Genomic DNA, 144,179 nt, shown 5'->3' on the forward strand with positions numbered 1-144,179 from the left:
GGGGTAGGTACGACCTGTGATGGCAGAGCCTCCGGGTAGGCTAGCAGGCAGATGGTAGATGTGTGCTCCCAGGTGAGCAAGCGAGAGTCTCTGGAATAGCAGGTGGTCACGGCACGTGACGGCGGAACCTCCGGGCTGGCAGGCAGGTAGGTAACGGAGAAGCGCTCCCAGGTGAGCGGGCAAGCTGGTCCATAGACAGACTGACCGGAGTAGTAAGGCAGACCGTCGGACCTCAGGCAAGCAGGCAGGTAGCTGATATGCGCTCCCAGGTGAGCGGGCAGGCTGGTCCTTTAGACAGACTGACAGGAGTAGTAAGGCAGACCGTCGGACCTCAGACAAGCAGGCAGGTAGCTGGTATTCAGGCAGGAATCAGGCAGGTAACTAGCAGGAAACTGGCAGGAAACTGGCAGGTAACTGGCAACGGGACCTGAGGGCTGAAGCACAGGTGAGACACAGGTGCAAACAACATTGCTCGGGCACCTCCATTTTGGAGGAGGTGCCTTATATATGATGAAGTCCTCCGGCCATTGGCCGGGGACGCTTTAGGGCGGCGCGCGCGGCCCCTTTAAGAGGAGGGAAGCGCGCGCGCGCGCGCCCTAAGCACAGGGGCCGGGAAGGAGCGCGCGCTGAGAGTAGAGCAGGAGGAGGACGCCGGGACGGAGCGCGCGCTGACAGTAGAGCAGGAGGAGGACGCCGGGACGGAGCGCGCGCTGACAGCAGAGCGGGGAGAGGACGCCGGGACGGAGCGCGCGCTGACAGCAGAGCGGTGAGGGGAGCAGCGTCCCTGCCTAGCAGAGGGCAGGGACGCCAGCGCTACACTCTACACTACCTATTTCGCACTATATATCTCTCTCTAACCCAGCAGCACTGACCCTACACTGTCTGATCCGGGCGACTGTGTCCAAGATGGCGGCGCCCAGTTTTAAATACTCGAGGTGACGCTGTGCGGCCAGCCAATCACTGTAATGCCCACAATCAACATGGCTGCGGCATTACAGTGACTGGCTGGCAATCCCTGCATGTTCATTGGCTCTGTAAAGAGCGCCAAACATGCAGGGCGGAGACCCGAGCTCCCGCCCAAGTAACCCGAAAATGCTCGGTGCTCGCCGAACATCCCGACTAGTGAGATGCTCGGGCGAGTACCGAGCATGCTCGCTCAACACTACTTGCAACCAATGAAAACACAAAAGTCATTATCTCAGTAAATTAAAATAATTAACAAAAAATACCTACAAAGGCTTCCTAAGTGTTTAAAAAGGTCCCTTAGTCTGTTTCAGTATGCTCCACAATCATGGGGAAGACTGCTGACTCGACAGATGTCCAGAAGGCAGTCATTGACACACTCCACAAGGTCCCAGAGATCCAATTTTCATTTGAAAATCAAGGTCCCAGAGTCTGAAGGAAGAGTGGATGTAGCATCGGCGGCTCTGCCCCCAGCCAGGCAGAGACGCCGTCCTTCTCACCTCCCCGCGTGGCGTCCTCCAGCGCTCCTCTTCCTGCTGCTGCTGTCGGCGCGCGCTGCTTCCCAGGCACTGTGCTTAGGGCACGCGCTCCCTCTCTCTTAAAGGGGCCGCGAGCGCCGTCCTAAGGAGTCCCCGGCCAATAGCCGGAGGACCTCCCATATATAAGGCACCTCCTCCAAAATGGAGGTGCCCGAGCAAAAGTTGTTGCACAAGTATACTTACCTCTGCTTCAACCCTCAGGTCCCGTTGCCAGCCTGACTTCCAGTCCTGTCTGCCAGCTTGTCTACTCTCCAGCTCGACAGTCTGTCTCCGGTCATCCGCCAGTCTGTCTATGGGCAAGTTCACCTGCTTACCAGGAAGCACCTGCCAGTTACCTGCCTGCTACCTGCCGTGCCTAACCCGCTCACCTGGGAGCGCTCGCCTGCTACCCGTCTGTTACCTGCTAGCCTACCTGGAGGCTCTGCCGTCACTTGCCGTGACCACCTGCCTGCTAGCCTAGAGACTTCAGCCTGCTTGGCCGTCACTTGCCCTGACCACCTGTTAGCCTACCTGGAGGCTCCTGCTGTCACTCACTGTGACCACCTGCCTGGTAAACTTAGAGACTACCACTTGCTCTGCTGTCACGTACCGTGACCACCTGTCAGCTAACCAGAGACTTCTGCCTGCTTGCTGTGTCCATCCGCCATACCGGTCAGTTCCAGCTATCTGACCTGTGGGAGCCACCTTCTCTCTTACAAGGTTGTCCCCAGAGTAGCACCTGGTCCCTCGGCCCGGATCCTCCCTGGTCACGGAGTCCTTAGCCGCTGTCTGACCAGGGTCGGTTCGGGTTGATACTTAGTTACGCCCCTCTGGGTCCCTCCTTGCACCGCGGCACAGAGGTTCCACCACCCAGACCCGTAACAGTGGAGAGGCACTCAATCCAAGCTGCTTGAGGTCTAGTGAGAAGTTTCCACAATCAGTGATGGTTTGGGGAGCCATGTCATCGGCTGGTTTAGGTCTACTGTGTTTTATCAAGACCAAAGTCAACGCAGCCATCTACCAGGAAATTTTACAGCACTTCATGCTTCCCTCTGCCAACAAGCTTTTTGGAGATGGAAATTTCATTCTCCAGCAGGACCTGTCCACACTGCCAAAAGTACCAATACCTGGTTTAAAAGCAACAGTATCACTGTACTTCATTGGCCAGCAAACTCGCCTGACCTTAACCCCATAGAGAATTTATGGGGTATTGTCAAGAGGAAGATGAGAGACACCAGACCCAACAATGCAGACAAGCTGAAGGCTCCTATCAAAGCAACCTGAGCTTCCATAACACCTCAGCAGCGTCACAGGCTGATCACCTCCATGCCACGCCGCACTGATGCAGTAATTGATGCAAAAGGAGCCCCAACCAAGTATTGAGTGCATTTACTGGACATACATTTCAGTAGGACAACATTTCGGATTTTAAAAACGTTTTTCAAGCTGTTGTTATAAAGTATTCTAATTTACTGAGATAATGACTTTTGTATTTTCATTGGCTGTAAGTCATAATCATCAACATTAACAGAAATAAACACTTGAAATAGATCACTCTGTTTGTAATGACTCTATGTAATATAGGAGTTTCACTTTTTGTATTGAAGAACTGAAATAAATTAACTTTTTGATGATATTCTAATTTAGTGAGAAGCACCCGTATTTTATATCTTGTTCCATCCATGAAGAGAGAAGTTACTGATATACTTACAGCTGCTGTTGTAAAACATGATTTTTTCCTTTAATACTATTGATTAAGCTGGGCACACAGACTAGACAGTTAGAAGTTTTGGAATCTACCTTTTAAAAAGGATATTCAGAAGTTAAGAGTCAGTTCAAAGGCGGGCAACTAGATTATTACAAGGGATGGAAGGCCTCGCATATGATTAGAGGTTGGAAAAGTTGGGCTTATTTAGCTTAGCAAAAAAGACTCCTTGGAGGATATATCATTTACATGTATAAATATATGTGTGGTCAGTACAAAGGACTGGCACATAACTTATTCCTTCCAAAGACCATAATAAGGAACAGGGGGCACTCATTACGGGTGGAAGAAAGGTGATTCCGGCGGCAAAACAGGAAAGAGTTCTTTACAGTCAGAGCAGTCAGACTGTGGAATGCCGACCACAAGAGGTAGTAATGGCCGACACTATAACAGCTTTTAAAAAGGGCTGGATGATTTCCTCACTACACACAACATTGTGGGATACAGTTCATTTACTGACAAAGAATGTATAATTGGTGGAGAAAGGTTGAAGTTGATGGAGCTAGGTCTTTTTCAACCTGTGTAACTACTAAGTGGATCCAGTTGATTTCAATGATCTCATCATTTCTCTGGTCATCTCCTAGTTTCCAAATTGGATGGAGTTCTTGGTGGAGATAAAATGCCTCCTACCCATTACCTGCACACATGGGAAAACCACCATTCTAACAACACATTTTTTTAACTCAGGTTAATTAAGAATATGTTTTCTTCCCTTGAGTTAATCTTGGGTGGATTTGAGCGGTCTATGATCCCCAAAAATGCTGCTCTGCTGCTGTAATATCCACCCCCACTATGATTTCATTGTAGCAGCAGACGTTCCATTTCAACACAGGACCTTTTGATAACAATATTGCAGCTGTCCTTCTCCTCTGCCTTCCATCCTCAGTTGAATGGACACAGAGTACATTAATCAGAACTTAGAGACTTACCTCTGGTGTTTTGTCTCCGAAAACCAGGAGGATTTGTCATCTTACTTAGCGTTGGCAGAATTTGCTACTAATAATCATCACCAAGAATTTACCGGCAGATCACCGTTCTTTGGTGCATACGGTTTCCATTCACAGTTTAGTACTTTTAGTGGGGGAGGGGCTTTGAGAGTTCCGGAGGAGGAACATTTTGCTTTGTCGCTCTCTTCGGTGTGGCGGGGGGGTTCTGAGTAATTTGAAAGTCACGGGAGACAGGTACAAACGTATGGCTAACAGGAAACGCTTGCCAACTCCGAACCTGAGTGTGAATGACTGTGTGGTTGTCCACCAGGAATATCAAGTTGAAGGTTCCTTCCTGGAAGCTGGGACCTAGATTTATTGTTATAAAATAACCGCTGTCATTAACTCAGCAGCGTTTCATCTTGAGTTACCTAAGGCCCTTAAGATCCATAATGTGTTTCACAGGTCTCTGCTCAAGAATTATGTAGAACCTCTTGAGTCCTCTCCCCTGCCACCGCCCCCAGTCATGGTTGATGGTTATTTGGCGTTTGAGATTTCGAGGATTGTAGATTCTCGGCTCCAGCATTGTTCCCTACAATACTTGGTGCACTGGAACGGTTATGGTCTAGAGGAAAGGATGTGGGTTTAGGCATCAGTGGTGAATGCCCCCAGGCTGATTCATTCATTCCACACCTCTTACCCTGAGAAACCTGGTCCTGAGTGTCTGGAGGCCACTCATAGAGGGTGTGTCAGGTGTGACAGACAGTCATTCTGGAGCCAGCTGTAGAAGGTCACTGCGCTTGGCATTGCAGACGCCTTCTTGATCCTCTCATCTCTTTGGCATGGTTATATCTCTCTTCCTTTAGGACCCGTCAGCTACCTCCACCTTCTGCTGATGATTGACACACCCTTGCTTGGTAGTCAAAAACTCTTTTCCAGAGAGGTGCCGGTGATAGTTCTATGTACCTATGAGTTGGCTTGGAGCACTAGCAGTTGGCTAGTTTCTTCTCTGGTGCCCTTGGGAGGTCAGGTGGCATTATCTCTCTGGTGTCTGCTCAAGCTAAGTGTATCCCCTTTGTCTACCTTGTTGTCTTTAGTTTGTAGTGGGGCTTGACTAGTGCTCAGCCTGTCCCCTCCCTATCTAGAGCCTAGCTCTAGGGACATTCAGGGCTTAGGTTCCTGCTCGACGATAGGTGTGGAACCTATATAGGGATGATAGGGTAGGCAGGGTGATATTAGATCTGCCTAGGGGTCTCCACTCCCCCTTTCCCTAGTGTTTGGGCTTCCTTCCCCTCTTTCCTTTGTGTTGCACTTAATCTTTCCCTCACCTTGCGTGACAAGTGTCCCCACTGTAGCTAGTGATTGTTCACATTGCAGCAGCAATAACTTCTTCAGCCAGACAGTGGTTGGGAACCAGAGCAACATATGCACTGGATTGTGGGGGATATCATACATTTAATATGTGACTATTCGCTATTTTGTTATTTTAACATGTGCTTGACAGCCAAATTAATAACAGCGATTTTTTTGGTAATGATGGTGACAACAATGCCTAAAAGTCATTAGCTACACCTCTGAAGTTACAAAAAGGATGCAAAATGTGTTTTGCAGCATCAGAAATACTCTGGATTAATTAAAACACAGGTAAAGGGTTCTTCCACCCCAGGACATACTTTCAGCAATCAGTGTAAATCATCACCACGATTTGCATACTTGTGGTCACGTGTCAACTAGCTTTTCATTCGCTTCTCTTGATGTTCTATTAAGTGAAGCTGTTCTACAGACTATTACGCACTGTTAATATTTGGCTGCACTACTTGCTGAAAGTTTGCCCTAGGGTGCAAAAGGCCTTTAGAAGGTAGGATATCTTTTGTGGCCTGCAATAAAATTCAGTGATCACTAGTAGCAATCTTGATCTGGAGCTGCTGAGATCAAGTCACACTCCTTAAAGTGCCATTGTCCAGCCCTGTGCATTTTCGTTCTTCAGAGTCCAGACCACTTCCCACCCATTTTACTGTCATACTCTGTACTGCCCAACATACTGACACAAGGAACTTGGGGGACAGGACAGAGTGTTTGCAGATATGCTCAACCCCAGCCAACCGAGCACCTCCACCAATCAGCTGGAGTTTACTGTGGGTAGTCACCGCCCACAATACTATGAGTGGAGGATGTAAGCATGCTCGGGACTTACACTGACTAAAGTTCATTTTCTCCCAAGTGCTGCACTTTCCGTACAGCGGCCGGGCACTTTCATGACACTATTATCCTGTATCAGCAGGTGAATAGTGTTCTTCAACCTCACAGGTTTCCTTTAAGAGCTTCCCTGCCGCCTGCTTTCTCACTGAATAAGAGCTGTTACCTCTGTAAACCTCTGACTGATCCTCATGACTTGGCCTTTTTTTGACTCACTCAGGGACCTTTGCCGAACTTGCACTTTCTCAATACTTTCTATAATCAGTAGTGTTGAGCGATACCTTCCGATATCAGGAAATATCGCATCGGATTGGATCGGACCGATACTCAAAAAGTATCGGATATCGCCGATTCCGATACCGGAAACCAATGCAATTCAATGGGACACTAATATCGGAATGAAAATAAACCCTTTCTTTCCTTGTAGGTTAATTCTACATGAAGTAAAACAACTAAGAATAATGTAGAATGTATTATGCGAAAAGCCGGTAATTCAGCAGCGGCATACACCGGTACCCGACAATTTATAACAGACAGAATAGAGCTTCACACATAGATTAGATAGATAGAAACATGTCAGTCACATATATATGAAGTACAGTGACAGTGTTGGTTACTGTACTTGTCATTTAGTGTAAAGGATTTATTTAAAAAAATAATAGTGTTTTCATGCACCGTCTCTTTAAGAAAGCCGGCCGGCAATTCAGCATCTGTACCCGACAATTTAGAATAGAAGGAATAGAGAATCACACATAGATTAGATAGATAGAAACATGTCAGTCACATATATATGAAGTACAGTGATAGTGTTGATTACTGTACTTGTCATTTAGTGTTAAAATAAAGGATTTATTTAAAAAAAAATTGGCGTGGGGTTCCCCTTAATTTTAGTCTCTAGCGGAGGTTAAGCAGACAGCTGGGGCAGATGTTTGAAGCCTGGGAAGGGGGTAATACCCACGGAGCTTCCCAGGCTACTAATATCAGCCCCCAGCTGAATACCTAGCCCTTACTAGCTATTAAAATGGGGGACCCCCCCCCAAAAAAAATGACGTGGGGTCCCCCCTATTTTAATAGCTAGCAAAGGCTAGGCAGACAGCTGGGGGCTGATATTAATAGCCCAGGAAGGGAGCCATGAATATTGGCCCCCTCCCAGGCTAGAAACACCAGCCGTCAGCCGCCCCAGAAATGGCGCATCCATAGGATGCGCCAATTCTGGCACTTAGCCTCGCTCTTCCCACTGCCCTGTAGCGGTGGCAGTGGGGTAATAGGGCTGGGGTTGATGTCAGCTTATAATGCCAGCTGACATCAAGCCCAGGTTAGTAATGGAGAGGCGTCTATAAGACACCCCCATTACTAACCGCATAGTGAAAGTTAAAAAAAACCCACAAACACCCAGAATAAAGTCCTTTAATTGAAATAAACACACAATTCTTTATTGTTCTAAATTAAACTATACTTACCATCACGCCCATTCCAGCTGAAGCCAACGATCTCCTGCAATAAAAGAAAAATAATAAACCAACATCATCCTTACCTTTCCATGGTTCCCACAACGGCTCCAGCTCTGCTACATTGAGATGACAGGCTGGACCGCAGAACGCTACCATCCAGCCCGTCATCCCGCAGACACTGAGAAGCGCAGGCATGCTTGCGCTTCTCAGTGTCTCTCTGTGACGGCATCCAGATGAGCCGACAATTAACTCGGCTCACCTCATGCACGTCACTGACAGCGTGGGAGAATTCTCCTGCACTCAGCGCTTCAGCGTGAGAATTTCCCTACGCTGTCAGTGACGTGCATGAGGTGAGCTCATGTCCAATGAACTCAACTCACTTCATGTACGTCACTGACAGCGTGGGAGAATTCTCACGCTGAAGCGCAGAGTGCAGGAGAATTTTCCCACGCTGTCAGTGACGTGCATGAGGTGAGCTGAGTTCATTGGACATGAACTCGGCTCATCTTTATGCCGTCACAGAGAGACAGTAAGGAACGCAAGCATGCCTGCGCTTCTCAGTGTCTGCGGGATGACAGGCTGGATGGCAGCGTTCTGCTGCGGTCCAGCCTGTCGTCTCGATGTAGCAGAGCTGAAGCTGTCGTGGGATCCATGGGAAGGTAAGGATGAGGTTGGTTTATTATTTTTTTTTTATTGCAGGAGATCGTTGGCTTCAGCTGGAATGGGCGTGACGGTAAGTATAGTTTAATTTAGAACAATAAAGAATTGTGTCTTTATTTCAATTAAAGGACTTTATTCTGGGTGTTGTGTTTTTTTTAAATACTTTACTAGAAATTCATGGTGGTCATGTCTAATATTGGCGTGACCCCATGAATTTCGGGCTTAGGGCCAGCTGATAAAGGGGTTAAGGCCAGCTTGACATTATTACCCAGTGAGCCACCGCACCAGGGCCCTGGATGAGTTGGGTACAGCGCCAGAAGATGGCGCTTCTATGAACGCGCCATTTTCCGGGGCGGCTGCGGACTGCAATTTGCAGCGGGTGGGGCCCAGAAAGCTTGGGCCTCCCTGCGCTGCAGATTCCAGCCCCCAGCTGCCTAGTTGTACCTGGCTGGACACAAAAATAGGGCGAAGCCCCACGTATTTTTTTTTTTTTTAATTATTTCATGAAATTCATGAAATAATTTTTTAAAAAAAGGGCTTCCCTATATTGTCGTGTCCGGCCAGGTACAAATAGGCAGCTGGTGGTTGGGGGCAGCCCGTTCCTGCCTGCTATACCTGGCTGGACACAAATATAGGACGAAGCCCCACATCAATTTTTTTTAAATTATTTCATGAATTTTCTGAAATAATTAAAAAAAAATTGACGTGGAGCTTCGCACTATATTTGTGTCCAGCCAGGTACAGCAGGCAGGAACGGGCTGCCCCCAACCACCAGCTGCCTATTTGTACCTGGCCGGATACAACAATATAGGGAAGCCCTTTTTTTCTTTATTTCATGAAATTCATGAAATAATAATTAAAAAAAAAAATACGTGGAGCTTCGCCCTATTTTTGTGTCCAGCCAGGTACAACTAGGCAGCTGGGGGCTGGAATCTGCAGCGCAGGGAGGCCCAAGCTTTCTGGGCCCCACCCGCTGCAAATTGCAGTCCGCAGCCACCCCGGAAAATGGCGCGTTCATAGAAGCTGGATGCTGTACCTGGCTGGCATACAAAAATATGGCAAAGCCCACGTCAAAATTTTTGGGAAAAATTAATTAAAAAATAAATAATAATTTAGGGACTGCATCTTTATTAACTCATCAAATGTCATTTAGTGTTAAAATAAAGGATTTATTTAAAAAAAATTGGCGTGGGATCCCCCATAATTTTAGTCTCTAGTGGAGGTTAAGCAGACGGCTGGGGCAGATGTTTGAAGCCTGGGAAGGGGGTAATACCCACGGATCTTCCCAGACTACTAATATCAGCCCCCAGCTGAATACCTAGCCTTTACTAGCTATTAAAATGGGGGACCCCCCCAAAAAAATGACGTGGGGTCCCCCCTATTTTAATAGCTAGCAAAGGCTAGGCAGACAGCTGGGGGCTGATATTAATAGCCCAGGAAGGGTGCCATGAATATTGGCCCCCTCCCAGGCTAGAAACACCAGCCGTCAGCCGCCCCAGAAATGGCGCATCCATAGGATGCGCCAACTCTGGCACTTAGCCTCGCTCTTCCACGCTGCCCTGGTGCGGTGGCAGGGGGTAATAGGGCTGGGGTTCATGTCAGCGCCAGCTGCTATGAAGCCCAGGTTAGTAATGATGGGCGTCTATAAGACACCCCCATTACTAACCTACAAAGTGTTAAAAAGAAAAAACACACTACACCCAGAAAAAAATAATTTATTTGAAATAAAACACACAATTTTATTTAATTCTTAGTTTACTAAAAAAAAATAGTTACCTGTCCACGTTCCTGCGCTGATCTCCCATGCACAGCTGTCACATCTGTAGATGGTGACAGCTGTGCATGGCTGCTGTAAGCTCACGCTGCCGGTAACACGTCCGCTCCCGGCAGCGGGAGCCCCTGACTGAGGTCACCGGAGTGCATTCAGTCAGCGCTGCTCCGGAGACCTCCTTTACGCCACTGCTGTACCGTGGGAATTTCTCACGATACAGCAGGGCCGTAAAGCAGCTAACCAGAGCAGCGCTGCCTGAACTCCGGCGAACCCGCTTATGCTGTCATTCTAGCGGCGGCAGCGGTTCAGAGCGGTCACATTCTATGTGGCTGCTCTGAACTGGAGATCTTCGTGGGACACTCGTGGACTACTACGGAGGGGTAAGGATAAGGTTGTGGTTTATTATTTTATATTTTATTACAGGAGATCGATGGCTTCGGGGAATTAGGTGTCTAGGTGAGTATAGGTGTAGTTTTTTATTTTTTACTTTATTTTAGGTGGCGATCGGCGGGGACAGGTAATGTATGAACTAATTTATTGTAGGTAACCACTGGCCACCAATGACATGTATTTAACATTTATTGGGGACACAGTAGGGCAATTTATATAGCAGGATCAGGCTGATGGGAACTACTGCTCCCATCGAGCTGATCCTGCTGGCACGAGTGGACGGGGGACAGACATAGGCCGATGGGAGTAGTAGTGTCACATCGGCCTATGTCTGCCTGCACGCACACACCCGCAGACATCGCACAGACACCGCACACATTGCACAGACACCGCGCACACCCGCACACATCTCACAGACACCGCGCACACCCGCACAGACACCGCGCACACCCGCACACATCTCACAGACACCGCACACACCCGCAGACATCGCACAGACACCCCACACACACTCGCAGACACACGCACAGACACCCGCACACACCAATCATGACGGGTCTGGGAGGTGAGGCTGACCTGTGAGACCGTCGGAAAGTTCATGTGAGTTCATGCAATGCAGTGAAGCATGAACTCACATGAACCCTCTGAGGGCAACGCGGCGACTTCAAATGAACAGCTGATCGGCATCACCTGATACCTCAGCTGTTCATTTGAAATATCCGGCGGGAGAGCGCAGCACAGAACGGGAAAGCCGGCGGTGAAGTCTTTTCACTGCCGGCTTCCCCGCCCGGGTCCTTCGCTCCCCGCTCCTTGGTGCTGTGCTCCCCGCCCGGTCCTAACTTACGATCGGGATGGGAGGTGGCGAGGGGAGCGGAGGGTCGGGGTGGGAGGCTGCGGGGAAGCAGTATGGGGCTGTGTGATTGTTTAAAAGCCGGCGGCTTTTTACCGCCCGCCGGCTTTTAAACAATCAGGAGAATTCTCTCAAGCTGGGATGGCATTCTGATGACAAGCTGGATCTCAGCTGAGCTCAGCCATCCAGCTTGTCATCCTTCAGAGACACTGCAGAGCGCAGGCATTATGGGAACTTCCGATTCCGGTATTCGATATTGTAAAAGTATCGGAATTAAGTATCGGAATTCCGATACCGCGAATATCGGCCGATACCCGATATTTCAGTATCGGAATGCTCAACACTAATAATCAGTGGCGTAACTTGAAGCTCATGGGCCCCAATGCAAAAGCTCCAACGGGCCCCCAATTATTCCAAGTCTCTAATAGTATTGGTCTTTTCATACAGAGCAAAGGGAGTTTTTGGGCCCCTCTAGCCTCCAGAGCCTGGGTGTGATTGCAACCCCTGCACCTATTGTAGTTACGCCCCTGCCTATGATTGGTGACCCTTCTCCAATAAGCCCCCCTCCTAACAGTGCTTGTCTTTGTCAGAAGTTACATGGGCCCCGATTCATCATTGCTGTTTCTCCATTTTTCTGGAGTAATCTGCTCCTTTTTAGTGGCTTTACTATTTGCACCTTATTTGCTATACATTTTGTGCCACTTTTTATGTTGTCTTTCTTTTTCAAGTCTTTTGTTTTTTATTTTTCTTGACAACTTTACTTCTCCAGATGTTTTGGATTGTGACTTTTGAATTTTCATGAATTGCGACTTTTACTGAATATCACATCCTTTGGCGCATCTCTTTCCAGTCCCTACCTGGAGTAAGACTTCTGGAGGAATTTTCAATGTGATGCAAAAGATTTGTGAGTTTTGGTGCGGAAAAGGTGAAAAAACTATTAAAAACAACAATAAAAAACATTTTTGCTTTGACCTCAAATTCATGGACTGTGTGCGCCCCATTTTGAAGAATTTGATGCAAAAAACACCAGCATAAGCCACAAGGAAAAATAATAAAGTGACTCCAATAAATCACAAATGATGAATTGGGCTCACAGTGTTTTGTAATGGATTTAATGAATCTCCAGACTCTGCTATAATTCTTTGTCAAAGGGGAAACCTCCATCAACTCAGAATTAGCCCAAGTTACTGCAAATGGCCAAAATAGACCCAGGAGCTCATGCAGGCACAATGTCTAACCAATAAATGTCAGAGTAAGGCCCAGAAACCAGCACATTCCGGCATGAGAACGGCCGGTCTTGGTGAATCGCGGCTAAATCTTTACTGGAAGGTTTCCCATGTAAGAGGAATGTGCTGGCTGCAGTGAGGAGGTCATGTGACTGCAGGTGATTGGCAGTTACTGGTCACTCCTGGCATCTGTAATGTTATCATTTGTATCTCAGGTGACAGTTGGGAGAGAGCGACGCAGCGACTTGTCTACAAGGAGCATCTGGAGAGTTCTTAGCCTTAGAAGCGCAGTGTTTTGTCATTTTCCCCATTTCTACCCATTTGTACCCTCCCCCATTGCCCCTTTATTCATTTTTCCTGGATTTACTGGATTACATCATCCGTTACTGGTCATCGTGTGGCAAGTATCATTCTCTGTGCCCCATATACAGTTCCCAGAGCACAATACATTCACATTACACAGTGTATACACAGAGATAGGAACAGAACTGCTCACATTATATGATTAGGAAGGAGCTGTATGACACATTTATAGTTTTACAGTCTTACAAGAAACCTCTGCAAAAAAAAGAAATCTTCAGATAAATGCTGTTTTATACAACGTGGGGCATCTAATTGGATGTGGGGAAAATGAAGTTGTATTCTCCCTGCAGCCGCTTGTTTCCTGTTCTTGGGCAGCACCGGGCAGTGAGCAGTCAGCGGTCACTACACTGTGAGCGAGCTGTAATCTCCCCCTTCTTTCTCATTGACATCCTGCTCTATGGATGTCGGAGCGGTGGATGTGATTACAGAGCACTCAGTGGGTAGAGATCCCTGACTGTTCACTGCCTGAGCCACAATGACTGGAAGAGAGCGGCACTATGCATTTATGTGTTTATGCCAAAAGGAGCATCTGACTGGTATATAGCAAATCTATTAAAGTAATAAAATCTTCCTGCCCTCCCCCCTCTCTAACTATTTTCTTTATCCATTCCTTTTTTTTGCTTTCTTTCTTCACTTCTTCCTGTTTATTGGGGGTGGGTGGGAAAAGGGATATGTACCATGTTGGTAATGCAGCTGATGTGATTAATCTGGAGTTTACAAAGGCATTTGATATTGTACCACATAACAGCCTTAGGTCACGGCCCCACTATCAGTATTTGGTCAGTATTTTTTCTCAGGAGTGGGAGCGAAAACCACGTGAGGAACAATCAGAGAAAATGTATAATAGAAACAAGTCACCAATTCTGCATTTATCACCCACTCCTGAGAAAAAATACTGACAGAATATTGTTAGTGGGGCTGTGGCCTTATACTGAAGCTACAGAAACAAGGACTTGGGGGAACTAGATGCAGATGGGTAAGGAATTGGCAAAATGAAAGGAAACAAAGAGTGGTCATAAATGATACGTTCTCTAAATGGGACATAGTCAGCAGTGGGGACCGCAGGGATCTGTCCAAGGACCGACTCTTTTTAACCTCTTTATTAATGACCTTGTGGATGGGATTGGAAGTAAAGTGTTAGTTTTTGCTGATGACACCAAACTCTGTAGAATATTAAAATGTGATCTTGACATTACCATATTGCAGAACGATCTGGATAAGATGACTGAATGGGCAAACACTTGGCAGATGAGGTTTAATGTAGATAAATGTAGACTAATGCACCGAGGACAGAGTAATCCTATTGCTGCATATACATTAAATGGGAATATACTTGGGACTACAGAACAGGAGAAGGATTTGGGTATTCTGGTTACAATTAAGCTGAGCAGCAGTACTCAATGTCAAGCAGCAGCCGCAAAAGCAAACAAGATTTTATGGTGTATAAAAAGAGAGATAAAATCCCGTCATCCCAATGTATTGTTATCCCTTTATAAATCACTGGTGAAGCCACATCTAGTATATGGGATCCAGATTTGGGCTCCACATTTTAAAAAGGATATTCAGAAGTTAGAGTCAGTTAAAAGGCGGGCACCTAGATTATTACAGGGGATGGAAGACCCCTCATGTGATGAGAGGTTGGAAAAGTTGTGCTTGTTTAGCTTAGAAAAAACGACACCTCAGAGGGGATCTCATTTACATGTATAAATATGTGTGTGGTCAGTACAAAGGACCAGAACATGACTTATTCCTTCCAAAGACCATACTAAGGACCAGGCGGCACTCATTACAGGTGGAAGAAAGGCGATTCCCGCAGCAAAATAGGAAAGGGTTTTTTACAGTAAGAGCAGTCAGACTGTGCATGATTTCCTCGATACACATAACATTGTGGGTTATAGTTAAATTAGCGACAAAAAGTACAATTTTGGGAGGAAGGTTGAACTTGATGGATCTACGTCTTTATTCAGCCTACGTTACTATGTATAGGTGTTGTAATGTTTCTACAAAGCTCTTTGATAACCAATAAAATTACTATTAATAAATTGAAAAAAATATATATCTTCATTGTATACTATTTTTTGCAAAGAATTTCTATGGTAACAGATGCCAGTGTGCATTATCCGTCATAGGTATTTGTTTAGCTTATATGTCCCATTAAATACATACATACATTAAATGGATGCCTAAATGTGATGCAAAAATAGCCTAAGACTGGTCATAGAAGGAAAGGGTACAAGGGAGCAGGAAAACTATATGTATATACACAAAAAGCTTTGTAATGTGTATAAATGAAATTACATGTAAAATGATAAATGTGTGTGTACATACAGTACAGACCAAAAGTTTGGACACACCTTCTCATTTAAAGATTTTTCTGTATTTTCATGACTTATGAAAATTGTACATTCACACTGAAGGCATCAAAACTATGAATTAACACATGTGGAATTATGTACTTAACAAAAAAGTGTGAAACAACTGAAAATATGTCTTATATTCTAGGTTCTTCAAAGTAGCCACCTTTTGCTTTGATGACTGCTTTGCACAATCTTGGCATTCTCTTGATGAGCTTCAAGAGGTAGTCACCGGAAATGGTCTTCCAACAATCTTGAAGGAGTTCCCAGAGATGCTTAGCACTTGTTGGCCCTTTTGCCTTCACTCTGCGGTCCAGCTCACCCCAAACCATCTCGATTGGGTTCAGGTCTGGTGACTAGAGGCCATGTCATCTGGCGTAGCACCCCATCACTCTCCTTCTTGGTCAAATAGCCCTTATACAGCCTGGAGTTGTGTTTGGGGTCATTGTCCTGTTGAAAAATAAATGATGGTCCAACTAATCGCAAACCGGATGGATAGCATGTCGCTGCAAGATGCCGCAGTAGCCATGCTGGTTAAGTATGTAACACATACAAGCAAAACAAATGACCAACTCTAAATGCATTATACCCTGATGAACCCTGGAGAGTACCAGGGAGAAACGCGTTGGGACGAGATATGAGGGATCACCAATGATAAGTGTTGCTCCCTATCTACTTATATGATATCAGACTGTTTTTGCATTTGGGACATGATATGAGGAACTATGATAAGTGTTAAGTCCCTTTATTTTCTGAGATAGGATAATAGGAATCACCAATGATATGTGTTATTTCTTTGATATCTATGAGATGTGACATAATGCATTACCAATGATGAATGCTATTCCTTACTAAATGATATTGAGATTGCTTTAATGCATTTAGAATTGGTCATTTGTTTTGCTTGTATGTGTGTCACAGTCTCTATCACATTCTGGCTCTGACAACTCAGAAAGACATAGAGCAGTGATGCACATGTGATACCGGTCTGTGGGCATTACTTCTGGGGATTATTCTGATATATAACAGAACCAGCTTTATTAGCTGTGGTTATTTAGTATATGCTGGTATATGTATGAATGTAATAAGCCAGCTATCTTGAGACAAATCTTACCTTCTAAAAATTCCCAGGGCTATTATTACTGTCGCAACATACAGGCTTGGGTCTCCTTAAATGCATATCTATGATGAATTGTCGGCTTCTCAATCTGTACGTTCACTTTTTTCTATCTTTTATTCACGATTGTGGTTTTAAAAATATAAAGATAGATATTTACTAGGGATATTAGGGACACAGACGTTGAGCGAGGGCGCCACGGAGCAAAAATTAGGGTGCCAACCTCCGCTGTCAGGAAGGGAGAGAATTTAGGGACAAAATAGGGACAGATAGAGCGGGTAATCCTTCCTGACTGATGTGTGACTTATCCCTGTTCCCTGGCATTTCGTTTTGTTTTGGTGTTTGTTGTTGTGGTGACTATTGAGTCCTTTTTAGTATATTTAAATAAAAGTTATATTTTAGGGGTCTAATCTCCTGTTGGTTGTCTAGTTTTGTAATTGGGCCCCGCTTATACATTCCTTGTTCAGGTGTTTAATCTGGTTCAGTGTGCCATCAATTTTGAATAAATCCCCAACAGTGTCACCAGCAAAGCACCCCCACACCATCACACCTCCTCCTCCATGCTTCATGGTGGGAACCAGGCACGTAGAGTCCATCCGTTCACCTTTTCTGCGTCGCACAAAGACACGGTGGTTGGAATCAAAGATCTCAAATTTGGACTCATCAGACCAAAGCACAGATTTCCACTGGTCTGATGTCCATTCCTTGTGTTCTTTAGCCCAAACAAGTCTCTTCTGCTTGTTGCCTGTCCTTAGCAGTGGTTTCCTAGCAGCTATTTTACCATGAAGGCCTGCTGCACAAAGTCTCCTCATAACAGTTGTTGATGAGATGTGTCTGCTGCTAGAACTCTGTGTGGCATTGACCTGATCTCTAATCTGAGCTGCTGTTAACCTGCGATTTCTGAGGCTGGTGACTCGGATAAACTTATCCTCGAAGCAGAGGTGACTCTTGGTCTTCCTTTCCTGGGGCGGTCCTCATGTGAGCCAGTTTCTTTGTAGCGTGTGATGGTTTTTGCAACTGCACTTGGGGACACTTGCAAAGTTTTCCCAATTTTTCAGACTGACTGACCTTCATTTCTTAAAGTAATGATGGCCACTCGTTTTTCTTTACTTAGCTGCTTTTTTCTTGCCATAATACAAATTCTAACAGTCTATTCAGTAGGACTATCAGCTGTGTATCCACCAGACTTCTGCACAACACAATTGATGGTCCCAACCCCATTTATAAGGCAAGAAATCCCACTTATTAAACCTGACAAGGCACACCTGTGAAGTGAAAACCTTTTCCGGTGACTACCTCTTGAAGCTCATCAAGAGAATGCCAAGAGTGTGCAAAGCAGTCATCAAAGCAAAAGGTGGCTACTTTGAAGAGCCTAGAATATAAGACATATTTTCAGTTGTTTCACACTTTTTTGTTAAGTATATAATTCCACATATGTTAATTCATAGTTTTGATGCCTTCAGTGTGAATGTACAATTTTCATAGTCATGAAAATACAGAAAAATCTTTAAATGAGAAGGTGTGTCCAAACTTTTGGTCTGTACTGTATATGTCAGACATTAGCGCCAACAGATTAATCAGAAACAAAATTTATAGAGGGGACACAAAAAAAAAAAACAATCAAGTCAATATAGCGAGTCTTAAAAATAGGTCATGAAAGATTAACTTTATTGATCAAGTAGAAAGGTGTATTGGACATACAAAAAACAGAAAGATGGCATACATCACAAATATAAATAGTAAAATAGTGTATACGAACATGTAAAAGAGACTCACTGCTTAGTACAAAATCACTAATATAGTATATTGGCTGTAACCATTATCAGAAATATATATAAGCAAATATGTATAAAAATACATATATAATATTTACGATGCAATCAGAATATACAGGGGGGAATTGAGACTAAATAATGGTCAAGTATACAAGGCTGGGGTAAAAGGTAAATATATATCCCATGCATGGCAAGCTCAAATAGTCAGCGTACACTCAGGATGGATGGAAAAATATAAGTTTAGTACATACTTGGTTCATAGCAGGAGCTTCATTGCAATGCGCCCACCCGGACACTGGTTCTGGCGATGTCTTCGTCAGGAGGTGGCGTCATCACAGGAAGAGGGAGTATAACAATGCAGCTTTAGCCAATAGGAGAGGAAGGCGACGTGTAGTGACACATGCGTGATCTGGTGAAGTCTGGGAGCGTGCCGCGACCTGCGTCACTTCACAGATCATGACATCAACTAAGCTGCAACGCTGAAGGGCACAAAAAACACAGGATAAGGAGAACCGGCCGGGCACCAGATGTGCATGCATGCTGCAGGGCCGAGCTGCAAAAGTAGTCTAGCATTCATAGTTGAGAGAAATCAACAATGTGCATAGAGGGAGCGTAATACCCCAAAAAGGCCACAAGATGGTGCAAAGGAGCTTCATATTAATTGTATACAGCATAGTGACTAGACCACATTATGTGATATTATGACATAAGGATATTAATATTGCCATAAATAAGATACATATTAATGATAATATCTATAGTGACAAGTTCAGAAAAACAACATGAAATGGAAAATGATTGATGAATGAAATATAATGAAAATATAATGTAAATAATGCATTGAATATAATAAAAAGTGTCTAATTTATAAATGCGTGTGATGAAAGGTGAAGAGAGAAAAAAAAATGTGATTTTTATATATCCAAACAAGCAATGATGAGTGAATGTGAATAAGGGAACACATAGATCAATGTTTATACCCCTCAAAGCGGCATGATTGCATTACATTAGATAAGAGTAATATACGGATATGAGTCCACAATGTAAAATATGTACGGAAATAAGGGGGTGGGAAACAAGGGAAAGGGAAGGAGGGATGGATAGATGAGGGAAGAGGGAAAGGGAAGGAGGGATGGATAGATGAGGAAAGGGGGAAAGGGAAGGAGGGATGGATAGATCAGGAAAGGGGGAAAGGGAAGGAGGGATGGATATATTGGGAAAGGGAAGGAGGGATGGATAGATGAGGAAAGGGAAGGAGGGATGGATAGATGAGGAAAGGGAAGGAGGGATGGATAGATGAGGAAAGGGGGAAAGGCAAGGAGGGATGGATAGATTGGGAAAGGGGGAAAGGGAAGGAGGGATGGATAGATTGGGAAAGGGAAGGATGGATGGATAGATTGGGAAAGGGGGAAAGGGAAGGAGGGATGGATAGATGAGGAAAGGGAAGGAGGGATGGATAGATGAGGAAAGGGGGAAAGGCAAGGAGGGATGGATAGATTGGGAAAGGGGGAAAGGGAAGGAGGGATGGATAGATGAGGAAAGGGGGAAAGGCAACGAGAGATAGATAGATGAGGAAAGGGGGAAAGGCAACGAGGGATAGATAGATGAGGGAAGGGGGAAAGGGAAGGAGGGATGGATAGATGAGGGAAGAGGGGGAAGAAAAAACGAAGTATATATAAAACATATATATGAAAATAAGTGAGTATAGGGGTCTCACATAAATTGAAAACAGAATAAACGGTGCAAGGTGTAAAAACCAAGCACATAGTAAAGCAACATTGTGTAGATGCACAGTAATATATAGATAAAAAACTAAGGATGTTATAAAACTTGTACATCTACATAGGTGGTAAAAATGCGAATATCAGATGGTGCAGAGATATTTGATGCATGATGTTAAAATGTTTCAGTTCTGTGGAATCACAAAAGGCGTCAGTGCCAGTGGCGAACCAGCAAAGGCAGCAGACCACGCGGCTGCTATGGGGCCTGTGAGCCGGGGGTTCCGGTGCCAGCGCCGGAACTGTCCCCCGCCCGTCATCGCAATTTCATCCTGGAATCTGATACAGTTGAATGCACTGATGAAAGTTGGAGCGTCAGCTGACGCTTCCTCCTCCATCATTCTTCCTCGGCGTCTGACATCTCAGAGCAGCGGGCGTGCTGACGTCATTACATAGCGTCCACTACGCTGAGATGTGCAGTGGGGGAATGAGGAGGAGAGGTGAGTATTGTATTTTTTTTTTAAATCAATGGGTACGTTGTGGTGGCCATAATACTGTATAGAGGACTATGAGGAGTACATTATACTGTATGGAGGACTATGGGGAGCACATTATACTGTATGGAGGACTATGGGGAGCACATTATACTGTATGGAGGACTATGAGGTGCATTATACTGTATGGAGGACTATGGGGAGCGCATTATACTATATGGAGGACTATGGGGAGCGCATTATACTATATGGAGGACTATGGGGAGCGCATTATACTATATGGAGGACTATGGGGAGCGCATTATACTATATGGAGGACTATGGGGAGCGCATTATACTATATGGAGGACTATGGGGAGCGCATTATACTGCACAGAAAACTATGAGCAGTGCATTATACTTATACTGTATGGAGGACTATGAGGTGCAGTATATAATATGGAGGACTGTGGGGTCCATTATAGTATATAGAGAGCTATGTAGGGACTATTATAATTTTTGGAGGGCTATGTGGGGGCCATTATACTGTATGCAAGAAATTATACAGTGTGAAGGTTTGTGTGGGGTCCATCATACTGTGTGGAGCCCAATTAGAACTTCTGTTATGGGGCCCCATGACTTCTATGTGCGCCCCTGGTCAGTGTATTCAATGTTAGGACAGCAACACCAATATAAATAAAGCAAAAATTAACTACATGGCCCAAGTTAAAAATTGGTCCAGGCACCCACCACACACCCAACGCGCGTTTCACACAGGAAATGCTTCGTCCAGGGGTGATGGAATGCTGGAAGGGGTAAGTATTTAAATGAATTCTGGCCAATGAAGCCCTATTTCTGCTGATTAACGAGAAGTACTTTTTGCCACTGGCATTTTCTTCCGGTGGTTTGCTGCCTCGCGGCTAAGATGTTATACAGGTACCCATGACAACGGTGACATAAGGTCAGGGGTTGCGTGGCTTGTATGTCAGGTGGCGATAGCGCGGCTGAGTATGATTATTAATCAGCAGAACTGGGGCTTTATTGGCCAGGATTCATTTAAATACTTACCCCTTGCAGCATTCAATCACCCCTGGACTAAGCATTTCCTGTGCGAAACGCGCATCGGGTGTGTGGTGGGTGCCTGGACCTCAGAAGTACGCACCCTGGTAAATATGGTCTCTTCTTGTGTTCACGTTAGGTAGTTTTAGTATGGGTTTTTCTAGTGCAATATACACAGTTCCACAAGGACACTATTAATATTTATTTACCTGTATTAATTTATTGGTTGTGCTACTCTATCTATATCTGTTCTTTACATGTGGTGAACCATATATGTATTCAACGTTGTTTACTTTTACATGTAATGGTCTATCATATATTTGACGTTGTACATTACCGGTTGGAGCTTTGTGAAAAATATTTTTGTAACTCTCTCTACAGTATATAGGTCCAGGTGTCTCACCTATTTGTTATCTGCGGTGTGTCTTTTAGTTTTTACCTTGTGCATTTTTGTCCTTTATATGTTTCAATAAAGTTTTGCCAATTTTTAACTTGGGCCATGTAGTTAATTTTTGTATTATTTATATTGGAGTTGTTGATTCTAGACTGGGCCCAAATGATTTATTGGTGTTCAATGTTAGGACAGGAAATGCATCTGCCACAAGGTGAACATCCCAGACGAGGGTGAACTTTATCCAAAAAGATGATTGGATCATTATGATAGTGACTTTTCTACACAAGATCACGGAGGTTTTTACTCCCCCGAAAGGTGATACCAGGTTTATTAGATAAGTATATGGTTAGAGTAGAATCCGCCAAGAGGATGGGCCACCATGTTTCTACACGTTTCCTTTTCAAGGAGGAAGAAAATAAAAAGGTTATGGCTTTTGGAAGAAAGTGAGGAAAAAACATAATCACAAAAATGAAAATTTGCTCAGTTCTTTGGGGATTAAACAGGAAACCCACTGGACTGAATAAGGGCCATAACTGGTGTAAGATGCTGGGATCAGATGAGTAATAAACACGTCTTGTTCATGGCGTATCTCTGAATTCATGGCGCAGGGGAATATAGATTTGTACAGTCATCCTGCATATTGGACTTATGTGGTCGGGCATCAGATATTGTATTCTCTCTGTTATAGCTATTTAATCAGCACATTTCTAGGTTTATGTTATGGTCTCACTTTTTTCCTTTATACTGGTGGCTCTGGAATATGACATATTCTTACATGATTAAATATATTTCTAATCTCTACCCAGGAACCAGCGATCTATCGCCCCCCATATAGAGATGGAGCCGCAGGACGATGACGAGACCTCCATGATCAGCATTTCTTCCCTGCTGGACCGCTTCATGGAAGAGGTCAGTGCCAGGCTCTTTCATCTATTAGATTGGCTGTGTACTGTACTGTACTGTACATGTTTGATTTCATCCAGAAAAAAACATGATTTTCATCTCAATTTTCATCCCTATGGCATATGAAAATTTACATGACCAAATACAATTTCCTATGTTAAAGAATTGTTTGTATCCGTAAAAATCTTACGCTATCAGTATTGGATCCAATTTTTTTGCGCATTCATAGACTTATGAGTCTCACCTGGTATACAGAAGAAGCTAAGGCATGCTGAGATGTTTTTGCACGCAGATTCGATCCATGAAAAAAACCCTGATCCTATCAACTAATTGAATGACATTGGTCCTCATGCCATCCGTGTGATGTCAGTTTTTTATGGACAGCACTCAGACCGAAAATAAAGCTGTGTGAACTTGGCCTTATGTTCAGAGGCTCTGATGTTTTGTCAGAGCGCTCAGCTATTTTTGGAGTCAAAATGGCAGAGACTATATAGGTGTGAACAAACCCTTAACCTCAGTACAAAAAGCAGCAATTTTCCAGATCCCGCCAAGATTGATGAGGAATTTGGCACAGATATATGATAACGTATAATGTGCAGTGGGAGGGCAGATACATATAAAGGATGACCCGATTTGGCTTTAATAAAAATGTAACAGAAACTATGTGTTGATTTCTTTTAGATCTGTTGGTATTAAACAGATTAGTTACAAATAATATTTTTTTTTCTCTTTCCAACAGGTGAGAGGCGATGGATTAAGGATGACTGAATATTACGTAAGTGATATGAGCAAATCATATTATTAAAGTGTATTCCAACTTTACGGCAGAGATATAAGTACGAGGGAAAATGTATCATAGCGAGTGATTTACACACCGGCGTTGATCCAATGCTGGAGTAAGATGTATGAAGTTCATCTGTCAGCTGCCTATGCGTTAGAGCAGCGTTTCCCTGACTCCAGTCCTCAAGAACCAACAGATCATGTTTTCAGGATTTCCTTAGTATTGCCCAGGTGATGGAATTCTTCCCTGTCCAGATGATGCAATTATCACCTGGGCCATACTAAGGAAATTCTGAAAACATGACCTGTTGGTGGCTCTTGAGGACTGGGTTGGAGAACACTGTGTTAGGGCTCTGTCACACGTCCGTGTGTCCGGTACATGTGGTGACAGTTTCCACACGTACTGGAGACACTGACATACGCAGACCCATTCAAATGAATGGGTCTGCACACACGTCAGTGTGTTTCCACGGACCGTGTGTCTGTGTGATCCACGCGCTGACATGTCCGTTTTTGGACAACAGCACGGATCACATGGACCCATTCCAGTCAATGGATCCATGTAAACACGTACCGCACTCGGATGCCATCCATGTGACACGTACTGGCGCTTGGGAATCAGCGGTACAATTAGCGCTGTTCCCAAGCACCGGGTGCTGAACGCTGCCCTCATCATTGTTCCCTGCTGGCACTGTGATCAGCACCAGCAGGGTTTAATGATGAGAGTGGTAGTGTACGCTCCTGGTGTCTCCACCTGTAAAAATAAGAATAAAAGAAAAAATCCATATGCTCACCTGTCCTAAGTGTCCCCGGCTGTAATCCATGCGACCGATCAGCAGAGGAGCCGAGGAGAATAATATCATAGTGCAGATTTGAGAGCGCCCCTACATTTTCCCAATACAATTTCTAATTTTCCTCTTTTCCTCTATAAGGATCAGGATGATTATGAAGATGATGACGGGGTAAGAGCCTCATTGGCACCATAGTGTATATAAGTGCTCCCTTACCTATGGCCCTGAAGGCATCTCTAAATGATCACTCCTAGTGTGCAACAGTATGTGTAATTAATAAAATGACTGAAATTAAAGGGGTTGTTCAGTACAGGTGTAATTTTTGGCAGAATGCACAATCCAAACAGTATGTAATGCTCTGCTGACCTGATCACTCATATAGCAAATCTCATACTTTTGGTCACTTTACAACTGCTAGAACTGGCACGTGTAGCCAAATCTTAAAAGTGTCTTAGGATAAAATACGCTATAAAAATTCCACCAACGCTACACAGCCCCTTAACAGTATTAAAGAATAAATACAAACAAACTAATTCTTACCTCTTGGATTGCAGCCAATCTACATGAAGCTGGATGATGGCATCAGGATCCCAGAGGATGATGTAAGTGGTGGTAGTGATGATCCTGTGTGTATCTTCATACTGAACTGAAGGGACATGATTTACATTAGCATCATGTACAGGAAAGGTCACAAAAAAAATTTCAAGACAGAGAGAAACCCTTTTTTACTTAATGCTAAATTAATGAATCGCATGCTCCATTTAGATGAATTCGGCATCAGAAAAGGCAACCACATGACAAGAAATGAAAGTGACTTAACAAAAATGCATATGATGAATAGGGGCCACCATATTTAGCTTTACTTTATTGTGTTTATAGGTACCGGAGACAGAGCATATTTCAGAAGAAAACATCACTACGACAGTGGAAGAACAACCTGTCTCAGAAGAACGCAGTACAAGTACAGAGGCGGAAACAACCTGCTGCGCCTGTCCCCGCATTCCTGCAAGAAGGATTATGAGAAGAGCAAGGGCCAGGATTGCCTCCTTCATAAACACTCTGTTCAGATAAGTATAAATAAGAAAGGATAAGAATAAGTATAGGTAAGAAAAGATAAGTATAAGTAAAAAAAAATATTTGTAGGTAAAAAAGGATAGGTATAGGTAAGAAAAGATAAGTAAATAAAATAAAAAAATATATAATTATAGATAAAAAAAAAGATATGTATAGCTAAAAAAGGTATATTTAAGAAAGTATAAGCATAGGTAAGTAAGGATAAGTGTAGATAAATCTAGGTAAAAAATTCAATAAAAGTAAGAAAAAAAATAATAAGTATAGATAAGTAAGGATAGGAATAGATAAGAAAGAAGAAATATAGGCAAGTATAGGTTAGAAAGAATAACTATCGGTAAGAAAGGATAAGTATAGGAAAATATAGGTAACCAAAGATAAGTATTGGTAACAAGAAAGTATAGGTAAAAAAGGAAAAATATGGATAAGTATAGGAAAGAAAAAAAACATAGGTAAATATAGGTAAGAAAATATAAGCATAGGTAAATATAGGTAAGAAAGAATAAGCATGGGTATGTATAGGTAAGAAGGAATAAGTATGGGTACTTATAGTTTTGTAATATTTATAGTAAATAAATGAAAATAAAATATGTATAATTATTCAGGGGTTTCTAAGTCAGAGTATGTATAGTAGAAATAATTCATGATACATACATCAAACTTTTCTCAGGTCTTGCTTATTTGCATTCAAGTAACAGAGCATTTATAGCTTTCAGCAGAGGCAGGACACTGATATATATACCTCCATGTCACTGCCCTTTAATTTTGCCTTTAATATCCAATCTACAATGTCACTAGCCAGTGTCAGGTGCAATTTCCCTTGTAAAGGATTAGTACATGCCCCGTCTTACACAGTTGCATTACATGTACACATGCTCTAATATCTGCCTCAGACACACGCACACATTATGACTCATTTACACATATAAACATACATTGATACAGACATATGTATTTTCCATATTCACGTGCATACATACATTATATATACACACACACACACATATACATAGTGTTTGGCATAAATGAGAATGCCTCTTTAAAAGGTTACATTTTAATCAATGTCTCACTGAATACAAGAACAAATTCATAAATTTTGACAAGACTGAATTTCATAGAACATTTCTTTAACCCATAACATGAAAATAAGGTTAATAATATAACTTTCCTTATAAAATCTTCAGTTTTACTCAAATTAGTTGATACAAAAATGAATATAACCCATATCAAAAACTACTACAGCTAGTATTTTGTATGACCTCCATGATTTTTAAGAATCTCACCAACTCTTTTAGGCATGGAATGAACAAGATGGCGACATATTCCAACATCTAGCCTTTTCATTCTTCAACAATGACCTCGTTTAGAGCCTGGATGCTGGATGGAGAGTGATGCTGATCTAAAACCAATCAAACACCTAAGGGCTCTTTCACACATCCTGATATTTCCAGTACTGGAGATATCTGTGTCCGTGTGACACACATGTGGCCACTGTATGGTGTCCATGTGCAGCATCAGGAGCACACGTACCGGAGCTTGGGAATCAGCAGTACAGTTAGCACTGTTTCCAAGTTCCGGGTGCTGAGTGCTGCCCTCATCAGTGTTCCTTGCTGGCGCTGCGATCAGCACCGGAAGGGACAATGATGAGAGTAGTAGTGTCTGCTCCCGCAATGTCCAACTGTAAAAATAAAATAAAAAAATCTTATACTCCCTTGTCCCAAGTGTCCCCCGCTGTAATCCATGTCACCGATCACGCCGAGGAGCCTGGGAGAATGACGCGCTGCAGCGAGCCGGCCCTAGAGCTGTGCTCAGCGACTGATAGGAAACTGCTCACTGAGTTCAGTGGAGGTCCGGGGCCCGCTCGCTGCAGTAGTCATACTCCCCGGCTCCTCTGCGTGACCGGTCACATGGACTACAGCGGGGGACACTTAGGACAGGTGAGTATAAGGATTTTTTATTTTTACAGTTGGACACTGCAGGAGCAGACACTACTACTCTCATCATTGTCCCTGCTGATGCTGATCACGGTGCCAGCAGGGAACAATGGTGAGGGCAGCATTCAGCACCCGGCGCTTTGGAATCTCGCGAACTGTACTGCTGATTTCCAAGCGCAGGAACGTGTCTCACGGATGACATCCGTGTGCGGTATGTGTGTACACGGACCCATTGACTTGAATGGATCCGTGGGTTCTGCCGGCCAAAAACGGACATGTCTACGTATAGGTCCCGCAGACACATGGTCCCTGGAAACACACTGACATGTGCACAGACCCATTCATTTGAATGGGCCTGGGGGTGTCAGTTTCTCCGGTACGTGTGGAAACTGTCACTACAAGTACAGGAAACACTGACATGTGGAAGAGCCCTAAGGGGAATTAAAAAAAGACAAGTTGAGAATCACTCTCCTACCAGCATTCAGGCATTAAAAGAGGTCATTTTTGAAGAATGGAATAAGATAGAAGTTGCAAAATGTTCCCAACTTGGTGTTGTTTTTAAAAAATCAGAGAGGTTATACAAAATACTAGATGTAGAATATTTGATGTAGAATGTATTCATTTTTGCATCAACTAATTTGAATAAAACTGAAGATTTTGTAATGAAAGTTATATTATTAACCTTACTGTGATGTCTTAATAAAATGTTCTATGAAACTCAGTCTTGTCAAAACTGGAGAATGTTCTTGTATTCAGTGAGACATTGATAAAATTCTTACTTTTCAAGGTGGGGTGTACTCATTTATGCTGAGCACTAATATATATTTATATTATATATATATACACACACTGCTCAAAAGAACAAAGGGAACACTGAAATAACACATCCTAGACCTGAATGAATTAAATATTCTCATTGAATACTTTGTTCTGTACAATGTTGAATGTGCTGACAACAAAATCACACAAAAATCATCAATGAAAATCAAATTTATTAACCAATGGAGGCCTGGATTTGGAGTCACCCCCAAAATTAAAGTGGAAAAACACACTACAGGCTGATCCAACTTTGATGTAATGTCCTTAAAACAAGTCAAAATGAGGCTCAGTATTGTGTGTGACCTCCACGTGCCTGTATGACCTCCCTACAACGCCTGGGCATGCTCCTGATGAGGTTGCTCCTGATGAGTATTGTGTGTGGCCTCCAAGTGCCTGTATGACCTCCGTACAACGCCTGGGCATGCTCCTGATGAGGTTGCGGATGGTCTCCTGTGGGATCTCCTCCCAGACCAGGACTAAAGCATCCGACAACTCCTGGACAGTCTGTGGTGCAACGTGACGTTGGTGGATGGAGCGAGACATGATGTCCCAGATGTGCTCAATTGGATGCAGGTCTGGGGAACGGGCGGGCCAGTCCATAGCTTCAATGCCTTCATCTTGCAGGAACTGCTGACACACTCCAGCCACATGAGGTCAGGCATTGTCCTGCATTAGGAGGAACCCAGGGATGTCCAGCCCTCATACCAACCTCATGGAGTCGGTTTCTAACCGTTTTAAAGACATATGCACATTTGTGGCCTGCTGGAGGACATTTTGCAGGGCACTGGCAGAGCTGCTCCTGTTCCTCCTTGCTCAAAGGCAGAGGTAGCACTATGCTGACAGACACAGCAAACCTTCTTGCTACAGCTCGCATTGATGTGCCATCCTGGATGAGCTGCATTACCTGAGCAACTTCTGTGGGTTGTCCAGAGGCTGGAGGCGCTACTAGGAGACAGGCCAGTACACCAGGAGACGTGGAGGGGGCCGTAGGAGGGCAACAACACAGCAGCAGTACCAATACCTCCGCCTTTGTACAAGGAGGAACACTGCCATAGCCCTGCAAAATGACCTCCAGCAAGCCACAAAAGTGCATGTGTCTACACAAACGGTTAGAAACTGACTCCATAAGGGTGGTATGAAGACCCAACGTCCACAGATGGGGTTGTGCTCATAGCCCAACACCGTGCAGGACGCATTGCATTTGCCACAGAACACCAGGATTGGCAAAGTCGCCACTAGCGCCCTGTGCTCTTCACAGATGAAAGTAGGCTCACACTGAGCACATGTGACAGAGTCTAGAGACGCCGTGGAGAGCGATCTGCTGCATGCAACATCCTTCAGCATGACCGGATTGGCAGTGGGTCAGAAATGGTGTGGGGTGACATTTCTTTGCCCTCCATGTGCTCACCAGAGGAAGCCTGACTGCCATTAGGTACCGAGATGAGATCCTCAGACCCATTGTGAGACCATATGCTGGTGCGGTTGGCCCTGGGTTCCTCCTAATGCAGGACAATGCCAGACCTCATGTGGCTGGAGTGTGTCAGCAGTTTCTGCGAAATGAAGGCATTGAAGCTATGGACTGGCCCGCCTGTTCCCCAGACCTGAACCAGATTGAGCACATCTGGGACATCATGTCTCGCTCCATCCACCAACATCACGTTGCACCACAGACTGTCCAGAAGTTGGCGGATGCTTTAGTCCAGGTCTGGGAGCAGATCCCACAGGAGACCATCCGCAACCTCATCAGGAGCATGCCCAGGCGTTGTACGGAGGTCATACAGGCACTTGGAGGCCACACACAATACTAAGCCTCGTTTTGACTTGTTTAAAGGACATTACATCAAATTTGGATCAGCCTGCAGTGTTATTCCACTTTAATTTTGGGGGTGACTCCAAATCCAGGCCTCCTTTGGTTAATAAATTTGATTTCCATTGATGATTTTTGTGTGATTTTGTTGTCAGCACATTCAACTTTGTACAGAACAAAGTATTCAATGAGAATATTTTGTCCATTCAGATCTAGGATGTGTTATTTCAGTGTTCCCTTTCCTTTTTTGAGCAGTGTATTTACACGGATATGAAATGTACATATGTGTGCTTGTATCACTCTCTGTTAATGTGTGTAAATCAGTCATAATGTGTGTATATGTAAACTACATAGTCCACATGTATGTATTATGTGGGTGTGATTAAATGTATATGTTTGTATGAATTTAAGTATATATGTTTCTCAGTGTGATATATGTGAAAGAATGTACTGTATGTCTGCGAGTGTCTCCATGCGTATCTGCAAATGTATGCATATATGTGTATGTGTCACAGCGTGCATGTGTGTGAATGTATGTGTAACTGTGTCACATTGTATAAATGTACGCATATATGTGTATGTGTCACAGCGTGCATATGTGTGTGAATGTATGTGTAACTGTGTGTCACATTGTATACATGTATGCATATATGTGTATGTGTCACAGCGTGCATGTGTGTGAATGTATGTGTAACTGTGTGTCACATTGTATACATGTATGCATATATGTGTATGTGTCACAGCGTGCATGTGTGTGAATGTAGGTGTAATTGTGTGTCACATTGTATAAATGTATGCATATATGTGTATGTGTCACAGCGTGCATGTGTGTGAATGTAGGTGTAATTGTGTGTCACATTGTATAAATGTATGCATATATGTGTATGTGTCACAGCGTGCTTGTGTGTGAATGTATGTGTAGCTGTGTGTCACATTGTATGCATATATGTGTATGTGTCACAGCGTGCATGTGTGAATATATGTGTAACTGTGTGTCACATTGTATACATGTATGCATATATGTGTATGTGTCACAGTGTGCATGTGTGTGAATGTAGGTGTAACTGTGTGTCACATTGTATACATGTATGCATTTATGTGAGTGTAACTATATGTGCATTCAGCATATGTGTATGATCATATTATCCTACAGTGTATGGATGTGAGTGTATATATGTGTGAATATGAGTTAGTTTGTGCTTGTTGTGTACACAATTATCAGAAAATGACATTTCCTAAGAACGCCCATACCCGATAATCGACCAGTGAAAGTTCGCCCTTAGTTAAACATAAGCTTTAGTCTAGATATAAAGATAAGATAGAAATATATGTATTAGATATGTATAAAAAGGTGTGACAGGGTCCATCCAGAGCTGACACTGCAGTGAACCAGGGATTAGCCGATCGCCAGTACTTGGGGTCAGGAAGGAATTTTTCCCCACACATGGGGTTGTTTTGCCTTCCTCTGGTTCACATCCTTTTTATGCAGTAAATCCTATAATGGCACTGGATGATTAAATTATACTAAATTTGATAATGGATAAGAATAAAAATTAGTAAACTCTACTCATTGTGTCTGTGTCTTCTTTATATGCTGTTCTTTCTGCTCTCTCTTCTAAAGTCCCCGCATATCACAGATCTTATAGAGGACGGTCATATTCCATAGTGACTGTACTTACCCCGCAGTAGCTCTAAACCGTGCACCATTCCTGTAGCCCCCAGCCCTTCACATATGGAGAGGTGGACATGGTGCAAGGGGATGTAATGGGAATATAATATATTAGTGCAGCAAGAGATGTATGAGGTGGATATAGATGGAAAAAGGATGAGTCGTTGGCCTTACAGAACAGGGAGGTATAATGCCAGGATAAAGATGGTGGGAACGGGATGCCACAATGTAAAGTTATAATTGTAGTAAGCTGAACTGGCACCACGACCGCAAACCTGAAATCAAATGAGTGGCATGCGCCCAGGATATGGGACCAGAAAAAAAAACGCATTGAAATTATTTTCAACACAAACTTTTCAGGTTAAAATTTTTTCGCCTCATAGAAAACCCCCTTAAACATTAAATAATCTAGTAAAAGGGTATTTCCACCATAAATAGTTATTGCCTATCCACAGGATATCACTGTCTGACAGATGCACTCCAATTTCCAATGAATAGAGAGATGGCCGTACACATTCGTGGTCCTCTTCGTTGATTTCCATGGGAGTTCCAGAAATAAACGTAAAATCAGGATAGGGAACAGCCATTCTGAAGAAAGGTGTGGAGTACAAATGTAAAAACAGCATTTGTCAGACATTTATGGAATATTCTATGGACACAAATATCTAAAATGGGAAAACACCTAAAAAGTGGATCTTTTAGCAGCTTTCACATTACACTCTGCAAAATGTATTAATTACACAGGTCTACAATAATATATATTTTTTTTAGGTGCCTATGTTTTTTGAATGGATTTAGGGTATTTTGGGGGTGCTGAATTAAAAAAAAAAAGCCAATACTTTTGTTGAATTGGTTCTAGTTTTTGAGACAATTCATTCATGATAATAATGCATTTCCCCAATGCAACTTTTGTGACAACAAATGCAATAGCTTTTGATCTGTTGACTCTTTAACAGTGTCTTAGGTAATGAAATATCTCATATAATTATATTGTATTTCAATTTGTAGGCTTACAATGCTATAAAAGTGACTTTTTGAAGCCAGAATTCTATTGTAATTAATTAATATGGTATCTCAGAAACTAGAGCCAATCCGGCAAAAACAAAGTCATATTCTTAATCGGGACCATAAACTTAATATAAAACCATTCAGACATCGTTGGCACAAAAATCACTGTATAACAGTGTTATGTCTCTTAAAACTGGTGAGACTGGTGTACTTACCATGAAAATCAATATCAAAATGTCTTTCTAAATGTCAAATTTAAAAGAGCATTTTATGAGTCCAGTTACACCAAACTCAAAACTATTTTCAGATTAGACAAGAAAACTTTCACATCGGATCATACAGCCTTTCTTACAAAGATGCTTACCTGATAGTTGCGTGATGGTGAAGCAGGATCAGAGTGCCCTCCATTCCCTCCCTCCTTCAGGAACCTGACGGCGGCAGCAGAATAGGTGAGATGCTGCAGGCTGGTGTTTGGTAGGGGCAGGTGTCTGGCTGGGGACTAGTGAGTAGCATGTGCAGCTTTCCAGTGTGTGTGGCCATCTTCCGGAAGCTATGACCTACAGGAAAATAGCCACTTGAGCCAGCGCAGACTGGTAGCTCGGGCGGCCATTTTCCTGTAGATCACAGCTTCTGGCCAAGCACACAGTAAAGCCTCGCACGCTGCTTGGCCACACCGCTCACCGGCCCCCAGCCAGACGCCGGGCCTCAGCCATCTCACCTCTTCTGCTGCAGCCGCCAGGTTCCTGAGGGAGGGAACGGAGGGCCCTGTGATCCTGCTCCACCACCACTGCAACTCCCCGCTGCTGGAGCACCGGCTTCCTGAAGGACCCTGCCTCCTGTGACCCCCGCTCCACCACCCTCCAGGTAAAATACCATAACTATTCAGACTATAAGACGGACCCCCATTTTTTTAAAAAATATATTTTTCCTATATTCCACCCCAAAATTTGGGGAGCGTGGTATAGACTGAAAAATAAAGTTACCTATTTTACTTAATGGGTGCAGAAATGACGCAGAAAATCTGCAACATCAACAAATCACCAAAAGCTCATAGTGGGAACACAGCCTAGCAGCTCTAGAAAAAAATATTTCAAATATTAAAGCAAAATAAGAAAGGGCTGAAGATATATTTTATCTTTTAGACGTAAAGTTTGCCTATAAAAAAAACCCCCCCAGCTGTGGCAAAAAAAGAACTAAGTGTCTTATAATGGATGAGGAGTAACCATTTAGGCTATGTGCCCACGTTGCGGAAATGAAGCAGAAAATTTCTGCTTCATTTCCACATGTCCTCTCCCGGAAAAACGCATGCGGAATTCCGCACGCGTTTATTGCACGCTTATCGCGCGTTTACCACATGCGGAATTGACTTGCGTTTTTAATGCATTGCACAAGGCAATTCCGCTTGCGGAAACGCAAAATTAATGAACATGCTGCGGATTTTTGAACGCAGCATAAACGCTGCGGAAAAATCCGCAGCGTGGGCATAGAACTTGCGGAATCCCCTTGGGGACCATGGGGAGCGGATTACCTAGCGTTTAACAAGCGTTTACGCTGCGGAAATTCCGCAGCGTAAACGCTTGAAAAACGCTACATGGGCACGCAGCCTTAGGGTATGTTCACACACTGCAGTTTTTTCAGCACCAAAAATCAGAGTGGTGGCAGGAAAAATGCTTCATACAATAAGCACGTTTTTATTTGCATTTTAATGGATGTGAAGTGTTGAGGAAACACTGGAGGTGCGGACATGCTGCGTCTGGCAAAAAAAGAGCAGCCGGGTTCAGAATAAGCTGAAGAAAAATGCAGCGTGTGAACAAGGTTTCAGAACTCTCTGATTATACGGGTGCTGTAAAACACTGCATATTCTATAGACCAAATACACTGCTAAAAACAGTGCAAAAGCAGATGAGCATAACCTTACAGTCACAATTTTCTACTGCCGTACATCCTATCATCAGAATGGTTAATGGAATAATGACAGAGCAGTGATAAGGATCATATAACAATATAATACATCAGTAGAGCTGCTCCTCTTACAGACAGAGCTGCCATCCTCCTGTCACACATGGGGCAGCAGTAATGAATGTAGTGCAGTCCTCAGTACTATGGTAAGTGGAGGTTATAAGCGAGGAGCCACTGCACTACACAGCATGGAGCACACAGGCTGCGGACACAGCACTTACCGGCACAGTGCACACCCACAGCTCCTACTCTACTACACTGACTGAGCAGGAACAGCTGCTGCACCAGGTGCCACTCCCCGCCCACCAATCAGAGGCCGGCACTCCCGGGGCGGACCTAATAGGGAACACCAACATTGCGACCTGCACTGCTGCTCCTGTGGATGGAGCCGGGACCTCGATTTCATGCAGTGTCCGCCCTGTGCTAACCTTCCACGGCGATGACTTATGTCTACTACATTCTGCCGGTTCTAGTTACTCTCTTCTCTGTGAACATATGATTTATTACTGTTAGCTACAGCCCTCTCTATAGTGACCCTATAGATACTGTAACTTATATATGTCGTGTTTTTTATGACATATATATATATATATATATATATATATTATACACACACACTGCTATTACACTGCTAATTAAGTATTATCTACATAATATATATATATACACTGCTCAAAAAAATAAATGGAACACTCAACACATCCTAGATCTGAATGAATGAATGAAATATTCTCATTGAATACTTTGTTCTGTACAAAGTTGAATGTGCTGACAACAAAATCACACACAAATCATCAATGGAAATCAAATTTATTAACCAATGGAGGCCTGGATTTGGAATCACCCCCAAAATTAAAATGGAAAAACACACTACAGGCTGATCCAACTTTGATGTAATGTCCTTAAAACAAGTCACAATGAGGCTCAGTATTGTGTGTGACCTCCATGTGCCTGTATGACCTCCCTACAACGCCTGGGCATGCTCCTGATGAGGTTGTGGATGGTCTCCTGTGGGATCTCCTCCCAGACCTGGACTAAAGCATTCGCCAACTCCTGGACAGTCTGTGGTGCAACGTGACGTTGGTGGATGGAGCGAGACATGATGTCTCAGATGTGCTCAATCGGGTTCAGGTCTGGGGAACGGGTGGGCCAGTCCATAGCTTCAATGCCTTCATCTTGCTGGAACTGCTGACACACTCCAGCTACATAAGGTCTGGCATTGTCCTGCATTAGGAGGAACCCAAGGCCAACCGCACCAGCATATGGTCTCACAAGGGGTCTAAGGATCTCATCTCGGTACCTAATGGCAGTCAGGCTACCTCTGGCGAGCACATGGAGGGCTGTGCGGCCCTCCATAGAAATGCCACCCCACACCATTACTGACCCACTGCCAAACCGGTCATGCTGAAGGATGTTGCATGCAGCAGATCGCTCTCCACGGCGTCTCCAGACTCTATCACATGTGCTCAGTGTGAACCTGCTTTCATCTGTGAAGAGCACAGGGCGCCAGTAGCGACTTTGCCAATCCTGGTGTTCTGTGGCAAATGCAAAGCGTCCTGCACGATGTTGGGCTGTGAGCACAACCCCCATCTGTGGACGTCGGGCCCTCAAACCACCTTCATGGAGTTGGTTTCTAACTGTGCAGACACATGCACATTTGTGGCCTGCTGGAGGTCATTTTGCAGGGCTCTGGCAGTGCTCCTTTTGTTCCTCCTTGCACAAAGGCGAAGGTAACGGTCCTGCTGCTGAGTTGTTGCCCTCCTACGGCCCCCTCCATGTCTCCTGATGTACTAGCCTGTCTCCTGTTACTGCCTCCAGCCTCTGAACACTACGCTTACAGACACAGCAAACTTTCTTGCCACAGCTCGCATTGATGTGCCATCCTGGATGAGCTGCACTACCTAAGCAACTTCTGTGGGTTGTAGAGTCAGTCTCATGCTACCACGAGTGTGAAAGCACAACCAACATTCAAAAGTGACAAAAACATCAGCCAGAAAGTATTGGCACTGAGATGTGGTCTGTGGTCCCCACCTGCAGAACCACTCCTTTATTGAGGGTGTCTTGATAATTGCCAATAATTTCTATTCCATTTGCACAACAGCAAGTGAAATTGATTGTCAATCAGTGTTGCTTCCTAAGTGGACAGTTTGATTTTACAGAAGTTTGATTTACTTGGAGTTATATTCTGTTGTTTAAGTGTTCCCTTTATGTTTTTGAGCAGTGTATATATACACACATTTTTACTAAGACTGGTGCATGTTCATATGCTGAAAAAATGCAATCACCTGAAAAATACAGCAGCAATTCAGCATTAAAATGTGCGTTATTGATGCGTTTCTTTGTGCTTTTGCTGCTCAACCTCATTGAGCTTTATGGGGAATAAAATGCAGTAAGGTCTCACTCACAGGTCACTGGTTTTCACATACGCAGATCAGCCCAATAGACTATAATAGGTATGAGCTCTACTGGTGAAAAACACTGATAAAACAGCTACATCTGAACTAGCCCTAAGGTTAGATTTACCTCTGTGCATCTGCAGACGTGTTGGGTGTATACTTTCAAAACCTATACAAAACGTGTGCCCAGTGTAGACCTATGTTTGCTTACATTTTGATGTCTACCTTAATGTATGAGGTCTGTCCATCTACGTCAGTATACACTTTTCATATAAAGAAAAAAGTTTATTTTTTTACTGCTTTAACAGGCCTACTCCTTGTATCTGAGAACCAATTCTGTGGAGAGGCGCACATGGTGTGACTGCAGGAGTGAACACCCCCCACCAAATTCATTAAAATCATACATAGGCCTCATTCAGACATCTGTGTTTCTTCACAAACACAAAATATGATCCAAGTGTGATCAGTGTTTTGGATTCGGGTTTTCATCAGTGTTTGTTCAGTGACAGTTCTTACCATCAATTTTTCATAATTGTTTTTCACAAAGGAACAAATAAACAAATAACGTTTCTCCTATCCATTACAGTATTAATCACAGCACATCAGTATGCTGTCCGTGATTTTCAGAGACGCATATTTACATATTTGTATTAGTAATTTTCAGCCATGATACTGGTAATAAAATGGACATGTCTCTGTGATTTTTGGGCAAACACACGGTCCGTAAAAAAAATCTACAAACGTGAACAGCCCTGAAGACTATACATGAAAATCACTGGTAGAACATGTATGTGAAAACAGATGTCTGAGTGAGGCCTTAGACATAAACATACTGATTGCAGTTGAGGCTGTGTGCCCACTATGCGTTTTTTAAGTGTTTCCGTAGGCAATTCCGCTGCAGAAATGCTTAAAAAACGATTGGTAAAAGGTCTGCCATGTTCCCCAATGATAATCCGCATGTGCTGTGCACATGCTGCGGAAATTTCCGCTGCAGGTTATCATTGCCGAAAAATCCGCTGCACTAGCAATTATTTTGCGGAATCGCGGCGTTTTCGCCGCCATTGACGTGCATTGGACTGCATGACATCCGCATCACTGCATCTGTACATGAGGATTACATGCGTTTCAATGTGCAGATGGTACCCTGGTTTGGAGAAGAGGAGACTCTCCTCCGGACCCGGGTACCATAGTACCTGTAAAAAAAAAAGAATAAAATAAAAAATATACATTATACTTACCTTCTGATGGCCTCCGGTGTCCTTAGCGATGCGTCCTGGCTAGCCGGCACCTCGCGATGGTCTAAAAAGAAAATGCCATGACGTAATTTAGTCATGTGAGGGGGCACACGACGTCGGCGGTCGCTTGACCCGTCACATGATAAATGACGTCATGTCAGGTCCTTTTAGTCCACCGAGAGCTGCCGGCAAGCCAAGACGCATCGGATAAGGACACCGGGGGCCAGCAGAAGGTAAGTATTATATTTATTTTTTACCATTCTTTCGGTCACACTATATAAATCCATGCTGGTTGCATGTAAAAACGCTTCACTTCCGCTTGTCCCTGGCAGGAAAAACGCATGTATAATCCGCATGCGTTTTTTCGGCCAGGGAGATGCAGAAACGCTCAGGAAAAATCCGGAGCATTTCTGCATCGTGGGCACATACCCTAATAGTGCCACAAGCGGCTTTACTTTACTCTATTTGAGGTGCAGGGGAGACGAGAGGACGACGGCCTTTTTGCGTCTTACAAACGCTTCTATGGACCCGTAGAAGCATGTGTAAGACGCGAAACGGCCGTCGTCCTCTCGTCTCCCCTGCACCTCAAATAGACCGCTGCACCTGATTGTCCAGAATACTATGAAATAAAGGATTTTTTAGCCAAAGGACTTGGTGAGTGCTGCTATTCATTTTTCTACTTGTTGCATCTATCTTAAAGGGACTCTGTCAGCGCAGAATGACTGTTTAAAGGGTTCACCAGTTTTTGAGCCTATGAACAAATGCCACCACCTTTAACTGCCCCTGTGCTGCATTGCACAAACGGTACCCCAGAAGAAGGGTGAGGAAGCCGAAACGTACGTGGATATCTGACACCCTCTATCCCACAGCAGGTATAGTGTGGATTGGTTTTCACATGCATAGGATAGTGGCCCAAATTAAATGGGTTTAATAATATTGTGAATCACTGTTAGGACAATAAGGTTTAGCTATGGTGATGTGGGTTATGGTGCCATCTGGTGGTTTTTCCCATTTTTAAATGTATGTGTGTTTTTTTTAAATGTTTCAATAAAGATGAAGTGTTTTGATTAATTTATGGTCTTTTGGTGATATTTTATAATTAGACATGGTTCGCATATACACTTACCTCTCTATATGATGATATTGCACAAACGAGTCTATCAGCTCCTGACTCCCCCTGTACACCCCAAAAAATACCGTTTGATATGCTCTCGCGTTGAATGAGGGTTGCCCGGTCCGATGGGCGTCTTTGCTGTGGCGTCTGTCCCTCCTCTCTGCATCTAATCGCGTTCTCCTGCTTTGATTGATGTGACACGTCATCCACATAGCGAACCGAGAGCTCGCGCCTGCGCAGTATGCTCACAGGACCGCGCAGGCGCACTCTGCTCTACCCTACTGCGAGCATTGTATAAAACAGCACTGTGCAACGAGAGAGACCCTCATGTGCAATTTGCATACTTGTAACCACGTCTTTTCCTTTTGATTCCCTGAATGGTCTCACAATATTTTAAGATAAATGTAAAAACACCAATAGTTTTAAATTATTTTTTGTTTTATTTTTACTGCACTTTTTAAATGCTGTGGTCCTGGGTTCAAATCCCAACAAGGACATGTGCAAGGAGTTTGTATGTTCTCCCTGTTTTTGTGGGTCTCCTCCGGGTTCTCCGATTTCCTCAAACACTCCAGAGACATACTGACAGCGATGATAATGTATGTAAAGCGCTGCGGGATATGATGGTGACGCGCCCCCTGGGCCAGTGCTGTAGGGGATACCCGGAGCCGGATCTCGATGGGGGTAGTAGTCCTTGTGGCGGTGACCCGGTCCGTGCCCAGGGTGTCAAACTAAGTGGCAGTCTATGGCAGTAGATGTTAACTTGATTGTCGACTACGCCACCCGTTGAGTGCGGCTTTGAAGCCGCCGCTGCAGAGCAGTCCACTGAGGCCGGTGGTATATGTGCAGCAGTGATGGTATAACCCCCAACGGGAGGGGTATGGCCTCAGGGCAGCAGGTGTAGATGATGGGGGTTGTGATGATGCAGAAAGAAGATTCAGAGTCAGGAGATGCAGTTCAGGGTTTTTACTTACTGGTGTTCTCTTGGTCACTCTGGCCTTGAGTGACCACCCGAGCCGTGCTGCGTCCACCAGGTCCTGGACTCGGCCAACCCCCAGGCAATTCCGGAGCGTGGTCCTGAGCTCCTTTCTGACTCTCCCTTCCTCTGGCCGTTCCCACCAGGGATCCACTTTTGGCCGGCTCCCTCGGGTCTCTTGGTGGTCAAGCCTCCTCTGGGCTCCCTGACCCTATACTCAGTGTGCCTTTCTAGTGGATTTGGTGAGGATCGTGGCAGATCCTGACCACGACCTCCGGTTCCTGGCTAAGGTTCGTTTTGGCCTCCGCCAGCTTGGGATCCGGTACCCTTGTCCGCCAACCCTTCACCCTTCTGTCCTTATTCTGGGATCTTGGGGTTCCTTCTTGTTTCCTCTCTGGGTCCTTCTCACTCCTCTCTCTCTCTCTGCAGGCTCTGCTCTGGAGCTGGGCCCAGCCGGAGCCACAGCTCCCTGTCAGCCCTTCTGGCTGAGCTCCTCTGCTCTGCTCCTCTTGCCTGACTGAACTCACCCTGTTCTAAGATGGTGCCCACCTTATATACTCCCTCTATGTGTGAGCTCAGGTGACCAGCACCCAATGAGCTCCTATCTTTACCCAGACTACTCCCCCTATCTGCCCCTACACTACTGGGATGTTCCACCCCCCTCCCACTCCAGCCAGGGACAGACGCTGTCGTACCTGCACATATACTGGTGGGAGTACCGTCGTTCTGTCCCCCGGAAATGGGATGTATGTAGTGCATGCAGCCTACTAGCTCAGTTCCACACTCCATCCTTACCCGGGAGTGGAATACCACACCTCTGGAGTGAGGTGCAATACCCCTGTAGCAGCCGAATCCTCAGGGTGCTACAATGGCACTATATAAGCAAAGTATAATAAATAAATGCAATTGTAATGTGCGTAAGAAGAAAGCTGCTCATCACAGGTGAATGGCGGGGCCAATCTCCGAGGTCACAGTGCTGGCAACACACTGCAACTAATTAAGTTTAGCCAAAACACAGTACATTTCTACATAAAAGACACAGCTACTATCAGCATGGCTGTCATTTCTGCATCAGCGAGAGCAGTATAAAGTTGGAGACAGGTTTGCACAAGAAAATAAGTGACTGTATGTGGCGCTCCCTTGTGGAGTACTCCTGAATTGCAATATCCAAGTTTCTGCAAGTAGTACTACATGTAATTATAATGTCTTCTAAATATTTATATTGACTGTCCATTTTTACATAAAGATTTACCATTTGCTGAAAATTGCATAGTTATTGTATCAGGTGCACTCCTTCCTGGAGACCTCGTCCAAATATTAAAATGGTCAGAATACAGGTGTCGCCAAGCTTCCCGGATAGCAGGATATTGTGTAGTGTGAGAGATGAAGCACAAGAAATGAAATGGAAAGCACCAGCTATATTCTCTAATGTATTCACCAGCTACTGTGGCTTTCTTTGTAAACCTGAAGAGTCTCCTGAAATCAAATTGTTTTATGGTTGAAAATAGGTTTGATGTTAAATACAGGTGCATCTCACTAAATTAGAATATCATCAAAAAGTTAATTTATTTCAGTTCTTCAATACAAAAAGTGAAACTGATATATAGAGTCATTACAAACAGAGTGATCTATTTTTAGTGTTTATTTCTGTTAATGTTGATGATTATGGCTGGCAACTAGTGTTGAGCGAGCACTAAAATGCTCGGGTGCTCGAAGCTTAGGCCGAGCTCACCGTGATACTCGGGTGCTCGACCCGAGCAACGAGCCCAATGTTAGTCTATGGGAGACCCGAGCATTTTTGCGGCGGCACCCCCGGCAGTCTGTAGAAAGCCTAAAAAGTGCCCAAAATGATAGTGACAGTGCTCAAATGACATGGGGATCGCCCCAGGAAGCATTTCTGACCCCCAGGTCACTGCTGTCAACAATGTGGTCAGAGGTATTAACCGGTTCCCGACCGCCCACTGTAGATAAACGTCGGCGCTTGCCGGGCTCTGTGCAGCGCCGACGTTTAAAAACGGTGGGTGGTCTCGCAGCGCTCAGGACCCCCAGGGTCCTGCAAGCGCTGCGATTCCGGTGAAGAGCGTTAGCTCTGACAGGGAACATCATCGGGACCTGATTAGATCAGGTCCCAGTGATGTTAACCCTTAGCTGTCTTCTATATGCTGTGATCTATAGTGATCGCGGCATATAGGAGACAGCAGGAGGAGAGGGGGTCGTCAACTTACCTCTCCGAAGACCTCCGAGTCCTTCCAGGACCTGGGGTTGCTATGGCAGCTGGAGGTCACATGACCGCCTCCAGCTCTGCCATATATGGTGTCCTGTCTGGCTCAGCTGCAGCTGTAGCCAGACTGGAGACTCTGACTGAAACAGTCAGGGAAGATCTCATGTAATGTAATATATGTCTATTACATTACATGAGATCAGAGATCAGAAAAATAAAAATTAATGTCCCATACAGGGACTAAGAAAAAATGTGAAAAAAAGTAAAAAAAAAGTTTTTAAACTATTAATAAAAAAAATCACAAAATAAATAAAAATAAATAAATAAAATATTAAACCAATAAATCCGTATATTTTTACAAAACCAAAAAAAGTACACATATTTGGTATCGCCGCGTCCGAAACAACCCGAGCTATAAAACTGTCACACTAATTAACTCCTTCTGTGCACACCGTAATAAAAATAAATAAAAAACGGAGCAAAAAAATATGCTTTTTCATCATATTGCCAAACAAAAAGTGGAAAAAAATGCGATCAAAAAAGAAAATAGAAATAAAAATGGTACCACTGAAAACGTCATTTTGTTACGCAAAAAAAAAAGCCGCCATACAGCTCCATCAGCCGAAAAATAAAAAAGTTATAGCGCTCAGAATAAAGCAATGCAAAAAAAATATTTTTTTCTATAAAATAGTTTTATTGTGTAAAAGCGCCAAAACATAAAAAAAATACAGTAAGTGTAGTATCGCTGTAAACGTACTGACCCGAAGAATAACGCTGCCTGATCACTTTTACCACACGCAGAACGGCATAAAAAAAAACTCAAAAAACAATTCCTGAATTGTTTGTTTTTGTTAATTTTACCTCCCAAAAAACGGAATAGAAAGCGATCAAAAAATGTCACGTCCCCAAAAATGGTACCAATAAAAATGTCAACTCGTCCCGCAAAAAACAAGCCGTCACATGACTCTGTCGGCCGAAATATGGAAAAATTATAGCTCTCAAAATATGGTGATGCAAAAACTAGATTTTGCAAAAAAAGCGTCTTTTAGTGTGTGACAGCTGTCAGTCATAAAAACCCGATATCAATCTGGTATCTCTGTAATCACACCGACCCGAAGAATAAAGTAATCTAATCAGTTATATCACACTAGGAACGGCGTAAAAAATAAATAAAACCAATTCTTCACCTGCTACTGATTTGTTTATTATGTCCCCAAAGATCCCAGTAAGGCTCTGCCCACATTTATCCTGTGCTCTGCGCTGAGCACTTACACCAGAGTTTCCGTGTAAATCTCTGAAATACGTGATTCAGCCGGAACCCATGACGGAAGATTCCCTGTAATGAGGCAGATATAGGCCACTGTGGATGCCGTCTGGCCTGTGATCCCACGGTGTCATTTGTTTTAGGTGTGCATAAAAGTGCGGTTGGCCACAGTTTTGTGCACTTCTGAAAAAAAGGACACCGCTACACAGAGGCCAGACGGTGTCCAGAGTAACTCTGCTGCCTCATTACAGTGAATGGATCCTGCAGGGGTTTCATCTGAATTACATCACTTGGAAATTTAGATGGAAACCCCGATGTAAGTGCTCAGCCTAGAGCGCCGGATAAATGTTACGTAAAATGTTCCCAATAAAAGCTTCAACTCAGTCCTCAAAAAAAGCTAGTCCCCACTCAGGTCCGTCATCTGTTAAAAATATAAGGGACTTCCAAGTTACTGGTAGCAGAAAGGCTCTGGAAAAGCAAAATGACCCTTGCCCCCCAAAAGAAATTCAGAAAATTTTGTGCTCCCAAATCCAAATGCCTATTCTACAATAATTTGTTCTCCAATTGTCAAATAGCACTCCGTCCCCCCCAGATCTCACCGTATGGCTAAGCGGTACGATACAGCCACATATGGGGTATTGACACTTTTAGAAGAAATTGTGTGACACATTTCGGCACCATTTTTACCCATTGCCCTGTGTGAAAATGTAAAATCTGAGGGTAAAACATTTTTTTGTGGTAAAAATATAATTATGATTTTTTCACTGCCCAATGGTATAAATTTAAAAATTAAAAAATACTCACTACTTCCCTAGATGAATTCCTTGAGAGGTGTAGTTTACAAAATGGGGTCATTTGTGGAGGTTTCTGCTGTTTTGGCATGTCAGCGACTCTTCAAATGTGACATGGTGTCTGCTGCCTATCCCAGCCAACATAGCGCTCCTTTCTCTTCCGAACCCTGCCGTACACCAAAGCAGTGGTTTTCCCCCACATATGGGGTATCGGCGTACTCAGGAGAAATTGTACAACAAATTTCATGGTGCAATTTCTCCGGTTATCCTTATGATAATGCAAAATTAGGGGATGAAAAACATTTTTTATGGGAAAAATGAGAAAATTTTATTTTCACGGCTCAATATTATAAACTTCTGTGAAGCAGCTGGGGGTGCGAGGTGCTCACCACACATCTAGATAAGTTCCCTAAGGGGTCTAGTTTCCAAAATGGTGGCACTTGTGGGGGGTTTCCACTGTTTAGTCACATTAGGGGCTCCCCAAATGCGACATGGCGTCTGCTAATTATTCAAACAAATTTTACATTCAAAAAGTCAAATGGCGCTCCTTCCCTTTCAAACCCTGCCATGCGCCCAAACAGTAATTTGCCTCCACATATGGGGTATCAGCGTGTTCAGGAGAAATTGCACAACAAATTTCATGGTGCAATTTATCCTATTACCCTTATGATAATGCAAAATTAAGGGATGAAAAACGGTTTTGTGGGAAAAATGTGAAAATTTTATTTTTACGGCTCAATATTATAAACTTCTGTGAAGCAGCTGGGGGTGCGAGGTGCTCACCACACATCTAGATAAGTTCCCTAAGGGGTCTAGTTTCCAAAATGGTGGCACTTGTAGGGGTTTCCACTGTTTAGTCACATTAGGGGCTCCCCAAATGCGACATGGCGTCTGCTAATTATTCAAACAAATTTTACATTCAAAAAGTCAAATGGCGCTCCTTCCCTTTCAAACCCTGCCATGCGCCCAAACAGTAATTTGCCTCCACATATGGGGTATCAGCGTGTTCAGGAGAAATTGCACAACAAATTTCATGGTGCAATTTATCCTATTACCCTTATGATAATGCAAAATTAAGGGATGAAAAACGGTTTTGTGGGAAAAATGTGAAAATTTTATTTTTACAGCTCAATATTATAAACTTCTGTGAAGCACCTTGGGGTTCAAGGTGCTCACCACACATCTAGATAAGTTCCCTAAGGGGTCTAGTTTCCAAAATGGTGTCACTTGTGGGGGGTTTCCACTGTTTAGGCACATCAGGAGCTCTCCAAACGCAACATGGCGTCTGCTAATTATTCAGACAAATTTTACATTCAAAAAGTCTAATGGCGCTCCTTCCCTTCCGAACCCTGCAGTGCGCCCAAACAGTGGTTTTCCCTCACATATGGGGTATCAGCACGCTCAAGAGAAATTGCACAAAAAAATTTGGGGTCCATTTTTTCCTGTTACCCCTGTGAAAATAAAAAAAATTGGGTCTAAAGTAACATTTTTGTGAAAAAAGTTAAATGTTAATTTTTTTTTTCCACATTCCAAAAATTCCTGTGAAGCACCTGAATGGTTAATAAAGTTCTTGAATGTGGTTTTGAGCACCTTGAGGGGTGCAGTTTTTAGAATGGTGTCACTTTTGGGTATTTTCTGTCATAAAGACCCCTCAAAGTGACTTCAAATATGATGTGGTCCCTAAAAAAATGTTTTTGTAAATTTTGTTGGAAAAATGAGAAATCGCTGGTCAACTTTTAACCCTTATAGCTCCCTAACAAAAAAAAATTTTGGTTCCAAAATTGTGCTGATGTAAAGTAGACATGTGGGAAATGTTATTTATTAACTATTTTGTGTGACATATCTCTCTGATTTAAGGGCATGAAAATTCAAAGTTTGAAAATTGCAAAATTTTCTAAATTTTCGCCAAATTTCCGATTTTTTCACAAATAAACGCAAGTTATATGGAAGAAATTTTACCACTATCATGAAGTACAATATGTCATGAAAAAACAGTCTCAGAATCAGGGGAATACGTTGAAGCGTTCCAGAGTAATTACTTCATAAAGTGACAGTGGTCAGAATTGAAAAAATTGGCCCGGTCACGAAGGCAAAAACAGGCTCTGGCGCGAAGTGGTTAAGCCACTTTTACGGGCTCACAGTAAAACGTTCAAAAACGAAACTGAAACGGTTTTCCTGTGAAATATGTTAAGGAACATCCTTTCCAGGGTAAAGACTTGTGTATAAGGTAAAATAAATAACCAAAAACAAAAATACTCCTCCACACCTTGGGCTATGTTCACAAGTAGCATTTTTTATGCGTTTTTGCACTTTTGTATTGCTTTCAACCGTGACAAATGCATTCACCGGAAAATGTCATTTTAACATTTTACAACCTTATCTGGCCATGTGCTGTGTGACACATGCATACAGTGCTGAAAAGACATGGGAACAGCATGGGGAAGCATATCTGACACCCAGGTCACTGCCTAAAAGTGTGCCCATCAGAAGTGATCTTTGCTGCAATACCATACTGTTTGCTTGCTTGCACTTGAAATTGGGCCTTTTAGGCATGTGGAGGCGGAATCTGGCTACCACATCATGGCTGCATCGGCGGCCTGGTATCCATACTCGGTCCCCAGCCGCCCTGCGGCCGGTTGCCCACACACGGTCCCCAGCCGCCTGGGGGCGGCCGGGTGTCCATAAACGGTCCCCAGCTGCCCCTATTTGTCCCGGTGCGCCTTATACACAAGTGTGCATACCAAAACATTACCTGTGCCCTCCCCAGTGCATTTAGTGGGAAGGACAGCCTAACCACAAACACGTGGACAAGTGAATGTGACCAGGGATGGTCCATCTCACTGATGCCTTCACACTGGGTAAATATTGTGGAAGTCGGGACACAGTTGGACACTGGGATGCAACACGTCTTCCAGACATAGAGGATTGCGGGTCCTGAGACAATCAGGCTTCAACACAAAGTTCAGAAGGTAGACAGCAGCAGTGGTCGGCCTCCTATACAATGAGTAAATTATTCATGATCATGAGGCCATCCATCTCCTTAGCTTTCTGTTCCTTGGAATGCAAGCGCATGTATGTAGTAGCGGCTAGGCCTGAGTTGGTCAGTGTTTTGGCGCATATCCTACCTCCTCCGAGGATTGCTGGATGTTTTCCTGCTACTATCCCAGTTCTATGACTCCCGTTAAAACAAAGCTTCAGTTGATGAATGATGAATGAGGTGGTGGCAAAAGAGAAAGAGCAGGAGGAACAGGGACCATTCACATCAATATCAGGCCAGTCAACCACACATGTCTTGTAGGATATGTTTCTGTACCAAAAGGAGCGGTTCGGCTACACAGTTATGGGGCATACAGTGAGTGCAATGCCTAACAAAAATTTCGAGGCACTCCAATGCCCCTTGGAAGTGACATGGAGGTCAGAGGGCCTTAACTAAACCGTTTTTTCCATTTATAGCAACTGGGTCTCCTGTACACTGCTGGCCTAAGCAGTGAATGGAAGGCTTTCCAAAAATTATGAGGAACTGCAATGCCCCTTGAAAAAGACGGGGATTACAGAGTACTAAAAACCTTATACCCATTATTGGGGAGTGGGTCTCCGTTAGTGTTCGCCTATGCATTGAAAAGAAAAAGCTGACTAAAATTAGGAGGAAATGCAATGCCCGTTGGAAGAGTCGTGGAGGTTAGAGGTAATTAAAAACAACATTTCAATGCCCCTTGGAAGAGCTGTGGAGTTCAGAGTGGTTTAACAAGACGGTTTTAATGCCCCTTGGGAGAGCAGTGGAGTTCAGAGTGGTTTAACAAGACGGTTTTAATGCCCCTTGGAAGAGAAGTGGAGGTCACAGTAGCCTAACAAGACGGTTTTAATGCCCCTTGGAAGAGTTGTGGAGGTTACAGTGGAATAAAAAGACAATATCAATGCCCCTTGGAAGAGACGTGGAGGTCACAGTAGCTTAACAAGACGGTTTTAATGCCCCTTGGAAGAGTGGTGGAGGTTAAAGTGGAATAAAAAGACAATATCAATGCCCCTTGGAAGAGTGGTGGAGGTCGCAATGGAATAAAAAGACAATATCAATGCCCCGTGGAAGAGACGTGGAGGTCACAGTAGCTTAACAAGAAGGTTTTAATGCCCCTCGGAAGAGCTGTGGAGTTCAGAATGGTTTAACAAGACGGATTTAATGCCCCTTGGAAGAGCTGTGGCGTTCAGAGTGGTTTAACAAGACGGTTTTAATGCCCCTTGGAAGAGACGTGGAGGTCTCAGTAGCTTAACAAGACGGTTTTAATGCTCCTTGGAAGAGTGGTGGAGGTCGCAGTGGAATAAAAAGACAATATCAATGCCCTGTGGAAGAGACGTGGAGGTCACAGTAGCTTAACAAGACGGTTTTAACGCCCCTTGGAAGAGCGGTGGAGTTCAGAGTGGTTTAACAAGACGGTTTAAATGCCCCTTAGAAGAGCTGTGGAGTTCAGAGTGGTTTAACAAGACGGTTTTAATGCCCCTTTTTTAGAGACATGGAGGTCACAGTAGCTTAACAAGACGGTTTTAATGTCCCTTGGAAGAGCTGTGGAGTTCAGAATGGTTTCACAAGACGGTTTTAATGCCCCTTGGAAGAAACGTGGAGGTCACAGTAGCTTAACAAGACGGTTTTAATGCCCCTTGGAAGAGACGTGGAGGTCAGAGTAGCTTAACAAGACGGTTTTAATGCCCCTTGGAAAAGTGGTGGAGGTCGCAGTGGAATAAAAAGACAATATCAATGCCCTGTGGAAGAGACGTGGAGGTCACAGTAGCTTAACAAGACAGTTTTAATGCCCCTTGGAAGAGCTGTGGAGTTCAGAGTGGTTTAGCAAGATGGTTTTAACCCTTTCACCCCCGGGCCATTTTAAGTTTTTGAGTTTTCGTTTTTTGCTCCCCTTGTTCCCAGAGCCATAGCGTTTTTATTTTTTGGTCAATATGGTCGTTTGAGGGCTTATTTTTTGCGGGACGAGTTGTACTTTTCAACGCCATTACTAGTTTTACCATATCGAGTACGGGAAAACGGGAAAAAAATTCCAAGCGCGGTGAAATTGCAAAAAAAGTGCAATACCACAGATGTTTTATTTTTTTTACCACGTTCACTGAATGCTAAAACTGACCTGCCATTATTATTCTGCAGGTCATTTCGAGTTCGTAGACACCAAACATGTACAGGTTCTTTTTTATTTAAGTGGTGAAAAAAAATTCCAAAGTTTTGAAAAAAAAAAAAAAAAATGGTGCCATTTTCCGAGACCCCTAGCGTCTCCATTTTTGGGGATCTGGGGCCAGGAAAGGGCTTATTTGTTGCGCACCGAGCTGAAGTTTTATTGATGCCATTTTGGGGTAGATCTGATGTTTTGATCGCCCGTTATTGCATTTTATTGTAATTTTGCGGCGACCAAAAAACGTAATTCTGGCATTTAGAATTTTTTTCTCGTTAAGCAGTTTACCGATCGGATTAATTCTTTTTTTATTTTGATAGATCGGGCGATTCTGAACGCGGTGATACCAAATGTGTGTATGTGTTTTTTTTTTTATTATTTTATTTTGAATGGGGCGAAAGGGGGGTGATTTAAACTTTTATATTTTTTAAAACATTTTTTTTTCACTTTTTGCATGCTTCTATAGTCTCCATAGGAGACTAGAAGCAGCAACTGTCCGATCGCCTCTGCTACATACCAGGGACCAGCAGATCCCCTGTATACAGCAGAAATGGTCCTGTGCTATGAGCGCCGACCACTAGGTGGCGCTCATAGCGACCAGCTCATGACAACCACAGGCGTCTGCTGCAGACCCTGGGTTGTCATGCGTGCCCATCGATGACCCGTGATCACATGACAGGGTCGCTGATGGGCGTGGCTTAGGACGCGCTTCCTGGAAGCGCGCGTTAAATGCCGCTGTCGGAGATTGACAGCGGCATTTAACATGTTAACAGCCGCGGGTGGATCGCGATTCCACCCACGGCAGTTGCGGGCACATGTCAGCTATAATAATCAGCTGACATGTGCTCGGTTCAGTGCGGTCTCACCGCCGGAGCCCTCACTGAACCGGGGGTAATGACATAGGACGTATTAATACGCCCTATGTCGTAAAGGGGTTAATGCCCCTTGGAAGAGACGTGGAGGTCACAGTAGCTTAACAAGATGGTTTTAATGCCCCTTGGAAGAGTGGTGGAGGTCACAGTGGAATAAAACGACAATATCAATGCCCCATGGAAGAGACGTGGAGGTCACAGTAGCATGACGATTTTAATGCCCCTTACAAGAGCCATGCAGTACAGCATATTAAAAGCATTATTTCCATTATTGGGGAGTGGGACTCCCATAGTCTTTGCCTATGCCTTCCAAGCAAAAGCTGCCAAAAATTCGGACGGAGGAACTTGCAATGCTGGCAACACGGATCACGGTCACCCTGGTGGTATAGTGGTGGTGGAGGCTGAGGATAAGGAGAAGAGCAAAAAACATCCGAAATGAGGAAGCGTATACCCATGTGTGGGTGTGAAGCGGTGCATGGGAATACACCTCCCGAAACAACACAGTGGATTTGACTTTGTTACTCTGCTGTCATTTGGTGGTGATGAGAAGTCTGGCCCAATCCAGCCCTTGTTCATTTTGATAAGGATCAGCTTGTCAGTTGACAGGCGAGTGCGCTTATCAGTTATAATTCCCTAATTATAAAAACACGCTCCGATAAAACGCTAGCGGCAGGGCAGGCCAGGACCTTCAAGGTGTACAGAGCGAGTTCATTCCAAGTGTCCAGCTTGGATACCCAATAATTAAAAGGCACAGAGGAATCACGGAGGACACTGGTACGATCGGCAAGGTACTCCCTCACCATATTTTGAAACTTTCCACTCCTTGTGAGAGTACCCCGCGCCTCAGGGCCTGTAAGCTGGGCGGGTCTCAGAAAACTGTCCCAGAACGTTGACAGTGTTCCCCTGCCTCTGTTGGATTGGAGTTGCCTCTCTCTCGCCTGTACGCCTTGGTTGGGCATCGAACTGTGACCTCTGCTGCTAGAGTGTTCAGATGGGATTTTTTTTTAACAGTTCTGCAGCAAGGGCATTCTGGTACTGCCCCATTTTTGTAGACCTCTCCACCTCAGGAATAAGAGAGTGAAAGTTCTCCTTGTAGCGAGGGTCTAAAAGTGTCACCAACCAGTAATGACTGTCACCCAACATTTTGACAATGCGAGGGTCACGGTTAAGGCAGCATAACATAAAGTCAGCCATGCGTGCCAGACTGGTAACGGGCAAGACTTCTGTGTCCTCACCAAGATGACAACTGACCATGCTCTCCTCCTCCTCCTCCCCCCTGTCCTCAGGCCACCCACGCTGAACCGACGGTATGACAGTTGTACAGGTACTACCGTCTACACCGCATGATACCAACTCCTGTTCTTCCTCCTCCTCCTCTCCCTCATTGTCCCCCAATGCACGTTGGGATGAGATGAGGCTGGGCTGTGTGTAATCGCCCCCATCTCATCATACTCTGGCTGCAATGCCTCCTCTTTAATTCTCTGCAGAGAGCGTTGAAAAAGACAGACAAGTGGGATGCTGACGCTAATGATGGCATCATCGCCACTCACCATCTTGGTGGACTCCTCAAAGTTTGTCAGGATGGTACATATGTCAGACATCCAGGTCCACTCCTGAGGTCTTATGTGTGGAGTCTGACCTGAATATCGACGGCCTTGTTGCTGGTACTCCACAACTGCTCTCTTCTGATCACAAATCCTTTGCAACATGTGGAGGGTAGAGTTCCAAAGTGTGGGGAGATCACACACCAGTCGGTGTGTCAGAAGCTGCAAACGCTGCTGCAACACAGCAAGGGCGGCGGAAGCTGTAGCCGACTTCCGAAAATTAGCTGACAGGCAGCGTACTTTGACGAGCAGATCTGGCAACTCCGGGTACGATTTAAGAAACCGCTGAACCACGAGGTTAAGCACATGAGCCAGGCATGGTATGTGTGTGATCTCACCTCGCCTCAGAGCCACCACCAGGTTACAGCCATTGTCACACACGACCATGCCTGGATGTAGGTTCAGCGGTCTCAGCCACAGATCTGCCTGCTCTTTCACAGCTGTGATGATGCGCAGGAGCTGTACACTGTGGGGGCAACTCTGACTGACATAGGGCCCGCAATCCTCGGTGCAGGGAGGATGTGTTCCGTCCCAAGGTCCGACTGGTTCCCGGCTTCCACTATGTTTACCCAGTGTGCAGTCAGGGAGGTGTACCGTCCCTGGCCACAAGCACTTGTCCACGTGTCCGTTGTCAGGTGGACTCTCCCAGTAACTGCGTTGTTGAGGGCACGGCAGATATTTTGGGACACAAGCTTGTGTAGTGCGGAGATGGCACACCGGGCAAAATAGTGTCAGCTGGGGATCGAGTACCAAGGGACGGCCACCGCCATAAGGTTGCGGAAGGATTCCGTCTCCACCAGCCTAAAACGCAGCATTTACAACGCAAGCAGTCGTGAAATGAGTGAATTTAGGACTGTGGCTGCGAATTTGCGCTTTAGTTCAAAGATCTGGGATCCGGACAATTGAACGCTGCGGTGGGATGTGGATGTGGACGTTGTTTCTTGAGAAACTGCCATAACAAGTGAAGACTGAGAGGAGGGGGCATCTTTGTATGCAGTATGGACAGAGGATTGCCTTGCATGCACAACAGGGGGTTCTCTTACACGCACAACAGCGGAAGAAGCAGTGGTGACATCCGCTGACACTGGTCGTGGACCCTGGGGTTCGCCCCACAAAGTCGGGTGCTTTGCTGACATGTGCCTGACCATGCTGGTGATAGTCAGGCTGGTAGTTTTGTCACCCCTGCTGATGCTGGCCTGGCAGGTGGTACAAATGGCCTTTTTGGGGTTATCAGCAGTGTCTTTAAAAAAATTCCAGACTCTGGAAGACCTACCAGTTGTACTGGCAACGTCCCTCGTGTTGGTGTTACGGGGAACGGTTGCCCGCCTTCTGTCTGCGGCCACCACACTGCTTCTTCCTGCCTGTTGGGGTACTCTGCCTCCCTCCCCCTGTGTGCTGCTGGCCTCGCTCTGCGTGTCCTCCTGCCACGTTGGGTCAGTTACTAGATCATCCACCACCTCCTCCTCTTCCACTTCCGCACCACGATCCTCCTCCTCACTTCGTGGCAATTGTGTCTAGTCATCGTCCACCTCTTGTGACAAATTGCCAGCGTCGCCTTCCTGTGGTCGTGGCTGTTCAAATATTTGGTCAGCTCTTCAGAGTGTCCAACTGTGGGATCAGTTGCTGTCTGACGACACTCAGCATGGTGGGAGGAAGGAGCATCAGGGTGAGGAGGAGTATGCGGTCGAGACTCACGGCTACGAAGACAGAGTGGAAGACAGACCGGAGGTGGTGGTGCCCAGGTGACTGTTAGTATTATCTGCTATCCAATTAATAACCTGTTCACACTGATCATTTTGCAATACTGGTGTTGTTGTGTGCTTCCCTAGTAATTTGGTCAAGAACTGGGAGCGAGAAGATGTGGCTGTTGGTTGTGGCACATTTTCACCTTGGCCACGGCCCCGTCCTCGGCACGCACCATCACCAGAACGTCCAGTTCCACGTCCCTTGCCACGCGCCTTGCCCATTGTAAATGAAGTAAAATAGCTTACACTCGCACTATCAATGGCAAAAGGGTATTATAAAGGAGATTAGAACCGTGGAAGAGGAAAACCACAGTTCTATTTCTCTGGCCTACACCAGAATCTTTTAAACAGATATATTTGTGTCTGAACAGTCAGCGAGACACTCCAATTGTTTTTTTTTATGTAAAAAAGGCAAAAAAGTGGATAATACAGAGATTTGAACCGTGGAACTGCAAAACCACAATTCTAATTTCCTGGCGTATACCAGACTTTTTAAAATAGATATATCTGTGTCTGAACACTCACAGACACACTTAATTTTTTTTTTTTTTTGGGGGGGGGGGGGATACCAAACGGTTAATAAGACAGGTATTTGTACAGTCTGAGTGAGAAAAAAAAAAAAAAAAAAAAAGAGGATTTAGATGAAAAAAAAAGGATTTTTCCTGGCCCCTGAGACCTGGAGCTAAGTCTAGCAATTTGACCAGCAGCAGCACACAGTACTGTAATGCAGTGTTTGTTGGTATAACCACTGCGTCTCCTATACAGCCTGCCTGTCTGATATCTGGGAAGGACATTAGTCCTCAGAAGGACTGTTTGTTTGGTTTGGCAGGCTCTAGAGACTCTACACTACCTATTTCGCACTATATATATCTCTCTAACTCAGCAGCACTGACCCTACACTGTCTGACCAAGATGGTGGAGCCCGGTTTTAAATACTCGAGGTGACGCTGTGCGGCCAGCCAATCACTGTAATGCCCACAAACAACATGGCTGCGGCATTACAGTGACTGGCTGGCAATCCCTGCATGTTCATTGGCTCTGTAAAGAGCGCCAAACATGCAGGGCGGAGACCCGAGCTCCCGCCCAAGTTACCCGAAAATGCTCGGTGCTCGCCGAACATCCCGAGTAGTGAGATGCTCGGGCGAGTACCGAGCATGCTCGCTCAACACTACTTGCAACCAATGAAAACACAAAAGTCATTATCTCAGTAAATTAAAATAATTAACAAAAAATACCTACAAAGGCTTCCTAAGTGTTTAAAAAGGTCCCTTAGTCTGTTTCAGTATGCTCCACAATCATGGGGAAGACTGCTGACTCGACAGATGTCCAGAAGGCAGTCATTGACACACTCCACAAGGTCCCAGAGTTCCAATTTTCATTTGAAAATCAAGGTCCCAGAGTCTGAAGGAAGAGTGGATGTAGCATCGGCATCTCTGCCCCCTGCCAGGCAGAGACGCCGTCCTTCTCACCTCCCCGCGTGGCGTCCTCCAGCGCTCCTCTTCCTGCTGCTGTCGGCACGCGCTGCTTCCCAGGCACTGTGCTTAGGGTGCGCGCTCCCTCTCTCTTAAAGGGGCCGCGCGCGCCGTCCTAAGGAGTCCCCGGCCAATAGCCGGAGGACCTCCCACATATAAGGCACCTCCTCCAAAATGGAGGTGCCCGAGCAAAAGTTGTTGCACAAGTATACTTACCTCTGCTTCAGCCCTCAGGTCCCGTTGCCAGCCTGACTTCCAGTCCTGTCTGCCAGCTTGTCTACTCTCCAGCTCGACAGTCTGTCTCCGGTCATCCGCCAGTCTGTCTATGGGCAAGTTCACCTGCTTACCAGGAAGCACCTGCCAGTTACCTGCCTACCTGCCGTGCCTGCTAACCCGCTCACCTGGGAGCGCTCGCCTGCTACCCGTCTGTTACCTGCTAGCCTACCTGGAGGTTCTGCCGTCACTTGCCGTGACCACCTGCCTGCTAGCCTAGAGACTTCAGCCTGCTTGGCCGTCACTTGCCCTGACCACCTGTTAGCCTACCTGGAGGCTCCTGCCGTCACTCGCTGTGACCACCTGCCTGGTAAACCTAGAGACTACCACTTGCTATGCTGTCACGTACCGTGACCACCTGTCAGCTAACCAGAGACTTCTGCCTGCTAGCTGTGTCCATCCGCCATACCGGTCAGTCCCAGCCATCTGACCTGTGGGAGCCACCTTCTCTCTTACAAGGTCGTCCCCAGAGTAGCACCTGGTCCCTTGGCCCGGATCCTCCCTGGTCACGGAGTCCTTAGCCGCCGTCTGACCAGGGTCGGTTTGGGTTGATACTTAGTTACGCCCCTCTGGGTCCATCCTTGCACCGCGGCACAAAGGTTCCACCACCCAGACCCGTAACAGTGGAGAGGCACACAATCCAAGCTGCTTGAGGTCTAGTGAGAAGTTTCCACAATCAGTGATGGTTTGGGGAGCCATGTCATCTGCTGGTGTAGGTCCACTGTGTTTTATCAAGACCAAAGTCAACGCATCCGTCTACCAGGAAATTTTAGAGCACTTCATGCTTCCCTCTGCCGACAAGCTTTTTGGAGATAGAAATTCCATTCTCCAGCAGGACCTGTCCACACTGCCAAAAGTACCAATACCTGGTTTAAAAACAACAGTATCACTGTACTTCATTGGCCAGCAAACTCGCCTGACCTTAACCCCATAGAGAATTTATGGGGTATTGTCAAGAGGGAGATGAGAGACACCAGACCCAACAATGCAGACAAGCTGAAGGCTCCTATCAAAGCAACCTGGGCTTCCATAACACCTCAGCAGCGTCACAGGCTGATCACCTCCATGCCACGCCGCACTGATGCAGTAATTGATGCAAAAGGAGCCCCAACCAAGTATTGAGTGCATTTACTGGACATACATTTCAGTAGGACAACATTTCGGATTTTAAAAACGTTTTTCAAGCTGTTGTTATAAAGTATTCTAATTTACTGAGATAATGACTTTTGTATTTTCATTGGCTGTAAGTCATAATCATCAACATTAACAGAAATAAACACTTGAAATAGATCACTCTGTTTGTAATGACTATGTAATATAGGAGTTTCACCTTTTGTATTGAAGAACTGAAATAAATTAACTTTTTGATGATATTCTAATTTAGTGAGAAGCACCTGTATTTTATATCTTGTTCCATCCATGAAGAGAGAAGTTACTGATATACTTACAGCTGCTGTTGTAAAACATGATTTTTTCCTTTAATACTATTGATTAAGCTGGGCACACAGACTAGACAGTTAGAAGTTTTGGAATCTACCTTTTAAAAAGGATATTCAGAAGTTAAGAGTCAGTTCAAAGGCGGGCAACTAGATTATTACAAGGGATGGAAGGCCTCGCATATGATTAGAGGTTGGAAAAGTTGGGCTTATTTAGCTTAGCAAAAAAGACTCCTTGGAGGATATATCATTTACATGTATAAATATATGTGTGGTCAGTACAAAGGACTGGCAGATGACTTATTCCTTCCAAAGACCATAATAAGGAACAGGGGGCACTCATTACGGGTGGAAGAAAGGTGATTCCGGCGGCAAAACAGGAAAGAGTTTTTTACAGTCAGACTGTGGAATGCCGACCACAAGAGGTAGTAATGGCCGACGCTATAACAGCTTTTAAAAAGGGCTGGATGATTTCCTCACTACACACAACATTGTGGGATACAGTTCATTTACTGACAAAGAATGTATAATTGGTGGAGAAAGGTTGAAGTTGATGGAGCTAGGTCTTTTTCAACCTGTGTAACTACTAAGTGGATCCAGTTGATTTCAATGATCTCATCATTTCTCTGGTCATCTCCTAGTTTCCAAATTGGATGGAGTTCTTGGTGGAGATAAAATGCCTCCTACCCATTACCTGCACACATGGGAAAACCACCATTCTAACAACACATTTTTTTAACTCAGGTTAATTAAGAATATGTTTTCTTCCCTTGAGTTAATCTTGGGTGGATTTGAGCGGTCTATGATCCCCAATAATGCGGCTCTGCTGCTGTAATATCCACCCCCACTATGATTTCATTGTAGCAGCAGACGTTCCATTTCAACACAGGACCTTTTGATAACAATATTGCAGCTGTCCTTCTCCTCTGCCTTCCATCCTCAGTTGAATGGACAGACAGAGCACATTAATCAGAACTTAGAGACTTACCTCTGGTGTTTTGTCTCCAAAAACCAGGAGGATTTGTCATCTTACTTAGCGTTGGCAGAATTTGCTACTAATAATCATCACCAAGAATTTACCGGCAGATCACCGTTCTTTGGTGCATAAGGTTTCCATTCACGGTTTAGTACTTTTAGTGGGGGAGGAGCTTTGAGAGTTCCGGAGGAGGAACATTTTGCTTTGTCGCTCTCTTCGGTGTGGCGGGGGGTTCTGAGTAATTTGAAAGTCACGGGAGACAGGTACAAACGTATGGCTAACAGGAAACGCTTGCCAACTCCGAACCTGAGTGTGAATGACTGTGTGTGGTTGTCCACCAGGAATATCAAGTTGAAGGTTCCTTCCTGGAAGCTGGGACCTAGATTTATTGTTAGAAAATAACCGCTGTCATTAACTCAGCTGCGTTTCATCTTGAGTTACCTAAGGCCCTTAAGATCCATGATGTGTTTCACAGGTCTCTGCTCAAGAATTATGTAGAACCTCTTGAGTCCTCTCCCCTGCCACCGCCCCCAGTCATGGTTGATGGTTATTTGGCGTTTGAGATTTCGAGGATTGTAGATTCTCGGCTCCAGCATTGTTCCCTACAATACTTGGTGCACTGGAACGGTTATGGTCTAGAGGAAAGGATGTGGGTTTAGGCATCAGTGGTGAATGCCCCCAGGCTGATTCATTCATTCCACACCTCTTACCCTGAGAAACCTGGTCCTGAGTGTCTGGAGGCCACTCATAGAGGGTGTGTCAGGTGTGACAGACAGTCATTCTGGAGCCAGCTGTAGAAGGTCACTGCGCTTGGCATTGCAGACGCCTTCTTGATCCTCTCATCTCTTTGGCATGGTTATATCTCTCTTCCTTTAGGACCCGTCAGCTACCTCCACCTTCTGCTGATGATTGACACACCCTTGCTTGGTAGTCAAAAACTCTTTTCCAGAGAGGTGCCGGTGATAGTTCTATGTACCTATGAGTTGGCTTGGAGCACTAGCAGTTGGCTAGTTTCTTCTCTGGTGCCCTTGGGAGGTCAGGTGGCATTATCTCTCTGGTGTCTGCTCAAGCTAAGTGTATCCCCTTTGTCTACCTTGTTGTCTTTAGTTTGTAGTGGGGCTTGACTAGTGCTCAGCCTGTCCCCTCCCTATCTAGAGCCTAGCTCTAGGGACATTCAGGGCTTAGGTTCCTGCTCGTCGATAGGTGTGGAACCTATATAGGGATGATAGGGTAGGCAGGGTGATATTAGATCTGCCTAGGGGTCTCCACTCCCCCTTTCCCTAGTGTTTGGCCTTCCTTCCCCTCTTTCCTTTGTGTTGCACTTAATCTTTCCCTCACCTTGCGTGACAAGTATCCCCACTGTAGCTAGTGATTGTTCACATTGCAGCAGCAATAACTTCTGCAGCCAGACAGTGGTTGGGAACCAAAGCAACATATGCACTGGATTGTGGGGGATATCATACATTTAATATGTGACTATTCACTATTTTGTTATTTTAACACATGTTTGACAGCCAAATTAATAACAGCGATTTTTTTGGTAATGATGGTGTAACAATGCCTAAAAGTCATTAGCTACACCTCTGAAGTTACAAAAAGGATGCAAAATCTGTTTTGCAGCATCAGAAATACTCTGGATTAATTAAAACACAGGTAAAGGGTTCTTCCACTCCAGGACATACTTTCAGCAATCAGTGTAGCTTGCTGAACACTAACAGTGTGTAATATAAACAATGTTCGGCTCTGAAGCCAGTGTGACAGGTCATCACCACGATTTGCATACTTGTGGTCACGTGTCAACTAGCTTTTCATTCGCTTCTCTTGATGTTCTATTAAGTGAAGCTGTTCTGTAGACTATTACGCACTGTTAATATTTGGCTGCACTACTTGCTGAAAGTTTGCCCTAGGGTGCAAAAGGCCTTTAGAAGGTAGGATATCTTTTGTGGCCTGCAATAAAATTCAGTGATCACTAGTAACAATCTTGATCTGGAGCTGCTGAGATCAAGTCACACTCCTTAAAGTGCTATTGTCCAGCCCTGTGCATTTTCGTTCTTCAGAGTCCAGACCACTTCCCACCCATTTTACTGTCATACTCTGTACTGCCCAACATACTGACACAAGGAACTTGGGGGACAGGACAGAGTGTTTGCAGATCTGCTCAACCCCAGCCAACCCAGCACCTCCACCAATCAGCTGGAGTTTACTGTGGGTAGTCACCGCCCACAATACTATGAGTGGAGGATGTAAGCATGCTCGGGACTTACACTGACTAAAGTTCATTTTCTCCCAAGTGCTGCACTTTCCGTACAGCGGCCGGGCACTTTCATGACACTATTATCCTGTATCTGCAGGTGAATAGTGTTCTTCATCCTCACAGGTTTCCTTTAAGAGCTTCCCTGCCGCCTGCTTTCTCACTGAATAAGAGCTGTTACCTCTGTAAACCTCTCACTGATCCTCATGACTTGGCCTTTTTTTGACTCACTCAGGGACCTTTGCCGAACTTGCACTTTCTCAATACTTTATATAATCAGTGGCGTAACTTGAAGCTCATGGGCCCCAATGCAAAAACTCCAACGGGGTACCCAATTATTCCAAGTCTCTAATAGTATTGGTCTTTTCATACAGAGCAAAGGGACTTTTTGGGCCCTCTAGCCTCCAGAGCCTGGGTGTGATTGCAACCCCTGCACCTATTGTAGTTACGCCCCTGCCTATGATTGGTGACCCTTCTCCAATAAGCCCCCCTCCTAACAGTGCTTGTCTTTGTCAGAAGTTACATGGGCCCCGATTCATCATTGCTGTTTCTCCATTTTTCTGGAGTAATCTGCTCCTTTTTAGTGGCTTTACTATTTGCACCTTATTTGCTATACATTTTGTGCCACTTTTTATGTTGTCTTTCTTTTTCAAGTCTTTTTTTTTTTATTTTTCTTGACAACTTTACTTCTCCAGATGTTTTGGATTGTGACTTGAATTTTCATGAATTGCGACTTTTACCGAATATCACATTCTTTGGCGCATCTCTCTCCAGTCCCTACCTGGAGTAAGACTTCTGGAGGAATTTTCAATGTGATGCAAAAGATTTGTGAGTTTTGGTGCGGAAAAGGTGAAAAAACTATTAAAAACAACAATAAAAAACATTTTTGCTTTGACCTCAAATTCATGGACTGTGTGCGCCCCATTTTGAAGAATTTGATGCAAAAAACACCAGCATAAGCCACAAGGAAAAATAATAAAGTGACTCCAATAAATCACAAATGATGAATTGGGCCCACAGTGTTTTGTAATGGATTTAATGAATCTCCAGACTCTGCTATAATTCTTTGTCAAAAGGGAAACCTCCATCAACTCAGAATTAGCCCAAGTTACTGCAAATGGCCAAAATAGACCCAGGAGCTCATGCAGGCACAATGTCTAACCAATAAATGTCAGAGTAAGGCCCAGAAACCAGCACATTCCGGCATGAGAACGGCCGGTCTTGGTGAATCGCGGCTAAATCTTTACTGGAAGGTTTCCCATGTAAGAGGAATGTGCTGGCTGCAGTGAGGAGGTCATGTGACTGCAGGTGATTGGCAGTTACTGGTCACTCCTGACATCTGTAATGTTATCATTTGTATCTCAGGTGACAGTTGGGAGAGAGCGACGCAGCGACTTGTCTACAAGGAGCATCTGGAGAGTTCTTAGCCTTAGAAGCGCATTGTTTTGTCATTTTCCCCATTTCTTCCCATTTGTACCCTCCCCCATTGCCCCTTTATTCATTTTTCCTGGATTGACTGGATTACATCATCCGTTACTGGTCATCGTGTGGCAAGTATCATTCTCTGTGCCCCATATACAGTTCACAGAGCACAATACATTCACATTACACAGTGTATACACAGAGATGGGAACAGAACTGCTCACATTATATGATTAGGAAGGAGCTGTATGACACATTTATAGTTTTACAGTCTTACAAGAAACCTCTGCAAAAAAAAGAAATCTTCAGATAAATGCTGTTTTATACAACGTGGGGCATCTAATTGGATGTGGGGAAAATGAAGTTGTATTCTCCCTGCAGCCGCTTGTTTCCTGTTCTTGGGCAGCAGCGGGCAGTGAGCAGTCAGCGGTCACTACACTGTGAGCGAGCTGTAATCTCCCCCTTCTTTCTCATTGACATCCTGCTCTATGGATGTCGGAGCGGTGGATGTGATTACAGAGCACTCAGTGGGTAGAGATCCCTGACTGTTCACTGCCTGAGCCACAATGACTGGAAGAGAGCGGCACTATGCATTTATGTGTTTATGCCAAAAGGAGCATCTGACTGGTATATAGCAAATCTATTAAAGTAATAAAATCTTCCTGCCCTCCCCCCTCTCTAACTATTTTCTTTATCCATTCCTTTTTTTTGCTTTCTTTCTTCACTTCTTCCTGTTTATTGGGGGTGGGTGGGAAAAGGGATATGTACCATGTTGGTAATGCAGCTGATGTGATTAATCTGCAGTTTACAAAGGCATTTGATATTGTACCACATAACAGCCTTAGGTCATGGCCCCACTATCAGTATTCGGTCAGTATTTTTTCTCAGGAGTGGGAGCGAAAACCACGTGAGGAACAATCAGAGAAAATGTATAATAGAAACAAGTCACCAATTCTGCATTTATCACCCACTCCTGAGAAAAAATACTGACAGAATATTGTTAGTGGGGCTGTGGCCTTATACTGAAGCTACAGAAACAAGGACTTGGGGGAACTAGATGCAGATGGGTAAGAAATTGGCAAAATGAAAGGAAACAAAGAGTCGTCATAAATGATACGTTCTCTAAATGGGACATAGTCAGCAGTGGGGACCGCAGGGATCTGTCCAAGGACCGACTCTTTTTAACCTCTTTATTAATGACCTTGTGGATGGGATTGGGAGTAAAGTGTTAGTTTTTGCTGATGACACCAAACTCTGTAGGATATTAAAATGTGATCTTGACATTACAATATTGCCGAATGATCTGGATAAGATGACTGAATGGGCAAACACTTGGCAGATGAGGTTTAATGTAGATAAATGTAGACTAATGCACCGAGGACAGAGTAATCCTATTGCTGCATATACATTAAATGGGAATATACTCGGGACTACAGAACAGGAGAAGGATTTGGGTATTCTGGTTACAAGTAAGCTGAGCAGCAGTACTCAATGTCAAGCAGCAGCCGCAAAAGCAAACAAGATTTTATGGTGTATAAAAAGAGAGATAAAATCCCTTCATCCCAATGTATTGTTATCCCTTTATAAATCACTGGTGAAGCCACTTCTAGAATATGGGATCCAGATTTGGGCTCCACATTTTAAAAAGGATATTCAGAAGTTAGAGTCAGTTAAAAGGCGGGCACCTAGATTATTACAGGGGATGGAAGACCCCTCATGTGATGAGAGGTTGGAAAAGTTGTGCTTGTTTAGCTTAGAAAAAACGACACCTCAGAGGGGATCTCATTTACATGTATAAATATGTGTGTGGTCAGTACAAAGGACCAGAACATGACTTATTCCTTCCAAAGACCATACTAAGGACCAGGAGGCATTCATTACAGGTGGAAGAAAGGCGATTCCGGCAGCAAAATAGGAAAGGGTTTTTTACAGTAAGAGCAGTCAGACTGTGCATGATTTCCTCGATACACATAACATTGTGGGTTATAGTTAAATTAGTGACAAAATGTACAATTTGGGGAGGAAGGTTGAACTTGATGGATCTACGTCTTTATTCAGCCTACGTTACTATGTATAGGTGTTGTAATGTTTCTACAAAGCTCTTTGATAACCAATAAAATTACTATTAATAAATTGAAAAAAATATATATCTTCATTGTATACTATTTTTTGCAAAGAATTTCTATGGTAACAGATGCCAGTGTGCATTATCCGTCATAGGTATTTGTTTAGCTTATATGTCCCATTAAATACATACATACATTAAATGGATGCCTAAATGTGATGCAAAAATAGCCTAAGACTGGTCATAGAAGGAAAGGGTACAAGGGAGCAGGAAAACTATATGTATATACACAAAAAGCTTTGTAATGTGTATAAATGAAATTACATGTAAAATGATAAATGTGTGTACATACAGTACAGACCAAAAGTTTGGACACACCTTCTCATTTAAAGATTTTTCTGTATTTTCTTGACTATGGAAATTGTACATTCACACTGAAGGCATCAAAACTATGAATTGACACATGTGGAATTATATACTTAACAAAAAAGTGTGAAACAACTGAAAATATGTCTTATATTCTAGGTTCTTCAAAGTAGCCACCTTTCGCTTTGATGACTGCTTTGCACACTCTTGGCATTCTCTTGATGAGCTTCAAGAGGTAGTCACCGGAAATGGTCTTCCAACAATCTTGAAGGAGTTCCCAGAGAAGCTTAGCACTTGTTGGCCCTTTTGCCTTCACTCTGCGGTCCAGCTCACCCCAAACCATCTCGATTGGGTTCAGGTCTGGTGACTGTGGAGGCCAGGTCATCTGGAGTAGCACCCCATCACTCTCCTTCTTGGTCAAATAGCCCTTACACAGCCTGGAGGTGTGTTTGGGGTCATTGTCCTGTTGAAAAATAAATGATGGTCCAACTAAACGCAAACCGGATGGAATAGCATGCCGCTGCAAGAAGCCGTGCTAGCCATGCTGGTTCAGTATGCCTTCAATTTTGAATAAATCCCCAACAGTGTTACCTGCAAAGCACCCCCACACCATCACACCTCCTCCTCCATGCTTCACGGTGGGAACCAGGCATGTAGAGTCCATCCGTTCACCTTTTCTGCGTTACACAAAGACACGGTGGTTGGAATCAAAGATCTCAAATTTGGACTCATCAGACCAAAGCACAGATTTCCACTGGTCTAATGTCCATTCCTTGTGTTCTTTAGCCCAAACAAGTCTCTTCTGCTTGTTGCCTGTCCTTAGCAGTGGTTTCCTAGCAGCTATTTTACCATGAAGGCCTGCTGCACAAAGTCTCCTCTTAACAGTTGTTGTAGAGATGTGTCTGCTGCTAGAACTCTGTGTGGCATTGACCTGATCTCTAATCTGAGCTGCTGTTAACCTGCGATTTCTGAAGCTGGTGACTCGGATAAACTTATCCTCGAAGCAGAGGTGACTCTTGGTCTTCCTTTCCTGGGGTGGTCCTCATGTGAGCCAGTTTCTTTGTAGCGCTTGATGGTTTTTGCAACTGCACTTGGGGACACTTGCAAAGTTTTCCCAATTTTTCGGACTGACTGACCTTCATTTCTTAAAGTAATAATGGCCATTCGTTTTTCTTTACTTAGAATTTGTATTATGGCAACAAAAAAGCAGCTAACAGTCTATTCAGTAGGACTATCAGCTGTGTATCCACCTGACTTCTGCACAACACAACTGATGGTCCCAACCCCATTTATAAGGCAAGAAATCCCACTTACTAAACCTGACAGGACACACCTGTGAAGTGAAAACCATTTCCGGTGACTACCTCTTGAAGCTCATCAAGAGAATGCCAAGCAGTCATCAAAGCAAAAGGTGGCTACTTTGAAGAACCTAGAATATAAGACATCTTTTCAGTTGTTTCACACTTTTTTGTTAAGTATATAATTCCACATGTGTTAATTCATAGTTTTGATGCCTTCAGTGTGAATGTACAATTTTCATAAGTCATGAAAATACAGAAAAATCTTTAAATGAGAAGGTGTGTCCAAACTTTTCGTCTGTACTGTATATGTCAGACATTAGCGCCAACAGATTAATCAGAAACAAAATTTATAGAGGGGACACAAAAAAAAACAATCAAGTCAATATAGCGAATCTTAAAAATATGTCATGAAAGATTAACTTTACTGATCAAGTAGAAAGGTGTATTGGACATACAAAAAACAGAAAGATGGCATACATCACAAATATAAATAGTAAAATAGTGTATACGAACATGTAAAAGAGACTCACTGCTTAGTACAAAATCACTAATATAGTATATTGGCTGTAACCATTATCAGAAATATATATAAGCAAATATGTATAAAAATACATATATAATATTTACGATGCAAACAGAATATACAGGGGGAATGGTGAATAAATAATGGTCAAGTATACAAGGCTGGGGTAAAAGGTAAATATATATCCCATGCATGGCAAGCTCAAATAGTCAGCGTACACTCAGGATGGATGGAAAAATATAAGTTTAGTACATACTTGGTTCATAGCAGGAGCTTCATTGCAATGCGCCCACCCGGACACTGGTTCTGGCGATGTCTTCGTCAGGAGGTGGCGTCATCACAGGAAGAGGGAGTATAACAATGCAGCTTTAGCCAATAGGAGAGGAAGGCGACGTGTAGTGACACATGCGTGATCTGGTGAAGTCTGGGAGCGTGCCGCGACCTGCGTCACTTCACAGATCATGACATCAACTAAGCTGCAACGCTGAAGGGCACAAAAAACACAGGATAAGGAGAACCGGCCGGGCACCAGATGTGCATGCATGCTGCCGGGCCGATCTGAAAAAGTAGTCTAGCATTCATAGTTGAGAGAAATCAACAATGTGCATAGAGGGAGCGTAATACTCCAAAAACGCCACAAGATGGTGCAAAGGAGCTTCATATTAATTGTATACAGCATAGTGACTAGACCACATTATGTGATATTATGACATAAGGATATTAATATTGCCATAAATAAGATACATATTAATGATAATATCTATAGTGACAAGTTCAGAAAAACAACATGAAATGGAAAATGATTGATGAATGAAATATAATGAAAATATAATGTAAATAATGCATTGAATATAATAAAAAGTGTCTAATTTATAAATGCGTGTGATGAAAGGTGAAGAGAGAAAAAAAAATGTGATTTTTATATATCCAAACAAGCAATGATGAGTGAATGTGAATAAGGGAACACATAGATCAATGTTTATACCCCTCAAAGCGGCATGATTGCATTACATTAGATAAGAGTAATATACGGATATGAGTCCACAATGTAAAATATGTACGGAAATAAGGGGGTGGGAAACAAGGGAAAGGGAAGGAGGGATGGATAGATGAGGGAAGGGGAAAGGCAAGGAGGGATGGATAGATGAGGAAAGGCAAGGAGGGATGGATAGATGAGGAAAGGGAAGGAGGGATGGATAGATGAGGAAAGGGAAGGAGGGATGGATAGATGAGGAAAGGGAAGGAGGGATGGATAGATGAGGAAAGGGAAGGAGGGATGGATAGATGAGGAAAGGGAAGGAGGGATGGATAGATGAGGAAAGGGAAGGAGGGATGGATAGATGAGGAAAGGGAAGGAGGGATGGATAGGTGAGGAAAGGGGGAAAGGGAAGGAGGGATGGATAGATGAGGAAAGGGAAGGAGGGATGGATAGATGAGGAAAGGCAAGGAGCGATGGATAGATGAGGAAAGGCAAGGAGGGATGGATAGATGAGGGAAGGGGGAAATGGAAGGAGGGATGGATAGATGAGGAAAGGGAAGGAGGGATGGATAGATGAGGAAAGGCAAGGAGGGATGGATAGATGAGGGAAGGGGGAAATGGAAGGAGGGATGAATAGATGAGGAAAGGGAAGGAGGGATGGATAGATGAGGAAAGGGGGAAAGGCAAGGAGGGATAGATAGATGAGGGAAGAGAGGGAAGAAAAAACTAAGTATATATAAAACATTTGAAAATAAGTGAGTATAGGGGTCTCACGTAAATTGAAACCAGAATAAATGGTGCAAGGTGTAAAAACCAAGCACATAGTAAAGCAACATTGTGTAGATGCACAGTAATATATAGATAAAATACTAATGATGTTATAAAACTTGTATATCTACATAGGTGGTAAAAATGTGAATATCAGATGGTTCAGAGGGACAGTGAATTACGATGAGAATGATGTAACGAATCGCAGTCACTCCCAGAAACTAAGGACACAGTCACAGGCGGCCAAACGGCATAAACACATGGAGACACTAAAATACGTTGAATGATGAGTGAATTACATAAAAAACATATAGTATAAAAAAAATGAAAGAAAAATATAATACTAGGCTGCATGAAGAGAGGATATGAAGGAGAAAACCTTAAAACATAGCCAGATGGCGAAGGTAGTTAGAGAAGGGGTGAAACTAATGTTTTCAGTGAGTACCAGGGGGTATACCGTATTCAGGGTCCAAATCCATGAAAATAAAAACACATATAGCCGCAGCTCTCAGCTCCTCTTGATTACTTATACGTCTGGAGGCAGGGACAGTGACACCAGCGGTGATTGGGTGCAGGGCTCATGTTGCATAACAACCACACGTGAGCCCCGAGAATGCGAGCGCAGACATGGCAGGAACGGCACAGGCGCGGGAGGCGAGTACAAGTGTTTTTATTCTCACGGGGGCAAATATTCACATTGAGAAAACATTGTCCTAATAGTGGACAACCCCTTTAAGCTGATGAGTAGTGAGACCCACGTATATTTTTGAACAAGGGCATGTGGCATAATATGCAGCTGGTTTTGTGGCACAAGATATTTGATGCATGATGTTAAAATGGTTCAGTCCTGTGGAATCACAAAAGGAGTCAGTGCCAGTGGCGAACCAGCAAAGGCAGCAGACCACGCGGCTGCTATGGGGCCTGTGAGCCGGGGGTTCCGGTGCCAGCGCCGGAACTGTCCCCCGCCCGTCATCGCAATTTCATCCTGGAATCTGATACAGTTGAATGCACTGATGAAAGTTGGAGCGTCAGCTGACGCTTCCTCCTCCATCATTCTTCCTCGGCATCTGACGTCTCAGAGCAGCGGGCGTGTTGACGTCATTACATGGCGTCCACTACGCTGAGATGTGCAGTGGGGGAATGAGGAGGAGAGGTGAGTATTGTATTTTTTTTTTAAAATCAATGAGTACGTTGTGGTGGCCATAATACTGTATGGAGGACTATGGGGAGTGCATTATACTATATGGAGGACAATGGGGAGTACTTTATACTTATACTGTATGGAGGACTATGGGGAGCACATTATACTGTATGGAGGACTATGGGGAGCACATTATACTGTATGGAGGACTATGGGGAGCACATTATACTGTATGGAGGACTATGGCGAGCGCATTATACTATATGGAGGACTATGGGGAGCGCATTATACTATATGGAGGACTATGGGGAGCGCATTATACTACACGGAAAACTATGGGGAGTGCATTATACTTATACTGTATGGAGGACTATGTAGTGTGCATTAAACTGTATGGAGGACTATGAGGTGCAGTATATAATATGGAGGACTATGGGCCCATTATAGTATATGGAGAGCTATGTAGGGACTATTATAATATTTGGAGGGTTATATGGGGGCCATTATAATATTTGGAGGGCTATGTGGGAGCCTTTATACTTTATGGAGGGCTATGTGGGGGCCATTATACTGTATGCAAGAAATTATACAGTGTGAAGGTTTGTGTGAGGTCCATCATACTGTGTGGAGCCCAATTAGAACTTCTGTTATGGGGCCCCATGACTTATATGTGCGCTCCTGGTCAGTGTATTCAATGTTAGGACAGCAACACCAATATAAATAAAGCAAAAATGAACTACATGGCCCAAGTTAAAAATTGGTCCAGGCACCCACCACACACCCAACGCGTTTCACACAGGAAATGCTTCGTCCAGGGGTGATGGAATGCTGGAAGGGGTAAGTATTTAAATGAATTCTGGCCAGTGAAGCCCTATTTGTGCTGATTAACGAGAAGTACTTTTTGCCACTGGCATTTTCTTCCTGTGGTTTCCGGACGCGGTGGTTTGCTGCCTCGTGGCAAAGATGTTATACAGGTACCCATGACACCGGTGACATAAGGTCAGGGCTTGCGCGGCTTGTATGTCAGGTGGCGATAGCGCGGCTGAGTATGATTATTAATCAGCAGAACTGGGGCTTTGTTGGCCAGGATTCAATTAAATACTTACCCCTTCCAGCATTCCATCACCCCTGGACTAAGCATTTCCTGTGCGAAACGCGCATCGGGTGTGTGGTGGGTGCCTGGACCTCAGAAGTACGCACCCTGGTAAATATGGTCTCTTCTTGTGTTCATGTTAGGTAGTTTTAGTATGGGTTTTTCTAGTGCAATATACACAGTTCCACAAGGACACTATTAATATTCATTTATCTGTATTAATTTATTGGTTGTGCTACTCTATCTACACTGTGTTCCAAATTATTATGCAAATAATATTTTCTCAGATTTTCCCAAATTATCTATATGAATTGCAGTCATTGTAATTTTCCAGTCAAATAACTATTAGAGTACAATTGAAAGGTTTTTGTACAAACTGCCTATGATAACAGTATATTTTTAAAAAAAGTAAAAACTCAAAATGCATGTTCCAAATTATTATGCACAGCAGAGTTTTCAACCTTTTCATTTTAATAAAGAACAAAAAAATGGTCATTTTTGAAATTATAAGCATTAGCAGGTTATTACAAACTGAAATCAAACAGTTTTCAACTCAAAACTTTATTCTAGGTGATGTTACATTTGCACATAGGACCCCTTGTTCGAAAGGAGCTTCTGAACTCTCTCGTCCATTGAATTTGTCAGGTTTTGGATGGTTTCTGCTTCAATTGTTTTGCATGAGGACAGAATACCCTCCCAGAGCTGTTGCTTAGATGTGAACAGCCTCCCGCCATCATAGACACTCCTTTTGATGATTCTCCAGAGGTTCTCAATGGGGTTGAGGTCAGGGGAGCATGGGGGCCACACCATAAGTTTGTCCCCTTTCATGCCCATAGCAGCCAGAGATGCAGATGTGTTATGTGCAGCATGAGACGGGGCATTATCATGCATGAAATGATCTCGATGGTCCAGATGGATGGAGTGGAGGATGGCTGGTTGATGGACACCCCATGCAAACACGGCTACGGCGCTAACAAGGAGGAGATGGAGTAATGTTTTGGACTGGAATCATGGGGAGAGAGATTGTCGGCCCTTTTAGGATCCCTGAAGGGGTAAAGATGAACTCCATAATGTATGTTGAGTTTCTCAAACATCACTTCCTGCCATGGTTCAAGAAGAAGAACCGTGTATTCCGCAGCAAGATCATTTTCAGGCATGATAATGCCCCGTCTCATGCTGCACATAACACATCTGCATCTCTGGCTGCTATGGGCAAAAAAGGGGACAAACTTATGGTGTGGCACCCATGCTCCCCTGACCTCAACCCCATTGAGAACCTCTGGAGCATCATCAAAAGGAGTGTCTATGATGGCGGGAGGCAGTTCACATCTAAGCAACAGCTCTGGGAGGGTATTCTGTCCTCATGCAAAACAATTGAAGCAGAAACCATCCAAAACCTGACAAATTCAATGGACGAGAGAGTTCAGAAGCTCCTTTCGAACAAGGGGTCCTATGTGCAAATGTAACATCACCTAGAATAAAGTTTTGAGTTGAAAACTGCTTGATTTCAGTTTGTAATAACCTGCTAATGCTTATAATTTCAAAAATGACCATTTTTTGTTCTTTATTAAAATGAAAAGGTTGAAAACACCAAGGTTACTTACCGGTAGCCGGTTTTTCCTGAGCCCATGACAGCACACCTTGAGAGAGAGGATCCGCCCCACCAAGGACAGGAAACCGTCTGAAATAAAAGGGCGGCACCTCTCCCTCGCTTCAGTTGTTTACAGAGCATTGAGAGGACCTCCCTAAACAGGTTAGGCATATAACCAACACCACAATATACATATACACACCACCCAAAACAGTGCACACCAGGGTGTGAGAAACTACGGGTGCTGTCATGGGCTCTGGAAAAAACGGCTACCAGTAAGTAACCTTGGTGTTTTCCCCTCCCCCATGACAGCACACCTTGAGAGAATTTTGGAGAATTTATGAGCACCCTAGGGAGGGACCACCGCCTGAAGTACCCTTCTCCCAAAGGTGAGATCACAAGAGGACAGATCCAAGATAGTGCTTAAAGAAGGTGGATGGTGCAGACCAAGTAGCATCCCTACATATCTGCTCGATTGAGACGTCTGCTCTCTGCCCAGGAGGTTGCGACGGCTCTGGTGGAATGAGCCCTCACATTGTCCGGGGCTGGAACCCCTGTGGACGTATAGGGTAAGCAAATGGCCTCCCTGAGCCACCTAGAGATGGTACCCTTGGACACCCCGTGACCTTTCCTACACCCCTGAAAGGCCAGGAACAAAGAATAGTCTTTCCTCCACAGACTAGTCATGTGAATGTACTGTAGCAGGGACCTCCTAACATCTAGGCCAGTGATTTTCAACCAGTGTTGCGCGGCACAGGTCGGGTGTGCCGCGGGGAAAGTTCCCCAAACTATGGTGCCCCCTGTGTTTTGTTTCCCGGCAATGCGCTCGATGCGCAGTCACGCCTTCTTACAATGTAGGAGACGTGTACAATAACACATGCGCAAGCTTTGAACCTCGCGCGACTTAATGACGTCACCGAGGCCGGCGCGTCATCCTGAGAGCGGAGAGACTCTCGCATTTTCCCGCCGCCAAGGTAATGCCCGCCAATAATGCTGACTATATGAGCTTTTGCCTGAGTATATGAACTGTTGGCAGAATACTCAGCATATGAGCTGGTACTTTTAGTACTCCAGCAGTATACTGCATATAACAATGAGAAATGTAAAATGAGAAATACTATAGTCATGAGGCTGGAGTACTACAAGTACCAGCTCATATGCTGAGTATATGAGCTGGCACTTGTACTCTGGCCTCATGGCCATAGTACTTCTCATTGTACCCCTTTATATTGCAGTATATGAGCCACATAATAATCAGCACCATATACTGAGGCGCTGTACAGTGCACATCACCACAGTATATGATGCTGATAATCATGTGCTCATATACGTGGGACTGTATTTATGAGGTTACATGGGATTGAATATATGAGGGGGTTATCCTTTTTTATTTCACTTTTTTAAAATAAATTATTTATTGAAAGGACCTCTGCCAGGCATATTTCACTCTTGAGGGCTAAAAAAGTAGCTCTTGTGGTGGTAAGAAGCGGATTTAAAACCCCCAAGAGTGAACTCCGTGAGAGTTGTATGTATGGAATAATAAATGATATTAGTACCGTTCTTCAGCAGTCATGTCCTGCTTGAATTGACTCTAGTGGCGTAGCACTTGGCAGCCGGCTCTATTCTACTTATAGAGAAAGCTGAGTGCTACGTCACTAGTGTCAATTCAAGCAGGAAATGCAGACCGTAGTAATATAAGTTATTATCACACACATACAGCTCTCGCGAAGTTCACTCTTGGGGGGTTTAAATCAGCTTCTTGTCACCACGAGAGCTGCTTTTTAAGCCCTCAGGAATGAAATATGCCTAGCAGAGGTCCTTTAAGTGTGGCAGATAATGTAATACTCTTCTATTTTAGTGTGTGGCTGCGCACACTATCTCAGCAGTGATGGAGAAGTATTTGAGAATGGAAAAGGCAAATGCCGAACAGGACCCTGGACACAATTCTAACCCAAATGAAGGCCCTAGTATGAGAGTTCGACAAAAGAAAAAAGACAAGACGGTGAGCTCAAGGCAATACAGTGAAAGCTATCTTTCATTTGGATTTACTTCCACTGGGGATGCGACAGCACCAACACCACTGTGCTTGGTGTGTGGTGAGAAGCTTTCCAATAGCGCTATGGTGCCAAGCAAACTTAAACGCCATCTCCAAACGAAACACCCTTCCGTTCAAAATAAACCGATGGAGTATTTTGTACGCTTACGTACAAACAATGAGAAAGGGGCAACTTTTTTGAGAAAAAGCACAAAGGTAAATGAGAGAGCCCTCAAAGCTAGCTACCTTGTTGCTGAACTCATAGCTAAATCAAAAAAGTCCCACACTGTGGCAGAAACATTAATACTACCAGCTTGTAAAGCTATTGTAAATGAGATGCTTGGCCCTGAAGCAGCTAAAGAGATAGCTAAAGTGCCTCTCTCTGATAACACAATTGCCAGACGGATTGAGGACTTGTCTGCGGACATTGAAACAGTTGTTTTGGAAAAGGTGCGCATCAGTAAGAAATTTGCCTTGCAACTTGATGAGTCGACGGATATCAGTGGACATTGTCAGTTGTTGGCCAATGTGCGTTTTGTGGATGGGGAAGCCATTAGAGAAAACTTCCTATTTTGCAAGGCACTGACAGAAAAATCAACAGGAGAGGCAATATTCCAAGTCACATCGGAATATCTTGATAAAAGTGGACTTACATGGGAAAACTGCACAGGTGTCTGCACTGATGGAGCCGCAGCCATGGTCGGGCGCATCAAAGGCTTTGTAAGTAGGGTTAAAGAAAGAAACCCAGATGTTCGTGCTACCCACTGTTTCTTGCACCGTGAGGCCCTCGTTGCAAAGACCTTACCAGCAGATCTAGCTCCTGTGTTGGATGATGTTGTGCGCATAGTGAACTTTGTGAAGACGCGACCTTTGAGATGTCGCTTATTTGCGTCTTTGTGTACAGAAATGGGAGCGGAACATAAAATCTTATTGCTCCACACGGAGGTCAGGTGGCTGTCACGCGGCAAAGTGCTGGCCCGTGTGTATGAGTTGCGAGAAGAACTTAAAATATTTCTTACAAACTCAAAAAAGGTTGAAAATCACTGATCTAGGCTATGGAACCTGACTTCCCCTGGGTTCTTGGGATTGCTGCAGAACGAGGGTAGCACAATCTCCTGACTACGGTGAAATCTAGATACCACCTTGGGAAGGTATGCTGGATCTGGCCGCAAGGAGACCCTATCCTCAAAGATTTGTGTGTAAGGAGGATTAACCGAGAGGGCCTGCAGATCACCCACCCTACGGGCTGACGTTAAGGCCACTAGGAGGATGGTCTTAAGGGTGAGAATTTTTGGAGAGACCTTGTGTAGGGGTTCGAACGGTTCACTAGTAAGAGCGTTCAAGACTAAATTCAGGTCCCAAGGAGGAACACCCATGGACCTAACCGGTCCTGCTCTGGCACAGGACTTGATAAACCTCGAGATCCACCTATTCCCAGCCAGATTACAATTGTAGATTGCTCCCAAAGCTTAACCCTGAACCTTAAGGGTCCCTGTAGCTAGACCCAGGTTCCGCCCCTTTTGCAGAAATTCCAGGATCCCTCTGATCGGAGGTTTGCTCGATAGCGGGATATCTATAAACTCTAGGAATTTACCCCAAACCCTGCTATAAATCTTAGTTGTAATTGATTTTCTGCTCCCCAATAAAGTAGAAACTAAGCCTGGTGAAAACCCCTTGCTACTCAATAGTGACCTCTCAAATTCCATGCCGAAAGATGGAACCCCCTGGCCTGGGCATGGAATACAGGTCCCTGCATGAGAAGGTCCGGCCTCTCTGGTAGAATCCAGGGATCTGACACCGACATTAGCCGAAGCAGAGAGAACCAAGGCCTCTTGGGCCAAAAAGGGGCTATCAAAACCACCCTGGCGCCTTCCTCCCGGATCTTCCTCACCGCTGCTGGAATCATCACTAATGGCGGAAAGGCATAGGCCTTCCTGAATCCCCCAAGGAATCTGGAGGGCATCTACGGCATGGGGATTTTCTGCCGGATTTAGGGAGCAAAATCTCTGCACCTTCCTGTTTGCCCTTGTGGCGAACAGGTCTATGTCTGGCTGCCCCCATAACTGGACAATCTGATGGAAGACCTCCGGGTTTAACCCCCACTCCACCTGTCTTAGGGTATGGCAGCTTAGAAAATCTGCTTTCACATTTTCTACCCCCTTTATGTGAAGGGCGCTGAGGGATGGGAGGTTTCGCTCTGCTAGACGAAGGATCCTGTCTGCCACCACCATCAGAGGGCACACCACGCTTCCAGGACAGCTCCCCACCCCCTTAAAAATAGGGCCATCCAGCCTCCTCCGGTCTGTGGGCCCTCCCCCTTCCTCAGGCCGGAGCTCCGTCGAAAAAAACCCGGCCTGGAACACTTCGATGGGCGCCGCCATCTTGGATCGGCGCCGCCTGACGTCACCCAGCGCGCCGCTCCCAGCGTGCCCTGCGCCGTGACATCAGGCGCGTCGCACCCGGAAGCGCTCCACACTTCAGGGGGAGGACGGCGCCGCGGTCTCCGGGAGGACATTGCCTGCCTCACTGCGTGCGCCTCGCTCGGCGCAGAGACCCCAGGGGAAGCTGCGGACGGCGCTTCTGGGATACTGAACCCGGTGCACAGGCCAGTGCCCGCACTTCCACACCGGGACAGCCCCAGGTAAGCCTTTCTTCCAGACAGGTTCCCCATCAAGGACAGGAAACCAACTGAAGCGAGGGAGAGGTGCCGCCCTTTTATTTCAGACGGTTTCCTGTCCTTGGTGGGGCGGATCCTCTCTCTCAAGGTGTGCTGTCATGGGGGAGGGGAAAACTCTGCTGTGCATAATAATTTGGAACATGCATTTTGAGTGCAGGTTGAGTTTTTTATTTTTTTTAAAAATATACTGTTATCATAGGCAGTTTGTACAAAAACCTTTCAATTGTACTCTAATAGTTATTTGACTGGAAAATTACAATGACTGCAGTTCATATAGGTAATTTGGGAAAATCTGAGAAAATATTATTTGCATAATAATTTGGAACACAGTGTATATCTGTTCTTTACATGTGGTGAACCATATATGTATTCAACGTTGTTTACTTTTACATGTAATGGTCTATCATATATTTGACGTTGTACATTACCGGTTGGAGCTTTGTGAAAAATATTTTTGTAACTCTCTCTACAGTATATAGGTCCAGGTGTCTCACCTATTTGTTATCTGCGGTGTGTCTTTTTGTTTTTACCTTATGCATTTTTGTCCTTTATATGTTTCAATAAAGTTTTGCCAATTTTTAACTTGGGCCATGTAGTTAATTTTTGTATTATTTATATTGGAGTTGTTGATTCTAGACTGGGCCCAAATGATTTATTGGTGTTCAATGTTAGGACAGGAAATGCATCTGCCACAAGGTGAACATCCCAGACGAGGGTGAACTTTATCCAAAAAGATGATTGGATCATTATGATAGTGACTTTTCTACACAAGATCACGGAGGTTTTTACTCCCCCGAAAGGTGATACCAGGTTTATTAGATAAGTATATGGTTAGAGTAGAATCCGCCAAGAGGATGGGCCACCATTTTTCTAAACGTTTCCTTTTCAAGGAGGAAGAAAATAAAAAGGTTATGGCTTTTGGAAGAAAGTGAGGAAAAAACAATCACAAAAATGAAAATTTGCTCAGTTCTTTGGGGATTAAACAGGAAACCCACTGGACTGAATACAGGCCAGAACTGGTGTAAGATGCTGGGATCAGATGAGTAATAAACACGTCTTGTTCATGGCGTACCTCTGAATTCATGGCGCAGGGGAATATAGATTTGTACAATCATCCTGCATATTGGACTTATGTGGTCGGGCATCAGATATTGTATTCTCTCTGTTATAGCTATTTAATCAGCACATTTCTAGGTTTAGGTTATGGTCTCACTTTTTTCCTTTATACTGGTGGCTCTGGAATATGACATATTCTTACATGATTAAATATATTTCTAATCTCTACCCAGGAACCAGCGATCTATCGCCCCCCATATAGAGATGGAGCCGCAGGACGATGACGAGACCTCCATGATCAGCATTTCTTCCCTGCTGGACCGCTTCATGGAAGAGGTCAGTGCCAGGCTCTTTCATCTATTAGATTGGCTGTGTACTGTACTGTACTGTAGATGTTTGATTTCATCCAGAAAAAACTGATTTTCATCTCAATTTTCATCCCTATGGCATATGAAAATTTACATGACCAAATACAATTTCCTATGTTAAAGAATTGTTTGTATCCGTAAAAATCTTACACTATCTGTATTGGATCCAATTTTTTTGCGCATTCATAGACTTATGAGTCTCACCTGGTATACAGAAGAAGCTAAGGCATGCTGAGATGTTTTTGCACGCAGATTCGATCCATGAAAAAAACCCTGATCCTATCAACTAATTGAATGACATTGGTCCTCATGCCATCCGTGTGATGTCAGTTTTTTATGGACAGCACTCAGACCGAAAATAAAGCTGTGTGAACTTGGCCTTATGTTCAGAGGCTCTGATGTTTTGTCAGAGCGCTCAGCTATTTTTGGAGTCAAAATGGCAGAGACTATATAGGTCTGAACAAACCCTTAACCTCAGTACAAAAAGCAGTAATTTTCCAGATCCCGCCAAGATTGATGAGGAATTTGGCACAGATATATGATAACGTATAATGTGCAGTGGGAGGGCAGATACATATAAAGGATGACCCGATTTGGCTTTAATAAAAATGTAACAGAAACCATGTGTTGATTTCTTTTAGATCTGTTGGTATTAAACAGATTAGTTGCTAATAATATTTTTTTTTCTCTTTCCAACAGGTGAGAGGCGATGGATTAAGGATGACTGAATATTACGTAAGTGATATGAGCAAATCATATTATTAAAGTGTATTCCAACTGTACGGCAGAGATATAAGTACGAGGGAAAATTTATCATAGCGAGTGATTTACACACCGGCGTTGATCCAATGCTGGAGTAAGATGTATGAAATTCATCTGTCAGCTGCCTATGCGTTAGAGCAGCGTTTCCCTGACTCCAGTCCTCAAGAACCAACAGATCATGTTTTCAGGATTTCCTTAGTATTGCCCAGGTGATGGAATTCTTCCCTGTCCAGATGATGCAATTATCACCTGGGCCATACTAAGGAAATTCTGAAAACATGACCTGTTGGTGGCTCTTGAGGACTGGGTTGGGGAACACTGTGTTAGGGCTCTTTCACACGTCCGTGTGTCTGGTACATGTGGTGACAGTTACCACACGTACTGGAGACACTAACATACGCAGACTCATTCAAATGAATGGGTGTGCACACATGTCAGTGTGTTTCCACGGACCGTGTGTCTGTGTGATCCACGCGCTAACATGTCCGTTTTTGGACAACAGCACGGATCACATGGACCCATTCCAGTCAATGGGTCCGTGTAAACACGTACCGCACTCGGATGCCATCCATGTGACACGTACTGGCGCTTGGGAATCAGTGGTACAATTAGCGCTATTCCCAAGCACCGGGTGCTGAACGCTGCCCTCATCATTGTTCCCTGCTGGCACTGTGATCAGCACGAGCAGGGTTTAATGATGAGAGTGGTAGTGTACGCTCCTGGTGTCTCCACCTGTAAAAATAAGAATAAAAGAAAAAATCCATATGCTCACCTGTCCTAAGTGTCCCCGGCTGTAATCCATGCGACCGATCAGCAGAGGAGCCGAGGAGAATAATATCATAGTGCAGATTTGAGAGCGCCCCTACATTTTCCCAATACAATTTCTAATTTTCCTCTTTTCCTCTATAAGGATCAGGATGATTATGAAGATGATGACGGGGTAAGAGCCTCATTGGCACCATAGTGTATATAAGTGCTCCCTTACCTATGGCCCTGAAGGCATCTCTAAATGATCACTCCTAGTGTGCAACAGTATGTGTAATTAATAAAATGACTGAAATTAAAGGGGTTGTTCAGTACAGGTGTAATTTTTGGCAGAATGCACAATCCAAACAGTATGTAATGCTCTGCTGACCTGATCACTCATATAGCAAATCTCATACTTTTGGTCATTTTACAACTGCTAGAACCGGCACGTGTAGCCAAATCTTAAAAGTGTATTAGGATAAAATACGTTATGAAAATTCCACCAAGGCTACACAGCCCCTTAACAGTATTAAAGAATAAATACAAGCAAACTAATTCTTACCTCTTGGATTGCAGCCAATCTACATGAAGCTGGATGATGGCATCAGGATCCCAGAGGATGATGTAAGTGGTGGTAGTGATGATCCAGTGTGTACCTTCATACTGAACTGAAGGGACATGATTTACATTAGCATCATGTACAGGAAAAGTCACAAAAAAAATTCAAGACAGAGAGAAAGCCCTTTTTTACTTTATGCTAAATTAATGAATCGCATGCTCCATTTAGATGAATTCGGCATCAGAAAAGGCAACCACATGACAAAAAGTGACTTAACAAAAATGCATATGATGAATAGGGGCCACCATATTTAGCTTTACTTTATTGTGTTTATAGGTACCGAAGATAGAGCATATTCCAGAAGAAAACATCACTACGACAGTGGAAGAACAACCTGTCTCAGAAGAACGCAGTACAAGTACAGAGGCGGAAACAACCTGCTGCGCCTGTCCCCGCATTCCTGCAAGAAGGATTATGAGAAGAGCAAGGGCCAGGATTGCCTCCTTCATAAACACTCTGTTCAGATAAGTATAAATAAGAAAGGATAAGAATAAGTATAGGTAAGAAAAGATAAGTGTAAAAAAAGGATAGGTATAAGTAAGAAAAGATAAGTAAATAAAATAAAAAAATATATATAATTATAGGTAAAAAAGATAAGTATAGCTAAAAAAGGTATATTTAAGAAAGTATAAGTATAGGTAAGTAAGGATAAGTGTAGGTAAATCTAGGTAAAAAATTCAATAAAAGTAAGAAAAAAAAAATAAGTATAGATAAGTAAGGATAGGAATAGATAAGAAAGAAGAAATATAGGTAAGTATAGGTTAGAAAGAATAACTATCGGTAAGAAAGGATAAGTATAGATAAATATGGGTAACCAAAGATAAGTACTGGTAACAAGAAAGTATAAGTATAGGTAAAAAAGGAAAAATATGGCTAAGTATAGGTAAGAAAAGAAACATAGGTAAATATAGGTAAGAAAATATAAGCATAGGTAAATATAGGTAAGAAATAAGCATGGGTATGTATAGGTAAGAAGGGATAAGTATGGGTACTTATACATATTTTATTTTCATTTACTATAAATATTACAAAACTATAATTGTTCAGGGGTTTCTAAGTCAGAGTATTTATAGTAGAAATAATCCATGATACATACATCACACTTTTCTCAGGTCTTGCTTATTTGCATTCAAGTAACAGAGCATTTATAGTTTTCAGTAGAGCCAGGACACTGATATCTATACCTCCATGTCACTGCCCTTTAATTTTGCCTTTAATATCCAATCTACAATGTCACTAGCCAGTGTCAGGTGCAATTTCCCTTGTAAAGGATTAGTACATGCCCCGTCTTACACAATTGCGTTACATGTACACATGCTCTAATATCTGCCTCAGACACACGTACACATTATGACTCATTTACACATATAAACATACATTGATACAGACATATGTATTTTCCATATTCTCGTGCATACATACATTATATATATTATATATATATATATATATATATATACACACACACACACACACACACACATATAAATAGTGTTTGGCATAAATGAGTATGCTCCTTTAAAAAGTTAAATTTAAATCAATGTCTCACTGCATACAAGAACAAATTCATAAATTTTGAGAAGACTGAATTTCATAGAACATTTCTTTAACCAATAACATGAAAATAAGGTTAATAATATAGCTTTCCTTATAAAATCTTCAGTTTTACTCAAATTAGTTGATACAAAAATGCATATAACCCATATCAAAAACTACTACAGCTAGTATTTTGTATGACCTCCATGATTTTTAAGAATCTCACCAACTCTTTTAGGCATGGAATGAACAAGATGGCGACATATTCCAACATCTAGCTTTTTCATTCTTCAACAATGACCTAGTTTAGAGCCTGGATGCTGGATGCTGAACTTGGCTCTTTAGAATTCCCCATAGGTGTTTGGTTGGGTTCAGATCAGGAGACATACTTGGCTACTGAATTCCATTCACCCTGTTCTTCTTCAGAAATGCAACAATGACCTTAGATTTGTGTTTTGGATCATTATCATGTTGGAAAAGTGCATGTCTACTAGGGCACGGGGTGATGGTAGCATCTTCTCTATCAATATAGAGCAGTAGATCCCCGACACCAGCAGCACTCATGTAACCCCACATAAAGACACTGCCACTACCATTTTTCACTGTAGGCACCATTCATTTAGAAAAATGCCTGCAGCCTACAATGAAAAAGGGTGGTGGAAATGTCTTTATGTGGAGTTACGTGAATGCTGCTGGTGTAGGGGAATTACAGTTTGTGGAGGGTATTATAAATTCACAGTTGTACTGCCACTATACACTATAGATGTACTATCTATATTGATAGCGAAGATACTACCATCACTCCTTGCCCTTGTAGATGTGCTCTTTTCCAACATGACAATGAACCAAAACATACATCTGTTGCATTTCTGAAAAAGAACAGGGTGATTCAAGGGCCAAGTATGTCTCCTGATCTAAAACCAATCAAACACCTAAGGGCTCTTTCACACATCCTGATATTTCCAGTACTGGAAAAAACAGTACTGGAGATATCCGTGTCCGTGTTACACACATGTGACTACTGTATGGTGTCCATGTGCAGCATCAGGAGCACACGTACCGGCGCTTGGGAATCAGCAGTACAGTTAGCGCTGTTTCCAAGTTCCGGGTGCTGAGTGCTGCCCTCATCAGTGTTCCCTGCTGGCACTGCGATCAGCATCGGAAGGGACAATGATGAGAGTAGTAGTGTCTGCTCCCACAGTGTCCAATTGTAAAAATAAAATAAAAAAAATCTTATACTCCCTTGTCCTAAGTGTCCCCCGCTGTAATCCAGCGACTGATAGGAAACTGCTCACTGGGTTCAGCGGAGGTCCGGGGCCTGCTCGCTGAAGTAGTCATTCTCCCCGTCTCCTCTGCATGACCGGTCACATAGACTACAGCGGGGGACACTTAGGACAGGTGAGTATAAGGATTTTTTATTTTTTTCTTATTTTTACAGTTGGACACTGCAGGAGCAGACACTACTACTCTCATCATTGTCCCTGCTGATGCTGATCATGGTGCCAGCAGGGAACAATGATGAGGGCAGCATTCAGCACCCGGCGCTTGGGAATCTCGCAAACTGTACTGTTGATTCCCAAGCTCAGGAACGTGTCACATGGATGACATCCATGTGCGGTACGTGTTTACACGGACCCATTGACTTGAATGGATCCGTGGGTTCCGCCGGCCAAAAACTGACATGTCTACGTGTGCGTCCCGCAGACACACTGACATGTGCACAGACCCATTCATTTGAATGGGCCTGCGTGTGTCAGTTTCTCCGGTACGTGTGGAAACTGTCACCACACGTACAGGAAACACTGACATGTGGAAGAGCCCTAAGGGGAATTCAAAAGAGACAAGTTGAGCATCACTCTCCTACCAGCATTCAGGCCAGGCATTAAAAGAGGTCATTTTTGAAGAACTGAATAAGATAGATGTTGCAAAATGTCGCCAACTTGGTGTTGATTTTAAAAATCAGAGAAGTTATACAAAATACTAGATGTAGAATATTTGATGTAGGATGTATTCATTTTTGCATCAACTAATTTAAATAAAACTGAGGATTTTGTAATGAAAGTTACATTATTAACCTTACTGTGATGTCTTAATAAAATGTTCTATGAAACTCAGTCTTGTCAAAACTGGAGAATGTTCTTGTATTCAGTGAGGCATTGATTAAATTCTTACTTTTCAAGGTGGGGTGTACTCATTTATGCTGAGCACTAATATATATTTATATATATATATATATATATATATATATATATATATATATATATATATATATATATATATATATATATATATATATATATATATATATATATATATATATATATATATATAGACACACTGATCAAAAGAACAAAGGGAACACTGAAATAACACATCCTAGATCTGAATGAATGAAATATTCTCATTGAATACTTTGTTCTGTACAAAGTTGAATGTGCTGACAACAAAATCACACAAAAATCATCAATGGAAATCAAACTTATTAACCAATGGAGGCCTGGATTTGGAGTCACCCCCAAAATTAAAGTGGAAAAACACACTACAGGATGATCCAACTTTGATGTAATGTCCTTAAAACAAGTCACAATGAGGCTCAGTATTGTGTGTGGCCTCCACGTTTCTGTATGACCTCCCTACAATGCCTGGGCATGCTCCTGATGAGGTTGGGGATGGTCTCCTGTGGGATCTCCTCCCAGACCTGGACTAAAGCATCCGCCAACTCCTGGACAGTCTGTGGTGCAACGTGACGTTGGTGGATGGAGCGAGACATGATGTCCCAGATGTGCTCAATCGGATTCAGGTCTGGGGATTCGGCGGGCCAGTCCATAGCTTCAATGCCTTCATTGTCCTGCATTAGGAGGAACCCAGGGCCAACCACACCAGCATATGGTCTCACAAGGGGTCCGAGGATCTCATCTCGGTACCTAATGGCAGTCAGGCTACCTCTGGCGAGCACATGGAGGGCTGTGCGGCCCTCCAAAGAAATGCCACTCCACACCATTACTGACACACTGCCAAACCGGTCATGCTGCAGGATGTTGCAGGCAGCAGATCGCTCTCCACGGTGTCTCCAGACTCTGTCACATGTGCTCAGTGTGTACCTGCTTTCATCTGTGAAGAGCACAGGGCGCCAGTGGTGACTTTGTCAATCCTGGTGCTCTGTGGCAAAAGCCAAGCGCCCTGCACGGTGTTGGGCTGTGAGCACAATCCCCATCTGTGGACGTCGGGCCCTCATACCAACCTCATGGAGTCGGTTTCTAACCGTTTTAAAGACATATGCACATTTGTGGCCTGCTGGAGGTCATTTTGCAGGGCTCTGGCAGTGCTCCTCCTGTTCCTCCTTGCACAAAGGCAGAGGTAGCGGTCCTGCTGCTGGCTTGTTGCTCTCCTATGGCCCCCTCCACGTCTCCTGGTGTACTGACCTGTCTCCTGGTAGCATAGTGTCCAGAGGCTGGAGGCGCTGACAGACACAGCAAACCTTCTTGCCACAGCTCGCGTTGATGTACCATCCTGGATGAGCTGCACTACCTGAGCAACTTCTGTGGGTTGTAGAGTCCGTCTCATGCTACCACAATTGTGAAAGCACAACCACCATTCAAAAGTGACCAAAACATCAGCCAGAAACCATTGGTACTGAGATGTGGTCAGTGGCCCCCACCTGCAGAACCACTCCTTTATTGAGGGTTTCTTGATAATTGCCAATAATTTCCATCTATTGTCTATTCCATTTGCACGACAGCATGTGAAATTGATTGTCATTCAGTGTTGCTTCCTAAGTGGACAGTTTGATTTCACAGAAGTTTGATTTACTTGGAGTTATATTCTGTTGTTTAAGTGTTCCCTTTATTTTTTTGAGCAGTGTATATTTATTATATATATAGATTACCTGTTTGTTAGGCAATCCCTGCATGTGTCGCAGCTGTCTAACACCCGCGACACATGCAACCGCGGCGACTCTAACACTTGAACATAGTTGTCGAGCATGCAGAAAATACTCGGACAGCACCCGAGCGTGCTCGGTAAAAGGGTTTACCAAGCACGCTCGCCCATCATTAATAGTCATGTATGTACACTGCTCAAAAAAATAAAGGGAACACAAACAACAGAATATAACTCCAAGTAAATCAAACTTCTGTGAAATCAAACTGTCCACTTAGGAAGCAACACTGATTGACAATCAATTTCACATGCTGTTGTGCAAATGGAATAGACAATAGATGGAAATTATTGGCAATTATCAAGACTTCCTCAATTAAAGAGTGGTTCTGCAGTTGGGGACCACAGACCATAACTCAGTACCATTGCTTTCTAGCTGATGTGTTGGTCACTTTTGCATGTTGGCTGTGATTTCACACACGTGGTAACATGAAACGGACTCTACAACCCACAGAAGTTGCTCAGGTAGTGCAGCTCATCCAGGATGGCACATCAATGCGAGCTGTGGCAAGAAGGTTTGCTGTGTCTGTCAGCGTAGTGTCCAGAGGCTGGAGGCGCTACCAGGAGACAGGCCAGTACACCAGGAGACGTGGAGGGGGCAATAGGAGGGCAACAACACAGCAGCAGGACCGCTACCTCCGCCTTTGTAGAAGGAGGAACAGGAGGAGCACTGCCAGAGCCCTGCAAAATGACCTCAAGCAGGCCACAAAAGTGCATGTGTCTGTACAAACGGTTAGAAACCGACTCCATGAGGGTGGTATGAAGACCCAAAGTCCACAGATGGGGGTTGTGCTCACAGCCCAACACCATGCAGGACACATTGCATTTGCCACAGAACACCAGGATTGGCAAAGTCGCCACTGGTGCCCTGTGCTCTTAACAGATGAAAGCAGGTTCACACTGAGGACATGAGACAGACGTGACAGTCTGGAGACGCCGTGGAGAGCGATCTGCTGCCTGCAACATCCTTTAGCATGACCGGATTGGCAGTGGGTCAGTAATGGTGAGGGGTGGCATTTCTTTGGAGGGCCGCACAGCCCTCCATGTGCTCGCCAGAGTAAGCCTGACTGCCATTAGGTACCGAGATGAGATCCTCAGACCCCTTGTGAGACCATATGCTGGTGTGGTTGGCCCTGGGTTCCTCCTAATGCAGGACAATGCCAGACCTCATGTGGCTGGAGTGTGTCAGCAGTTCCTGCGAGATGAAGGCATTGAAGCTATGGACTGGCCCGCCCGTTCCCCAGACCTGAATCAGATTGAGCACATCTAGGACATCATGTCTCGCTCCATCCACCAACGTCACGTTGCACCACAGACTGTCCAGGAGTTGGCGGATGCTTTAGTCCAGGTCTGGGAGGAGATCCCACAGGAGACCATCCGCAACCTCATCAGGAGCATGCCCAGGCGTTGTAGGGAGGTCATACAGAAACGTGGAGGCCACACACAATACTGAGCCTCATTGTGACTTGTTTTAAGGACATTACATCAAAGTTGGATCAGCCTGTAGTGTGTTTTTTCCATTTTAATTTTGGGGGTGACTCCAAATCCAGGCCTCCATTGGTTAATAAATTTGATTTCCATTGATGATTTTTGTGTGATTTTGTTGTCAGCACATTCAACTTTGTACAGAACAAAGTATTCAATGGGAATATTTCATTCATTCAGATCTAGGAAGTGTTATTTCAGTGTTCCTTTTATTTTTTTGAGCAGTGTATTTACACGGATATGAAATGTACATATGTGCGCTTGTATCACTCTATGTTAATGTGAGTAAATGAGTCATAATGTGTGTATATGTAAACTACATAGTCCACATGTATGTATTATGTGGGTGTGATTAAATGTATATGTTTGTATGAATTTAAGTATGTTTTTCAATGTGATATATGTGAATGAATGTACTGTATGTCTGCGAGTGTCTCCATGCGTATCTGCAAATGTATGCATATATGTGTATGTGTCACAGCGTGCATGTGTGTGAATGTAGGTGTAATTGTGTGTCACATTGTATAAATGTATTCATATATGTGTATGTGTCACAGCGTGCATGTGTGTGAATGTAGGTGTAATTGTGTGTCACATTGTATAAATGTATTCATATATGTGTATGTGTCACAGCGTGCATGTGTGTGAATGTAGGTGTAACTGTGTGTCACATTGTATAAATGTATTCATATATGTGTATGTGTCACAGCGTGCATGTGTGTGTGAATATATGTGTAACTGTGTGTCACATTGTATACATGTATGTGTCACAGCGTGCATATGTGTGTGAATATATGTGTAACTGTGTGTCACATTGTGTACATGTATGCATATATGTGTATGTGTCACAACGTGCATGTGTGTGAATGTATGTGTAACTGTGTGTCACATTGTATAAATGTATGCATATATGTGTGTCACAGCGTGCATGTGTGTGAATGTAGGTGTAACTGTGTGTCACATTGTATACATGTATGCATTTATGTGTGTAACTATATGTGCATTCAGCATATGTTTATGATCATTATCTTACAGTGTATGGATGTGAGTGTATATATGTGTGAATATGAGTTAGTTTGTGCTTGTTGTGTACACAATTATCAGAAAATGACATTTCCTAAGAACGCCCATACCCGATAATCGACCAGTGAAAGTTCGCCCTTAGTTAAACATAAGCTTTAGTCTAGATATAAAGATAAGATAGAAATATATGTATTAGATATGTATAAAAAGGTGTGACAGGGTCCATCCAGAGCTGACACTGCAGTGAACCAGGGATTAGCCGATCGCCAGTACTTGGGGTCAGGAAGGAATTTTTCCCCACACATGGGGTTGCTTTGCCTTCCTCTGGTTCACATCCTTTTTATGCAGTAAATCCTATAATGGCACTGGATGATTAAATTATACTAAATTTGATAATGGATAAGAATAAAAATTAGTAAACTCTACTCATTGTGTCTGTGTCTTCTTTATATGCTGTTCTTTCTGCTCTCTCTTCTAAAGTCCCCGCATATCACAGATCTTATAGAGGACGGTCATATTCCATAGTGACTGTACTTACCCCGCAGTAGCTCTAAACCGTGCACCATTCCTGTAGCCCCCAGCCCTTCACATATGGAGAGGTGGACATGGTGCAAGGGGATGTAATGGGAATATAATATATTAGTGCAGCAAGAGATGTATTAGGTGGATATAGATGGAAAAAGGAGGTGTCGTTGGCCTTACAGAACAGGGAGATATAGTGCCAGGATAAAGCTGGTGGGAACGGGATGCCACAATGTAAAGTTATAATTGTAGTAAGCTGAACTGGCACCACGACCACAAACCTGAAATCAAATGAGTGGCATGCGCCCAGGATATGGGACCAGAAAAAAAAACATCAAAAGCAAGAAAAAATGCAATGAAATAATTTTCAACACAAACTTTTCAGGTTAAAAATCTTTCGCCTCATAGAAAACCCCCTTAAACATTAAATAATCTAGTAAAAGGGTATTTCCACCATAGTTATTGCCTATCCACAGGATATCACTGTCTGACAGATGCACTCCAATTTCCAATGAATAGAGAGATGGCCGTACATATTCGTGGTCCTCTTTGTTGATTTCCATGGGAGTTCCAGAAATAAATGTAAAATCAGGATAGGGAACAGCCATTCTGAAGAAAGGTGTGGAGAAGAAAGGTGTGGAGAAGAAAGGTGTGGAGAAGAAAGGTGTGGAGAAGAAAGGTGTGGAGAAGAAAGGTGTGGAGAAGAAAGGTGTGGAGAAGAAAGGTGTGGAGAAGAAAGGTGTGGAGAAGAAAGGTGTGGAGAAGAAAGGTGTGGAGAAGAAAGGTGTGGAGAAGAAAGGTGTGGAGAAGAAAGGTGTGGAGAAGAAAGGTGTGGAGAAGAAAGGTGTGGAGAAGAAAGGTGTGGAGAAGAAAGGTGTGGAGTACAAATGTAAAAACAGTATTTGTCAGACATTTATGGAATATTCTATGGACACAAATATCTAAAATGGGAAAACACCTAAAAAGTGGATCTTTTAGCAGCTTTCACATTACGCTCCGCAAAATGTATTAATTACACAGGTCTACAAAAATATATAATTTTTTTAGGTGCCTATATTTTTTGAATGGATTTAGGGTATTTTGGGGGTGCTGAATTAAAAAAAAAAAGCCAATACTTTTGTTGAATTGGTTCTAGTTTTTGAGACAATTCATTCATGATAATAATGCATTTCCCCAATGCAACTTTTGTGACAACAAATGCAATAGCTTTTGATCTGTTGACTCTTTAACAGTGTCTTAGGTAATGAAATATCTCATATAATTATATTGTATTTCAATTTGTAGGCTTACAATGCTATAAAAGTGACTTTTTGAAGCCAGAATTCTATTGTAATTAATATGGTATCTCAGAAACTAGAGCCAATCCGGCAAAAACAAAGTCATATTTCTAATCGGGACCATAAACTTAATATAATACCATTCAGACATCGTTGGCACAAAAATCACTATATAACAGTGTTACATCTCTTAAAACTGGTGAGACTGGTGTACTTACCATGAAAATCAATATCAAAATGTCTGTCTAAATGTCAAATTTAAAAGAGCCTTTTATGAGTCCAGTTACACCTAGACTCAAAAATATTTTCAGATTAGACAGGAAAACTTTCACATCGGATCATACAGCCTTTCTTACAAAGATGCTTACCTGATAGTTGTGTGATGGTGAAGCAGGATCACAGGGCCCTCCATTCCCTTCCTCCTTCAGGAACCTGATGGCGGAAGCAGAATAGGTGAGCTGCTGCGGGCAGGTGTTTGGTAGGGGCTGGTGTCTGGCTGGGGGCCAGTGAGTGGCATGTGCAGCTTTCCAGTGTGTGTGGCCATCTTCCTGAAGCTATGACCTACAGGAAAATAGCCACTTGAGCCAGCGTAGACTGGTAGCTAGGGCGGCCATTTTCCTGTAGATCAGAGCTTCTGGAAGATGGCCACGCATACAGTAAAGCCTCGCACGCCGCTCGGCCACGCCGCTCACCGGCCCCCAGCCATCTCACCTCTTCTGCTGCAGCCGCCAGGTTCCTGAGGGAGGGAACGGAGGGACGGAGGGCCCTGTGATCCTGCTCCACCACCACTGCAACTCCCCGCTGCTGGAGCACCGGCTTCCTGAAGGACCCTGCCTCCTGTGACCCCCGCTCCACCGCCCCCCAGGTAAAATACCATACCTATTCAGACTAAGACGGACCCCATTTTATAAAAAAAATATATTTTTCCTATATTCCACCCCAAAATTTTGGGTGCGTGTTATAGACTGAAAAATAAAGTTACCTATTTTACTTAATGGGTGCAGAAATTACGTAGAAAATCTGCAACATCAACAAATCACCAAAAGCTCATAGTGGGAACACAGCCTAGCAGCTCTAGAAAAAAATATTTCAAGTATTAAAGCAAAATAAGAAAGGGCTGAAGATATATTTTATCTTTTAGATGTAGAGTTTTGCCTATAAAAAAAAACTCCCAGCTGTGGCAAAAAAAGAATTAAGTGTCTTAAAATGGATGAGGAGTAACCATTTAGGGTATGTTCACACAACGCAGTTTTTTCAGCACCAAAAATCAGAGTGGTGGCAGGAAAACCGCTTGATACAATAAGCACGTTTTTATTTGCATTTTAATGTGTCTTATAATGGATGAGGAGTAACCATTTAGGCTATGTGCCCACGTTGCGGAAATGAAGCAGAAAATTTCTGCTTCATTTCCGCATGTCCTCTCCCGGAAAAACGCATGCGGAATTCCGCACGCGTTTATTGCATGCTTATCGCGCGTTTACCACATGCGGAATTGACTTGCGTTTTTAATGCATTGCACAAGGCAATTCCGCTTGCGAAAACGCAAAATTAATGAACATGCTGCGGATTTTTGAACGCAGCATAAACGCTTGAAAAACGCTACGTGGGCACGCAGCCTTAGGGTATGTTCACACAACGCAGTTTTTTCAGCACCAAAAATCAGAGTGGTGGCAGGAAAACCGCTTCATACAATAAGCACGTTTTTATTTGCATTTTAATGGATGTGAAGTGCTGAGGAAACACTGGAGGTGCGGACATGCTGCGTCTGGCAAAAAAAGAGCAGCCGAGCCGAGAATGAGGTGAAGAAAAATGCAGCGTGTGAACAAGGATTCAGAACTCTCTGATTATACGGGTGCTGTAAAACACTGCATATTCTATAGACCAAATACACTGCTAAAAACAGTGCAAAAGCAGATGAGCATAACCTTACAGTCACAATTTTCTACTGCCGTACATCCTATTATCAGAATGGTTAATGGAATAATGACAGAGCAGTGATAAGGATCATATAACAATATAATACATCAGTAGAGCTGCTCCTCTTACAGACAGAGCTGCCATCCTCCTGTCACACATGGGGCAGCAGTAATGAATGTAGTGCAGTCCTCAGTACTATGGTAAGTGGAGGTTATAAGCGAGGAGCCACTGCACTACACAGGCTGCGGACACAGCACTTACCGGCACAATGCACACCCACAACTCCTACTCTACTACACTGACTGAGCAGGAACAGCTGCTGCACCAGGTGCCACTCCCCGCCCACCAATCAGAGGCCGGCACTCCCGGGGCGGACCTAATAGGGAACACCAACATTGCGGCCTGCACTGCTGCTCCTGTGGATGGAGCCGGGACCTCGATTTCATGCAGTGTCCGCCCTGTGCTAACCTTCCATGGCGATGACTTATGTCTACTACATTCTGCCGGTTCTAGTTACTCTCTTCTCTGTGAACATATGATTTATTACTGTTAGCTACAACCCTCTCTATAGTGACCCTATAGATACTGTACCTTATATATGTCGTGTTTTTTTATGACATATATATATTTTATACACACACACTGCTATTACACTGCTAATTAAGTATTATCTACATAATATATATATATATATACATATATATATATATATATATATATATATATATATATATATATATATATATATATACACTGCTCAAAAAAATAAAGGGAACACTCAAATAACACATCCTAGATCTGAATGAATGAAATATTCCCATTGAATACTTTGTTCTGTACAAAGTTTAATGTGCTGACAACAAAATCACACAAAAATCATCAATGGAAATCAAACTTATTAACCAATGGAGGCCTGGATTTGGAGTCACCCCCAAAATTAAAGTGGAAAAACACACTACAGGCTGATCCAACTTTGATGTAAAACAAGTCACAATGAGGCTCAGTATTGTGTATGACCTCCCTACAACGCCTGGGCATGCTCCTGATGAGGTTGCGGATAGTCTCCTGTGGGATCTCCTCCCAGACCTGGACTAAAGCATCCGCCAACTCCTGGACAGTCTGTGGTGCAACGTGACATTGGTGGATGGAGCGAGATATGATGTCCCAGATGTGCTCAATCGGATTCAGGTCTGGGGAATGGGTGGGCCAGTCCATAGCTTCAATGCCTTCATATTGCAGGAACTGCTGCCACACTCCAGCTACATGAGGTCTGGCATTGTCCTGTATTAGGAAGAACCCAGGGCCAACCGCACCAGCATGTGGTCTCACAAGGGGTCTGAGGATCTCATCTCGGTACCTAATGGCAGTCAGGCTACCTCTGGCGAGCACATGGAGGGCTGTGCTGCCCTCCAAAGAAATGCCACCCCACACCATTACTGACCCACTGCCAAACCGGTCATGCTGAAGGATGTTGCATGCAGCATATCGCTCTCCACGGCGTCTCCAGACTCTGTCACGTCTGTCACATGTGCTCAGTGTGAACCTGCTTTCATCTGTGAAGAGCACAGGGCGACAGTGGCAACTTTGCCAATCCTGTTTGTGGGAAATGCAAAGCGTCCTGCACGATGTTGGGCTGTGATCACAGCCCCCATCTGTGGACGTTGGGCCCTCAAACCACCCTCATGGAGTTGGTTTCTAACCGTTTGTGCAGACACATGCACATTTGTGGCCTGCTGGAGGTCATTTTACAGGGCTCTGGCAGTGCTCCTTTTGTTCCTCCTTGCACAAAGGCGGAGGTAGCGGTCCTGCTGCTGGGTTGTTGCCCTCCTACGGCCCCCTCCACATCTCCTGGTGTACTAGCCTGTCTCGTGCTACTGCCTCCAGCCTCTGAACACTAAGCTGACAGACACAGGAAACTTTCTTGCCACAACTCGCATTGATGTGCCATCCTGGATGAGCTGCACTACCTGAGCAACTTCTGTGGGTTGTAGAGTCTGTCTCATGCTACCACGAGTGTGAAAGCACAACCAACATTCAAAAGTGACAAAAACATCAGCCAGAAAGTATTGGCACTGAGATGTGGTCTGTGGTCCCCACCTGCAGAACCACTCCTTTATTGAGGGTGTCTTGATAATTGCCAATAATTTCCATCTATTGTCTATTCCATTTGCACAACATCAAGTGAAATTGATTGTCAATCAGTGTTGCTTCCTAAGTAGTTTTGAGCATTCCGATACTGAAATATCGGGTATCGACCGATATTCGCGGTATCGGAGTTCCGATACTGAGTTCCGATACTTTTAGAATATCGAATACTGGAATCGGAAGTTCTCATAATGCCTGCACTCTGCAGTGTCTCTGAAGCATGACAAGCTGGGTGGCAGCGCTCAGCTTACTGTACTCATCATTTCGTGTTAAAGGATTTATTTAAAAAAAATAATAGTGTTTTCATGCACCTCTCTTTAAAAAAGCCGGCCGGCAATTCATCAGCGGCATACACCGGTACCCGACAATTTACAACTGAAAGAATAGAGCATCACACATAGATTAGATAGATAGAAACATGTCAGTCACATATATAAGAAGTACAGTGACAGTGTTGCTCACTGTACTTGTCATTTAGTGTAAAGGATTTATTAAAAAAAAATAATAGTGTTTTCATGCACCATCTCTTTAAAAAAGCCGGCCGGCAATTCAGCAGCGGTACCCGACAATTTACAACAGAAAGAATAAAGCATCACACATAGATTAGATGGATAGAAACATGTCAGACACATATATAATAAGTACAGTGACAGTGTTGCTTACTGTATTTGTCATTTAGTGTTAAAATAAAGGATTTATTTAAAAAAAAAATTGGCGTGGGGTGCCCCGTAATTTTAGGCTCTAGCGGAGGTTAAGCAGACAGCTGGGGCAGATGTTTGAAGCCTGGGAAGGGGGTAATACCCACGGAGCTTCCCAGGCTACTAATATCAGCCCCCAGCTGAATACCTAGCCTTTACTAGCTATTAAAATGGGGGACCCCCCCAAAAATGACGTGGGGTCCCCCCTATTTTAATAGCTAGCAAAGGCTAGGCAGACAGCTGGGGGCTGATATTAATAGCCCAGGAAGGGTACCATGAATATTGGCCCCCTCCCAGGCTAGAAACACCAGCCTTCAGCCGCCCCAGAAATGGCGCATCCATGGGATAAAAGTAAAATAAAATAATAAAGCAACATCATCCTTACCTTTCTATGGTTCCCACGACAGCTTCAGCTCTGCTACATTGACATGACAGGCTGGATCGCAACAGAACGCTGCCATCCAGCTTGCCATGCCGCAGAGACTGAGAAGCGCATGCATGCTGGCGCTCCTCAGTGTCTCGCTGTGACGGCATCCAGATGAGCCGAGTTCATGTCCAATGAACTCGGCTCACCTCATGCACGTCACTCACAGCGTGGGAAAATTCTCCTGCACTCAGCGCTTCAGCGGGAGAATTCAGGTCCAGCAGCAGAATCCAACCGGCAGGGGATTCCATGTCCTCTGGCCAGAGAAGCCCAGAGGCACGGTCACAAGCAAGGGACCAGCACCGCCATCGTGAAGCGGAGGCTAACAGAAGGCCCCAAGTCACAGGCCGTACGGGTGAGCACCACACGGTATACTCAGGGACGTGGGCTACTTCTACCCGCACACAGCAAGGTAGCCAGGAAAGAGTACAGATAGACGGGGAGGCCTACAACTCCACCTGGCCAGGGGAGATCCTGCTAGCTCTCAGACTGACCAGGCCTCTACTACTAGCCAGTACTCCCGGGAGGGTCTGCTTTATAACATCAGTAAAGACCCTGAACTGCACTGCACGGACTCTGAGTTATTTCAGCTCACCTCATGCATGTGACGCGCCCCCTGGGCCTGTGTTGTGCAGGGAATACCCGGAGCCGGATCGCTGGGGGTTGTAATCTCTGTGGCGCTGACCCGGTCCGTGCCCAGGGTGGTCAATTCAGTGGCAGTCTTATTAGTGAGATAATAGTCCAACTACGCCACCCGTGGATTGCGGTCAGTGGGGACCGCCGCTGCAAGGCAGACCGCTGAGGCCGGTGTAGTGTGTGCAGCTAAGAACGGGATGACTCCCCACGGGAGGAGTATAGCCTCAGGGCAGTTAGTGTGGATGATGGGAGTGATGGTGCACGAGCGCAGCAGGAATAACTCAGAGTCCGTGCAGTGCAGTTCAGGGTCTTTACTGATGTTATAAAGCAGACCCTCCCGGGAGTACTGGCTAGCAGTAGAGGCCTGGTCAGTCTGAGAGCTAGCAGGATCTCCCCTGGCCAGGTGGAGTTGTAGGCCTCCCCGTCTATCTGTACTCTTTCCTGGCTACCTTGCTGTGTGCGGGTAGAAGTAGCCCACGTCCCTGAGTATACCGTGTGGTGCTCACCCGTACGGCCTGTGACTTGGGGCCTTCTGTTAGCCTCCGCTTCACGATGGCGGTGCTGGTCCCTTGCTTGTGACCGTGCCTCCGGGCTTCTCTGGCCAGAGGACATGGAATCCCCTGCCGGTTGGATTCTGCTGCTGGACCTGAATGTCCCCACAGCCTCGGACTCCGTGTCCGGTCTTAATGTCTTCAGCCAGGGCGAGCTATCTAGCTTCCAGCCCCTGGCACTCGCTCCTGCTCCTACAGAGCTCCCTGCTGACACTTTCCCTGTGTCTGGAACTGTCTCCAGGCTCTAACTCTACTAATCCCGCCCCAAACCCAGTTTATAAGGGCAGATTCCTCCCCTCCCAGGTCTGGGTGGGCGGTGTTGCATGCTTAGGGCTCCTGACCAGAGAAACCTCCCACTTGCTCTCAGACATAATATTTCTATTAATGTGGTAACCAGACCCCTGGGGTGCCACATTCCCCCCTAGTAAAATGTAGTACTCTGGGACTAAACATATTTTTAAGGAAACATAAATGCAGGGTATAACAATAATAAGACAACATGAAAAAGTACATTTTGTGGTCACGGCGTGTCCGTAACCGGGTGTCCATATCACCCAAGGTGAAGTTTTAAGCGAGGTAGGGGACCTGTCCAAAGAAAACCCCTTGCGTTGGCCTTGTGCGTGGCTGCAAGGCTGAAGCTAGCTACTTTGGGCCGGAAGGAGGCCACGCCAGACAGTTTTTCTCTTCCGCAGCCGTCTTCGCAAGAGGCACAATGTGCAACTATCTACAAAATTGTTCCGGTTATCCAGCATCCATAACCTGTTAGTCCATAGAAATCTGCAGGGTAACTGAGAAACATAATTAATAACAGGCAACAACAAAAACCGTAAACATTTTCAAGAAACAGGTAAATTTACAGTGCATTACTTTATATTCTACAGCGAGTGGGCATCTGACCTCTAGTGACTCTAGTGGACCTCCGGAGCTCACTAACTGGTCCTGCACTACAGGGTGTAGGAGGTGTTATGGGTAAGCTAGGCAACTGTCTGCGTACTCTTTGGCTCACTAGGGGCACGGCAGGCTCACTACTAGCAGAGGGTTGATCCTCCTGCTCTGCTGGTGTGGACTCTTCTGCCTCCTGGGCCGGCTGCTCTTCCAGCTCTACCTGGTCTTCTGTAGGCACTTGAGGGGCTGGCTGGAGAAAGGTGAGGACGGGCACCACGATAGTGTTGTTTACTTGTATCCAGGACCAGGGAAAGTCTCCGAGTACGGTGCTGATCATTTCCTCCTTTTCCTCTACGGGTTGAGGGTCTTCCTGATCTTCATCCGTGCTTTGCAACTTTTCGGGGCACTTTTTCAGGTGGTCTCTGGAGACTGTGGCGGTGGTCTCTCCTCCATCCTTGCTGATGACGTACACCTTTGGATTATTGTGGCTTGAGGGCAGTACGGTGTACGGGTCCTTTTCCCACTGGTCGTCCAACTTATGGAGCCGCCTTTTTCTTTTCAAGACCTGCTCTCCAGGTACCAGGGGAACAGCGGGAGCATGTTGGTTATAAGTCCTCTCCTGCCTTTCTCTTGATTGACAGAGACTTCGCTCGACGCTCTCCTGTACTTTCCGGTACTGCTGCTGCCGCTCTGTATCCCAGTCTGCCTCTGGCGAGGTGTCCTCGGGTGTCAGGACTCCCATATCAAGGTCAACAGGCAGCTTACCAGGTCTTGCTCGCATTAGGTAAGCCGGGGTACAGTTGGTGGAACCTACCGGGATGTGGTTATACAGGTCCACCAGATCGGACAGTTTCTCAGGCCACAGACTGCGTTCTTCCAGGGGCAATGTTTTTAGCAGATCTATCACCACCTGGTTCATTTTCTCGTAGAGTCCATTGGTTTGGGGGTGATAGGGCGTTGTTCTTATCTTCTTGCAGCCATACAGGTTGAAGAACTCCTGGAAGACCTCCGCTTCGAAGGCTGGTCCTTGGTCCGTCAGCACTTGGTCCGGGTACCCGTGTGGGCGGCAGAAGTGCAGCTGGAAGGCTCTGGCTGCTGTCTGAGCCGTCAAGTCTTTGACAGGGACCACCACCAGGAACCAGGAGTAGTGATCCACGATGGTTAGGGCGTAGACATACCCTCTTCTGCTTGAAGCCAGTTTAACATGGTCCAGAGCGACCAGTTCTAGCGGCTGCCTAGTGATGATGGGCTGCAGGGGAGTCCTCTGGCTGGCACGGTCCCTCCTTCTTAGATTGCACGGGCCACAGTCTCTACACCATCTCTCAATGGCTCCTCTCATGCCTATCCAGTAGAACCGTTCACGCAGCAGGAACTCCAGCTTCTTCCATCCGAAGTGCCCTGCCCAATTGTGGTAGGCCTCCAGCACCATAGCTGCGTCCCGTCTCGGTACCACAACCTGCCAGATCAGTCCATGTGTCCGGGAATTGACCATTCTGCGGCACAACTTCTCCTTGTAGAGAAACAGTCTGCTTTTTTCCGTCCACAGTAGCTTGGTCTCTTCCGGAGCGTCTGGGTCCAGGCGGGCGTCAGCCTGGGTCAGCATCTCCTTCACCAGACGGACTGCGGGGTCACTGTCTTGCGTCTCCGCCCAGTTGTAGTGGGGTAAGGGGTTGAACATAGGGGATCGCTGGCCCCTCACACGGTGGGAATACTGGGTAATCCTATGACGGTGGAACGCAGGGAGTTCGACCTCTTTCAGTTCTTCTGGATCTCCCCCTCCGTCCGGTAGGTTTGGCATCCTGGACAGGGCGTCCGCGTTGGTATTGGAGGGTCCTGCCTGGTATTTGATCGTGAACTCATAATTGGACAGGCGGGCCATCCATCTCTGCTCCAGGGCACCCAGTCTTGCAGTGTCCAGGTGTGTCAACGGGTTGTTGTCCGTGTACACGGTGAACCTGGAAGAGGCAAGGTAATGCTTAAAACGTTCGGTTACCGCCCACACCACTGCCAGGAACTCTAGCTTGAACGAGCTGTAATTCTCAGGGTTTCTTTCCGTGGGTCGCAGTTTTCGGTTGGCGTAAGCAATTACCCGTTCTCTCCCCTGCTGGATCTGGGACAGTACGGCTCCTAGCCCGATGTTGCTTGCGTCCGTGTGGAGGATAAAGGGCTGGCTGTAATCAGGGTACGCCAGGATTTCATCCCCTGTGAGGGCCATCTTCAGCTGGCGGAATGACTCCTCTTCCAGCTTTTCCCATCTGAAGGGTGGCTTCTGGTTTTTGGCCTTCCTGGACTGGCCTATCAGGAGGTCCTGCATAGGAGCTGCCTTCTTGGTAAAACCGGGAATGAATCTTCGGCAGTAGCCTACCAACCCGAGGAACTGCCGCACTTCCTTTATGCTGGATGGTCTTGGCCAGTCCTTAATCACGGTGATCTTGTCAGGGTTGGGGGCTACTCCATCAGCACTCACCACGTGTCCCAGGTACTGTACCTTTGGCTTCAGTAGACGACACTTTGAGGGTTTTACCTTTAGGCGATAGTTTGCCAGGGCTTCAAACACTTCTGCCAGGTGTTCCAGATGGTCCTCATAGGTCTTGGAATAGACGATGACATCATCCAGGTATAATAGGACCGTCTCGAAGTTCCGGTGTCCCAGACAGCATTCCATCAACCGTTGGAAGGTTCCTGGTGCGTTGCAGAGCCTGAACGGCATTCACTGAGTCCCATCGGGGTGGTGAATGCGGTCTTCTCCCGGTCCGCCTCTGCTACAGGAACCTGCCAGTACCCGCTAGTGAGATCCAAAGTAGAGAAGAAGTTAGCAGATTTTAATGCAGCTAAGGACTCTTCTATCCTTGGTAACGGGTACGCATCTTTGTGTGTGATACGGTTGACCTTCCTGTAGTCTACACACATTCTCATGGTGTTGTCTTTCTTTTTCACTAGGACTAGTGGAGCTGCCCAGAGGCTACAGCTGTCCCTAATTACCCCAGCCTCCTTCATGTCTTTTAGCATCCCCTTGGCGTGTTGATAGTGTGCAGGGGGTACGGGTCGGTATCTCTCCTTTATGGGAGGATGGTCTCCCGTGGGGATGTGATGTTCTACCCCCTTTACTCGCCTGAAGTCCAGCGGGTGTTTACTAAACACTCTCTCGTACTCTTGAACCACCCGATAGACTCCCTGTTTTTGGTGTGAGGGAGTGGAGTCAGTACCCAAATGCAGTTGCTGACACCAGTCCTCCATTGGTTTCTTAGAGCCGTTACCTTCCTCTGGTTGAGATGGAGGCAAGGGTTCCACGGCCTGTACAGAGTTCTGATTGATGGTGAACAATTTGGCTAGCGTGGCATACCGGGGCAGGTATACTTCTCTCTCCCCGATATTTATGATGTGGACGGGCACCCTCCCATGGCGTACATCGACCACCCCCCGTGCTGTCAAAATGGTGGGCCTACTGTCTGAGTAGACGGGTTCTACCATTACTTGGTAGTCTCTACCTCTTAGACCAATAGCTGCCCGGCACCAAATCATCATCTCACTTTTCGGGGGCATGGCAATAGGGAACGGGTCACACATTCTCACGCTACCAATCTCACCACCAGATAGTTCCACCTGTTGCCATTTCATCAGTGCCCGGATCTCTTTTTGGAGGACACGCTGCTGGCTGGAACTGGCGTTCTTGGCAACCTGTTGTAAAATAAGAATCACCTCTGCAAGACAGTTTTCGATTACGTTAGTACCTAGGGTTATTTTTGGGTGACTCTCGAGACGGTCAATGTCCACAATGATCAGTCCTTGTGCCGGCAGTTCAACCTTACCGACCTTGATGGTCACCTCTTTAAATCCTATCTGTGGCACGGGCTGACCATTGCTGGCGATAATGCTCAGGTCGTCATCTGGGTAGCGGGTTATGTCCGAGTCATTCCAGTACCGCTTGAAGAGCACGTACGGTATGGTAGTCACCTGTGACCCAGTGTCTAGTAGGGCACTCATAGGAATGCCATCCAGTACCACAGGCAAGACCGGACGTCCCCCTACGTATTTATCACGCCAGTTCGATGGGCCTGATGATCTTATGCCTGGGGGTTGGCCCTCTACCCCAGGTTGTGCCCGTTTAAATGACAGTAACTTGCCATATGTCCGGGTTGATTGCAGCGGCGGCAGATGGGTTTTCCGTCCTCGTTGTATCGGTCGCTGGGTCTTCCTCTGGCCGGTGGGGTCCTCCTCAGTCGGCGCCATGGGACGTCCTCTGGTCCGGATGCCAGCTGGATCTTTTCTGGAGAAGAGACCTGTAAAGACTGCACAGTTCTGGTTAGCGCGGCAATGCTCTTAGTCAGCTCTTGGACCTGATGGTGCAGGTCTGTAGCCGGTTTATTGTTCAAAGCCTGCGCATCAGCTCCCACAGGCCCTGCAGACAAGGGCGCCGCGTCCTGGTGATAAGTGATAGCAGGGCGCCTGTGGGTCACAGCGCCACCTGGTGCCGGTTCTCGGAGCACCCGGATGGCTCTGTCCTTGAACTGTGCAAAGTCCAGGTCAGGGTCCTGTAAGGCCATTGCCCGCAACTGGGTTCGGTGGGCATTGCACAGTAGACCCTCAATAAATTGTTCGGTCAACAGCTTGTCTTCATTCCCCACGCTGTCAGGGTCTGCCTGCTTAATGGCTCTCAGGGCCTCTTGTAGGTTTAGAGCATAGTCTCTTATACTTTCGTGTGCCCGTTGTTTGCGCCCGTAAAATCTGAGCTTTATTTCGGCTGAGGTTTGGGTATCAAATGTGTCTTTCAGCCGGGCTAGTATTTCTCTGACAGTCCTCTTCTTCCTAGGTGGCCAGGACTTTACCTCCCTTTGGGCTGCCCCGATTAACTGGGACACCAGGATGCTCACTTTTTGCTCTTCCGTGAGGGGGTATACCTGGAAGAGGCTATCCTGTCTTTCCCTAAAGTCACTTAGGGTATGTGACTCCCCTGAGTACTGGGGTAGCCAGGTTGCCCCCGGGATATAGGGCATGGTGAATGGCATGACCGCAGCAGCGGTTGCGCTGGCAGCAGCTGTGGCGCTGGAGCTTCCCTCTGTATCCGACATCCTCCTTCCCCCCCTAGTGGACCGTGGCCTACCTTGCGATGATCCTCTTCCGTAGGCCGCGGCTCCGCAGTCGATCGTCGGGGTTGAGGACCTTGCGTCGCGCTCCTGTGACGTCAGCGTCGCTCCCTCTCCCTTCCAGGACCTTGCGCAGCGTCAGCGTGTGGGGCGGAGCTTCGGATCTCGCGCGCTTTCGGCGTCCACGCCCCTCTTCTTCCCACGTGGCGTCCCGAAGATGGCGTCCGATGGGGGGAAGCGGCTGCGGATGGCGGGAAGACGGCAGAAGATGGCGGGAAATGACCCAAGATGGCGTCCGATGGCAGGAAACGACTCCGGACGGCGGGAAACTTCTCTCAGGTAAGTGCAAAAGTCTTTTTTCAGGCACGCAATACCCGTTGCGGTGGGTTGGTTTGAATCCTGCCGACTACGCCAAAGTTGACGCGCCCCCTGGGCCTGTGTTGTGCAGGGAATACCCGGAGACGGATCGCTGGGGGTTGTAGTCTCCGTGGCGCTGACCCGGTCCGTGCCAAGGGTGGTCAATTCAGTGGCAGTCTTATTAGTGAGATAATAGTCCGACTACGCCACCCGTGGATTGCGGTCAGTGGGGACCGCCACTGCAAGGCAGACTGCTGAGGCCGGTGTTGTGTGTGCAGCTAAGAACGGGATGACTCCCCACGGGAGGAGTATAGCCTCAGGGCAGTTAGTGTGGATGATGGGAGTGATGGTGCACGAGCGCAGCAGGAATAACTCAGAGTCCGTGCAGTGCAGTTCAGGGTCTTTACTGATGTTATAAAGCAGACCCTCCCGGGAGTACTGGCTAGCAGTAGAGGCCTGGTCAGTCTGAGAGCTAGCAGGATCTCCCCTGGCCAGGTGGAGTTGTAGGCCTCCCTGTCTATCTGTACTCTTTCCTGGCTACCTTGCTGTGTGCGGGTAGAAGTAGCTCATGTCCCTGAGTATACCGTGTGGTGCTCACCCGTACGGCCGGTGACTTGGGGCCTTCTGTTAGCCTCCGCTTCACGATAGCGGTGCTGGTCCCTTGCTTGTGACCGTGCCTCCGGGCTTCTCTGGCCAGAGGACATGGAATCCCCTGCCGGTTGGATTCTGCTGCTGGACCTGGAAGTCCCCACAGCCTCGGACTTCGTGTCCGGTCTTAATGTCTTCAGCCAGGGCGAGCTATCTAGCTTCCAGCCCCTGGCACTCGCTCCTGCTCCTACAGAGCTCCTTGCTGACACTTTCCCTGTGTCTGGAACTGTCTCCAGGCTCTAACTCTACTAATCCCGCCCCAAACCCAGTTTATAAGGGCAGATTCCTCTCCCAGGACTGGGCGGGCGGTGTTGCATGCTTAGGGCTCCTGACCAGAGAAACCTCCCACTTGCTCTCAGACATAATATTTCTATTACTGTGGTAACCAGACCCCTGGGGTGCCACACATGTCACTGACAGCGTGGGAGAATTCTCATGCTGAAGCGCTGAGTGCAGGAGAATTTTCCCACGCTGTCAGTGACGTGCATGGGGTGAGCTGAGTTCATTGGACATGAACTCACCTCATGCACGTCACTGACAGCGTGGGAGAATTCTTTACTCTTTTCTGTATTATTTTTCTCTACTGAGGACTTCGCAAAGTATCAATATCAAGATTTTCTTATAAAAAAAGTATCTATTTATTCTTGAATTGTCCATTAAAAAGAATCAGATTGCAGCAGGTACATACAATAATTAGTTATAAAGTAATTGTCCATTTGTCCATAATTAGCTTAATTGTTGAGATTCACCCATCTTTCCTTGGATCTTGGCTGGTAAATCACGTCTTTGTCCAGCACGTGTCCAAGCCTACATGTCATCTGCTTCTCAGCATGAAGATTCTTCTTCTGTGTCTTGTGGGGTGGGAAGAGCAAGAGAGCCCCCCCTTTCTGTACCATGGGCTTTTATAGCCAGTCGTATGGCACACCTGTTCTACATATGGTAGTGAACTAAAAATACACCCACAAATAGCGCATGTCAACTAGACACGATGGCTGATGCAATCCTTGTGCAGTGTATAGAACTCAAAATTAAGGATAAAATGAATATCCATTATTAATTATTTAACATTCCCCCCTTTTTGAGGATAAAAAGGACTTTAACTGAAAATCCTCAAAAGAAGACAGGTTTATCATTAGGATAACAATCATTTTTTCCTTTCCTTCTTCCTTGGCAATATCATTAAATTTCCATAATAATAATAATAATCTAATTATTATCAAAACATTAAAATAAATTATGTTTGGAATAATAAAAATAATAGATAGTAATTCAATCAAGTTCTCCATGTGATAAAATATTTTTATGTCATAGGTGTAATTACCTTTTCCAACCCATAGGTGTCAGTGTGTTTTGAAACAACAAGTGTTTATATCTTTATTAAACCAATAATACCAAAGAATGTATACTCCTGAACTAAAATGAATAAATATATGAATGAATGAATGAATTGTTGTGTTTTACTCAGAAAATGTAAACATTTTTTCCTTCTTATATTAATTTATATCATATCAATATATATTTAATGAAGCAATACTCTTGTATTAGACATTACTTTATTAAATATTAATGTGTTTTCTCAATTGAGATATTGAACTGAAATAAAATCAAAAATTAAGAATTAAAAATGAAAAATGGAAAAAATAAGAAAGTAAGTAAGAATAAAATGTAAAAATAAAAAATACAATTAAGAGTAAAAATAAGAATAAAAATAAAAAGAAGGCCTTTATATGTTGATGACAAACGCAGAGTAAATATATTCTTCATAAAAAATACTCTTATGTTTCCATATTTGTCATAACCTTGTATCACCAAAAAATATTAAATTATGCAACTTTGCATGTAATACCCTTCTTAATTATACCATAGTACCTTATTAATATTTTACCTTTATTAAAATGTGTGAAAAATAAGCATTGATCAAAAGTGATTATGTAATCAGGATCAAAAACACATTTTCCCCCTTTAATACCAAAAAATATTATATTATAAAATAATTTATATATATCAGAACCAAATTAAAAATAATTATTCTTCTATAAATATTTTGCATAAATTTCATATCGATGAGTAGCCTAGATTTGTCTAAAGAGAGGTGTGTACCTATTTAGGTAACCATTAAAAATAATATCATAGTTGTTCAAGAATATTATCATGTGGAAAAATTATTCTAAATGTAAATTTGCTTTGTAAACCATGTTGATGTGTGGTTGCCCTTATCCACTATTAGTTAAATCAAGAAATAATAATTACTAAAGAAATATATATATACGTTGATAATACTTAATTATGTATCATAATTTTCTCAGAATTAAATATATTTTTGTACCTTCACATAAAGGAACATTTTTTTTTTCTCAAACATACAAACATACGAGGCGTCTGTCACATCAATCACACTTAGCAGCTGCTGATTTACTCATCTGTCACCTTCACTCTGACATTCACAGATCTGTTCAACTCAAACATTCCACATATGAAGTTTTAGATATATATATATATTTAACCCAAAATTGTTGTATCCCAATTTATTAATGCGCATTGCCATATCAATTAAATTTAATATCTTAATATATCTTTGAATATTCCCCACGTACCTATAATATAATATGAGAGTAAGTCACTGAAATTTAAGACGCTTGAAAAAACTCTTGACTTGACTTAGATTTTTTTTTTCACTGGCTGCCAGGTTTTAAGTTACATCAGCTGGAAATAGAATGAATGGGATTCTATACTATTAGCTCAAAGTTCAAAGGCTGCAGCTGTCACACGTCATGCTGTAAAGTTACTTGTTATAAAATAAACACTTAATGCATAGAAAATATTAATTCATAAGTGCTACACATAATAATTCAACTAGTTATATTGTTAATATTTTAAAATGTTATACACATAAAATCATGCAATTTTTCCACTTCCTGTGTGAATAAAGAAATAAATCCATTTTAGAGTTGTTTGATCAAATCCTGCTTTGGAATGAAACCTCTAAGGAAATATAAGAAAATAAAATTAAATATCAAATTCATACAGAAACAGAATTATTTAAATATCTTATACATATATTAGTTGGTTCTAATGTAATTCAAAATATTCCTATTTTAATTTATATGTGAAATTCTAATTTATTAATTAATATTTTTTTTAATTATTACTATAAATATATATATATACAATTATACACAATCTCTACTTAGACAAGTGTATATATATATATATATGAACTATTAGAAACCATGTAACTACAATTTTACTGTATAAGATTATAAATTAATAATGATACATTGTATAACATTTTGATACATTATAATTACAGTTTTTTCTTAGCCACTCCCTAAACCAAATCTTCTGTCTCTCTCAAATATCTCCATAAACGCCCTATTTAGGAAAGACATTTTTCTATCCTTCAAAACCTCAGAGAACTGCCTGTCCTTCAGTCCACATTCCAAGACGTCACTGTGAGCTGGTCGTCTCACCTGACTCTGTCCATCAGTTTCAGCCGTTTTCCTTTCCAGGGAGAAGTCACAGCTTTGAATTTTTAACTCTTTCTGTGAAGAGATGGACCTTTGCACTGGCTGATATGGCTTATAACATATATGAAATCTTCTGCGTATTTGATAGAGTTCACTATGGGGATGACTCAGTCTAGGAGAGTTTGATATTGGCTTTTGGTAAGATTTTACCTTCTCTGGTTTTATAAATTTAACTTGATTTATTTTCTTTTCACGATTTTCATGTGTTCTAACAAAATCCAGCAACTGCGCACATTCAAATAATGAATTTTTTGTGATGCAATAACTTGGGAAACTGCATTTAGGAATTTGAATTTTTGTACAAAAATGCTTATCATTTGTTGTAATTTTCTATTTTTGATAAGAGCTTTGTACAACCGTTCAAATATGGACATGAATGTATATGTACATTCCTTCCTACCAATCCTTAATTTCTGCAGATCTTCTATGTTGGGGAAATCCTTTGTGACACAATAAATCAAATATTTTAACCTGTCCGAATCATTTTCCCATCCATTAGGAGAGTAACATCTGGACAATGTCACAGGAATCCATATTTTAAATAATTGATTCCTCTCCTCATTGGATAAATCAAACTTATCAGAAAAGCTCTCAAATGTCTCTGAATTTCTACAGACATGGATTTAGACATCATATTTTGGCATGATTTTGTATAATTTCAGCAAATTTTTCCTCATTTTAATTTGTAGTTGAGCCTGGGTAATTCCTGAATTCTCTGATATTTTTAGTGGCCCTTGTACGTCCGTTCCTCCTACCTCACTCACGTCTCCTCCCACATCACCTAATATGTCAGTTTCTCGTATGTCAGTCATGTCTCCTCCCATGTCAGGTTTCTGTATGTCCGTCTCTTGGTCAGACCCAAGGTCACCTTCAGGTAAAGCAAACCTACTCAATAGCTTCTTCTCCACTGTTTTCACAAAAGAAAACAATTTATCGGAGGAAATGCAGAGTGATAAAGTAAACCCTCCGCTAAATATCACCCACCTAACCCAGGAGGAAGTTCAGAAACGCCTAAATAATATCAAAATAGACAAGTCACCAGGCCCAGATGGCATACACCCCCGGGTACTAAAAGAATTAAGTAATGCGATAGACAGACCGCTGTATCTTATATTCAAGCACTCTTTATGGACAGGGACTGTCCCACTAGACTGGCGCCAAGCAAATGTGGTACCAATATTCAAAAAGGGGTCTAAAAGTGACCCTGGGAACTATAGACCAGTCAGCTTAACGTCTGTTGTGGGTAAATTGTTTGAAGGATTTCTTAGAGATGCTATTGTAGAATATCTTAATGATAATAACTGTCTAACTCCATATCAACATGGATTCATGAGGGATCGCTCCTGCCAAACAAACCTGATCGCCTTCTACGAGGAGGTGAGCTCACAGCTGGACCGGGGAGAGTCAGTGGATGTTGTATACCTTGACTTCTCCAAAGCGTTTGATACCGTGCCACACAAAAGGTTGGTTTATAAAATGAGAATGCTTGGTCTGGGGGATAATGTGTGCAAGTGGGTAAATAGCTGGCTGAGTGATAGAAAGCAGAGGGTGGTTATCAATGGAGTAAGCTCAGGGTGTGTCAGGGTTACTAGCGGGGTGCCTCAAGGGTCTGTCTTGGGCCCTATATTATTTAATATATTTATTAATGATCTAGTGGAAGGGTTGCATAGTAAAATAGCAATATTTGCAGATGATACTAAACTTTGTAAAGTAGTTAATACAGATGAGGATAGGGCACAGCTACAGGAGGATTTAGATAAATTGGGGAGTTGGGCCAAAAAATGGCAAATGGGGTTCAATGCCGATAAATGTAAGGTCATGCACATGGGAAAGAAAAACAGCAGTCACCCATACATATTAAATGGGAAACCGTTGGGGAAATCTGACATGGAGAAGGACCTGGGCATCTTGGTTAATAGCAAATTAAATTGGAGTGCCCAGTGTCAGGCAGCAGCTGCGAAGGCAAATAGAGTCATGGCATGCATCAGAAGAGGAATAGGGGCATATGATGAGAACATTGTTCTTCCTCTGTATAAAGCGCTGGTAAGGCCGCACTTAGAATATTGTGCACAGTTCTGGGCTCCGGTGCTCAGGAAAGACATATTGGAGCTAGAGGGGGTACAAAGGAGGGCGACTAAGGTAATAAAGGGAATGGAGGGCCTAGAATACCCAGACAGGTTGTCAAAATTAGGCCTATTTACGTTGGAAAAGAGAAGGCTTAGGGGAGACCTCATAAACATGTATAAATACATCAGGGGGCAGTACAGAGATCTCTCCCATGACCTGTTTATACCAAGGATGGTGACAAAGACGAGGGGGCACACTATGCGTCTGGAGGAAAGGAGGTTCCTGCACCAGCATAGAAGGGGATTTTTTACGGTCAGAGCCGTGAGACTCTGGAACTCTCTGGGAGAGGAAGTGGTGATGTCCAACTCACTTAATGAGTTCAAGAGAGGCCTGGACGCCTTTCTTGAGAACAATAAAATTACATCTTATGCTTAGTTAATTAATCCAGGGATTTAATCTGACTGCCAGATTGGTGTCGGGAAGTGAATTTTTTCTCAATGATGTAAATTGGCCTATACCGCATGGTTTTTTTGTTGCCTTCCCCTGGATCAACGCTGCGGAATAGCTGCAGTGCACAAGAAATAGGCTGAACTGGATGGACGCTTGTCTTTTTTCGGCCTTATAAACTATGTAACTATGTAACAGTTACACACACGTGTCTTACTTCTTGCTCAATTTCCACATTACAGTCAGAATCATTGTCACCATCTGACACTATTTCTACACAATTGTCCTGCTTAGATTTCTCAAGTACAAAATTATGAAATACTTGTACAAGATGTAAAATATTCCGCAATTTGTGTTTCTCTCTATTTACCAATTTAGAAGTTAACTGTAAATTCTGCAATTCACATTCTTTGTATAAACTGAGCCACAAAACGTCTAAGTCATTTCCTACATTAACTTTGAAATTAATATTACTTTGTTTAGCAAAAGAAGAAATTATATCCATATTTTGCTTACCTTAAGATTCCTTAGCTCTTTATCAGCACGTCCTGTCTTCAGTTCGTCTGATTCTTTTCCTGTGTGATTCTGTTCCTTGTTAGTACCTCTGCTTCCTGTTAGTCCTTAGTCTGTAGGTCCTTTCTGCTTCTCGTGACAAATTAGTGAATTTACTGACACGTGAACAACAGCTGTTCAGCTCGTCAGGACTCCCCCCCTTTGTCAAAAAAGGAAATTCACTTTTAAAAAAACGAAAAAAATCAGGCTGGCTCGCCAAATATTAAATAATACTCTTTTCTGTATTATTTTTCTCTACTGAGGACTTCGCAAAGTATCAATATCAAGATTTTCTTATAAAAAAATGTATCTATTTATTCTTGAATTGTCCATTAAAAAGAATCAGATTGCAGCAGGTACATACAATAATTAGTTATAAAGTAATTGTCCATAATTAGCTTAATTGTTGAGATTCACCCATCTTTCCTTGGATCCTGGCTGGTAAATCACGTCTTTGTCCAGCACGTGTCCAAGCCTACATGTCATCTGCTTCTCAGCATGAAGATTCTTCTTCTGTGTCTTGTGGGGTGGGAAGAGCAAGAGAGCCCCCCCTTTCTGTACCATGGGCTTTTATAGCCAGTCGTATGGCACACCTGTTCTACATATGGTAGTGAACTAAAAATACACCCACAAATAGCGCATGTCAACTAGACACGATGGCTGATGCAATCCTTGTGCAGTGTATAGAACTCAAAATTAAGGATAAAATGAATATCCATTATTAATTATTTAACAAGTGCTGAGTGCAGGAGAATTTTCCCACGCTGTCAGTGACGTGCATGAGGTGAGCCGAGTTCATTGGACATGAACTCGGCTCATCTGGATGCCGTCACAGCGAGACACTGAGGAGCGCAAGCATGCCTGCGCTTCTCAGTCTCTGCGGCATGGCAAGCTGGATGGCAGCGTTCAGTTGCGGTCCAGCCTGTCATGTGAATGTAGCAGAGCTGGAGCCGTCGTGGGAACCATGGAAAGGTAAGGATGAGGTTGCTTTATTATTTTTCTTTTATTGCAGGAGATCGTTGGCTTCAGCTGGAATGGGCGTGATGGTAAGTATGGTTTAATTTAGAACAATAAAGAATTGTGTCTTTATTTCCATTAAAGGACTTTATTCTGGGTGTTTTTTTTTTAACGTTGCCTATGGGGTTAGTAATGGGGGTGTCTTATAGACGACTCTCCATTACTAACCTGGGCTTGATGTCAGCTGGCATTATAAGCTGACATCAACCCCAGCCCTATTACCCCACAGCCACCGCTACAGGGCAGTGGGAAGAGCGAGGCTAAGTGCCAGAATTGGCGCATCCTATGGGGCGGCTGACGGCTGGTGTTTCTAGCCTGGGAGGGGGCCAATATTCATGGCACCCTTCCTGGGCTATTAATATCAGCCCCCAGCTGTCTGCCTAGCCTTTGCTAGCTATTAAAATAGGGGGGACCCCAAGTCATTTTTTGGGGGGGTCCCCCATTTTAATAGCTAGTAAAGGCTAGGTATTCAGCTGGGGGCTTATATTAGTAGCCTGGGAAGCTCTGTGGGTATTACCCCCTTCCCAGGCTTCAAACATCTGCCCCAGCCGTCTGCTTAACCTCCGCTAGAGACTAAAATTAGGGGGAACTCCACGCCAATCTTTTTTTTTTATAAATCCTTTATTTTAACACTAAATGACAAGTACAATAACCAACACTATCACTGTACTTCATATATATGTGACTGACATGTTTCTATGTATCTAATCTATGTGTGATGCTCTATTCTTTCGGTTATAAATTGTCGGGTACCACTGCTGAATTGCCGGCCGACTTTTTTAAAGAGACGGTGCATGAAAACACTATTATTTTTTTTAATAAATCCTTTACACTAAATGACAAGTACAGTAAGCAACACTGTCACTGTGCTTATTATATATGTGACTGACATGTTTCTATCTATCTAATCTATGTGTGATGCTCTATTCTTTCAGATGAAAATTGTCGGGTACCGGTGTATGCTGCTGCTGAATTGCCGGCTTTTCGCGTAATACATCCTACATTATTCTTAGTTGTTTTCCTTCATGTAGAATTAACCTACAAGGAAAGAAAGGGTTTATTTTTATTCCGATATTTGTGTCCCATTGACTTGCATTGGTTTCCGGTATAGGAATCGGCGATATCTGATACTTTTTGGGTATCGGTCCGATCCAATCCGATCCGATATTTCCCGATATCGGAAGGTATCGCTCAACACTATTCCTAAGTGGACAGTTTGATTTCACAGAAGTTTGATTTACTTGGAGTTATATTCTGTTGTTTAAGTGTTCCCTTTATGTTTTTGAGCAGTGTATATATACACACATTTTTACTAAGACTGGTGCATGTTCATATGCTGAAAAAATGCAATCACCTGAAAAATACAGCAGCAATTCTGCATTAAAATGTGCGTTATTGATGCGTTTCTTTGTGTTTTTGCTGCTCAACCTCATTGAGCTTTATGGGGAATAAAATGCAGTAAGGTCTCATTTACAGGTCACTGATTTTCACATACGCAGATCAGCCCCATAGACTATAATAGGTATGAGCTCTACTGGTGAAAAACACTGATAAAACAGCTACATCTGAACTAGCCCTAAGGTTAGATTTACCTCTGTGCATCTGCAGACGTGTTGGGTGTATACTTTAAAAACCTATACAAAACGTGTGCCAAGTGTAGACCTATGTTTGCTTACATTTTGATGTCTACCTTAATGTATAGGGTCCGTCCATCTACGTCAGTATACACTTTTCATATAAAGAAAAAAGTTTATTTTTTTACTGCTTTAACAGGCCTACTCCTTGTATCTGAGAACCAATTCTGTGGAGAGGCGCACATGGTGTGACTGCAGGAGTGAACACCCCCCACCAAATTCATTAAAATCATACATAGGCCTCATTCAGACATCTGTGTTTCTTCACAAACACAAAATATGATCCAAGTGTCATCAGTGTTTTGGATTCGGGTTTTCATCAGTGTTTGTTCAGTGACAGTTCTTACCATCAATTTTTCATAATTGTTTTTCACAAAGGAACAAATAAGTAAATAACGTTTCTCCTATCCATTACAGTATTAATCACAGCACATCAGTATGCTGTCCGTGAATTTCAGAGACGTATATTTACATATTTGTATTAGTAATTTTCAGCCATGATACTGGTAATAAAATGGACATGTCTCTGTGATTTTTGGGCGAACACACGGTCCGTAAAAAAAACCTACAAACGTGAACAGCCCTGAAGACTATACATGAAAATCACTGGTTCACTGGTAGAACATGTATGTGAAAACAGATGTCTGAGTGAGGCCTTAGACATAAACATACTGATTGCAGTTGAGGCTGTGTGCCCACTATGCGTTTTTTAAGCGTTTCCGTAGGCAACTCCGCTGCAGTAACGCTTGGTAGAAGGTCTGCCATGTTACCCAATGATAATCCGCATGTGCTGTGCACACGCTGCGGAAATTTCTGCTGCAGGTTATCATTGCCGAAAAATCCGCAGCACTACCAATTATTTTGTGGAATCGCGGCGTTTTCGCCGCCATTGACGTGCATTGGACCGCATGACATCCGCATCACTGCATCAGTACATGCGGATTACATGCGTTTCAATGTGCGGATGGTACCCGGGTTTGGAGAAGAGGAGACTCTCCTCCGGACCCGGGTACCATAGTACCTGTAAAAAATAGAATAAAATAAAAAATATACATTATACTTACCTTCTGATGGCCTCCGGTGTCCTTAGTGATGCGTCCTGGCTTGCCGACACCTCGTGATGGTCTAAAAAGGACCTGCCATGACGTCATTTAGTCATGTGAGGGGGCACGCGACACCTGACGTCAGCGGTCGCGTGACCCGTCACATGACTAAATGCCGTCATGTCAGGTCCTTTTAGTCCACCGGGAGCTGCCGGCAAGCCAAGACGCATCGGATAAGGACACCGGGGGCCAGCAGAAGGTAAGTATAATATTTATTTTTTACCCATTCTTTTGGTCACACTATATAAATCCATGCCGGTTGCATGGATTTATATAGTGTGACCAAATTGTCAAGCACTTTCCAGGTGATGCTAAAATCGCTTGGAAAGCGCTTGACAACCCGCATGCGGAAATGCATGTGAAGAACGCTTCACTTCCGCATGTCCCTGGCAGGAAAAACGCATGTACAATCTGCATGCATTTTTTTCTGCCAGGGAGATGCAGAAACGCTCAGGAAAAATCAAGAGCATTTCTGCATCGTGGGCACATAGCCTAATAGTGTCACAAGGTGCTTTACTTTATTTGATGTGCAGGGGAGACGAGAGGACGACGGCCTTTTTGCGTCTTACAAACGCTTCTATGGACCCGTAGAAGCATGTGTAAGACGCGAAACGGCCGTCGTCCTCTCGTCTCCCCTGCACCTCAAATAGACCGCTGCACCTGATTGTCCAGAATACTATGAAATAAAGGAATTTTTAGCCAAAGGACTTGGTGAGTGCTGCTATTCATTTTTCTACTTGTTGCATCTATCTTAAAGGGACTCTGTCAGCGCAGAATGACTGTTTAAAGGGTTCACCAGTTTTTGAGCCTATGAACAAATGCCACCACCTTTATCTGCCCCTGTGCTGCATTGCACAAACGGTACCCCAGAAGAAGGCTGAGGAAGCCGAAACGTGCGTAGGGTATCTGACACCCTCTAGCCCACATCAGGTATAGTGTGCATTGGTAATTTACATATGATGCCCCCTGTTTTACGGTGTGTTTTCACATGCATAGGATAGTGGCCCAAATTAAATGGGTTTAATAATATTGTGAATCACTGTTAGGACAATATGGTTTAGCTATGGTGATGTGGGTTTTGGTGCCATCTGGTGGTTTTTCCCATTTTTAAATTTGTGTGTTTTTTTTAAATGTTTCAATAAAGATGAAGTGTTTTGATTAATTTATGGTCTTTTGGTGATATTTTATAATTAGAAGTGGTTCGCATATACACTTACCTCTCTATATGATGTTATTGCACAAACGAGTCTATCAGCTCCTGACTCCCCCTGTACACCCCAAAAAATACTGTTTGATATGCTCTCGCGTTGAATGAGGGTCGCCCGGTCCGATGGGCGTCTTTGCTGTGGCGTCTGTCCCTCCTCTCTGCATCTAATCGCGTTCTCCTACTTCGATTGATGTGTGACACGTCATCCACATAGCGAACCGAGAGCTCGCGCCTGCGCAGTATGCTCACAGGACCGTGCAGGCGCACTCTGCTCTACCCTACTGCGAGCATTGTATAAAACAGCACTGTGCAACGAGAGAGACCCTCATGTGCAATTTGCATACTTGTTACCACGTCTTTTCCTTTTGATTCCCTGAATGGTCTCACAATATTTTAAGATAAATGTAAAAACACCAATAGTTTTAAATTATTTTTTGTTTTATTTTTACTGCAGTTTTTAAATGCTGTGGTCCTGGGTTCAAATCCCAACAAGGACATGTACAAGGAGTTTGTATGTTCTCCCCGTTTATGTGGGTCTCCTCTGGGTTCTCCGATTTCCTAAAACACTCCAGAGACATACTGACAGCCATTATAATGTATGTAAAGCGCTGCGGGATATGATGGCACTATATAAGCAAAGTATAATAAATAAATGCAATTGTAATGTGCGTAAGAAGAAAGCTGCTCATCACAGGTGAATGGCGGGGCCAATCTCCGAGGTCACAGTGCTGGCAACACACTGCAACTAAGCTTAGCCAAAACACAGTACATTTCTACATAAAAGACACAGCTACTATCAGCATGGCTGTCATTTCTGCATCAGCGAGAGCAGTATACACTGTCTTCCAAATTATTATGCAAATAATATTTTCTCAGATTTTCCCAAATTACCTATATGAATTGCAGTCATTGTAATTTTCCAGTCAAATAACTATTAGAGTACAATTGAAAGGTTTTTGTACAAACTGCCTATGATAACAGTATATTTTTTTAAAAATAAAAAACTCAAAACTGCACTCAAAATGCATATTCCAAATTATTATGCACAGCAGAGTTTTCAACCTTTTCATTTTAATAAAGAACAAAAAATGGTCATTTTTGAAATTATAAGCATTAGCAGGTTATTACAAACTGAAATCAAACAGTTTTCAACTCAAAACTTTATTCTAGGTGATGTTACATTTGCACATAGGACCCCTTGTTCGAAAGGAGCTTCTGAACTCTCTCGTCCATTGAATTTGTCAGGTTTTGGATGGTTTCTGCTTTAATTGTTTTGCATGAGGACAGAATACCCTCCAAGAGCTGTTGCTTAGATGTGAACTGCCTCCTGCCATCATAGACACTCCTTTTGATGAAGCTCCAGAGGTTCTCAATGGGGTTGAGGTCAGGGGAGCATGGGGGTCACACCATAAGTTTGTCCCCTTTTATGCCCATAGCAGCCAGAGATGCAGATGTGTTATGTGCAGTATGAGACGGGGCATATCCAAGTTTCTGCAAGTAGTACTACATGTAATTATAAGGTCTTCTAAATATTTATATTGACTGTCCATTTTTACATAAAGATTTACCATTTGCTGAAAATTGCATAGTTATTGTATCAGGTGCACTCCTTCCTGGAGACCTCGTCCAAATATTAAAATGGTCAGAATACAGGTGTCGCCAAGCTTCCCGGATAGCAGGATATTGTGTAGTGTGAGAGATGAAGCACAAGAAATGAAATGGAAAGCACCAGCTATATTCTCTAATGTATTCACCAGCTATTGTGGCTTTCTTTGTAAACCTGAAGAGTCTCCTGAAATCAAATTGTTTTATGGTTGAAAATAGGTTTGATGATAAATACAGGTGCATCTCACTAAATTAGAATATCATCAAAAAGTTAATTTATTTCAGTTCTTCAATACAAAAAGTGAAACTGATATATAGTCATTACAAACAGAGTGATCTATTTTTAGTGTTTATTTCTGTTAATGGTGATCATTATGGCTTGCAACTAGTGTTGAGCGAGCACTAAAATGCTCGGGTGCTCGAAGCTTGGGCCGAGCTCACCGTGATACTCGGGTGCTCGACCCGAGCATCGAGCCCAATGTTAGTCTATGGGAGACCCGAGCATTTTTGCGGCGGCACCCCCGGCAGTCTGTAGAAAGCCTAAAAAGTGCCCAAAACGATAGTGACAGTGCTCAAATTACATGGGGACAGCATGGGGATCACCCCAGGAAGCATTTCTGACCCCCAGGTCACTGCTGTCAACATTGTGGTCAGAGGTATTAAGCCACTTTTACAGGCTCACAATAAAACGTTCAAAAACGAAACTGAAACGGTTTTCCTGTGAAATATGTTAAGGAACATCCTTTCCTGAGTAAAGACTTGTATATAAGGTAAAATAAATAACCAAAAACAAAAATACTCCTCCACACCTTGGGCTATGTTCACAAGTAGCATTTTTTATGCGTGTTTGCACTTTTGTATTGCTTTCAACCGTGACAAATGCATTCACCGGGAAACGTCATTTTAACATTTTACAACCTTATCTAGCCATGTGCTGTGTGACACATGCATACAGTACTGAAAAGACATGGGAACAGCATGGGAAAGACCCCTGGAAGCATCTCTGACACCCAGGTCACTGCCTAAAAGTGTGCCCATCAGAACTGATCCTTGCCGCATCAGAAGATGCATCCCCGTGCAAGTCCTTGTCCCAGGGCAGTGTTCAATTGTACCGCCCCCATTCCTTGCAATGCAAGCGCAAGTATGCAGCCTGCCACCCACCCACCCCCAGGCTGCAATACCATACTGCTTGCTTGCACTAGAAATTGGGCCTTTTAAGCATGTGGAGGCGGAATCTGGCTCCAACATCATGGCTGCGTCGGCGGCCTGATATCCATACTCAGTCCCCAGCCGCCCGGTGTCCACGCTTGGTTCCCAGCCGCCAGGGGGCGTCCAGGTGTCCATACTCGGTCCCCAGCTGCCCTGCGGTCGGGTGCCCATACACGGTCCCCAGCCGCCTGGGGGCGGCCTGGTGTACATAAAAGGTCCCCAGCCGTCCCTATTTGTCCCGGTGCGCCTTATACACAAGTGCGCATACCAAAACATTACCTGTGCCCTCCCCAGTGCATTTAGTGGGAAGGACAGCCTAACCACAAACACGTGGACAAGTGAATGTGGCCAGGGATGGTTCATCTCACTGATGCCTTCACACTGGGTAAATATTGTGGAAGCCGGGACACAGTTGGATACTGGGATGCATCACGTCTTCCAGACATAGAGGATTGCGGGTCCTGGGACAATCAGGCTTCAACACAAAGTTCAGAAGGTAGACAGCAGCAGTGGTCGGCCTCCTACACAATGAGTAAATTATTCATGATCATGAGGCCATCCATCTCCTTAGCTTTCTGTTCCTTGGAATGCAAGCGCATGTATGTAGTAGCGGCTAGGCCTGAGGTGGTCAGCGTTTTGGCGCATATCCTACCTCCTCCAAGGATTGCTGGATGTTTTCCTGCTACTATCCCAGTTCTATGAATCCCATTAAAACAAAGCTTCAGGCGATGAATGATGGATGAGGTGGTGGCAAAGGAGAAAGAGCAGGAGGAACAGGGACCATTCACATCAATATCAGGCCAGTCAACCACACATATCTTGTAGGATATGTTTCTGTACCAACAGGAGCAGTTCGGCTACACAGTTAGAGGGCATACAGTGAGTGCAATGCCTACCAAAAATTTTGAGGCACTCCAATGCCCCTTGCAAGTGACATGGAGGTCAGAGGGCCTTAACTAAACTGTTTTTTCCATTTATAGCAACTGGGTCTCCTGTACACTGTTGGCCTAAGCAGTGAATGGAAGGCTTTCCAAAAATTATGAGGAACTGCAATGCCTCCTGAAACAGACGTGGATTACAGCGTACTAAAAACCTTCTACCCAATATTGGGGAGTGGGTCTCCCTTAGTGATCGCCTATGTATTGAAAAGTAAAAGCGGACTAAAATTAGGAGGAAATGCAATGCCCGTTGGAAGAGTCGTGGAGGTTAGAGGTAATTAAAAACAACATTTCAATACCCCTTGGAAGAGCTGTGGAGTTCAGAGTGGTTTAACAAGACAATTTTAATGCCCCTTGGAAGAGATATGGAGCTCAGAGTGGTTTAACAAGATGGTTTTAATGCCCCTTGGAAGAGCTGTGGAGTTCTGAGTGGTTTAACAAGACGGTTTTAATGCCCCTTGGAAGACACGTGGAGGTCACAGTAGCTTAACAAGACGGTTTTAATGCCCCTTGGAAGAGTGGTGGAGGTTACAGTGGAATAAAAAGACAATATCAATGCCCCATGGAAGAGACGTGGAGGTCACAGTAGCTTAACAAGACGGCTTTAATGCCCCTTGGAAGAGTGGTGGAGTTTACAGTGGAATAAAAAGACAATATCAATGCCCTGTGGAAGAGACGTGGAGGTCACAGTAGCTTAACAAGACGGTTTTAATGCCCCTTGGAAGAGCTGTGGAGTTCTGAGTGGTTTAACAAGACGGTTTTAATGCTCCTTGGGAGAGTCGTGGAGGTCACAGTAGCTTAACAAGACGGTTTTAATGCCCCTTGGAAGAGTGGTGGAGGTCGCAGTGGAAAAAAAAGACAATATCAGTGCCCCTTGGAACAGTGATCGAGGTCGCAATGAAATAAAAAGACAATATCAATGCCCCGTGGAAGAGATGTGGAGGTCACAGTAGCTTAACAAGAAGGTTTAAATGCCCCTTGGAAGAGCTGTGAAGTTCAGAGTGCTTTAACAATAGGGTTTTAATGCCACATGGAAGAGACATGGAGGTCACAGTAGCTTAACAAGATGGTTTTAATGCCCCTTGGAAGAGTGGTGGAGGTTACAATGGAATAAAAAGACAATATCAATGCCCCATGGAAGAGACGTAGAGGTCACAGTAGCTTAACAAGACGGGTTTAATGCCCCTTGGAAGAGCTGTGGAGTTCAGAGTGGTTTCACAAGACGGTTTTAATGCCCCTTGGAAGAGACGTGGAGGTCACAGTAGCTTAACAAGACGGTTTTAAAGCCCTTTGGAAGAGCTGTGGAATTCAGAGTGGTTTAACAAGATGGCTTTAATGCCCCTTGGAAGAGACGTGGAGGTCACAGTAGCTTAATAAGATGGTTTTAATGCCCCTTGGAAGAGTGGTGGAGGTCGCATTGGAATAAAAAGACAATATCAATGCCCGGTGGAAGAGACATGGAGGTCACAGTAGCTTAACAAGACAGTTTTAATACCCCTTGGAAGAGCTGTAGAGTTCAGAGTGGTTTAACAAGAGACTGTTTTAATGCCCCTTGGAAGAGTGGTGGAGGTCGCAGTGGAATAAAAAGACAATATCAATGCCCCTTGGAAGAGTGGTGGAGGTCGCAGTGGAATAAAAAGACAATATCAATGCCCCGGGGAAACGACGTGGAGGACACAGTAGCTTAAAAAGACGGTTTTAATGCCCCTTAGAAGAGATGTGGAGTTCAGAGTGGTTTAAAAAGATGGATTTAATGCCCCTTGGAAGAGCTATGGGGTGAGAGTGGTTTAACAAGACGGTTTTAATGCCCCTTGGAAGAGTGGTGGAGGTTACAGTGGAATAAAAAGACAATATTACTGCCCTGTGGAAGAGACGTGGAGGTCACAGTAGCTCAACAAGACAGTTTTAATGCCCCTTGGAAGAGTGGTGGGAGGTTACAGTGGAATAAAAAGACAATATCAATGCCCCGTGGAAGAGACGTGGAGGTCACAGTAGCTTAACAAGACGGTTTTAATGCCCCTTGGAAGAACTGTGGAGTTCAGAGAGGTTTAACAAGACAGTTTTAATGCCCCTTGGAAGAGTGGTGGTGGTCGCAGTGGAATAAAATGACAATATCAATGCCCCGGTGAAAAGACGTGGAGGTCACAGTAGCTTAACAAGACGGTTTTGACGCCCCTTGAAAGAGATGTGGAGTTCAGAGTGGTTTAACAAGACGGATTTAATGCCCCTTGGAAGAGCTGAGGAGTTCAGAATGGTTTAACAAGACGGTTTTAATGCCCCTTGGAAGAGACGTGGAGGTTACAGTAGCTTAACAAGACGGCTTTAATGCCCCTTGGAAGAGTGGTGGAGTTCAGAGTGGTTAAACAAGACGGATTTAATGCCACTTGGAAGAGACGTGGAGAACACAGTAGCTTAACAAGAAGGTTTTAATGCCCCTTGGAAGAGTGGTGGAGGTCGCAGTGGAATAAAAAGACAATATCAATGCCCCTTGGAAGAGTGGTCGAGGTCGCAATGGAATAAAAAGACAATATCAATGCCCCGTGGAAGAGACGTGGAGGTCACAGTAGCTTAATAAGAAGGTTTAAATGCCCCTTGGAAGAGCTGTGGAGTTCAGAGTGGTTTAACAAGACGGTTTTAATGCCCCTTGGAAGAGACGTGGAGGTCACAGTAGCTTAACAAGACAGTTTTAATGCCCCTTGGAAGAGACGTGGAGGTCACAGTAGCTTAACAAGACAGTTTTAATGCCCCTTGGAAGAGCTGTGGAGTTCAGAGTGGTTTAACAAGACGGTTTTAATGCCCTTTGGAAGAGACGTGGAGGTCCCAGTAGCTTAATAAGACGGTTTTAATGCCCCTTGGAAGAGCTGTAGAGTTCAGAGTGGTTTAACAAGACAGTTTTAATGCCCCTTGGAAGAGCTGTAGAGTTCAGAGTGGTTTAACAAGACTGTTTTAATGCCCCTTGGAAGAGTGTTGGAGGTCGCAGTGGAATAAAAAGACAATATCAATGCCCCTTGGAAGAGTGGTCGAGGTCGCAATTAGAGATGAGCGTTGTTCTACTCGAATTGTTTGCCAATCTCAAATTCGAGCTGTTTTGGGCGGTGTTCGAGCCGTTCGGCGAACACGAACAATTTGAGAAAAATTCGGCTGTTCGAGGTTATGTTCGATAACTGTTCGTGCACCAAAATCATAACTGGATTTTTTCTCAGTAATGATGAAAATTAATGTTAATACGCAGTTTGAGTGTACAGCGGGGTGGGGGGAGGGGCAGGGGATGGATCTCTGCAGGAACAATGAAGATCTCCATTTTTTTTTTCTCTTTCCCGCATTTACAGTGGGGAGGTGGAATCTGTCAGCCTATCAGCAGCGCACACACGGAGCGAAGTGCTTTTTTTCACACAAGCAAGGGCATGTGTCATTGGCAGTGTATGTCACATGTCCTTGCCCTATAAGACCAAGCCATTTTCCCCGTCGCCACCATTTTCTCACTGCTGCAGCTGCGTGTTAGACGGCACCGCTGTTGCTGTGTGCGCTATACCTTGTTAATTTCAAGCCAATTTTCGCACAAATCTACAGATAGCTTGGGAGTAGGGAATAGTTGTGCTTGCAGTCCTTTTAAGGACTAGGTTACAGCATTTCCTACGACTTTTATCAGGCAGGTCTGTGCTCTTAAATAGATAGATTGTGGGAGTAAAGACTAATTGTAATTGGAGTCCTTTTCAGGACTAGGTTACATCAGTTCCTATCAGTTTTTGCCAGGCAGGTCTGTGCCAGTGCTGTGCAAGTTTTTTTCACAACATTTGGTTGAATCTAGCAAAGCTAATCCTTTTTGGCCTATTGCAGAGTGTGTTAGTCAGTGGAGTAGCCTATCTGTGTTGCAAGATATACCACCTGTGTATAGAATACCAATTTTTTTACTGCACCTAGTGAAGTAAAATCTTTTGGGCATAGCATCATTCTATTAGTCCATCTATACTGACCTCCATCAGGTTGCAAATTGAATATAATTTTTTTCTGCATCTAGCTCTGAAAAAATATTGGGCTTCTAGCTGTGTGTGGGACTTGTTGTATTAGTCCATCTATACTGACCTCCATCAGGTTGCAAACTGCATATATTTTTTTCTTCATCTACCTCTGAAAAAATATTGGGCTTCTAGCTGTGTGTGGGACTTGTTCTATTAATCCATCTATACAGACCTCCATCAGGTTGCAAACTGAATATATTTTTTTCTGCATCTACCTCTGAAAAAATATTGGGCTTCTAGCTGTGTGTGGGACTTGTTGTATTAGTCCATCTATACTGACCTCCATCAGGTTGCAAACTGCATATATTTTTTTCTTCATCTACCTCTGAAAAAAGATTGGGCTTCTAGCTGTGTGTGGGACTTGTTCTATTAATCCATCTATACAGACCTCCATCAGGTTGCAAACTGAATATATTTTTTTCTGCATCTACCTCTGAAAAAATATTGGGCTTCTAGCTGTGTGTGGGACTTGTTGTATTAGTCCATCTATACTGACCTCCATCAGGTTGCAAACTGAATATATTTTTTTCTGCATCTACCTCTGAAAAAATATTGGGCTTCTAGCTGTGTGTGGGACTTGTTCTATTAATCCATCTATACAGACTTCCATCAGGTTGCAAACTGAATATATTTTTTTCTGCATCTACCTCTGAAAAAATATTGGGCTTCTAGCTGTGTGTGGGACTTGTTGTATTAGTCCATCTATACTGACCTCCATCAGGTTGCAAATTAAAAATAATTTTTATCTGCATCTAGCTCTGAAAAAATATTTGGCCTTCTAGCAGTGTGTGGGACTTTCTCTATTAGTCCATCTATACTGACCTCCATCAGGTTGCAAATGAAAAATAATTTTTATCTGCATCTAGCTCTGAAAAAATATTTGGCCTTCTAGCAGTGTGTGGGACTTTCTCTATTAGTCCATCTATACTGACCTCCATCAGGTTGCAAATTGAATATAATTTTTTTCTGCATCTAACCCAGCCAATAGTTTTGGCCTAATACCACAGTTTGGCCACTCAGCTCTGCTCGGTTCCCATCCATTGTTTTTTTGTACAAAAAACTCCAGAGTTGTTAATTAGTTAACCACCAAAATGAGTGGAAAAAGGCCTGCTGCTGGTGGAAAGGGGAATAGGCGTGTTGGGAAGGGGAAAAAAGGTTGTGTCCGTGGGGTAGGTGTTAAAGCAACAGTAACATCTGCAGAAGAAAGACCATCTTCCAGCCAAACTAAAATGTCTACTTCTTTTAGCGGACAATGTGATAAGATCCCTTTCTTACGGCCACGCCAATCGCTACAAATTCCAGATGAGGCACAAAAACAGCAGGTGCTTCAACGGATATCAAGTGCTCCTTTAAGTGGGCTCTCCTCCACATCAACTTCAACATCACAAATACTCCAGTCCTCAAAGGTGTCACCCCAATCGCACTTGCTTCCTCACAGCTCCCAAATCTCCAGCTGCCCGTCTGAGTATGAGGTAGAACAGATGGTTGAGTCTGCAGAGCTGTTTACTCATACTATAGCCTGGGAATCAGAGGTCGACTCCAGCGCTTCTGTGAATCCAGACGAGGAAATGATCTGCACTGATGCCCAGAATCTTTATGAGTCGGATCCAGGACCAGACGCAGAAGGTTCTGACCATAATGTAGACCCTCATTCCCAAACTGTAGCTCCTGTTGGTGGAGACAATGAGGAAGACGATGATAAGACTCAAATACCTGATTGGAGCGACAACTTTAGTTTTTTGTCAGGGCAGGAACAGGTTGGCTCTGAGGACGACGGGTGTGATAACGCACAGGGTGATGATGATGAGGTTGGAGATCCCACTTACTGTCAACCCACAGTCAGCCAAGAGATGAGGTCAGCAGAGGAGGTGGAGGAAGATGCTAGTGACGACGAGGTCAGGTTGCGCCTTCCTGGACAGAGACGTAGTACTGGAAGCACGTCAACAACTGCATCCTCAAACACAACTCTGCCTCTCACCACAAGTCGTGGTGGCTCTTCAGGTCGCATGGGTGCTAAGCCTTGCATAGCCTGGGCATTTTTTCAGATCGATAAAGATGACCCAACTCGTGTTATCTGTAACATTTGTCAGCAAAAGCTAAGTAGAGGCCAAAAAATACATAGTTTGAGTACTTCATGCATGAACCGGCACATGGACATGAAGCACAAGTTGCAGTGGGAAGCTCAGTGTGCTACAATGCGGCCTAGCCGGCCGGGTCAACCACCGTCTGCTATATCTTGTGCATCCACGGCCTCCTCATCCTCTGTGACTGGGGGGACAGCAGTCACACCTGTTTTGGGGCGCAGACCTGCCACCTCTTTACCCGCAACAGCCAGCGTGATTGGCAGGTCATCATTTTCTTTGGAGGTGGTAACACCAGCTGGTGTTGAGCGCTGTCCGACATCGATAGCACCACCTTTGGATCAAGGCAACCTAACATGTCCGCCTGCATCTTCCTCACAGACCGGCAGTTTGCCGGGGACACCCTTATCAACCCCGTCTAAGCACAATAGCCAGCCCTCGGTCCCCCAGATGTGGACAAGTAAAAGACCATTTCCTCCTAGCCATGAGAAAGCTAAGAGGTTGAATTTCACCATCTGCAAGCTCTTGGCTACAGAAATGCTGCCTTTCCGCCTGGTGGACACAGAGGATTTTCGAGACCTTATGTCCATCGCAGTGCCCCAGTACCAGATGCCCAGTCGGCACTACTTCTCAAAGAAAGGTGTGCCTGCGCTCCACCAGCATGTCGCACACAACATCACCGCTTCTTTGAGAAACTCTGTGTGTGACAGGGTGCATTTCACCACAGACACTTGGACGAGTAGGCATGGACAGGGGCGTTACATGTCGCTGACTGGGCACTGGGTAACTATGGTGACAGCAGGACAAGGGGCTGCTGTCCAAGTCTTGCCGCCCCCACGAGTTGTGCGTCAATCCTCTTTATCTCAAAGTTCCTCCACTGCTTCTGCCTCCTCAACCTCCTCTCGGTCTTCCACCTGCACCCAAAGCCTGTCTGGTCATGCCACAAGCTTTCTAACTGCGCAGAAGGGATCCTGCACACCTCCTTACTATGCTGGCAGTAGGGCTCAACGTCATCAGGCGGTTTTTACATTGAAATGTCTGGGAAATGTGAGTCACACAGCTGAGGAGTTGTGGTCAGCTCTGGAGAACCAATTTCATGAATGGTTGTCTCCACTGGACCTGAAACCAGGGAAGGCCGTGTGCGACAATGCTGCAAACCTGGGTGCGGCCCTTCACCGGGGCAATGTCACACACGTGCCTTGTATGGCTCACGTGTTGAACCTGCTTGTCCAGCAATTTTTAGCCCACTATCCCAGACTAGATGGCCTACTGCAGAGGGCACGGTCGCTGTATGCTCACTTCCGCCGTTCGCATCCCGCAGCTCAGCGACTTACATCTCTACAGAAGTCGTTGGGCCTGCCACTTCACCGGCTAAAATGCGATGTGCCTACCCGGTGGAATTCAACTCTGCACATGTTGCAGCGACTGTGGCAGCACCGACAAGCCCTGGTGCAATACGTTCTGACGTATAGCCTGGGCCAACGAGATCCAGAGGTGGGGCAAATCACGCTGGAGGAGTGGTCTCAGATCAGGGACCTATGCACCCTTCTGCACAGTTTTGAAATGGCGACGAAGATGTTTAGTGCTGACGATGTCATTATCAGCATGACTATTCCGGTGATTTACATGCTGGAGCACATGTTAAACAGAATTCGGAGTCAGGTGGTGGCACAAGAGGAGGTGGAGGAAGTAGAGGAGGAGGAGTTGTATGCGGAAGGGCTAACATCTGCAAGGTCCAGACGGTCGGCAGCACCAAGGCGGCAGGCATGTGAGGGTGGGGGAGATGGTTTTACCAGGGCGCATGGTAGCAGCCAAACTAGTGAGGAAGGTGCAGGAGCCCAGGAAGAAGTGGAGGACGAACTGATGGAAGACTCATCAGATGAGGGAGACCTTGATCACATTTCTGTTGTGCGAGGTTGGGGGGAGAGGACAGAGGAAGGAAGCATGATTGTTACCTCGCCACCAACACAACAGGGACTTGGTGCTCCTGGATGCGCAACACACATGAGTGCCTTCTTGCTGCACTACCTGCAACATGACCCTCGAATTGTGAGAATTAGAAATAATCCTGACTACTGGGTTGCCACACTGTTAGATCCCCGGTACAAAAGTAAATTTGCAGAAATTATTCCTGCCATAGAAAGGGATGCACGCATGCAGGAGTATCAGCAGAGACTGTTGCAGAATCTTACATGTGCTTTTCCACAAAATACCAGTGGTGCACGTAGTGAATCTCACAGTTCCAACTTGCCAACCGTGGGACCGTCAAGTGTTCAGCACTCAAACCGTAACAGAACCACAGTATCTGCTGGTAACATCAATTTTGTGGAATCATTTCACCACTTTTTTAGCCCATCCTTTGCAAGGCCACAGGAGACAAGAAGTCTGACACATAGTCAACGCCTAGAGACGATGGTACAGGAGTATCTCCAAGTAAACATTGAAGCCATGACTGTGTCACTGGACCCTTGCTCTTTTTGGGCTTCCAATCTGGATAAATGGCCGGAGCTAGCCACTTACGCCTTGGAGATCTTGTCATGCCCCGCAGCCAGCGTTCTGTCTGAACGTGTGTTCAGCGCTGCTGGTGGTGTGCTGACAGATAAGCGCACGCGGCTCTCCACTGATAATGTAGACAGACTCACGTTCATAAAGATGAACAAATCATGGATCCGAAACGACTTTTCTACCCCTGTGTCATCCTGGGGAGAGTAAAAGCTTGATGATTGGTTAAAATCACCCTACCAACCGTTTTAAGCTTTCAAATTACTAATCATGTTTATCTGTATCTTGGCTGGAAAATAATTTGGGCTTTGTAGCAGTGTGCAGCACTAATTCTATTAGGCCATCTATAATAAGCTCCATCAGATTTAAAATTACTAATCATGTTTATCTGTATCTTGACTGGAAAATAATTTGGGCTTTGTAGCAGTGTGCAGCACTGATCCTATTAGGCCATCTATACTAAAGCTTCACCAGATTTAAAATTAATAATAATTTTTAGCTGCATCTAGCCCGGAAAATAATTTTGGGGCTCCGAGATGCGCAAGACACATAAGTGCCTTCTTGCTGCACTACCTGCAGCATGACCCTCATATTGTCAGAATTCGAAGTAATCATGACTACTGGGTTGCCACACTCTTAGATCCCCCAAACTTTTCGATCAACCTTTTCATTTTAATAAAGACCAAAAAAATGGTCATTTTTGAAATTATAAGCATTAGCAGGTTGTTAGAAACTGAAATCAAACAGTTTTCAACTCAAAACTTTATTCTAGGTGATGTTACATTTTCACATAGGACCCCTTGTTCGAAAGGAGCTTCTGAACTCTCTCGTCCATTGAATTTGTCAGGTTTTGGATGGTTTCTGCTTCAATTGTTTTGCATGAGGACAGAATACCCTCCCAGAGCTGTTGCTTAGATGTGAACTGCCTCCCGCCATCATAGACACTCCTTTTAATGATGCTCCAAAGGTTCTGAATGGGGTAGAGGTCAGGAAAGCATGGGGGTCACACCATAAGTTTGTCCCCTTTTATGCCCATATCAGCCAGAGATGCAGATGTTTTATGTGCAGCATGAGATGGTGCATTATCATGCAGAAAAATGATCTTGCTGTGAAATACACGGTTCTTCTTCTTGAACCATGGCAGGAAGTGCTGTTTGAGAAAATCCACATACATTATGGAGTTCATCTTTAGCGCCTTCAGGGATCCTAAAGGGGCCGACAATCTCTCTCCCCATGATTCCAGCCCAAAACATTACTCCACCTCCTCCTTGTTGGCGCTGTAGCCGTGTTTGCGTGGGGTGTCCATCAACCAGCCATCCTCCACTCCATCCATCTGGACCATCGAGCGCTGCACGGCACTCATCCGTGAACAAAACAGTTTTGAAATCAGTCTTCATGTAATGTTTGGCCCACTGGAGCCGTTTCTGCTTGTGTGAAGTGGATAGAGGAGGTCGACAGGATGGCGTATGCACAGCTGCAAACCTCTGAAGGACCCTGCATCTTGTTGTTCGGGGGACGTTGGAGGCACAAGCAGCTTCAAAAACTTGTCTGCTGCTATGACAAGGCTTTTTTGCCGCTGCTCTTTCAACCTGACGTAATTGCCTGTAGGAAAGAGTCCTCAATTTGCCCTTATCAGCACGCACACGTGTGTACTGTGAATCAGCTACATACTTCTTGATTGCCAAGACACTTCATCCTGATCATCGCACAATGTTGATTGTAGTCATGCCTTGACCTAAACACTCCACAATTTGTTGCTTCTCAGCAGCCGACACATCCTTTTTCTTTCCCATTTTGGCAGAAAATGTAGGCTGCTTAATAATGTGAGAGAGCCTTCTTAAGTAGTCTTGCCTTTCATTGGACACACCTGCCAAACTAATTAGCACAGGTGTCTGCAATTGCTTACAGTGATATAAAGAGCCCTGACACACATCACCATCAATGAGTTTAACTGACAAACAAATTCTTCCCTTATCACTCCTAAACACTTTTTGCATAATAATTTGGAACACAGTGTACATGTGCTTTTCCACAAAACACCAGTGGTTCACGTAGTGAATCTTACAGTTCTAACTTGCCAACCGTGGTCTGTATGGAGTTGTTCAATAAAGGGCCCAAAATTAAGATAACATAGATGGGAGAGGTCTCTAGGAATAGGAATTCCTAAGTATTTGATACCCTGTGAGGACCAGGCAAAGGGAAAGTTGGACTGGATGGAATCCTATATGGATTTGGGGAGGGAGACATCGAGGGCCTCAGACTTCGCTGCATTGATTTTAAAATTTGACCATGTAACAAAGTGATCTATTTCAGCCATAACAGCATGGATGGATATATGTGATTGAGTGATATATACTAGGACATCATCAGCAAATAGAGAGCACTTGTACTCGGTGCCTCCCACCTCAATCCACCTAATATTGGGGTTATGGCGAATTGATGAGAGCAGGTGCTCCGTCACTAGGATGTATAAGAGAGGGGACAGAGAACATCCCTGCCTTGTCCCATTGGTGATTGTGAAAGGTGATGAAAATGTTCTGACGCGCCCCCTGGGCCTTGGGACACCCGGAGCCGGACCCTTTTTGGTGGATGCTGGTGGTTGTAGTCTCCGTGGCGGCAACCCGGTTCCGTGGCTCAGGGCGGTCAAACCAGTGGCGGAACTATTTATGTGGTTTTGATGTTTAAATGTCCGACTACGCCACCCGTGGATTGCGGTCAGAGTGAACCGCCGCTCCAGGGCAGACCGCTGAGGCTGGTGTTGTGGGTGCAGCAGAGCGTAGCATAACTCCCCACGGGAGGAGTATAGCCTCAGGGCAGTGTATGCGGAGGATGGGGGTGATGGTGCAGGGCAGCAGCAGTAATGACAAGGAGTCAGTGATGCAGTCCAGGGCCTTTACTCACAGTTCTTATTATCCAGACCACGTCTGCAGGTAACGGCTGCCCACGTCGTACTGTGCTCACCAGGTGAGGGGCTCAGACAACTCCCAGATAACTTTGGAGTGCTTCACAGGACCCCCTTTGTGTGTCCTTTGTCTGGCCTTTCTTACCAACACTTCTGTCCGGCTGCCTCGGGCCTCCTCTTGGTAAACTTGGCGCCAGTTTCCCTGACCCTATGTGGTGCCTTCCTAGCGGGTGTAGCGAGGGGCTGCGCCACATAAAATGTCACAGCCTCCTGTTTCTAGCTGAGGGTCGTTTCCTGCCTCCACTAGTTTCGGGGACCGGTCTCCCCCTTTGGCCTGACCCCTCCACGCAGGTGGATTCGGGCGTGCGGTGGCGACTCGCCCGTCCGCACCCCTGAGATCCCTTCGTTCCTCGTTCCTGGAGCCTTCTCCGCTCCTCTTCCTTCCTTCTCCCTCTTCCAGGCCTGGGCCTCTGTTACTAGGCCCGCCTCCGGAGCAGAGCTCATGCAGAGCCCCTGCTCCCTGCCACTTCTGCTCAGACTTCTCTGCACTGAACTAAGATGGTGCCCACCTTTTATACTCCCTTCTCAATGCACCCAGGAACTGCTTCCTCCCTGCTCCTGCACTACAGGGTTCCCCTTCCTCAGTGTTCCCTCCCCCCACTCCAGCCAGGGACAGGGACTGTCGTGCCCATCTCAGGGGCATATTGGTCGCCCTGCCCCACAGCAATGTGGTGTAATGCATGCAGGTGTCGGGTCCTGAGCCACACTACATCCTTACCTGAGAGTGAGATATCACACCTCTGGGTGAGGTGCAATACCTCTGTAGCAACCGAGCCCTCAGGGTGCTACAGTTCCATTTATCTTCAGCCTAGGTGACGTATTGCGATACAGGGCCGTGATTTTGGCTGTAAAAGGGTCCCCTAGACCCCTACCCCAAGCTTTTTAAGAGAATCATATATGGCGTGCCAGGAGACTCTATGGAATGCTTTCTCAGCATCCAACGAGAGTATCTAATTACAAATTTTTAACTGCATCTAGCCCAGGAAATACTTTGTGCCTAGTAGCAGTGTCTGCTAGTCAGCGGATTATCCCAGCTGTTAAGCAAGCTACACCACCTGTAGTTTGGACACTTAATTTTTTCAAAGGAAATGCTTCGGGACCACGGGATACTCAGTGAAGAGCATCAGGAGGCACCCCAAGGCATAGGGGCTGGGACTGGCAGTAGGATGCCTTGCGGTGGACAGCCGAGCTCGATCCTTATAAAAGCTTTTTAACTGCAGCAGCTTTAGTGGACGCTACTGGAGCTGGAATTACGCGGCTGCTGGCATGAGACTTGCCCTCCAATGGATCCTTGTAAATGGATTTAAAGTGTATTCATTCAAATTAGAGAGACAATTTAAATTAAAAAGCTTAGAGCTGCCTCCACCACAGGGGGGCTCGCTCGACCCACCAGCGGACAGGCACCAGTATTGGGAGAGGGGGGCTGGCCGTCAGGGTTCACCGCGGCTCTGGCACAAACCCGGCGACACGGAGGTGGCACGGGCAGGAGCGGACTGAACGTGTCGGCTTCTCACTTTTTGGATTTTAGAAGGGCATGACATGCCTATATCTGTGTCTCCCCCTCCTTTTACTCCTCCACCTCTTTTCTTTTCGCATGACTATATGTACTTGTCACTTTTCCATGTGTTAGTTGTGTCTTCTGAGCAGTTTGTCAGCTTTTGGACACCTTTGAAGGTGTTTTCTATGTGTTTCTATGTGTTTTTGTTTGCCTGCCATTGGTTTTAACGGTGTTCGAAGGTGTTCGACGAACAGTTCGACGAACAGTTCGGCGAACACACGGGTGTTCGACGAACCGAACTGAACTCGAACACTACGGGGGTGGCTCAACACTAGTCGCAATGGAATAAAAAGACAATATCAATGCCCCGTGGAAGAGATGTGGAGGTCACAGTAGCTTAATAAGAAGGTTTAAATGCCCCTTGGAAGAGCTGTGGAGTTCAGAGTGGTTTAACAAGACGGTTTTAATGCCCCTTGGAAGAGCTGTGGAGTTCAGAGTGGTTTAACCAGACGGTTTTAATGCCACTTGGAAGAGACGTGGAGGTCACAGTAGCTTAACAAGAAGGTTTTAATGCCCCTTGGAAGAGCTGTGGAGTTCAGAGTGGTTTAACCAGACGGTTTTAATGCCCCTTGGAAGAGACGTGGAGGTCACAGTAGCTTAACAAGACGGTTTTAATGTCCCTTGGAAGAGTGGTGGAGGTCGCAGTGGAATAAAAAGACAATATCAATGCCCCGTGGAAGAGATGTGGAGGTCACAGTAGTTTAACAAGACGGTTTTAATGCCCCTTGGAAGAGCTGTGGAGTTCAGAGTGGTTTAACAAGACGGTGTTAACCCTTTCACCCCCGGGCCATTTTCCGTTTTTGAGTTTTCGTTTTTCGCTCCCCTTGTTCCCAGAGCCATAGCGTTTTTATTTTTTGGCCAATATGGTCGTGTGAGGTGTTTTTTTTTTGCGGGATGAGTTGTACTTTTCAACGCCATTACTAGTTTTACCATATCGAGTACGGGAAAACGGGAAAAAAATTCCAAGCGCGGTGAAATTGCAAAAAAAGTGCAATACCACAGATGGTCTTTTTTTTTTTTTACCACATTCACTGAATGCTAAAACTGACCTGCCATTATTATTCTCCAGGTCATTACGAGTTCGAAGACACCAAAAATGTACAGGTTCTTTTTTATTTAAGTGGTGAAAAAAAATTCCAAAATTTGGAAAAAATTTTTTTAAAAAATGGTGCCATTTTCCGAGACCCGTAGCGTCTCCATTTTTTGGGATCTGGGGCCAGGTGAGGGCTTATTTTTTTGCGCACCGAGCTGAAGTTTTATTGATGCCATTTTGGGGTAGATCTCATGTTTTGATCGCCCGTTATTGCATTTTATTGCAATTTTGCGGCGACCAAAAAACGTAATTCTGGTGTTTAGAACTTTTTTCTCTTTACGCCGTTTACCGATCGGATTAATTCTTTTTTATATTGATAGATCGGGCGATTATGAACGTGGTGTATGTGTTTTTTTTTATTATTATTATTTTATTTTGAATGGGGCGAATGGGGGGTGATTTAAATTTTGATATTTTTTTTATTTTTTTTGATATTTTTTAAAACATTTTTTTTCACTTTTTGCATGCTTCTATAGTCTCCATAGGAGACTAGAAGCAGCAACTGTCAGATCGCCTCTGCTACATACAGGGGACCAGCAGATCCCCTGTATACAGCAGAAATGGTCCTGTGCTATGAGTGCCGACCACTAGGTGGCGCTCATAGCGACCTGCTCATGACAACCACAGGCGACTGCTGCAGACCCTGGGTTGTCATGCGCGCCCATCGATGACCAGCGATCACATGACGGAGATTGAGAGCGGCATTTAGCATGTTAACAGCCGCGGGTGGATCGCGATTCCACCCGCGGCTGTTGCGGGCACATGTCAGCTGTAATACTCAGCTGACATGTGCTCGGTTCAGTGCGGGCTCACCGCCGGAGCCCTCACTGAACCGGGGGTGATGACATAGGACGTATTAATACGCCCTATGTTGTAAAGGGGTTAATGCCCCTTGGAAGAGACGTGAAGGTCACACTAGCTTAACAAGATGGTTTTAATTCCCCTTGGAAGAGTGGTGGAGGTCGCAGTGGAATAAAAAGACAATATCAATGCCCCATGGAAGAGACGTGGAGGTCACAGTAGCTTAACAAGACGATTTTAATGCCCCTTACAAGAGCCATGCAGTACAGCATATTAAAAGCATTATTTTCATTATTGGGGAGTGGGTCTCCCATAGTCTTTGCCTATGCCTTCCAAGCAAAAGCTGACAAAAATTAGGGCGGAGGAACTTGCAATGCCCCATACAAGAGCCATGCAGTACAGTATATTAGAAACATTATTCCCAGTATTGGGGAGTGGGTCTCCCATAGTCTTTGCCTATACCTTCCAAGCAAAAGCTGCCAAAAATTAGGACGGAGGAACTTGCAATGCCCCTTACAAGAGCCATGCAGTACAGCATATTAAAAACATTATTCCCAGTATTGGGGAGTGGGTCTCCCATACTCTTTGCCTATTCCTTCCAAGCAAAAGCTGCCAAAAATTAGGACGGAGGAACTTGCAATGCCCCTTACAAGAGCCATGCAGTACAGCATATTAAAAACATTATTCCCATTATTGGGGAGTGGGTCTCCCATAGTCTTTGCTTATGCCTTCCAAGCAAAAGCTAACCAAAAATTCGGGCGGAGAAACTTGCAATGCTGGCAACACGGACCACGGTCACCCTGGTGGTATAGTGGTGGTGGAGGCTGAGGATAAGGAAAAGAGCAAAAAACAGCCGAAATGAGGAAGCGTATACCCATGTGTGGGTGTGAAGCGGTGCATGGGAATACACCTCCCGAAACAACACAGTGGATTTGACTTTATGTTACTCTGCTGTCATTTGGTGGTGATGAGAAGTCTGGCCCAATCCAGCCCTTGTTCAATTTGATAAGGGTCAGCTTGTCAGCATTGTCAGTTGACAGGCGAGTGCGCTTATCAGTTATAATTCCCCCAGCGGCACTAAAAACACGCTCTGATAACACGCTAGTGGCAGGGCAGGCCAGGACCTCCAAGGTGTACAGAGCGAGTTCTTTCCAAGTGTCCAGCTTGGATACCCAATAATTAAAAGGCACAGAGGAATCACGGAGGACACTGGTACGGTCGGCAAGGTACTCCCTCACCATCTTTTGAAACATTCCACTCCTTGTGAGAGTACCCCGCGCCTCAGGGCCTGTAGGCTGGGCGGGTCTCAGAAAACTGTCCCAGAACGTTGACAGTGTTCCCCTGCCTCTGCTGGATGGGAGATGCGTCTCTCTCGCCTGTACGCCTTGGTTGGGCAAGGAACTGTGACCTCTGCTGCTAGCATGTTCAGATGGGAATTTTTTTAACAGTTCTGCAGCAAGGGCCTTCTGGTACTGCCCCATTTTTGTAGACCTCTCCACCTCAGGAATAAGAGAGTGAAAGTTCTCCTTGTAGCGAGGGTCTAAAAGTGTCACCAACCAGTAATGACTGTCACCCAACATTTTGACAACGCGAGGGTCATGGTTAAGGCAGCATAATATAAAGTCAGCCATGCGTGCCAGATTGGTAACGGGCAAGACTTGTGTCCTCACCAAGATGACAACTGACCATGCTCTCCTCCTCCCCCCTGTCCTCAGGCCACCCACGCTGAACCGACGGTATGACAGTTGTACAGGTACTACCGTCTACACTGCATGATACCAGCTCCTGTTCTTCCTCCTCCTCCTCTCCCTCATTGTCCCCCAATGCACGTTGGGATGAGATGAGGCTGGGCAGTGTGTAATCGCCCGCTACAGCTTCTTGCTCCATCTCATCATACTCAGGCTGCAATGCCTTCTCTTTAATTCTCTGCAGAGAGTGTTGCAAAAGACAGACAAGTGGGATGCTGACGCTAATGATGGCGTCATCGCCACTCACCATCTTGGTGGACTCCTCAAAGTTTGTCAGGATGGTACATATGTCAGACATCCAGGTCCACTCATGAGGTTTTATGTGTGGAGTCTGACCTGAATATCGACAGCCTTGTTGCAGCTGGTACTCCACAACTGCTCTCTTCTGCTCACAAATCCTTTGCAACATGTGGAGGGTAGAGTTCCAACGTTTGCGGACATCACACACCAGTCGGTGTACCAGAAGCTGCAAACGCTGCTGCAACATAGCAAGGGCTGGCGGAAGCTGTAGCCGATTTCCGAAAATTAGCTGACAGGCGGCGTACTTTGACGAGCAGATCTGGCAACTCCGGGTACAATTTAAGAAACCGCTGAACCACGAGGTTAAGCACATGAGCCAGGCATGGTACGTGTGTGATCTCACCTCGCCTCAGAGCCGCCACCAGGTTACAGCCATTGTCACACACGACCATGCCTGGATGTAGGTTCAGCGGTCTCAGCCACAGATCTGCCTGCTCTTTCACAGCTGTCCACAACTCACAAGCAGTGGAGGTTTATCACCTAAGCTTATGAGTTTCAGCACAGCCTGTTGCCGCTTGGCTGAGGCAGTACTGCAATGCTTCCAGCTTGTAACTGATGTGGTGATATCTGAGATGGAGGCTGGACATGAGGAGGAGGAGGAAGATGATGCGCAGGAGCTGTACACTGTGGGGGCAACTCTGACTGACATAGGGCCCGCAATCCTCGGTGCGGGGAGGATGTGTTGCGTCCCAAGGTTCCGACTGGTTCCCGGCTTCCACTATGTTTACCCAGTGTGCAGTCAGGGCGATATACCGTCCCTGGCCACAAGCACTTGTCCACGAGTCCGTTGTCAGGTGGACTCTCCCAGTAACTGCATTGTTGAGGGCACGGCAGATATTTTGGGACACGTGCTTGTGTAGTGTGGGGATGGCACACCGGGCAAAATAGTGTCGGCTGGGGACCGAGTACCAAGGGACGGCTACCGCCATAAGGTTGTGGAAGGATTCCGTCTCCACCAGCCTAAAAGGCAGCATTTCCAACGCAAGCAGTCGTGAAATGTGCGAATTTAGGACTGTGGTCTGTGGGGCGTTGGCTGCGAATTTGCGCTTTCGTTCAAAGATCTGGAATATGGACAATTGACCGCTGCGGTGGGATGTGGACGTTGTTTCTTGAGAAACTGCCATAACAAGTGAAGACTGAGAGGAGGGGGCATCTTTGCATGTAGTATGGACAGGGGATTGCCTTGCACGCACAACAGGGGGTTCTTTTACATGCACAACAGCGGAAGAAGCAGTGGTGACACCCGCTGACACTGGTCGTGGACCCTGGGGTTCACCCCACAAAGTCGGGTGCTTTGCTGACATGTGTCTGATCATGCTGGTGATGGTCAGGCTGGTAGTTTTGTCACCCCTGCTGATGCTGGCCAGGCAGGTGGTACAAATGGCCTTTTAGGGGTTATCAGCAGTGTCTTTAAAAAAATTCCAGACTCTGGAAGACTTTCCGGTTGTACTGGCAACGTCCCTCGTGTTGGTGTTACGGGGAAAGGTTGCCCGCCTTCTGTCTGCGGCCACCACACTGCTTCTTCCTGCCTGTTGGGGTACTCTGCCTCCCTCCCCCTGTGTGCTGCTGGCCTCGCTCTGCGTGTCCTCCTGACACATTGGGTCAGTTACTAGATCATCCACCACCTCCTCCTCTTCCACTTCCGCACCACGATCCTCCTCCTCACTTCGTGGCAATTGTGTCTCGTCATCGTCCACCTCTTGTGACAAATTGCCAGCGTCGCCTTCCTGTGGCCGTGGCTGTTCAAATATTTGGCCATCGCTACATGGGATCTCCTCTTCCACCACTTCAAGCGGAGCAGGCGAGGGGCCCAAATATGGAAATGGACCAGCGAACAGCTCTTCAGAGTGTCCAACTCTGGGATCAGTTGCTGTCTGACGACACTCGGCATGGTGGGAGGAAGGAGCATCAGGGTGAGGAGGAGTATGCGGTCGAGACGCACGGCTACTAAGACCGAGAGGAAGACAGACCGGAGGTGGTGGTGCCCAGGTGACTGGAAGTATTATCTGCTATCCAATAAATAACCTGTACACACTGATCATTTCGCAATACTGGTGTTGTTGTGTGCTTCCCTAGTAATTCGGTCAAGAACTGGGAGCGAGAAGATGTGGCTGTTGGTTGTGGCACATTTTCAGCTTGGCCACGGCCCCGTCCTCTGCACGCACCATCACCAGAACGTCCAGTTCCACCACGTCCCTTGCCACACGCCTTGCCCATTGTAAATGAAGTAAAATAGCTTACACTCGCACTATCAATGGCAAAAGGGTAATATAAAGGAGATTAGAACCGTGGAAGAGGAAAACCACAGTTCTAGTTATCTGGCCGAAACCAGACTCTTTTAAACATATATATCTGTGTCTGAACACTCACAGACACACTCAATTATTATTTTTTTTTTTGGGGGGGGGGGAATACCAAAAGGTTAATAAGACAGGTATTTGTACAGTCTGACTGAGAAAAAAAAAAAGAGGATTTAGATGAAAAGAAAAAAAGGATTTTTCCTGGCCCCTGAGACCTGGCGCTAAGTCTAGCAATTTTACCAGCAGCAGCACACAGTACTGTAATGCAGTGTTTGTTGGTATAACCACTGCGTCTTCTATACAGCCTGCCTGATATCTGGGATGGATATTAGTCCTCAGAAGGACTGTTTTTGATTTGTCAGGCTCTAGAGACTCTACACTACCTATTTCACACTATATATCTCTCTCTAACTCAGCAGCACTGACCCTACACTGTCTGATCCGGGCGACTGTGTCCAAGATGGCGGCGCCCGGTTTTAAATACTCGAGGTGACGCTATGCGACCAGCCAATCACTGTAATGCCCACAAACAACATGGCTGCGGCATTACAGTGACTGGCTGGCAATCCCTGCATGTTCATTGGCTCTGTAAAGAGTGCCAAACATGCAGGGCGGAGACCCGAGCTCCCGCCCGAGTAACCCGAAAATGCTCGGTGCTCGCCAAACATCCCGAGTAGTGAGATGCTCGGGCGAGTACCGAGCAGTGTCGAGCATGCTCGCTCAACACTACTTGCAAACAATGAAAACACAAAAAAGTCATTATCTCAGTAAATTAAAATAATTAACAAAAAATACCTACAAAGGCTTCCTAAGTGTTTAAAAAGGTCCCTTAGTCTGTTTCAGTATGCTCCACAATCATGGAGAAGACTGCTGACTCGACAGATGTCCAGAAGGCAGTCATTGACACACTCCACAAGGTCCCAGAGTTCCAATTTTCATTTGAAAATCAAGGTCCCCGAGTCTGAAGGAAGAGTGGAGAGGCACACAATCCAAGCTGCTTGAGGTCTAGTGAGAAGTTTCCACAATCAGTGATGGTTTGGGGAGCCATGTCATCTGCTGGTTTAGGTCCACTGTGTTTTATCAAGACCAAAGTCAACGCAGCCATCTACCAGGAAATTTTACAGCACTTCATGCTTCCCTCTGCCGACAAGCTTTTTGGAGATGGAAATTCCATTCTCCAGCAGGACCTGTCCACACTGCCAAAAGTACCAATACCTGGTTTAAAAACAACAGTATCACTGTACTTCATTGGCCAGACCTTGCCTGGTTGTCTACCAGGAATATCAAGTTGAAGGTTCCTTCCTGGAACCTGGGACCTAGATTTATTGTTATAAAATAACCGCTGTCATTAACTCAGCAGCGTTTCGTCTTGAGCTACCTAAGGCCCTTAAGATCCATAATGTGTTTCACAGGTCTCTGCTTAAAAAATATGTAGAACCTCTTGAGTCCTCTCCCCTGCCACCGCCCCCAGTCATGGTTGATGGTTATTTGGAGTTAGAGATTTCGAGGATTGTAGATTCTCGGCTCCAGCATTGTTCCCTACAATACTTGGTGCACTGGAAGGGTTATGGTCTAGAGGAAAGGATGTGGGTTTAGGCATCAGTGGTGAATGCCCCCAGGCTGATTCATTCATTCCACACCTCTTAGAGGGTGTGTCAGGTGTGACAGACAGTCACTCTGGAGCCGGCTGCAGAAGGTCACTGCGCTTGGCATTGCAGACGCCTTCTTGATCCTCTCATCTCTTTGGCATGGTTATATCTCTCTTCCTTTAGGACCCGTCAGCTACCTCCACCTTCTGCTGATGATTGACACACCCTTGCTTGGTAGTTAAAAACTCTCAGTTTTTCCAGAGAGGTGCCGGTGATAGTTCTATGTACCTATGAGTTGGCTTGGAGCACTAGCAGTTGGCTACTTTTTTCTCTGGTGCCCTTGGGAGGACAGGTGGCATTATCTCTCTGGTGTCTGCTCAACCTAAGTGTATCCCCTTTGTCTACCTTGTTGTCTTTAGTTTGTAGTGGGGTTTGACTAGTGCTCACCCTGTCCCCTCCCTATCTAGGGCCTAGCTATAGGGATATTCAGGGCTTAGGTTCCTACTCGGCGATAGGTGTGGAACCTATATAGGGATGATAGGGTAGGCAGGGTGATTTTAGATCTGCCTAGGGGTCTCAACCCCCCCCTTTCCCTAGTGTTTGGGCTTCCTTCCCCTCTTTCCTTTGTGTTGCACTTAATCTTTCCCTCACCTTGCGTGACAAGTATCCCCATTGTAGCTAGTGATTGTTCACATTGCAGCAGCAATGACTTCTGCAGCCAGACAGTGGTTGGGAACCAAAGCAACATATGCACTGGATTGTGGGGGATATCATACATTTAATATGTGACTATTCACTATTTTGTTATTTTAACACGTGTTTAACAGCCAAATTAATAACAGCGATTTTTTTGGTAATGATGGTGACAACAATGCCTAAAAGTCATTAGCTACGCCTCTGAAGTTACAAAAAGGATGCAAAATCTGTTTTGCAGCATCAGAAATACTCTGGATTAATTAAAACACAGGTAAAGGGTTCTTCCACCCCAGGACATACTTTCAGCAATCAGTGTAGCTTGCTGAACACTAACAGTGTGTAATATAAACAATGTTCGGCTCTGAAGCCAGTGTGACAGGTTATCACCACGATTTGCATACTTGTGGTCACGTGTCAACTAGCTTTTCATTCGCTTCTCTTGATGTTCTATTAAGTGAAGCTGTTCTGTAGACTATTACGCACTGTTAATATTTGGCTGCACTACTTGCTGAAAGTTTGCCCTAGGGTGCAAAAGGCCGATATCTTTTGCGGCCTGCAATAAAATTCAGTGATCACTAGTCACATCCTTGATGTGGAGCTGCTGAGATCAAGTCACACTCCTTAAAGTGCTATTGTCCAGCCCTGTGCATTTTCGTTCTTCAGAGTCCAGACCACTTCTCACCCATTTTACTGTCATACTCTGTACTGCCCAACATACTGACACAAGGAACTTGGGGGACAGGACAGAGTGTTTGCAGATCTGCTCAACCCCAGCCAACCGAGCACCTCCACCAATCAGCTGGAGTTTACTATGGGTAGTCACCGCCCACAATACTATGAGTGGAGGATGTAAGCATGCTCGGGACTTACACTGACTAAAGTTCATTTTCTCCCAAGTGCTGCACTTTCCGTACAGCGGCCGGGCACTTTCATGACACTATTATCCTGTATCTGCAGGTGAATAGTGTTCTTCATCCTCACAGGTTTCCTTTAAGAGCTTCCCTGCTGCCTGCTTTCTCACTGAATAAGAGCTGTTACCTCTGTAAACCTCTCACTGATCCTCATGACTTGGCCTTTTTTTGACTCACTCAGGGACCTTTGCCGAACTTGCACTTTCTCAATACTTTATATAATCAGTGGCGTAACTTGAAGCTCATGGGCCCCAATGCAAAAGCTCCAACGGGGCCCCCAATTATTCCAAGTCTCTAATAGTATTGGTCTTTTCATACAGAGCAAAGGGACTTTTTGGGCCCTCTAGCCTCCAGAGCCTGGGTGTGATTGCAACCCCTGCACCTATTGTAGTTACGCCCCTGCCTATGATTGGTGACCCTTCTCCAATAAGTCCCCCTCCTAACAGTGCTTGTCTTTGTCAGAAGTTACATGGGCCCAAATACATCATTGCTGTTTCTCCATTTTTCTGGAGTAATCTGCTCCTTTTTAGTGGCTTTACTATTTGCACCTTATTTGCTATACATTTTGTGCCACTTTTTATGTTGTCTTTCTTTTTCAAGTCTTTTTTTTTATATTTTTATTGACAACTTTACTTCTCCAGATGTTTTGGATTGTGACTTTTGAATTTTCATGAATTGCGACTTTTACCGAATATCACATTCTTTGGCGCATCTCTCTCCAGTCCCTACCTGGAGAAAGACTTCTGGAGGAATTTTCAATGTGATGCAAAAGATTTGTGAGTTTTGGTGCTGAAAAGGTGAAAAACAATTAAAAACAACAATAAAAAACATTTTTGCTTTGACCTCAAATTCATGGACTGTGTGCGCCCCATTTTGAAGAATTTGATGCAAAAAACTCCAGCATAAGCCACAAGGAAAAATAATAAAGTGACTCCAATAAATCACAAATGATGAATTGGGCTCACAGTGTTTTGTAATGGATTTAATGAATCTCCAGACTCTGCTATAATTATTTGTCAAAAGGGAAACCTCCATCAACTCAGAATTAGCCCAAGTTACTGCAAATGGCAAAAATAGACCCAGGAGCTCATGCAGGCACAATGTCTAACCAATAAATGTCAGACTAAGGCCCAGAAACCAGCACATTCCGGCATGAGAACGGCCGGTCTTGGTGAATCGCGGCTAAATCTTTACTGGAAGGTTTCCCATGTAAGAGGAATGTGCTGGCTGCAGTGAGGAGGTCATGTGACTGCAGGTGATTGGCAGTTACTGGTCACTCCTGACATCTGTAATGTTATCATTTGTATCTCAGGTGACAGTTGGGAGAGAGCGACGCAGCGACTTGTCTACAAGGAGCATCTGGAGAGTTCTTAGCCTTAGAAGCGCATTGTTTTGTCATTTTCCCCATTTCTTCCCATTTGTACCCTCCCCCATTGCCCCTTTATTCATTTTTCCTGGATTGACTGGATTACATCATCCGTTACTGGTCATCGTGTGGCAAGTATCATTCTCTGTGCCCCATATACAGTTCCCAGAGCACAATACATTCTCATTACACAGTGTATACACAGAGATAGGAACAGAACTGCTCACATTATATGATTAGGAAGGAGCTGTATGACACATTTATAGTTTTACAGTCTTACAAGAAACCTCTGCAAAAAAAAGAAATCTTCAGATAAATGCTGTTTTATACAACGTGGGGCATCTAATTGGAAGTGGGGAAAATGAAGTTGTATTCTCCCTGCAGCCGTTTGTTTCCTGTTCTTGGGGCAGCACCGGGCAGTGAGCAGTCAGCGGTCACTACACTGTGAGCGAGCTGTAATCTCCCCCTTCTTTCTCATTGACATCCTGCTCTATGGATGTCGGAGCGGTGGATGTGATTACAGAGCACTCAGTGGGTAGAGATCCCTGACTGTTCACTGCCCGAGCCCTGATGACTGGAAGGGAGCGGCACTATGCATTTATGTGTTTATGCCAAAAGGAGCATCTGACTGGTATATAGCAAATCTATTAAAGTAATAAAATCTTCCTGCCCTCCCCCCTCTCTAACTATTTTCTTTATCCATTCCTTTTTTTTGCTTTCTTTCTTCACTTCTTCCTGTTTATTGGGGGTGGGTGGGAAAAGGGATATGTACCATGTTGGTAATGCAGCTGATGTGATTAATCTGCAGTTTACAAAGGCATTTGATATTGTACCACATAACAGCCTTAGGTCACGGCCCCACTATCAGTATTTGGTCAGTATTCGGTCAGTATTTTTTCTCAGGAGTGGGAGCCAAAACCAGGTGAGGAACAATCAGAGAAAAGGTATAATGGAAACAAGTCACCAATTCTGCATTTATCACCCACTCCTGAGAAAAAATACTGACAGAATATTGTTAGTGGGGCTGTGGCCTTATACTGAAGCTACAGAAACAAGGACTTGGGGGAACTAGATGCAGATGGGTAAGAAATTGGCTAAATGAAAGGAAACAAAGAGTCGTCATAAATGATACGTTCTCTAAATGGGACATAGTCAGCAGTGGGGACCGCAGGGATCTGTCCAAGGACCGACTCTTTTTAACCTCTTTATTAACCCCTTAAGCCCCGGAGCATTTTCCGTTTTTGCATTTCCGTTTTTGCTCCCCTTGTTCCCAGAGCCATAGCGTTTTTAGTTTTTGGACAATATGGCCGTGTGGGGGCTTATTTTTTGCGGGACGAGTTGTACTTTTCAACGCCATTACTAGTTTTACCATATCCTGTACGGGAAAACGGGAAAAAAATTCCAAGTGCGGTAAAATTGCAAAAAAAGTGCAATACCACAGTTGTTTTTTATTTACTTTTTTTACCACGTTCACTGAATGCTAAAACTGACCTGCCCTTCTTATTCTACAGGTCATTACGAGTTCATAGACACCAAACATGTATAGGTTCTTTTATATTTAAGTGGTGAAAAAAAATTCCAAAATTTGGTAAAAAAAAAAATAAAAAAATAGCGCCATTTTCTAAGACCCGTGTTGTCTCCATTTTTTAATCTGGGGCTGGTTGATGGCTTATTGTTTGTGCACCGGGCAAACGTTTTTATTGATCACATTTGGGGTAGATCCGATGTTTTGATCGCCCGTTATTGCATTTTATTGCAATTTTGCGGCGACCAAAAAACGTAATTCTGGCGTTTAGAATTTTTTTCTCA

The 144,179-nt window shown here is 44.6% G+C and overlaps 1 long non-coding RNA gene across 1 annotated transcript; it reads right to left on the reverse strand.

Moving 5' to 3' along the window:
• Positions 1-18,228: 18,228 nt before the first annotated feature.
• LOC141271306 (uncharacterized) lies at positions 18,229-92,063 on the reverse strand. The gene is made up of 5 exons (XR_012321888.1): positions 91,972-92,063; positions 79,958-80,063; positions 66,435-66,662; positions 24,984-25,089; positions 18,229-18,804 (listed from the first exon to the last, which is right to left on the reverse strand). It is a non-coding gene; the product is annotated as an uncharacterized lncRNA (long non-coding RNA).
• Between the last annotated feature and the right edge of the window lie 52,116 nt (positions 92,064-144,179).

This window comes from Phyllobates terribilis, unplaced genomic scaffold, assembly GCF_046119375.1.
Source record: "Phyllobates terribilis strain yellow unplaced genomic scaffold, ASM4611937v1 Scaffold_5__5_contigs__length_657084704, whole genome shotgun sequence".
NCBI lineage: Eukaryota > Metazoa > Chordata > Amphibia > Anura > Dendrobatidae > Phyllobates > Phyllobates terribilis.